This window comes from Impatiens glandulifera, chromosome 9, assembly GCF_907164915.1.
Source record: "Impatiens glandulifera chromosome 9, dImpGla2.1, whole genome shotgun sequence".
Lineage (NCBI taxonomy): Eukaryota > Viridiplantae > Streptophyta > Magnoliopsida > Ericales > Balsaminaceae > Impatiens > Impatiens glandulifera.
The window spans coordinates 22,727,681-22,840,176 of NC_061870.1; the positions used below are offsets into that span (position 1 = coordinate 22,727,681).

Below are 112,496 nucleotides of genomic sequence, written 5' to 3' on the forward strand. Positions count from 1 at the left end.
AGACAAATTTACATTAATGTGATTTCAATCTCCAAGGAATGTATGTTTAAGACTGTTTGTCATTTCTCTGATTCTAGTTCTGCTACTGTAGGGAGATATTTATCAGTATTTGCACTTAAATGGAAAGTCTTATTTGGAAAGAGTAAAGATGATGTCTGAACTTGCCAAAAGGGTCCAGAAATGTGTTCCCGAGGTTGATAAAGCATAAGATTTGTGAAATGCCGAATGCATTTCATGGAATGCCGAAATGTAAAAAACTGGAAGCCAGAAGCGCTTTCTAGAAAGCCAATATCTAAAAAGTCGAACGTGCGCTTTTTAGAAAGTCAATATCTGGAATGCCGATATGTTGGGATGCCGATATCTGAAAAGCTGGATCAGCGCTTTCTAGAAAGTCGATATCTGGAATGCTAATATGTTGGGATGTCGATATCTGAAAAGCCGGACGCGCGCTTTCTATAAAGCCAATATCTGGAATGCCGATATTTGAAAAGTCGAATGTGCACTTTCCAGAAAATCGATATCTGGAATGTTGATATGTTGGGATGCCGATATCTGAAAATCCAGACGCGCACTTTCTAGAAAGCCGATATCTGGAATGCCGGTATTTCCAAAAGCCGATATGGTCCAAATGCCGATATCTCCAAAAGCCGATTTGGTCCAAATGCCAATATCTCCAAATGTCGATATCTCAAAAAGCCGATTTATGACATAACCGACTTTAATTTGAATACCGATCTGGTTTAATCTACAAATAATTATTTTGACACAATTAGATTTTTATTTAAATAGTTAGTAAATACTACTACTTAGTTAACTATTTTTACTTATCAATTTCTCCCATTTTGATTATTTATAATAAATATTCAAAACCAAGTAGTTTTATAATTTTTGGCTAATTTTCTTAAGTTGTTTAGCTAATTTAATCTAACAATTTCTCTTTATTTGATTGTTTAGAATAAATTAAAGTCTACTGTCTATTTTTAGCAATTTCTCTATTTTTGATTGTTTATCCTAAAACTATCAAAACCAGCCAATATACATAAAAGCATTTTTACTAAGTAACAATTGATAACCCTATCTAATAACCAAAATGATGGAAGACAATTAGTCAAAAAGAACTCAAACATTCAACCAAAGTAATGAAATATGTTTACGATGAAAGCGTAAATAGAGAAAAACAATAAAAAATACAGGAATTTAGCGTCTCCCTTTTGGTGTCGGTTTTGCCATGTCGTCTATAAATCTTGCCATGAAACCCTGACTCGGTTGACCCAGGACATTAATTTCACGATCCCTTTCCCTTGGTGGAGCAGGATCTCCATCAGCGGTAGAACCATCACCCCTTCGTAGTCTACGATTGGACCGAGCGCTACATGGAACTTCCGGTTGAGGTGCTTCCGGTTGAGACTGAGAGTTTACTACTTGAGTAGTATATTGGGATAACGTCATTCCATCCTCCACAAACCCAGTTTGTTTAGCCTTCTTTCATTTAACAAAATTAGCTTTTTTTTTATCAACATCAGCTTATTTAGCAACTTCAATATTTGTGTTTTTCTCTTGAATTCATCGAGTTGCTTCTTCATGTTCTCTCAATTTCTCAACATTAACAACATTTTGAGATCTAACCATTTCCATGACTTGAGAGGTAAGGATTTTAATCGAAACCTTGGTCTCCGTTTGAACAGTGAGAGATTGATTAAGCATAAGAGTGATTTTGCCTAGTTCCTATCGCAACTTCTACCTCAACCTTATTAGTTATATGCTTTGTTCATTTGAAGACGTAGCGTACATTCTCTTCATTTGATCTAGTCGATTCTAAATTGATTCTTTACACGGGGCAATCACCTCCAAGACAATATGTCGGATGTCTTGCTTGGGTACTTCCTCAGAGTCAGATCGAGTTGACACATGGGATACAATGGGGATGGCTTGAATAGGTCGAGCGTGATGTGATCTAACTTGAATAGACATTTCCGGACGGACCGGTTCTTCAATGTTTTTATCCCTATTCTTATGACTATGATCCGATACTCCTTTATATTTAGAAGACTTACCCGATTTAGATTGAGCAGATGTCGGCTTCTTTGCATGTGGAGCTTCAATTTCCCCTTCAATGATTGGTTGTTCTAGGGGAAGAATTTCATTGCCGATCGGCTTAGGATTCTCGATTTGACGAGGAGACGCAAGACCCTTGCCAGTCGCAAATAAGGGATTGGAGTTTGATGTGTTCTGCCTATTCTTGTTTACATCTTCATTAGAGGTTGACCCTAGTAGACAAGATTCTTCTACGTCAGACTACGTAATTCTCTACCTCTTAACAATTTGTTCCCATTCCTGTCTTGACTTTGGAGGTGAGTGAAGTGAAGTTTGATTTGAAGTGGTATGATAATTATTTACCTCGATGATGGGAGATGTAGATGAAGATGAAAAAGATGAATGATATTCTTCAAATGTCTCCCCATATATATCCGAACGAGAATAGTAAGCCTGGTTTTTGAAGAATATGACATCCATCTTGGTATATATTCTTTTAGTGATGAGAGACTAACATCGATATCCTTTTTAAAGGGTGAATATTCGATGAAAATACATTTGATAGATTTTGGGTCAAGTTTACTTCGATCATGAGAGTGAATATGAACGAATCAATTAACAACCAAAATTTTTGAGAGGGACATATGAGGAGAAAATTTTAGTAAATGTAAAAGATTTTAAGAGGTGTTGAATGAGACTCTAAAATTGAAGCATTTTTTTATGGCATGTGATTTATTAGATATGTGAGAGTGGACACATCATCTCTCCAAAAAGAGTTAAGAGCATTTAAAGGTAAAAGAAGGGAACGTGTAATTTTGAGAATGTATCGGTTCTTGCATTCGGCTACTACATTTTTTTGTGGAGTGTCAACACATTAACTATGATAATTGGCATCTTTCTTCGAGAAATTTTTGGAAAGATTATGATAAAATAACAATTTTATATCGTCCGTCTTTATAGTGAGAATTGGATTTTGAAATTGAGTATGAATCATTGAATAAAATTGTTAAAAGTTTTCATTGACTTCAGATGTATCTTTCATGAGGAATACCCAAGTTAGATGAGTGTGATTATCAAAAAAACGTGACAAACCAACGTTTCTCGTTTAGTGTCGTAACTCTCAATGGACCCCTAAAATCACTATGAAACAATGTGAAAGGTTTGGAAGCTTTGTATGATAACGAGGGAAATGAGCGTGGGAATGCTTATCATACTCACAAATTTCACATTGAAACAAGATAGATTTTTCATTGATAAATAATTTGGGAAAGAGTTTAGATAGATACATAAAGTTGGGATGACCTAATTTATAATGTCATAACATGATTTTGATATTATGATCGTAAAAATAATTGAAAGCAATGGAAGAGAAACAAGGTGGAGGTGAAAGGACCACCATGTATGATGTAGAGACTCAAACATAGTTTAGCACTGTCAATAGTCGTCCAGAACCCGTAACCTAAAATCAGAATGATTTGGTAAAAAATTAGCATGACACTTTAAATCCATAAGTTAATCTTTTTACTAATATGAGATTACACTCAAGGTGTGGTACATAAAGGATTGTCTTGAGAAATAATTTCTCCAAAATATAAGTTGATCTGATACCAACAATCTTAATTGACGATGCATTGACAGTTTTAATCCCCAAATTATCATAACATGGACGGTAATTTAAGAAAATAGATTTATTTCCAATCATTTGATTATAAACACTTGAATCAATTATCCAATTTACCAAATTTTTATTTAATATGTTAAATTGCATACATTTAAGGAAATTTCCAAATAGTCCCTTACCAGTTTCACGAGCTACTTCCTTAGATCGTGTGCCGAACATAGTCAAATCAGACGCGCCATCAGTGGACAGAGAGTTGGAAACAAATAAATCCCAAATATTTTTCTAATTTAAACCATGTGCTCGCGACTAAATACCATCTCTCTAGATGGAGACAAAGATGATGTTGCGATTCCTTTTTACGCCTTCTAATTAGAGGACTTTCCATGGTGAATCTAGTATCGATATTTGAGATTCCCAAACTTTCAACAATGATCACAATATGGAAATTTTCTCGTCTCGAATCGAAACTAGGGCTTCTACTCACAAGTGCAATAGAATTGTCCAAGCTTTAAAAAATGAAAGTGATTGGTTCATCCACGACGATCGAGGCATTGAGCTTTATCATAAATTGGATACAAATCTTTTATTGATGAATTTTAGAAAATACTTTGTGAACGCTTGACGTGGGTTTCATCATTATAATTCGCGATCAAACAAGTTCAAAGTTTGGATTTAATTCAAACAAGTACTTGTAGATGCACCACCATTTTGTATTCTTTCTATGTAGTTCTACGTCTTCATGACATCACCATTTTTTATCCTCATAGTAATCAACTAGTTGAGACATTATTAAAGGCTAAAATATCATCAATGTTCAAGGATAAGAGAAGACCAATCACTATCTCTCAAAAGACTTTTTGGTTTTTTCTCAAGAGACTCTTAGTTTCATCTACATGTAAACTAAATAGTCATAATTAAATGTTACTTGTAACCTTTCATTTACCATCATCTTTACAATAAATACTAATACATGTAAATATTAATATTAATTCAATAACAATGTAACTCTTTAGAGTCTATCATCTCTCTTATTGTACATGAGTTTTGGATTCTATATTGAATCGTGTTCACGTACAAACATGTTTTGGATTCTATATTGAATCGTGTTCACGTACAAACAAACATGTGTCTCACTCTTCTTGTTGATGTCTTTAGGTCTTTATCTTTTGAGATGATGTCATTATACAAACTCATCTCATCAACATGTTTTTCTCTAAATGTCTCAACCATGCATGTTATCTTTACTTTTGTTACACCCTCTTTATCTTTTAAATTATAAAATCTCTCTCTCAATTATATTTATACTTATATTTTCTCTCATCCACCATCATTTTCTCAATACTTTCACATTCACCATCACATATTCTTTAAATCCCATCATTCTCAACGTCTTAATCTTCACCACCGTCAAACTACTTACTCTCTTATCATCTCATATTTTCTACATATGTCCAACTATAAGAGTTGATCACAAATTCAATGTATTTTTTTACATAGTTAAAAATCGAGAAAATCATTACTGATTGTTATAGTCGATACCGACTATTAAAAGTCAAGAAAATCATTACCAACTGTAAAAGTTGATGACGAAAGTAAAAGTCGAGAAAATAATTATCGACGGTAAAAGTTGATGCTTACCGACAATAAAAGTCGACGCCGACTATAAAAGTTGAGAATCATTACCGATGGTAAAAGTCGAGAAAGTCATTACCGATGGTTAAAGTCGAGAAAATAATTACCGATTGAAAATTAGATGTCAATCATGGGCCCTACATTCGTTCCAAATCATTACTCGGTCTCCCTAAAATCTTTTATCATTAAATACATATTTATTGATAATAAATTGATTAATATCATCAATATTCAAGGATGAGAGAAGACATATCACTCATCTCTCAAAAGACTTTTGAATAGACTTTTGAATTTTTCTCAAGAGACTTTTGGTTTCATCTACATCTAAATCAAAGAGTCATCATTAATGTTACTTATAACCTTTCATTTACTATCTTGTATTCTTCTATACTATAAATACTAGAACATGTAAATTTTAATATCAATTCAATAACAATGTAACTCCTTAGAGTTTATCATCTCTCTTATTGTATTCTCTACATTCTCCATTTTATTTTAATTTTCTCTCTATTTATCTTTTCATTTCAATTATTTTAACGAGCATTCATTAAGGTTAACACCTGCAATCCTATCAAACTCTTTCAATCCAAACTCTTTCAATCGGATTGAGGAGAAACATACATGAGTTTTAGATTCTATATTGAATCGTGTTTACGTACGAATAAACAAAATGGTGTCGTCGAATGTAAGATCTACCACCTAAAAGAAATGTGTTACATTCTTCTTGTTGATGTCTTTAGGTCTTTATATTTTGAGATGATGTCATTCTATAAACTCATCTCATCAACATGTCTTTCTCTAAATGTCACCATACATGTTATCATTACTTTTGTTACACCCTCTTTATCTTTAAAATTATAAAATTTATCTCTCAATTATTTATACACTTATATTTTATCTCATTCACCATCTTTTTCTCATCATTTTCACTTTCACCATTACATATTCTTTAAATCCCATCATTCTCAACATCTTAATTTTGACCATCATCAAACTTCTTCCTCTCTAGTCATCTCGCATTTTCTACATATGTCCAACTATAAATGTTGTCGACTTTTAAAAGTTGAGAAAATCATTATTGATTGTTAAAGTCGATGCCGACTATTAAAAGTCAATAAAATAATTACCGATTCTAAAAGTCGAGAAAATCATTACCAACTGTAAAAGTTGAGAAAATCATTACCGAAGGTAAAACTCGAGAAAGTCATTACCGATGGTTAAAATCGAGAAAATAATTACCTATTGAAAATTCGATGTCAACAATGGGCCCTACATTCATCCTAAATCTTTACTTAGTCTCCCTGAAATCATTCTTTGAGGGAAGGTATTAAAGACTAATATATCATCAATATTAATGATAAGAGAAGATCAATCACTCATCTCTCAAAAGACTTTTGAGTTTTTCTCAAAAGACTCTTGGTTTCATCTACATGTAAACTGAGAAAATCTTAGGTATAACAAGAAATCATTACCGATTGTAAAAGTTGAGAAAATCATTACTGGTGGTAAAAGTCGAGAGAAAGTCATTACCGATTGTAAAAGTTGAGAAAATCATTACTGGTGGTAAAAGTCGAGAGAAAGTCATTACCCATGGTTAAAATCGAGAAAATAATTACCTATTGAAAATTCAATGTCAACGCCCTACATTCATCCCAAATCATTACTTAGTCTGAAATCTCTCATCATTAAATACATATTTATTGATAATCAATTGGTTAATATCATCACCAAAGGACTAGTCTCAAATTATAAATTATTTTATCTTTTAAGGAAGGTATTAAAGCTTAACATATCATCAATATTCAAGGATAAGAGAAGATCAATCACTCATCTCTCAAAAGACTTTTGAGTTTTTTTTTGGTTTCATCTACATGTAAACTGAAGAGTCATCATTAAATATTACTTATAACCTTTCATTTACTATCTTTACCGTAAATCCTAGTATATGTAAATTTTAATATCAATAACAATAACTCCTTAGAGTTTATCATCTCTCTTATTCAATCTCTTTGCTTATCTTTCCATTTCATTCACTTTAACTCCCCACAACTATGACCTTTCGTTTACATAGAGCACTTCCAAATTCGTGACATTTTAGTCTTTTAAGTCGACTCTTTCTATCGGGCTACTCTGATGGGGTATATTATCACCTTGTTCTAGATGGTAGAGTGTTCATAGAATTGAAAATCAAAGACATGACTTGGTGATTGTCCTTGTTCAAAGCCTCAAACTTTGAGTTCATGGGGGTTAGAACAAAGTATTAAATTAAATGCTTATTTCATTTACCATATATCAAAATTCGGATTTAATTCGCCCATGCCATGTCATTCTTACCATTCAGTTTATAACAGGTTATGGATGATCCATTAGACGTCCATGAATTGCACAACTAATTTTATGGGTTTTTGAGAATAAGCGGTGGAGTATGGAGTAATATTATATTCTTCTTTTGAAAGAAGAACACATGAGTTATGGCCGTGAGGACCATATAACACTAGCGTAGTGGGAGAAGAAGTAGGAAGAGAGTAGTGGGAGAAGAAGTATGAAGAGACGACGAAACATCTTTCGATTTTGTCATTGAAAAGATAGAAGTCGATTGTTTGAAAGAGAATGGTCGGTGAAGTGATCGGAGGAGAAGAGAATATGATTCTGATACTTTGTAAGAAACTATAATATTGAGAATATGAAAATATTATATTATCTTGTATGTATATTAGTTTACTTTATATACAAGAAATAAATAAACAAAGTTAAAATTGACTAAGTTTGTGAGGTGTGGATCAAAATTGTATCTTATTTTTAAATATATAGGAACCTTGTTTTAATTGGGCATATTGAATTTAATTTGTTTGCTAAATGTAATATATGTATATATTCTTTTGTTTTGTTTTTAGACATAATATTTATATATTGGTTTTAAATAAGTTACAAATTAAATATTTATAGTTCAAATATTTTTTTTGGTTAAATCAAATTTGTTTATTTTTATTCAATTAGAAGTTTAAAAAACTTATTAATTTATGGAACACTATCCATTAAACAAAACTACCTTATAAAATAATATAAGGTAAACGATTGCCACAATATTCCTCATCCTCTTCGGACTACTCCATTGAATCAAATAGTTCGTGTTAAATCTCGGACAACACTATCGAATCTTGCTCTTTGTGTTTATCCTCCTTCTTCTAGGACAACCCCATCGAACCAACTGCCCATGTTTCTTCTCGGACAACAATATCGAATCTCATTACTTATTATTTTTCATCCTCCTCAGACAGACCTATCGAATTAAACTACTCGTATTCCTCCTTAGAAAGTACCGTTGATTCTCGCTCATCGTGTTTCTTTTCCTCTTCAGATAGTCCCAACGAATCTAATTACTCGTGTTACTCCTCATCCTATTCGGACAACACTCTTGAATTCAACTGCTAGTGTTTTCCATATCCAAGTCAATTTGATGCGGTGCGAGTCGAAGAGGCGTTTATGCGAAAGTTGCAGCATCCGAAAATATCTCGCAAGTGTCAGATTTCGACGATTGCCTAGTGTTTTTCGGGCGGAAACGTTTAGGGGCTCAAAATCGCATTTTTTATTAGTTTCGGGTGTTTTTTGCAATTTATTAAAAGTTGTTTATTTCTTTTGCAAGCTAGGGTTTGGGTATTTAAAAGGATCTTAAAACACTTTGTTAGGGGAAGATTATTAATTAGAAAACGAGGTTTCCTCAATATCTATCAATTTTCGGTATTCGTAAGAATCAACGAATCTTGATAAAGGTTCATCCTAGCCACGCACGCTGCATCAGTTGGTATCAGTTTCCAGTCGACCCTGAGGTATGCCGCCCCGAAGACAGCCGCGCAACCCTACCCCTGGTGCTGATGATGGTGACCTTGCTGAGTTGCGACGTGAAAACGCTGAGTTTCGCCGTGATAACGACGATTTGAGGCGGCAGGTTGAATGGTTGACGCAACGGATGGATGCATCTATGCACATGCACCACCCTGAAGATGATGTTACGATGACAGATGAAAACCCTCTGGGTGGTCTTCGGAATCGATCCCCTGAACGCCCCAATCATCGCTGGGAGCAGGCTTTCAGGGTGGACATCCCTAAGTTCGATGGTAGTCTATCACCGGAAGAGTTTATTGATTGGCTTTCTCAGGTTGAAGAGATTCTGGATTTCAAGGAAGTTCCTGCAGATCGTCGTGTACCCCTTGTTACGATCCGCTTACATGGTCGTGCACAAGCATGGTGGCAGCAGTTGAAACAGACACGTGTTCGTCATGGTAAGGCAAAGCTCACGAATTGGGACAAATTCAGGAAGCATATTAGGGCTGCGTTTCTACCATATAATTATGAACGTAACCTGTACCAGCGGTTCCAGAATCTTCGTCAGGGTTCTCGTTCCGTGGATGACTATTCCACTGAGTTTTACACCTTTGTGGCTCGTGTTGACCTGTCTGAGTCCCCTCTCCAGTTGGTTTCTCGCTATATTGGTGGCCTTCGCCTCCAGTTGCAGGATATTTTGAATATGTTTGATCCCTTGACTGTTTCTGAGGCACATCAGCGTGCTTCACAGGCTGAGAAACAGCTAGCCAGGCGCGGTTCGGGTAGCTTTGGAAAACAGGTTGTCCCCACTAGTGGCATTGGTTCTTCTTCCCAGTCGGCCCATCCCACCCCAGCCCCCCCTCGCGGCACTACAGCCCCCCCGCAGGGACGTCCCGGTGGCTTGCGTTGTTTCAATTGTGGTGAAGTTGGCCATCGCCAAGCAGAGTGTCGCAACCCAAAGTCCACCAATCGTGGTCTTTTTACTGAGGTGGATGATCCTGACTCTGCTCTTCCTTCAGATTCAGCCCCAGTGTATGATGTTTATGATGATGAGGCAGCGGAGGAGTATGTTTCTGGTGATGTTGGCCCCCTTCTGGTGATTCGTCGATCATGTTTAACCCCTCGTGCTCCTGACAACGAGTGGTTACGCAATAATCTGTTCCATTCCACTTGTACCATCGGTGGCAAAGTTTGCACCTTCATCATTGATGCTGGGAGTTGTGAGAATGTGATTTCTGAGGTTGCAGTTTCGAAGCTGGGTCTGTCCACTGAACCTCATCCCAAGCCTTATCGCTTGTCCTGGCTGAGTCAAGGTACGGATGTTACAGTTTCGAAGCGCGTACTTGTTAATTTTTCCATTGGTTCCCATTATCGTGATGCTGTATATTGTGATGTGGTTCCTATGGATGCTTGTCACCTTTTACTTGGTCGCCCTTGGCAGTTTGATCATTCTGTTATACATGATGGGCGTGCTAATACCTACACGTTCTTATTTCATGGTACCAAGATTGTGTTGATGCCAAATCAGCCCAAGAAGGGTGCTGCCCCCACTCATCATGTGTCCCCCCCTGCCACCTTGTTGTCTCGGGGTCCTTTTCAAACCGCCATGGTCGAATCAGGCATGGTGTTTGCTCTATTTTGTTCGCTGATTACCTGTGGTGCTAGTTCTGAGGTGCCTATTCCAGTGCAGCCGCTGTTACAGGAGTTTGCAGATGTTTTTCCTGAGAATCTACCTTGTGCCTTGCCTCCTTTGCGTGATATCCAGCATCACATTGACTTGGTTCCAGGTGCTGCCCTACCCAACCGTCCTCATTACCGCATGAGTCCCAAAGAACATGAAGAGTTGCGTAGACAGGTGGAGGACTTGCTGGCTAAGGGACACATTCGAGAGAGCCTTAGTCCCTGTGCTGTCCCGGCCCTTCTTACCCCAAAAAAGGATGGGTCTTGGCGTATGTGCATTGATAGTCGTGCTATCAACAAGATTACAGTGCGTTATCGGTTTCCTATTCCCCGGTTGGATGACTTATTGGATCAGTTGGGTGGTGCTTCTGTGTTTAGCAAACTGGATCTCAAGAGTGGATACCATCAGATTCGTATTCGCATGGGTGATGAGTGGAAGACTGCCTTTAAGACTCGTGAGGGCTTATATGAGTGGCTGGTTATGCCGTTTGGTCTGTCGAATGCTCCTAGCACCTTTATGCGTGTGATGAACCAGGCTCTTCGCCCTTTCATTGGGAAGTTTGTAGTCGTTTACTTCGACGACATCTTGATTTACAGTGACAGCGAGGTAGCACACCTCTCCCATCTTCGTGAGGTGTTATCTGTTCTCCGGCGTGACAAGTTCTATGCTGCTTCCTCGAAGTGCACATTTCTTACTGATTCTACCCAGTTCCTCGGTTATGTGGTGTCTCGAGAGGGCCTGAAAGTGGACCCGAGTAAGGTACTGGCTGTCAATCAGTGGCCCCGCCCCTCTTCGATCACTGAAGTTCGCAGTTTTCATGGCTTGGCTTCCTTCTATCGGCGTTTTATTCCTCACTTCAGTAGTGTTACGGCTCCTATCACTGATTGTATGAAGGGGGTTAAGTTCTTCTGGACGGATGATGCCGAGGCTGCCTTTGTTGAGATCAAGCACCGACTCACTTCAGCCCCTATTTTGGTTCTTCCTGATTTTTCCCAGCCATTTGAACTACATTGTGATGCTTCGAAATTGGGTATTGGGGCTGTACTTAGCCAATCTGGGCGTCCTGTTGCTTATTTTAGTGAGAAACTGTCTAGCGCTAAACTTCGTTTCAGTACCTATGATATTGAGTTCTATGCTATTGTCCAGGCAGTCAAACACTGGCGTCATTATTTATTTCAGCGGGAGTTTGTCTTATATACGGATCATGATTCCCTCAAGCATCTTGGTGGTCAGGACAAGATTTCTCATCGTCATGCTTCGTGGGTCTCTTATTTACAGCAGTTTACTTTTGTGATTAAACACAAGGCTGGTGTGTCTAATCGCGTGGCTGATGCTTTGAGTCGTCGTCATGGGCTGTTGGCGGAGATGCGTGTCCATGTACCCGGCTTTGATTCGTTTGTGGACCTCTATCGTGATGATCCTTTCTTTTCTCAGGTCCTCATTCGCATCCAACAGGGGGATTCGAGGGACTTTGTCTTGGAGGATGGGTTCCTTTTCCGCGGTGTGCAGCTGTGCATTCCAGATTGCAGCCTGCGTTTGAGGATGATTCAGGAACTCCACAAAGAAGGCCATGTTGGGCGTGATCGTACCTTCCAGCTTCTTGCAGCTTCTTATTTCTGGCCTTCGATGCGCAAAGAGGTGGGGCGTTTTGTTGCTCGTTGTCGTGTTTGTCAGTTGGCTAAAGGCGCTTCGACTAATGCCGGGTTATACTTGCCTCTGCCTATTCCCACTCAACCATGGTCTGATGTCAGTATGGATTTTGTCCTTGGGCTGCCACGTACCCAGCGTGGTTCTGATTCGATTTTTGTGGTGGTTGACCGATTCTCGAAGATGGTTCATTTCATTCCCTGCAAGAAAACCTCTGATGCTGTGGCTGTTGCACAGCTTTATTTCAGGGATGTGTATCGCCTTCATGGACTTCCTGCCTCCATAGTTTCTGATCGGGACACTCGCTTTGTGAGTCACTTTTGGAGGAGTCTTTGGCGTTTGGTTAATACTCAGCTGAATTTTAGCAGTGCCTATCACCCGCAAACTGATGGCCAAACTGAAGTTGTTAATAGGTCTTTGGGGAACCTTCTGCGCAGTTTAATTGGGGATCATCCTAAGGCTTGGGATCTGAAGCTGCCTCAGGCCGAGTTTGCTCACAATCATGCTGTTAATCGCTCCACTGGTTTCAGTCCTTTCCATGTGATTTACGGGTTGTCTCCGCGTGCTCCTCTTGATTTGTTAGCGCTGCCCAGCAAGGTGCGTCCTCATTCCACTGCTGCGGATTTTGTTGGTCAGTTGGCTCAGGTTCATCAGACCACTCATGACCGCTTGGTTGCTGCTACTGCCAAGTACAAGGAGAAGGCTGATTCGAGAAGGCGTGCTGTTGATTTTGAAGTTGGTGACTTTGTGTGGGCTATTCTGACTAAGGATCGTTTTCCAGCTCATGAATATAGCAAGCTTGCTGCTAAGAAGATTGGTCCTGTTGAGATTGTGGAGAAGATCAACCCCAATGCTTATCGTTTACGCCTTCCCAGCCATGTGCGTACCTCTGATGTGTTCAATGTGAAGCATCTTGTTCCTTTTGTGGGTGAGTCTTCTTCTGATGAGGATGATGCGGTTCCAGATTCGAGGACGAATCTTTTCTACCCTGGGGGGAATGATGCGGTGCGAGTCGAAGAGGCGTTTATGCGAAAGTTGCAGCATCCGAAAATATCTCGCAAGTGTCAGATTTCGACGATTGCCTAGTGTTTTTCGGGCGGAAACGTTTAGGGGCTCAAAATCGCATTTTTTATTAGTTTCGGGTGTTTTTTGCAATTTATTAAAAGTTGTTTATTTCTTTTGCAAGCTAGGGTTTGGGTATTTAAAAGGATCTTAAAACACTTTGTTAGGGGAAGATTATTAATTAGAAAACGAGGTTTCCTCAATATCTATCAATTTTCGGTATTCGTAAGAATCAACGAATCTTGATAAAGGTTCATCCTAGCCACGCACGCTGCATCACAATTTATTAGAAAATCAATATGAATAACAAGTAACGTGGCATTCTCAATCTCTTTATCAAACATATTTGTTAAAAGATAAAGAGATGGTATTGAATGTTATATTGAATTATATATGTTAGAAAACTAATATAATAATGATATTATCACAATGTTATAATATTGTGATTATATTTTACATATATATTCTTCTATTTATGATAACTTCTCACCTCAAATAATATTTGAGTTGTTTGTTTTCCCTTTTTCTTTCGCTTTTCTATTTCTTGGTTGGAAGCCACTTATGCTTCTCTCGATGGTCTGAACGTGCTCCACATGCAAAGAAGTGCACAATCATGCACTTCATCTTCAACTTTCGTTTGTTTTTTATTTTTGTTCTTAGATTTCATACTGCTTTTATTTTGGTTTATTTGTCATTTTTAATTTGGTTTATTTGTCATTTTAATTGTTGGCTAGTATTTCAATAGCATCAAATATTCCATCTTCAATAATATATGAATAAGGTTTAATGGATAGTCTTTAGCTAAGTAAGATAGGTCTTAAAGAGCCAGGATATTGAATATCTAGGACTCTCAGTCAGTCCCAGACTATGACCCATCTTTGCAAAGCAAGAGTAAGGCCAAGAAGAAAGCTAAGTGTCAAGGCCCATTTGTGGGAGGGCCCAATCAAGAGGAGTAGAGGTCCATCAAAGTCATGGCCCAATCCAAGAAGGGAGAAGTGGAGGAACAACCAAACAAGACTTAACTAAATCCACACTCAATCTTAATGTCTTGTGCACACTCCATCTATTACCAAAACCACACTCAATCTATCTCCTTGCCCACACTCAACCTATCCATCATTAATGCATTTAATGCTCTACTTGTAATTTACACAATCTCCTTTAAAAAAAATGTAGTCACACCTTGTAAAGAGTTGATGTTGAATACAATCTTATTCTCAAGCTTTGTTTCTCTCTCTAAGTATTCTTGCATTAATTTTTTTGTTTCAAAAAGGCTTACTAAGTTAGAATCTCTTTGATCTAACTTAGTGCCACACAGATCTAATTTTAGCCCGTGACAAGTGGTATCAGAGCAAGGTTGTGCTTCCGTACTCAAGTTGCAAGAGATGGATTCGAGTGCCAACGTCACGAAGGTTCCGATCATCGAACAAGTGGACAAAGTGCCTAGGAGGGGAAAGTTCGTCGAGATGAGTGCTGTCATGGAAGCTCGGGTGACCCGGCTTGAGGAAGGCATGAGCGAGCACCAAGAAGCTCTCGAAGTGTTTAGCATAGTGGCCGATAGAGTGAAGGTACTTGAAGAGGAAGGTGACAAGCTAGAGAACGAAATCATAGGAATCATCAACAACTCGAAGCATAACATTCGAGACGAAGTGCTTGGGATGGTTCGAGTGAATGTTGATGATATCCGGAATGAGGTACTTGAAGCAATCCGTGGAGAAGTCCAAGGCACGATCGATGCCTTCCAAAGGGAAATGATGGGAAAGATCGAATGCTTGGAGGGGCGGATTGGTTGGAATGGAGGAGAGGAACTTCGAGGTGCGGCACTCATCAAATTGATGTTCCCAAACCAACTTCATTCATAGGCTCAAAGAGCGCAAGGGAAGTGGATGACTTCATATGGAACATGGAGAGGTATTTTAAGGCATCCAACATACTTGAGGATTGCATCAAGTTGCAAACGATGGCATTTTTCTTGATAGATATGGCGTTGTTTTGTGGAGGAGACGTGAAGCCGACATTGAACGAGGTACGTTACGAATGGAATTGCGATTGTAGAAAAGGCTGATTGAGATTAAAACGTCTGTGGATAGACCAAAGTTCAATAAGGACAACAAGGAGAAAGGTGGGGGAGACCTCCAACCCAAGAAGTGGCAACCAAACAACAATCCTATAAGGCAAGCCGACGAAACGGGTAAGCCTAGAACTTGTCATATTTGTGGTGCCACCAACCAACTCAAGTTCATGTGTCCTTTCAAAGGGAAAAAGTTGTGGCAGTCCAATGAGCCGAGTCTTCTGATGATGAAGAAGGGGCTCAACTGGGATCTTTAAGGTTTCTCAATGTTGTTAAGGCTAGTGTTGTTGAGCCAATTAAAGGAACGAAAAGGGGTTCAATGTTTGTTGAGGCGGTGATCGAAGGAAAGCGCGTGAAAGCCCTTATCGACACTGGGGCAACCCACAACTTCATGCGTGAAGGAGTGGCTAAGGCGCTGGGTCTCCACAACAACCAATGACGGGGGACCATCAAGTCTGTGAACACGAAAGCCAAGCAGGTGGCCGATGAAGCTAAGGAAGTGAAAATTCAGATCGGAGACTAGAGCGGAAAGGTTTCATTTTCGGTAACCCCCCTTGACGATTACGATGTATTACTAGGACTACGATGGTTCGATCAAGTACGTGCGTGTATAATTCCCTATTCTGATTTGTTGGTCATCTTGGATCACATCAAATCTAGTGCCATACCGGTGAGAAGGGAACTAGACAGAATGAGAATGTTATTGGCTATACAATTTAGCCGAGGCCTCTAGCGAGGCGAATAAACTTTTGTCGCTTTCACTGTGATAAAAGATGAGGACGATTCCAAGGTGGGAGTAGAAGTGTCCAAAGAAGTCCAAGAAGTGTTGGAGGAGTTCAAAGACACGATGCCTAATGAACTCACAAGGAAATTACTGCCAAAACGGGACGTGGACCATAAAATCGAGTTAGTGACAGACACATTGCCACCATCTCGCACGCCCTATATAATGGCACCTTCCGAGCTAAAGGAGTTGCAGAAGCAATTGAAATAGTTGCTTGATGCGGGAATGATCCAGCCATCCAAATCGCCTTACGGTGCTTCGGTGCTAATCCAAAAGAAGCATGATGGGTCATTAAGGATGTGTGTAGATTACCGGGCGTTGAACAAGTTGACCGTTCAAAACAAGTATCCGATCCCGATTGTTGGTGAGTTGTTCGATCAACTTGGAGGAGCCAAGTGGTTCTCAAAGATCGATTTACGGTCCAGATATTGGCAAGTGAGGATTGCAAAAGGGGATGAGACGTAGACCACCATGGTTACGAGGTATGGATCTTATGAATTTCTTATCATGCCTTTTGGTCTTATGAATGCACCAGCCACATTCTGCACCCTTATGAATAAAGTCTTCCACCCTTACTTAGATAAGTTTGTGATAGTTTACCTTGACGATATTGTCGTATACTCGTCCACCTTGCATGAGCTGTGGAGTATTTGAGATTGGTTCTCCAAGCCTTGCGAGAGAATGAGTTATACACCAAATGGGAGAAGTGCTCGTTTGCCCAAGATCAAGTGATGTTTATTTGTCATCGAGTGAAGTCAGGGTGCATTATGATGGATGAGGTCAAGGTCAAAACCATTCAAGAATGGGAAGCGCCTAAAACCGTACATCAACTTCGTTCATTCCTTAGTTTAGTGAATTACTACCACAAGTTCGTCACAGGGTACTCAAAAATAGATGGTCCCTTGACCGACCTTTTGAAGAAAGATCGATCATGGAGGTGGGATGAAAAGTGTGTGGAAGCCTTCGAGGGACTCAAGGCCAAAGTCACCAAACAACCGGTGTTAGCACTACTGGACCATACCGAAGAGTACGAGGTGCAGACTAATGCATCTGACTTTGACATTGGAGGTGTGTTGATGCAAGAGGGGCACCCTATTGCATACGAAAGCCGAAAGTTAAACGATACGGAACGGCGATACACGGTCCATGAGAAAGATATGACGACAGTTGTGCATTGCTTACGTACATGGAGACACTATTTTCTTAGAAGCAGATTCATGGTACAGACCGACAACGTAGCCACTAGCTACTTCCAAACGCAAAAGAATCTAACTCCTAAGCAAGCTAAGTGGCAAGAATTCTTAACCGAGTTTGATTACACATTGGAGTACAAGGCGGGAGTTACCAATCGTGTAGCCGACGCTTTAAGCCGCAAGGCGGAGTTGGCCGCCATTAGTCAACTAGAGACCAACATAAGGGAACGCATACGGAAGGGCCTAGAGAATGACCCCAATGCGCTGAGACTCATGGAGTTTTCTCAAAGCGGCAAGACTCAAAGATTTTGGGTCGACGACGAATTACTCCTAACTAAAGGAAATCGTGTGTTCGTACCCAAGTGGGGAAGTTTGCGTCATGACGTCTTGAAGGAGAGTCATGATTCAAAATGGATGGGTCACCCAGTAATGCATGACACCATGGCGCTAATAGAGGAATCATATTATTGGCCCAAAATGTGGGATGATGTGGAAGCTTATGTACGGACTTGTCTTATTTGCCAACAAAACAAGATCAAACAACATCAACCAGGCGGTTTGCTTCAACCATTACCAGTGTCGGAACATCCATTTGAAAGCATCTCGATGGATTACATCACAACAACACTACCCAAGTCCGATGGATACGGGTCGATCATAGTGGTGGTTGATCATTTTTCCAAGTATGGAACTTTTATTCCGGCACCATCCGACGTCACAGCTGTCGATACAACCAAGTTGTTCTTGAAACACATCGTGAAGCATTGGGGAGTACCAAAGACGATCATCAGTGATAGAGATCCTCGCTTCATTGGGAAATTTTGGTCAGAGCTGTTCAAGTTGATGGCCACCAATTTAACATTCTCAACCAGCTTCCATCCACAAACTGACGGACAGACAGAAAAAGTCAATGCCTTGCTATAATTATATCTGAGACACTACGTGAGCGCCAACCAAATGGACTAGCGTAGACTTATGAATACGGCATAGTTCTCATATAATTTTCAAAAAAGCGAATCAACTGGGCGTAGTCCGTTCGAACTAGCGACAGGGAGGCAACTAGCGACTCCGTAAAGTTTGGCGATCGGTTATGTAGGTCAAAGCCCGTACGCCTATACATCTGCCAAATCCTTAGGAGAGGAGGCAGATCTTGTTCGAACGTCTTTAGATAAGGCCGCCAAGAAGATGAAGAAGTGGGCGGACCTAAAAAGGCGTGCCGTTGAATTCGAGGTGGGGAACAAAGTAATGGTGAAGTTACTTCCACAACAATTCAAGTCTCTACGATCTGTGCACAAGGGTCTTGTACGTAGATATGAAGAACCATTTACAATTGAGGAGCGCGTGGGAAAGGTTGCATATCGATTGGAGTTGACACCCAAACTAAAGATCCATCCGGTATTCCACGTAAGTAACTTAAACCATTTCACGAGGATATAGAGAATGTAGAGAGGGGACAATCCAATCGAGCGGCAACGGTCGTCACGACATCCTTCGATAAGGATGTCACGGAAATTATATCTCAGAGTGATTAGAAGAAGGGGTGTACCCCTTTCCGTCGAATACTTTGTAGTTTGTACGATGGAAGGACCTTCCCAATGCTGAGAATAGCTGGGAAAAAGAAGACCATTTGTGGCCATTCAAGCAGAAGATCGAAGAATATCGGTCCAAGGTCGAGCCGATGGCGGCCACAACTTAGGTGGGGGAGTATGTCACAGCCCATTTGTGTGAGGGCCCAATCAAGAGGAGTAGAGGTCCATCAAAGTCATGGCCCAATCCAAGAAGGGAGAAGAGTGGAGGAACAACCAAACAAGACTTAACCAAAACCATACTCAATCTTAATGTCTTGTCCACACTCAATCTATTACCAAAACTACACTCAATCTATCTTCTTGCCCACACTCAACCTATCCATCATTAATGCATTTAATGCTTTATTTGTAATTTACACAATATCCTTTAAATACATGTAGTCACACCTTGTAAATAGTTGATGTTGAATACAATCTTATTCTCAAGCTTTGTTTCTCTCTCTAAGTATTCTTACATTGAGTTTTCTTCTTTCAAAAAGGCTTACTAAGTTAGAATCTATTCGATCTAACTTAGTGCCACACAGGTCTAATTTTATCCCATGACATAAGAGAGAGCAGACAGAGACAACTTCAATACATTAAATAGAAACTTTTGTGGGCCTACTAGACAAGAGAGAGTTGGTTAGACCGCATAATGCAAACATGACAAATGCACATCTTTATATTGTACAATTGTCGTCTTGTATGTAGTAATTACCATAAAAGAGCCCCGAATGCTAAGGGCGGATGAGCGGTAATACAAGATCGAAAGGAATGTATTGGAAGGTCAACCAGAACTACTTTGTTTAGTGCAATAGGAAATAACTTTCTAAGGTCAATATGTGGACATGCCTTGGGCTAGCTCCATTCATAGTTCACCTACGAGGCAAGATGATTAGCACTGGGATCTGTAGTATGAGTATAGCTATTGTCGACTAAAAATGACCCAAGACCTCTCCCCACAGGTCCCCAAAATTAATCATTCCTTCAAAACAAATGATAATGATGAATTCAGATCTAGATCTCAAACTCAAATTATTGTTTTAAATAGTTTGCGCAAGAAAAAACATTAGTTGAACGACTTTTATGGAAGGTCTAGAAACTGAAAGCATGACCGAGGCAATCAAGGGCCTTCCCTTCCTCAAACTTTGGTCGAGATTTTCAAACTTGAGATGCTCCAGGTTAGACCCTTGAAGAATAAAGTTGCATTTACCGAGAGAGATAAAAGAACTCTGACATCGATTTGTGCACCTTCTAAATAAGGAATTTAACCTACGAAAAGAGTACATTATCTGGGTTTCATACGATCCCTTCCCACTTGTGAGCATTCGAATAAATGAGTAAATCTGACTTAGGGCAACGAAATCATCTCACTCATGAAATGAAAATCTCGATATACTTGACTTTTAGATAAAAAGAGCTTAGACAAGCCTTGTGCCAGATGATGATCAAGCTACTTATATAAGAGAGTGACCCGCCCCAAGTGAATATGAAAAAGCAAAGCTTTCTTACGCCCGCAGACCAATTTATGATGTCTTCGTCGCTGACTTTCGTCAAGTAGGCCCCATGAATTGGCCAAGGTCTGATTCGGCTAATGATAACTCGATCCGAAGCCTTCGGAGTATCTTTTTTATAGGCACCTTTATTTGTATGGGAATTCGTTGCTAATAGATTTCACCTAGTGTTCCTCTACTTCCCCCGCCACCTTCCGACGTGCTCTGGTATATAGTGATAACTTCCGGGCATGAGTGCCCCATCGTGAGACTGCTTGTTGAACGTTTGTTGGCAAAGAGATTCAATTGAATAACCTTAGGTTGTAAGCCTATACTCATTATAATACAGAATAAGAAGTAGGCTGACGCTTTATTGCTTATTTGTCACTCGTTATTATTAGTTTATAGCGGGTTCCACCTATATGGAAAATGACACAAACCTTATTTCAGTCTTATCGAATGCCCAAAATCAGAACATTCATATCCACTATATTTCCTTAGATAGGCTATAAAAATAAGGTCTTAAGTAAAAAGAAAGACTTAGAACAGTCACTTTCGGAAGTCCCATAATCATTAATTTATTTAGGAGGAAAGAAAAGAGATTAGACTAGTCATTGGAATAGTAGAGTCTACGAGCCTCCCACTTCGGTACCATATACTTTTTTACTAGTTGACATGTCCATCATTTGCGTACCTAGAACTCACACAAACAAAAATGAGACTCTAAATCATTAATTCTTTTGTCTTTCCGATCTGATTCTTCCCAAAGGCATTTCATTTCATATGTTCGTATCATATTTTCTCTACCAGCGTAGTTTGTAACATTCAATGGCGTTGCGCCACAAGAAACGAAAAACTAATACTATATATAGTCATGGATGCTCATCTAGAAACTAAAGCAAAGTTTCATCCCGCTTGAATAGCGAAGTAAACACTTGAGCAAACCTACATTCTCTTGTCCTGCTAGCTCTGTTTCTAATAGGGCCGCATACCACATAATATTAAGTCCAAGATCGGTTCTATCTATTGAATGACATTAGCTAGAGAGAAGGATCAAAGATCAAACTTACTATTAGGAATCTAGTGTCTGTATTAATTTCATACTACGCAGAATCTCCATAACCAATTTTCCATTTTTTATTATTAAAGTTTTAGGTGTTACTTTTGGTACTACTCTTATTTTACACAATCCAAGAATTTCCATAACGTTAAAAAATCATTGCATGGAGTGACACATTAGCAAAACCAATAAAAAACTCAGTTTTAAAATAAAGCAGCTATATAATTGATTGACTAGCTTAGTAATTTTCCTAAAGAGAAGAGATGTATGAAGTCTGGCTAAGAAATTTACATACAAGACTTTGATGTCGCATTCAGAGGATCTTATTTCAGACGTCATGGCTTGGAGCTTAATCTCGATCTAAATCTGACATTAAGTGTCCGGTCTTCAATTGATTGCATCGTCTTGATAAAGTAATTAAGAGATGAGACTATAGTCTTATTTCTTGTTAGGCATATTAACCAATCAATAAGAGAATATGAAACCTACAAGAAAAGGTTGGGACAATGAAGTAGGTAAAGTGGTTGAATTTTCAAGTTGTTCCAACTACTAATAGATTGAATTCCAAGAGCCAAATGTATTCTCTACCGTTGTAGGTCATTCTCTTGTAGCTGAAACGACGTCTTTTTATTTTTTGTTTTACGGTGGCACAAAAGATGCCACAAAAGAATGAAGAAGTTATATTTTGTATTTATCTCAATATTTATAATGATTTTTAAATATTAATTATAAAATAAATAAATTAAGTGGATATAACGAATATTTCTCCTTTGACTGTTTATGCGGTTTGCGAATAAGCATGTCATTTTAGTCCCGACGGGTCGGGGACTCGAAGGAACCGAACCGATTGGTTTGGGTAATTTGTTAGTTTTTCGGTTTTGGGTAATTTCGGGTCGAAACCGATTTGTTCCGGTTCGATTTCGGGTACCCGAAAAAACAATTCGTTTTTTTAATATTTTTTTAAATGTCTCTATTTTTTTTATTATTGATTTCATTTGATTCAGTTTCATTAATTATTATTATTTTTTTTGTAATACAACATTTTTTATTTTTTTTTATCTTCAACCATGCCATAACTGAACAAAAATGGAGATATGAGAGGGAAGAAAAGAAGAGGTAAAAGAAAGATAATTAGCCATTAAACAGAGAATTAATTTTTATTATTAACATTAATTTTTTTTTATAAATATTAATTTTTAATATTAATATTTGTTTTTCTTATAAATATTATTTATTTTTATGTTATAATTTAGGACGGTTTGTTTTATTTTAATAAATATAATATTTTAATTTTTTTATTAAATAATTTTTAAAATTTAATATAAATCGATTTGTTTTTATGTATTATTAAATATTTTAAAATTAATTTAAAAAGTTAAAATTTTATTAAATTGATTAAATTATGTTCAACTAATAAAAACATCTTAAAAAAAATACATGTTAAAAAATATATTAAAGTAATTAAATGAGTAAAAATAATCAGATAAATTAAGTACCTATTTTTTCTCGATTTTTTTGGGCAATTTGGGATCCGGTTGAAATTTTAAACCCATTCGATTGAAATTTTAAACCCGGAAATTTGCCATATCTATTTTCCCGTTAAACCCGGCAATTCCCAAGTAGCCAAGAAAACAAACCCTAGCAAAAAGAAGGTGAAAATCCTAATCTTGAGCTCCCTATATAATCACGCTATACCTGATCTCCAAATATGCACAATCGATAATAGTAGAGAGATCATCTTCTCACTTCTCGCCTACGTTTAAGATGAGTTCTTTCTTTGTCTAATTTGTAAGTATTATTTATGTTTGTGAAGATTGGACTATGATGATTAATCACAATAGGTCTCGTTCGTCGTAATGGCTAATATTCCTTGACGAAAATCTACTGTTTACTGAGTCCTTTCTCACATCTTCTCCCATTTCTTGTCCCTTATTCATTTTCATTCTATGGCCAATGATTAAATTTATTTAATTGACAAGCATATGTCTGAATTTACATTTGTTGATACATTAATCTTCTCTATGAGGCCAATTTTATAATATCTTAGATCTTTCTGCTTGATTCAATAAATTTTGATCTTTAATTAGGGTATCTCCCCCCTTTGTTTTAAATTAAAGCTGTTCCCTTTAATCCTTTGAAAGGTTGTAGATTTTTTTATGAAGTTGGGACTATGACGATTACATAATTGGTCTCGTTCGTCGTAATGGCTTCGCCTTGACGACAATTCTGATATATCACCACCCATAAACTGAGTCCCATTTTGAATCGTCTTTAAATGACAAATCTTTGTTTTTATCTTGATTTTTCTTTTTTTCTACAGTATAGACAATGATTACATGTATTTAATTGACAAGCATATGCCTGGATTCACATTTGTTGATAGATCTGTGTTTTGAAGCCTATGATGAATGAAATAGTATTTTCAGTACGAACTTCATGATTATTACGATACTGCCTTCCTTCTGAGTCTCTTGTTTGTTTTATGCTTTCTGTATTCTTCTGCTATTGATTTATCATTTGGATGGTTACTTGAGAATTGGCGATGAGTTCGCACATAGTTCTTCTTGAAGATCTTTTGAGTTTATTCTCAGGAAAAGGATTTTTAAATTTGGTTTACTGTTTCAGAGAGACTTATGATGATGGGTCAAGTGATGATTGTAAATGCATAGTTCAGATGAAAAAATCTTTATGATTAATTTAATCTCAAATAGTCTTTCGCTCCTATCTGATGACCCATTATTCTTTTTAAAGTCAGTTCTTTGTCTCTTTTAACATTGTTTTCTGCTTTTGAAATTCAATTCCTAGCGAAAAGAATTGGAAAACCATGATCATGAAAACATGGTAAAACTCATCACACCATTCAAGTGCAGAGGGAGGTGCTTTTCTGATTTCGCCTACTGTTTGATGTTTAAGATGTGTTCTTTGTCTTTATAATGTTAGTCTATTGTGATGTTTTTTGTTTAGAATCTATTTATGGATTTTACTATCTTTGTGAACGTGGGACTGTGATGATTACTCAATATAGGTCTCGTTCGTCGTAATGGCAAATTTGCCTTGACGAAATTCCTTCTATTAACTGAGTCCTATTATTTTTCACATCTTCTGGTTTTATTATTTTCTCATTGTTCGAGATACAATGTCCAATGCTTAATTTCATTAAATTGACAAGCATATGTCTGAATTTATACTTGTTGATAGATTAATTTTATCTATGATGCCAAATTTAATCTCTATTAGCAATAGAGAGTTGCTGCAATGTAACTGGATTACATTTCTATATTTTAAATTTGTTTTGTTTTGCTGTTTCAAAGTGATAATGATGTTGATGATAATGGTGGGTCAAATGATGATTGTAAATGCATAGTTCAGATGAAAAAATCTTTATGATTAATTTAATCTCAAATAGTCTTTCGCTCCTATCTGATGACCCATTCTTCTGTTTTAAATTTTCTATTTTTCTTTCTCAAATAGTCTTTCTTTATCTTGAAACTGTTAAATCTCTATTTTTGAAGCCTATGATGAATGCACATAGTATTTTCAATATGAACTTCATGATTACTATAATACTTACTTCCTTCTGAGTATATTTGATTGTTTTCTTCTTTCTGTTTTGTGGTTTTCAGTTGATTGATGAGTTTTCACATAGTTCTTCTCGAGTTTAATCCCAGGATAACAATTTTTAAGATTTTATTTGCTCTAATGTATGTTACTGGATACCATTCCAATTTGTTGAATTTGTTTCAGTCATGTGATATTCATGGGTCAAGTGATGATTGTAAATGCATAGTTCAGATGAATATATCATAATGATTAATTAATTTCAAATAGTCTTTCGCTCCTATCTGATTACCCATATTTATCGTTTCATTCACTTTTCTCCCTTCTATTGGGTGAGACTCAGTTTATTTGTTCTTTTGTCTTTTTAACATTGTTTTCTAATTGCTGGAGATACAGTGGCCAATGATTAATTCATTTAATTGACAAGCATATGTCTGAAATTACAATTGTTGATAGATTAATCTTCTCTATGAGGCCAATTCTCTATGCCTAGAAAATGGATAATTGATATTTGCTATAGCATTTTATCTTCCATTTCTAAATTAGCCTTAATAATCATGCAACAGGGTATCTTCCTTCTCTGTTTAAATGAAGAATTGTGTGAATATTGTTAGAAATATTATGTTGTAATTATTGTTAGAAATATATTCCTATTTCAAATTGTCTGAAATTGATAAATCTTTGTTTTTCAGTATGGACAATGATTAAATATTTTAATTGACAAGCATATGTCTGTTATGTTTAACTATTAAATCTGTGTTTTGAAACCTATGATGAATGAAATTAGTATATTTAGTATGAACTTCATGATTACTACAATACTGCCTTCCTTCTGAGTTTCTTGGTTTGTTTTCTTCTTTCTGCATTTGTTATTGTTTTTTCATTTAGATGGTTACTTAGGAATTGTATGATGATTTTGCACATAGATCTTAACCCCTCTTATCAAAAGAGTAGTATCATTTTTCTTATTGGGTTAGTCCAGGAAGTGTGTTACAAGTTATTGGGCTACATTGTTGACCCAACATTGTAGCCCAATAATTTGTAACCTATTTCTTGGACTGACCTAATAAAAAAAATGATATACTCTCTTGGTGAGAGATGTTACGTTCGAAAAGGTTGTTTGCTTGGTGTGAGGTTGTAGTGTTTTAGAATCAATAAATAAAAGTGAATGAGACGAATTCTAATCATATTCACACCCATCAGTCTTTTGCTCCTATCTGATGACCATTTTTTTTTAAATTGTTTGTCACTTGACAATGTTTTCTGCTAGAATTTGTTCACATTTTCTCCATATTTTGTTTTGTTTCTTGTTTTATTGTTTTCTAATTGCTGGAGATACTTTGGTCAATGATTAATTTTTTTAATTGACAAGCATATGTCTGAATTTACGCTTGTTGATAAACTAATCTTCTCTATGAGGTCATTTATCTAATTTACTTTTTTCATTATGCCTATTCAATGGATAATTGTTATTTGGCTCTAGCATTTTTTTTCTTAAATATGTCTACATTTGCTTAAATGATTCTGAAATTAGGGCATATTCCATCTTTGTTTTGATGAAGAACTGTCTTTAATGGCTACGCCTTGACGACAATTTTGATATATCATCACCCATAAACTGAGTCCCATTTCCATTGTTTTACATCTTAATTTCTCATTGTTTTCTACATGTCTGTATTCACAAAAGTTGATAGATTAAGCTTCTCAACGAGCTTATCTTTTATTTTGAAACTATTAAATCTGTGTATTTTGAATCCTATGATGATTGAACATAGTAGTATGAAATTCATGATTATCTATGATTGAACATAGTACTATGTGTATTTTGCACATAGTTCTATTTGAAGATCTTGAGTTTATCTCAGAAAATATGATTTTATAGATTTTATTTGAGTGTCTAACTAATTCTTTCTTGAGTAATCTCATGATTAAGCAATATAGATTTGCTCCAATGTAACTGGATTATCTAATTGTATGACCAATGATTAAATTCATTAATTGACAAGCATATGTCTGAATTCTCCTGTGTAACACATTATTTCTTGAAGTTTTTTTTAGGAGCATTTAAATTTTTTTATTTTTGGACTAATAGAATACGGGTCGGTAACATTTGGAACCGGGTATGAGAACTGAAAGATGTGAAAGATCTCATCTGGTAATGCTAAATTACGGCTAGCCCTAGTGAAAAGAAGGGAAAACCCTAATCTTGAGCTCCCTATATAATCACGCTACACCTGACAGCAAAATCAACCCGATGAAATTCTCTGTTTAATATTCCTTGACGAAAATCTACTGTTTATTGAGTCCTTTCTCACATCTTCTCCCATTTCTTGTCCCTTATTCATTTTCATTCTATGGCCAATGATTAAATTTATTTAATTGACAAGCATATGTCTGAATTTATATTTGTTGATACATTAATCTTCTCTATGAGGCCAATTTTATAATTTCTTCGATCTTTCTGCTTGATTCAATAAATTTTGATCTTTAATTAGGGTATCTCCCCCTTTGTTTTAAATTAAAGTTGTTCCCTTTAATCCTTTGAAAGGTTTTAGATTTTTTATGAAGTTGGGACTATGACGATTACATAATTGGTCTCGTTCGTCGTAATGGCTTTGCCTTGACGACAATTCTGATATATCACCACCCATAAACTGAGTCCCATTTTGAATCGTCTTTAAATGACAAATCTTTGTTTTTATCTTAATTTCTCTTTGTTTTCTACTGTATGGGCAATGGTCAATCTTATTAAAAAGGCTACCTGTTATGGTTTAACTGTTAAATCTATGTTTTTGTTGCCTATGATGAATGAAAATAGTATTTACAGTATGAACTTCATGATTACTACAATACTGCCTTCCTTCTGAGTCTCTTGGTTGTTTTCTACTTTCTGTAATTTTGTTATTGGTTTTCATTTCGATTGTTACTTGGGGATTGGATGATGATTTTGCACATTGTTCTTCTTGAAGACATTCTTGAGTTTATTCTCAGGAAAATGATTTTTAAGATTTTATTTGTGCGTATAGCAAGATTCCTTTCTGCTTGAGTAATCTCTTGATACAGCAATAGAGATCTGCTCCAATGTAACTGGATTACATTTCTATATTTTAAATTTGATTTTTTTACTGTTTCAAAGAGATTTATGTTGATGGGTCAAATGATGATTGTAAATGCATAGTTCAGATGAAAAAATCTTTATGATTAATTTAATCTCAAATAGTCTTTCGCTCCTATCTGATGACCCATTCTTCTGTTTAAAGTTGGTTCTTTGTCTCTTTTAACATTTTTTTTCTTCTAATGAACTTCAACTACCCAAGAACACAAATTCTAGAGAAGAGAACTGGAAAACCATGATCTTGGAATCATGCTAAACCTTATCACACTATCCACGTGATCAATAAGTAAGGTCATTTTTGATTTCGCCTACCATTTGATGACTAAGGTGTGTTCTTTGTTTTTATAATGTTAGCCTATTGTGATGTTTTATGGTTAGAAGATTTTATGAATGTACTATTTTTGTGATGGTGGGACTGTGATGAATACTCAAAATAGGTCTCTTCGTAATGACAAATTTGCCTTGACGAAATTCCTTATATTAACTGAGTCATATTTCACAATGTCCAATATTTTTGTTCTATTTCACATCTTGTTTTATTCTTTTCTCATTGTTGAAGATATTATGGCCAATGATAAATTTCATTTAATTGACAAGCATATGTCTGAATTTACACATGTTGATAGATTAATTTTCTCTTTGAGGCCAATTTTCTATTTTCTTCAATGTACTCCTTGATTCAATGAATTTTGATCTTGAGCTTTAGAATTTCTATTTAAATAGTCTGAACAAGCTTAATCGATTCTGAAATTAGAGTATCTTCCACTTTTGCTTTAAATTAAAGGTGTATCCATTAATCCTTTGAAAGCTTGTAGCTTGTATATATTTGAACCAATTATATTAAGAGATATGATAGGACAACAATTTGGAAATGAGATCAGGTCACGAATATAGAATATAGCTTGTCACAATTATCTCCAAATTTATTTTCGGTACATTGTTGTTAAGTTATGTCCTCCTTTCATCTTTCTTTGATGAAAATCACCCAAAATTTCAAAACCTTATATATATTCATTACGTGAACTCTATATCTTTAGTTATAGTTATATCTAAGATTTCTTTTTTATTGATAACGAACCTTTTAGGGTTTCATGTTCAAAAATATAACTGAGCTTCTAAAAGTCTCTTTTTTATTATCTTTAAATGTTTGTTATCAATAAAAAAAGTTTTATGTTTAACTAATGTTGATTTTTTTTTTAGAGATTTGAGTTCATTCATTGAATAAATCTAGGTTTTTAATTTTGGAGACGATTTTCATTAGAGAGAGATGAAAGAAGGAGATGATTTGACGACAATACGCGGAAAATGAATTTAGAGATTTTTTTTTATTTCTTTATAGATTTAAAAATGTTTCTAACATAATTTAGAGCTTATTTGGTTTAGTTGTGACTACAACTTTAGACTAAAATATGTACAATACATGTTGAGAAAGTTTTTTGAACTTGATTTCTTCACTTATATCTTTAGTGGCCTTGACTTAGGATATAAAGCCTTAATGGTTTTGTAACCACCAGTTGAATCGTTGAGTATCAGGAAATTACGATGATGACTATTAAAAATAAGATTGAAACATTCTTTAAATATATGCAATTTCACTTTACATATTGTTTCAATATATATATACTGAAATGTATCACTTTTGAGTATCAGGAAATCACGAAGATGACTATTAAAAATAAGATTGAAACATTCTTTAAATATATGCAATTTCACTTTACATATTGTTTCAATATATATATATACTGAAATGTATCACTTTTAACAATCTTCGTTTATTTCAATTTTCATATAAATATTTTTTTTTCAATTTTCATATAAATATTTTTTTTACGTCTTATTAGCAATTATTTTCTTTGTTGGAAGTCATTAAAATCATTCAAGTAAATTTAGGAATTCTTATTTGTTAATTCTTGAAATGTAGAATTTTCTCACTTCGCTAATACACACGAAATTAGACTCATAATTCAATCCTTGTTTATATTTAATGATGTCTCTCAATATAGTATTTTTTTTAACAAAATACCATTTTCTTAATAATGTTTTTATCTAATCTTAACTATTTTCTTTTAAGTTTATTTTTTATAAGTTACAAATTTAATATTTGGATCTTTTTAATTTTTATTTTGTCCTCTCATATATTATTTTTTTCTTTTTTAAATTAATAAAATCATTATTTTCCATATAAAAAATAATAAATATAAAAAAGTTTTAAATTAAACAAAAATTAATGAATATAATTCAAGTGATAATGAAAATCTAATTTTACAAACTTAATATCTCAGGATCAATTTTCATTGAAAATATTTTATTAAAAACATTTTAATTAAAAAATACTATTAGAAAAATGTAATTTTGAGAATAATTAGAAAAAATAATATATCTTTTATTTATATTGATCTACATTATATATAAGAAATAAATAAATGGAATCATGGACAGTCACATCCATCTACTAGCACTAACTAAATAATTAAACAAATAATTGAAAGTTACATGCCTCTATTATCACTAACTAAATTAATAAACAAAATAATTAAAAGTTAAATGCCTCTATTAATACTAATGGTAATTTATATAATATTCACTCCCTTCAAGTTGGGATATACATGTTGTACATATCTAATTTTTGTTACATAAGTTTTCAAACTTTAACTCTTAAAAAAGCATTTCATGAAGCTTAACGCTGTTTTGGTAATACTTTAGTGTGTATATCTCAAAATTTGATGTTTTGAAAGAATGTGAGAAAATATCACTCTCGTGTTGTTGATTTTCTCATATAAAAGTGTCTAATTACGATGTGTTTAGTTCTATACCGATGATGTACTGGATTTTTGACGATACTGATATCTGCAAGATTATTATAATAAAATTTAATTGACTCTCTATAACTCAAAATAATTTCACGAACAACCAATATTTCTTCACAAAATCCAAGAGTGAGTGTGTTAGGATTGTGATTGCGGAAGGAGACGGGGGTCTCGCAGCATTGAACGCTTACACACACACTGTTCGATAATAACTCTGTTAGAGGTTGATTGTTTTGTTTCTATTCTACACAAGCCGTCATAAACTCTTGACAAAAGTCAAGTGCGGAACTGTTTGTTTGAGCTTGAAACAACAGATGATCAATAAAAATGATAAGATAAGGAGAAACACACAATACAAGACACAAAATTTATGGATGTTCGGAGTTTAAACTCCCACGTCACCCCTTCTTCTCAAACCTTTGAGAAGGATATTCACTAGAATATTCAATCTATTTCCAACACGTATGCAACCACAGTCAAACAACTAGAGCTTAATTACTGCCTGTTTTCGATTTTCTAATACACTCACTCTGTTGAGCAGAAATAAATTCTGTTAACTTACAATGCTCACCACTCACTTAGAATAACTAGTATTGTAATACAAATTTGGAACTCTAACACACGTGAAAGCCTAATGAGCGCTTGATAGGATTAATAGTTTCAAGTTGGTTGTGAAAGGTTGCAAAAAAAACAATTGAAAGGTTTTATGGTATTAAAACAGTTTGAGCTCTGTCCTCTTAAATAGGCATGTGTCAACGAACATATTTGCAGCTCAACGTCTATATCTGCTTCATATGACATCTCATCTTGATCTTGATTGGTTGAGGTCCAAATTAGTACATTGGATGAGAAATTCTTTGATTTTGTCTGTATTTGGATAATAGTAAGACAAATTTACATTAATGTGATTTCAATCTCCAAGAAATGTATGATTCAGACTGTTTGTACTTTCTCTGATTCTGGTTCTGCTACTGTAGGGAGATCTTTAACAATCTTTGCAATTAGATGGAAATTCTCATCGGTCGTGGACCTATGAGGCTTGGTTCCAGGTCAGACCTCTCGGTCCGAGGTTAGAAAGCTCGGTTGGATTCCTCGGTTCTTTCTCAAGAACACCAGGCTTGACTCAAGAAAATTGGTCTTTGATCTCGGTTAGAATAGAGGATTCTCGGTCCCAGTCCTACAGGACTCGGTCATCGGGGACCAAGTGTTCTTGAATTGGTCAAGAATTTCAGGTCTTGTATCTCTTGATACAAATCATAAAATCATTATCTATAAGTTGCAATCAGTTGTGTGGATTAAAATCCTTAACCCTAATCACGATCAATCAACGTCTACAAAGACCAATTTCTAAAATCCGTTTTTAAGTCAAATTCTGGGATCTTTTGAATTAGGCCATCTCAAGGCCTAATTTTTGTTCCATTAGCTTTGAAATGATGAATTTAGTCGAACACAACCAAAACAAAAATATCATTCAAGCTTTGTAACAAATTTTGAAAATGAAATTAAAATCCATTTTTTTCAAAATTTCAGTTGAATCAAACATGATCGGGATGTTGTTATAATGATTTGGAAATCATCCTAACATGTTTACTAACATGTTAGGTAACTAATTGAACCAAAATTCTAGCTTAAAAACTCAAGCACATCAAATTCTAAAAATCCAGATTTTCAAAACAGTTTTTCGTTTTTTTTCGTTTTAAGTTGATTTGATCAAATCTCTTTCAACAGAAAGTTCATACATCATCTAAGGAGTGATTATAAACAAAGAAAACACATAATTGAACCCTAGAACAAATCAAACCGATCAAACTTGAAAAAATCTAATTTTCAATCACAATTTAAATTATAGAGGATCTGGAAGTATACCAACAGTTGGAAAACACTTCAAAGAAATGTTAGAAGCTTTCCCGAAGCCTGGATTGAAACTTTGATCGTCGAAGAAGATTTTTACAAAAACTAGTTTGGTCGAAATCTTTGTTGGTTTGGAAGAAAGATAGATGGGGAGTATTTATACCCTAGTTAGGTCGATTATTAATACTCAATTCATCTTCAATTTCCCTTCCGAAATATTATCCCTTGAATTATGTTTTGATTGTGGCAGCCTAGATATAGGATAGAACCGGATTTCTAGTCTTATAGGTAATGATGGCGGAGAGGAGACGTGCACGAGGGAGAAAACAAAAGGTATAAGGTCGAGTATCGGATGAGATAACGCTTCTAGAAGAATCGTCGACCGCACGAAATAATGTTATTTCGTTTAAGTGGAATGCTTTGTAGCGTTCTGTTGGCGTTGGAGCGTTCCGTTAGCATCCTAGCTAATAGACGCTTTTTGTTCCGTTGTGGCTCGGGCGCGCGCTTGCTTGGCGACTGTCGGTAAGTATGGCGTTTTCATGGGCACTAGATGAAAATCCACCGCTGACTCGATGGCCATAAAAATTCCGCTGCAGCAATTAACCATAATTTTGGCTATACATGATTATTAGTTTATATTTTTAATAAAAGGGTTATTTGAAATCGAATTTTAATCTCTTTTTACGTTTTTCTTCACCAAAAATTCCAAAAAAAATAAATTTGGAAATATAATAAAAATTATATTATTATTTTTATTTTTGGGTATTTCGTGGTATTTATTTAATTGTTTAAACCATAAATTATACATAATTTATGTTTAAAATCATAATTAAATAATTTCAATCCCTTTTGGGTTTAATTTGGGTAAAATAAATACAATATTTTAACCTCAAATTATTTTTGGATTTTTATTAATTTTATAAATTAGAGTTTAATTACTACAATAATTAATCCTAATTTATTCTTAATCCCTCATTGAATTATTTTGAATATATAAATTCATAATATTATTATAATATTATTTTAAAAATAATAATATTATAATAAATTAGGGTATGTCAAATTTTCATGCTTACATATTCTTATTCCGCGAACTGAGGCTCGCAATATAGTTGGATGCAAATGGGTATTTTAAGCTCAAATGAAAAATTATTGGCCAATTGAATGACACAAATTGGTGATCCAATTTTCATCAACCATATGTAATTGATTATGAGGAAACTTTTAGTTTGGCTATCAAACCAATTATTATCTGAACCATTCTCACTCGATGTTACGCAGTATTGGAGTATCCACCAATGTGATTTAAGTAATGTTTTTTCTTCATGGCACATTATTTGAAGAAGTCTACATGGCTCAATCACTTAAATTTATATATCCTCATTTCCCACATCATGTATGTGGTCTACAAAATGTCATTTATGGCCTAAAGTAAGTCACCCCATACTTGACGATCCTCACTATGTAGGGCTCTATTATTCATCGGCTTTATGGAATCCAAATTCGATGCATTGCTGTTTCTCTATCACAAAGGCAATATCTTGACTTATCTACTCATTTATGTTGATGCTGTTATATTTACGGGTAACTCTTCACCCATTATGGTTATGATATCTAAATTGTGTAAACTATTTTATCTTAAAGACATTGATGATATTAAGTATTTTCTGTTAGATATATATTCTCTTTAAATTACATAAATATATATAAAAATGATGTTACAAATAAATAAAATAAACTAGAATATACAAAGAACTAGAATACATATTTCTCTTAAAACATTTTAATCGTCTCCCCTTGTGCTGGACTTATCACAGATAGTTGTCTTCTATGGTACAACGAATCTAGTAGTGACTCAATACTGAAATCACTATGCAGCAAACTTGACAAAGTACCTGAATCATCATTGGGTTTCAACAAAAATATGACGAGTTAAGAACTCAAAAAATACTCGATTAAGTGAAAAACTCGAAGAACACTCAGTTGAGTGAAGAACATGAAGAACATTCAAGAAAATAAAGAAAAACCTTTTGAATTTTATAGAGATAATAAAATGAATGAAGAAGAGATATGAAATATATGAAAATTCCAGCAGCATGAAGGGATATATATAGCTGAAAATTATGCCATCATAATAAATTTATTTATCAATCCAACGGTTGATAATTAATCAAACGTCTGCCATTTCTAGACTCTTGACATCTCTAAACTATTAGCATTCATTCTTATTCATTAACATTCGATATTATATATTGGCATTTAATTTCATCAAAAATTCATATTTAAATTTGGTATGAATTTATATTTATTTTTAATAAATTACATTTAATTTATTTATCTAAATTCTTATTTCCATTTAATTAATGGCATTAGTTTAAAATTTTAATAATTTCTTGGTGCTGGAGTTACTCAACTCCTACTAGTTTGTTTCTTAGTTAAGCTAACTATATTTCCACATAGCTAATATGGTGGATGGAAAACCACTTCACATTCTTATTGTGAATGTGTCTTCCCTCTCCAAACATAATAGTGAATCCTTGAGTGCCCATTTTTCTACCGAAAAATTGTCGGTGTTCTTCAATATATTATTCTCACACATCTTGAGCTTTAATTTGTAGTTAATTGAGAGTGTCAATTTATGCCCACTCCCAACACCACTCATTAAACATATGTAAATGAATATTATGTTATGTTCGACATACACCACCGTATTAGGGATTACACGTTCGTTCATCGTCACCACTTTCTCTCACAACATATTGTAATATTGATTGGGCCGATTGTCTTGATGATCGTCCATCCACCACTAGTTATTGTGTATTGTAGACAATCTCGTCTCATAGAATTCCAAAAAGTAATAGATTTTTGTTTGCTCTAGTATTTAGTCTAAATATTGTGCCCTTACTCAAGATATTAATGAACTTTGTTGGCTCCAATCTCTTCTAGGGGAGCTTTATGTCACTTTTAATCGTCCTCCTATTCTATGGCGTGACAACATTGGTGTTGCATTTCTCTCTATCAACTCTGTCTTTCATTCTCATATCAAACACATTGAGATTTATTTTCACTTCGTTCATGAACGTGTTGCTGGTAGGACATTTGTCATTCAATACATCTCAACTCGTTGTCAGATTACAAATATCTTCACTAAAGGTCTTTCATCCAAATATTTTGACCCCACAATCATGACATTCACTTCAACTTAAAACATTTTAAGTGGAAATCGAAACCACCGTGACATTTGGTCTCTTATGAACTACTTTTGTCACTTGAAAAGACAACATTAATTAATGTAATGTATATTTATTAATTATTCTATTCTAGGCCTGTAAGTAAACCGACCGAACCATTGGGAACCGACCGAACTGCATACAAGCTGAACCGGTCAAACCAAAAAATCGACGGTCTGAAATAGCGTGAACCAAACTCATCCGGTTTCGGTTAATCGGTTCTTTGGTTACGAACTGTGCCACCGACCGACCGAACTGATTTGTTGTATTTAATGTTAAACGAAGCTCTACAATGTTAAATGGAGCTCTATAAATCCTTCCTTCACTCTCATCGTGCTTCTTCGTTGCAAATCAGGAGATCAACCTAGTGAATCTATGTCTTTGGCGTCCTTCATCTATTGGGCATTAAATGTTGCTCCATTCCATTCTTGAGAATTTATTTTACCCGCTAAATATGAAAAAGTCTCCAGATCTAATTTCTAAAATGTGAGAATTTTGATTTCAATATACGCTTGAAGGAGAAGTTCTACGGGCTTGAGCTTGAAGAAGAAGTTCAACGGGCTTGTACTTGAAGATGTCGGGCTTGTCCTATTTAGTTTTTTTTTAGATTAATTTGGTTTTTTCTCTCTTCTCTTCTCCATCACTTCAATTTTTCAATCACTTCATTTCTTTAATTAAAATACCATTTTACCCTTACCATTTTTTCTAAATTTTAAATTATTAAAAACAGTGAGGACTTAAATATTCCAAAATCCATTCTACACAAATAAATTTATCTATATTTCATACAGGTTTTTTTTTTGTCACTCTAGCCAAAATAAACCCCAAAACATAATTTAGGACAGGCCTCATTTGGGATTTTTGTTTTATAATTTTAATGTTTATTGATATTTTTTACTGATTATCTCTTTAAACTAATAAATTAGGTTAATTTTTATGAATTTAAAATAGATTTATAAAATTAATTTTTTTGAATTTAGCTATTTTCTAAAAATTATATTTAAAACCGACAAAACCGAACAAAATCAATCGAACCGATTGTGAAACTGATAAAATTGAACCGACTAGTATACCGAAACCGACAGTTTGTGATTTAGGCAAACCGATGTCAACGGTTTGATTGTACATTTCGGTCTATAAATCGACCGAACCGAACCGCTTACAAACCTATTCTATTCTATGTACTTAAACATGTATGATACTCACAATATTCACCGAGAAAAACAATTATACGCTTGTTTTTTCGTTTTAATGATCAAAATTATAGAGTTTGTTACCGAGTTTATTTCTTTAGTTTCGAAAAAAGTTTATTTTAATCGTTTTTTGCTAATTCTCGTGGCTTATATTCCCCTCGAGTCTCGTATGAGACTACAAATCGTTTTGGAATCGTCTCGCCTAAGTGTGAGACGAGGAATCAAAAATAGAAACTATCAAATCAAATATGCACGTGGTTCTTTTGAGAGTCGTCATCTAATTTTCCTACGTAAAAAATTAAGAAAGAATGTTTTAAAATTCTTTATAGGTTCGGTGTTTGGTTAGGTGTGGGGATTGACCTCGTCGCTATACCCCACAATGCTAACTCAAATAAGCGGTCTCTACTATGAAACTCTTGGTAATTTATTAAAACACGACTTTCACACATTTTTAATCTAAAATATTCCAACATAAGCAAATAAGTCTAAGTCTTCTACATATACCCTAACTTAGATCTATTATTATAGTCATACGTCTACAAAATAAGTTTAGACATCCATAGTTAAAAAATACATGAGGTGCAAGAACATGAAATAATTCTAAAAAAATATGTTTAACACATTATTTGAAGATTTATTTAGGAGCATTTAATTATTTTTATTTTTATTTTTATTTTTGGACTAATAGAACACGGGTTAATAGAACACGGGTCGGTAACATTTGGAACCGGGTATGGAAACTGAAAATGTGAAAGATCTCATCCAGTAATGCTAAATTACGGCTAGCCCTAGTGAAAAGAAGGGGAAAACCCTAATCTTGAGCTCCCTATATAATCACGCTACACCTGACAGCAAAATCAACAAAATGAAATTCTCTGTTCTCGCCTACATTTAAGATGAGTTCTTTCTTTGTCTAATTTGTAAGTATTATTTATGCTTGTGAAGATTGGACTGTGATGATTACTCACAATAGGTCTCGTTCGTCGTAATGGTTAATTTTCCTTGACGAAAACCTACTATTTACTGAGTCTTTTCTCACATATTCTCTCATTTCTTGTTGATTTCCATTGTTATGTTTTCGTTACTTTAACTGATTTCTCTTTTGGTCAATGATTAAATTCATTTAATTGACAAGCATATGTCTGAATTTACATTTGTTGATACATTAATCTTCTCTATGAGACCAATTTTATACTTTCTTCTATCTTTCTGCTTGATTCAATAAATTTTGATCTTTAATTAGGGTATCTCTCCCCTTTGTTTTAACTTAAAGCTGTTCCATTTAATCCTTTGAAAGGTTGTAAATTTTTTTATGAAGTTGGGACTATGATGATTACATAATTGGTCTCGTTCGTCGTAATGGCTTCGCCTTGACGACAATTCTGATATATCACCACCCATAAACTGAGTCCCATTTCAGATTTTCTATCAATGATTAATCTTTGTTTTTCATCTTGATTTTTCTTTGTTTTCTACGATGATTACATGTATTTAATTGACAAGCATATGCCTGGATTCACATTTGTTGATAGATCTGTGTTTTGAAGCCTATGATGAATGAAATAGTATTTTCAGTATGAACTTCATGATTACTACGATACTGCCTTCCTTCTGAGTCTCTTGTTTGTTTTATGCTTTCTATATTCGTCTGTTATTGATTTATCATTTGGATGGTTACTTGAGAATTGACTTCGCAGAGTTCTTCTTGAAGATCTTCTGAGTTTATTCTCAGGAAAAGGATATTTTAATTTGGTTTACTGTTTCAGAGAGACTTATGATGATGGGTCAAGTGATGATTGTAAATGCATAGTTCAGATGAAAAAATCTTTATGATTAATTTAATCTCAAATAGTCTTTCGCTCCTATCTGATGACCCATTATTCTTTTTAAAGTCGCTTCTTTGTCTCTTTTAACATTGTTTTCTGCTTTTGAAGTTCAATTCCTAGCGAAAAGAATTGGAAAACCATAATCATGAAAACATGCTAAAACTGATCACACCATTCAAGTGCAGAGGGAGGTGCTTTTCTGATTTCGCCTACTGTTTGATGTTTAAGATGTGTTCTTTGTCTTTATAATGTTAGTCTATTGTGATGTTTTTTGTTTAGAATCTATTTATGGATTTTACTATCTTTGTGAACGTGGGACTGTGATGATTACTCAATATAGGTCTCGTTCGTCGTAATGGCAAATTTGCCTTGACGAAATTCCTTCTATTAACTGAGTCCTATTATTTTTCACATCTTCTGGTTTTATTATTTTCTCATTGTTCGAGATACAATGTCCAATGCTTAATTTCATTAAATTGACAAGCATATGTCTGAATTTATACTTCTTGATAGATTAATTTTGTCTATGATGCCAAATTTAATCTCTATTAGCAATAGAGAGTTGCTGCAATGTAACTGGATTACATTTCTATATTTTAAATTTGTTTTGTTTTGCTGTTTCAAAGTGATAATGGTGGGTCAAATGATGATTGTAAATGCATAGTTCAGATGAAAAAATCTTTATGATTAATTTAATCTCAAATAGTCTTTCGCTCCTATCTGATGACCCATTCTTCTGTTTTAAATTTGCTATTTTTCTTTCTCAAATAGTCTTTCTTTATTTTGAAACGGTTAAATCTCTATTTTTGAAGCCTATGATGAATGCACATAGTATTTTCAATATGAACTTAATGATTACTATAATACTTCCTTCCTTCCATCGAGTTTGCACATAGCTCTTCTTGAGTTTAATCTTAAGATTTTATTTGCTCTAATGTAACTGGATACCATTCCAATTTGTTGAATTTGTTTCAGTCATATGATGATCATGGGTCAAGTGATGATTGTAAATGCATAGTTCAGATGAATATATCATAATGATTAGTTAATTTCAAATAGTCTTTCGCTCCTATCTGATGACCCATATTCATTGTTTCATTCAATTTTCCCCCTTCTACTGTTATTATTGTTTTTTCATTTAGATGGTTACTTGGGAATTGTATGATGATTTTGCACATAGATCTTCTTGAAGATCTTCTTGAGTTTATTCTCAGGAAAATGATTTTTAAGATTTTATTTGTGCGTATAGCAAGATTCCTTTCTGCTTGAGTAATCTCTAGATTCAGCAATAGAGAGTTGCTCCAATGTAACTGGATTACATTTCTATATTTTAAATTTCCTTTTTGTTTTAGTGTTTCAGAATTGGGTCAAATGATGATTGTAAATGCATAATTCAGATGAAAAATCTTTATGATTAATTTAATCTACAATAGTCTTTGTTGTGCGTGAATGTGATTGGAATTTGGCTAAGTCACTTTTGTTTATCGATTCTGAAGCACTACAACCTCTCACTAAGAGGAGGCAACCTTTTCGTTAGCATCCAACATCACAAGCTTAACTTAACCTCTCTTATCAAAAGAGTAGTATCATTTTTCTTATTGGGTTAGTCCAGGAAGTGTGTTACAAGTTATTGGGCTACATTGTTGACTCAACATTGAAGCCCAATAATTTGTAACCTATTTTCTGGACTGACCTAATAAAAAAAATGATATACTCTTTTGGTGAGAGAGGTTACGTTCGAAAAGGTTGTTTGCTTGGTGTGAGGTTGTAGTGTTTTGGAATCGATAAATAAAAGTGAATAAGACGAATTCTAATCATATTCACACCCATCAGTCTTTTGCTCATATCTGATGACCATTTTTCTTTTAAAATTGTTTGTCCCTTGACAATGTTTTCTGCTAGAATTTGTTCACATTTTCTCCATATTTTGTTTTGTTTCTTGTTTTATTGTTTTCTAATTGCTGGAGATACTTTGACCAATGATTAATTCTTTTAATTGACAAGCATATGTCTGAATTTACACTTGTTGATAAACTAATCTTCTCTATGAGGTCAATTATCTAATTTACTTTTTTCATTATGCCTATTCAATGGATAATTGTTATTTGGCTCTAGCATTTTTTTTCTTAAATATGTCTACATTTGCTTAAATGATTCTGAAATTAGGGCATCTTCCATCTTTGTTTTGATGAAGAACTGTCTTTAATGGCTACGCCTTGACGACAATTTTGATATATCACCACCCATAAACTGAGTCCCATTTCCATTGTTTTACATCTTAATTTCTCATTGTTTTCTACATGTCTGTATTCACAAAAGTTGATAGATTAAGCTTCTCAACGAGCTTATCTTTTATTTTGAAACTATTAAATCTGTGTATTTTGAATCCTATGATGATTGAACATAGTAGTATGAAATTCATGATTATCTATGATTGAACATAGTACTATGTGTATTTTGCACATAGTTCTATTTGAAGATCTTGAATTTATCTCAGAAAATATGATTTTATAGATTTTATTTGTGTGTTTAACTAGATTCTTTCTTGAGTAATCTCATGATTAAGCAATATAGATTTGCTCCAATGTAACTGGATTATCTAATTGTATGACCAATGATTAAATTCATTAATTGACAAGCATATGTCTGAATTCTCCTATGTTGATAAATTAAGATTCTCTGAGGCTAATTATCAAATTGTTTTTGCCCATTCTTTTTGAATCAATGATTGATGTTTTGCATTTTCTTTGTGTCTTATAAATTGTTTCCATTGGACTATTTTTATTAACAGTATAGTTCAGTGATGGGTCAAGTGATGATCAGATGCACAGTTCAAATGAAATAATCTATGATTAAATTAATCTCATTAGTCTTTTGCTCCTATCTGATGACCCATTAGTTCTTTTAAAGTTGTTTTAGTTACTCATGATTAAGATTATGCGCTCCTTTTAACAGTTGGGCTGTGATGATTACACATAATTGGTCTCGTTCGTCTTAATGGCAAATTTGCCTTGATGAGAATTATCCTTTTTACTGAGCCCAATCTTCTCTTGTTCCATGTTGTTCACTATTTTATTGTTTTCTCTGAGTTATCTATAGTGTGCCCAATGATTAATTCTTATTATTGACAAGTATGTCTGAATTTACCTTTGTTGGTATACTAATCAGTCCAATGGATTCAATATATGTTTGAAGTTAGTTTTTTTGTTCAGGGATGGGTCAAGTGATGATTGTAAATGCATAGTTCAGATGAAATAATCTTTATGATTAATTTAATCTCAATAGTCTTTCGCTCCTATCTGATGACCTATGTTCATATTTTTTTCAAAATTGCCTTTAGTCATCTTTTAACAAACTCTTCTTTTATTGAGTTTCTTCATAAAATTAGATGAATGCTGTTCTTTAGACCAGAATCTTTTTTTGAGCTATATCTTGCAGAGGAAGGAGAGGCTGAAACAGCATAACTAATGATAATATGATGAATCAACTGAATGTGAGATAGGAGGATGAAGAAAGTGATGATGGTATGAATTATCAGTAGCCACACTTCCAGAATGGTGGATGATAATGTCAAGATCATATAAAGTGAAATGGCCTCCAAACAAGGGAATAATAGAGGGAATTCACAATAAAAAAAGAAGTTAAATAGCCTCTTTGATTATTCTATTTTTTTAATGAATAATTTTATTGATTTTATAGACTTTTGTTCTGTATTTATAGATGATGATGTAATCTTCATTACGATAAAGTTAATATATATATATATATATATTACTTTTTTTTCTTCTAAAACCAAATCAACCAAATCAATCATTTCCCCTTCTAAAGCTTATTCTAAATTTCCTATCTAGCAATATAATAATATTAATTCAGCAATAACAATCATGAATATAATGATCTTAATCATATAAAACAAAATGACAAAACTTGTTCAAGAAGAAACTCATGTGATGCCAACTTATTTCAAAGTCATCATTGGACTAAGTTGTTTCATTCACGTTTGTGAAAATCTTAAATTGTGATTTCAGTTTCTTGGTTGATCAGAAATGTACTTGAAAGAAAGAGAGTATCAATAATATATATGTATATATATTTTTAAATTATTAAATAAAAATTTGAGAGAGAAGTTGAAAATATATATAATTTTAAATATATATATATATTTTTTATTTAGTATTGGAGGAAATTTTGTTTTGATTTTTCCATTATTTAGATTTGAGTTAGTGTTTATTTTGTTATATTTGAAATTCTATTACAAGTTGAATTTTCTATTAGAATATGTATTTACGATGTATAAGAGTCAGCTTAAGAGACTAAAATGTCAAAAGTTTAATTTCATCTGAAAACGTTTTGAGCTTAAACGGGGACCATAGATGTGGGTATCATGCTATTTCATCTTTGCTATTTCTTCTTTAATTCATAATTTTTTTTACTTGGATAATGTTATAAATCTCCATAAAAAATGATTTTTTATAATTGAATAAAAGTTAGGAGCTTTAGCTTAACTAAGTTTACGAAGTTTAGGATCGAGAATTTAACCCCACATATCGAAAGAAAAAATGACTTTCATTGACACTCTACCGCTAAGTCATATCCCTTCCCTTCTATCTCAGTTATATCCCTTCTCTGCGGAGAAATAGAACTAGTTAATCCTAAGGGAAATGGTCGAGAAACTTAACGCTACTATTCTTAAACAACTTGGAGTCAGGGTGCAAACTGTGAGTGACCACAAAATGCCTCTCTTGGGTAAGGTTTAAGAATCACGTTTTTAATTGTTTGGTTGCTGCTGTTTTGGTTTTACTACATGTAGTTGTTCGTTCCACAACAGCGCGTTCAAATTGCATTTGGTTTTGATTGTAGACTCGAGTCATAACACATGATTTTGATTTTCATGATAAACAAGTATGTTTTCAATTAAAAGGATTTGGCTGAGCATTTACTAGTAGTTGGTAGGGGTGAGCATATCTTGGATTGACCGAAACCCAAACCCAAAATATTAATTTGGGTAAGTTAATTTGTGTTGGATTAGGGTTACTTAAATTACCCAAACTAAATAAATTTAATTTAATTCTCTTTTATTAATCTAATATAAACTAACAATCTTACAACTCCAATATATTCTCTTGATTTTTACTATGTTAATCTCCATTACAGTCAAATAAAAAATAACTAAAAAATTTACAACACTTTAATAATATACTTATTAGTTATAGTCTAGCCATAAAGATCTAATATATCACTATTACTCTAAAATTTTTTAATGAAATAATTTATTTCTGAAAATTAACAGAGTTTACTATATTCAAGACTTTATTTAGTATGAATGATTTAAATATTATTTTAATAATCTATATTAATCTCACCTATTATTTCTTCAGCTAATTTAGTAATTAAAATATTAAAATAATTTCAAACAAATTAAAATTATGTTAAACATATAAAAAAATATATAATAATGTCAAAGACATATTAGACGGAGCAAAAATACAAATTAAACATACCGAAAATATTACATATGTCACAAGTGTGTTAAGCAATCCAAAATGTGTTAAACATGCCAAAATGTGTCAAATGTGCCAAAACGTATTAAACATACCAAAAATATGTTAAAAATGTCAAAACATGTTATATGTGCCAAAATGTGTTAAACGTGCCAAAAATATGTTAAGCGTGCTAAAACCGTGTTAAATACATTAAACGTGCCAAAACGTGTTAAACATGTCAAAAAAAATATTAAATGTGCCAAAATGTGTTAAACATGTCAAAAATGTGTTAAACATGCCAAAAATATGTTAAACGTGTAAAAAACATGTTAAACGTGTTAAACATATTAAACATGTTAAACATGTCAAAAACGTGTTAAACATGTCAAGAACATGTTAAACATGCCAAAACGTGTTAAGCATGCAAAAACATGTTAAATATGCCAAAAATATGTTAAACGTGCTAAAAATGTGTGAAATTGATTAAAATGAATTACATATTTGTTAAAACTAAATATGTATTAAGCGAGTCAAAATAGGTCAAACGAATCAAATATTAGTTAAACGAGTTAAAAACGCGTTAAATAAGTCAAAACGTAATAAATTAGATAAAATGAATCAAATAATTGTTAAACGAATCAAAATGTGTTAACCGGGACAAAAACATGTTAATATTAAACGAGTAAAACGTAATAAATGTGTTACAAACTAAAATTTAGTTTGGGTTACCCAACCCATATTATTCATTAATATGAGTTGGATAATGGGTTGACTAAATTTAATTTGGGTTAAATATGGGTTAGATAATATGAGTTGGGTTTACCCATTTGTACACCCTAGTAGTTGGTCAATATAGAATTTTAAAAGTGAATAGAATAAAATATATTAAAAAAGTTATTTACAATACAATATTGGCTTTATACACCAATATAAACTAACAATGCACTATCAATGATATAAGTTACAATGATAAAGTTGAGAAACCAAGATAGTAAATACTCAATTTGTTATCTTTTTTTTGTTGTAATAGGTTGTTTAATTAGAGGACAACCATTTAGTAAGAATATTAACAATATTATAATGAGTGGAAATGTATTGGATAAAGAGAGTCTTTTGAGCCACACCCTCTCAAAGAAAGCAAAAGTCAATCTCAATATGTTTTGTTCATGCATGAAAGACAAGATTAGCTGAAAGAAAGTCAACACAAATATTGTCATACCATAAAATATTATCACTTATCATGGTGATGTGTAGTTCACCTAGAAGACACGGTAACCAACAAAGTCAATACTAACATGACAAGTCCACGATATTTAAATTCAGTACTTGACCGAACAACAACATGTTGCTTTTTAGAATTCCAAGAGATTAGGTTATCTCAAGGAAAATATAATAGTTGGTGGTTGAACGACGATCATCGGGGCATCCAACCCAAACAATATCAAAATAAGTAGTAAGTGTGAGTGGCGAGGAAGTCCAAATGATTAATCCATGATAAGAAATGTGTGAGAGATAATGCATGATCTACTTCATTGTCATTCAATGAGTGGTAATAGGGACATGCATGAACTGCCATGCCCAATTGACAACAATTGCGAGTTTACGGTGAGTAAGAGTTTGTAGAGCTTCAACGATACTCCGGTAGAAAAAGGATCATTCACCTAGTGTTTAGAGAGGGAAGACCTAGTGGAAACATGTGTGCGTAGAGGCTTTGCATCAATCATCTTGACTTTATGTAAAATTGTAGAAATATAATTAGCCTAGATCAATAATAGGCCGAGAAGGGTTCAAGTAACTTCAACCCCTAGAAAATAGTGAATATCACCCATGTCTTTAAGAGGGAACATAAACACAATGTCATCCACATATACTAGGTGTTAGGCCGAGACATCACCCTTGTGATATAGAAAGAGCGAAGTGTCACACTTAGACTTAATAAACTTGAGAGATAGTAGGATTATGGAAAGAATAGAGTATTAGGTACGTGTAACTTGTTTGAATCCACATATAGCCTTTTATATGCGACATGCATGATAGGACTATTGTTTTTTGACACAATTAGAATCTCATATCGGATGATGATGATGGGAGTGAAAGAAATTTCTTTGTATATAAAAGGAACTCTCCTCACAATTAGAAACTCACATTAGAAGATGATTTGAGTGTGAGAAGTTTCTTAGTCTATAAAAGAAACTCTCTTCATTTTGAGTTGATATACCCAATATTTGTATATTTTCTCCCTTATTAATTGATAGCCTTAGTGCTCGGAGACGTAGACAACATTTGGCCGAACTCCGTTATCAAATTTGTTAGTTTGTTCTTTCTTTTGTTTCTTCTTTTTATTCTTCCAGTTTTCCACAACAAATAGTATCCGAGCCGAAGGTTCATCCTTGGCATGGCGACTGAGTCTTCAAAAGGGTAATTAACTCTTTTATCATCCTAGACGAGGACCCCGATGTCGAATTTAAAATTTGCGGTGGAAATATTTGATGGAACTGGGCATATCGGCTTGTAGCAATGAGAGATTCTAGATTATCTTTTCCAACATAGTCTAGATGTTGCTATTGAGGTTAAAAAACTAGATGATATAGAAGAAAAAAATGGGGTGTCATGAATCGATTGACATGCAAAATAATTCGATCGTGCCTGTCTAGAGAGCATAAGTATGTCATAAAGAATGAAACTTTTGCACAGAAACTATGACATGCATTGGAGGACAAATTTTTGAAAAATACTGGTCAGAATAAACTCCTTATAAAAAAAATGGTTGTTCCGGTTTGATTACCAGTCAAGTACCACAATGAATGAACACATCACTAAGTTTAATCAATTAGTACCAGATCATTTAAATATTGATGTGAAAATTGAGGATGAAGATATGGCCTTAATGTTGTTATCGTCCACTCCTGATGAATTTGAACATTTAGAAACAACTTTACTTCATGGGAAAAGAAATGTATCTTTTGATGTTGTAAGTTCTGCTCTATATAGTCACGAATTGAGAAAGAATAAAAAAAAGAAAAACAAAATAGTTATAGAAGATTAGGCATTAGTGGTTAGGGGCCGTCAACAAAGCAAATCAAAAGGGGGGAGAAAGATCCAAAAGTAGAGTTGCTAAAGATGAATGCACTTTATGTCGTGAGAAAAGACATTAGAAGATTAACTGCCCAAAGTTGAAGAAGAAAGAGAAAGATTTGAAGATGCAAATGTTATAGAAAACAAAGGCGATGTAGATTCAGAATTCTATTTATCGATGTCACACACAACATTACATCTCGACGCGTGAATATTGAACTCAGTCTGCACTTATCATATGACACCAGTTCAAGAGTGATTCTTTGACTTTAAAGAACTAGATGATGAAATTATTTATATGGGAGATGCTAATACATGTAAAATAAAAAAAGATATGTTAAATCAAACTGAGAAATGATGATGGATCCACTAAAATTATCAAAATTGTTCGGTACATACCGAATATAAAAAATAATCTAATTTCTTTAAGGGCCTTCACTAGTGAAAAAGTATCATTACAGTGAACAATCTCCGATGGTAAAATAATACTCATGGTGGTATTACTTATACCGAGAGAAAATTGTTGATCTCATAACCAGTACATATTATTTCCGAGGGCAAAGTATTACTCTCGGTGACAAAATATTTTTAACGAGGGAAAGAGGATATTAATCTCGGAGATATTCATTTAATATCATTGTAGAGAGCTCCCGCTAACGCTCTTTGAGCTCTTTGAGAGAAGATCCTATTTTGTCATAACCGCAGTCACTTCTCTTTCTTCTTCTCCCCATCTCGGCCGCTCCTCCCCCGACGCTCCATTCTGTTCCTCTCGAAGATCGCATGGATGAAGAAGACCAGTAAGCTCCATTCTTAGTAAGATTAGTAAGCTTCTGTTTCTAATCGTCGATTCGTAAGCTCCGTTCTCAGTAAGCTTCCGTTTCTAATCGTAGCTTTCTCCATTCTCAGTAAGCTTCCGTTTCTAATCTCATTCACCCTTAGCTCATCCCTTAATCTTTCTGTCTCGCTCATCCGTCGAGGTAACAATTTGATCATTTTCTGTCATCAGATTGATCGCCGCCTAATCAAATTGTATGTTGTTAATTTGTTGTTCATTCCAATTTATTAATTCAGTATGCAATTTTAAAATTGGAAGAATCGATATATGTTGCATATTTTGTTAAGGAATGGATGGATTATTAAATCATTAAAATTAGTTGAAGTTAAAGTTGTTTTTGCCTCTATTAGAGTTTAGACAGATGACTCTCGATCAATTTTTATGTTGCAATTTTTGATATGACTGCTTTTCTCTATATCCACTTCCGCCGACTAAGCCGACAATCTTTCATCGAAGTTTTGTTCGTTGAGTTCTGACGACTTTGAATCCAAGAGGACCGAAACTATCCAACTGTCCAAATTCCAACTGTGTCATTTTAGGTACATCTTGAGATTGATACATGATTGAGGAAAGAATTTTAAAGGGAATGACGTGACACAATCTGTTTGGTCGAAAAGATAATAAAATTTATCTCTCTTCTCTCTCTCCTCCCCTTTATCCTTTTTCCAACCAGTGATATATTGACACATCATTCCCTTCTCAATTATCTCTTCTAAATTCCCTTCCCTATCACTTCTCATGATTTATTTTTTAAAATAATAAGAATTTGTCCATGATTTTTAAGATAATATTGTATATGCTCCATGATTGATAATCAAATAAATATATTCTAACAAATCATTATAATTTAATTAGTAGTTTGTTCATTTTGAATTGTCTTATTATAACATCATATAATGAAAGTGACTCATAATTAATTATTGGTTATTCTAATTCAGAATTAAGTCTTCTTACTATTAAATTAGACTATTATCAATTTCTGAATCTAAGTCATGTATACCTAGATTTATTTGGAAACTTTGATAAATATGTTTCTAAAATGTGATATATACCTATATTATAGTGGAAAAATGGAAATTCCGGATAAAAGTTGGATGCTCATACGTTGAGATCATCCACAATATATGAAAGACGTTGATCAATTTATAAACATTGCTTAATGCGCTACTAGAAGGGAAAAGATTGCATGTCCTTGCGTTAAATGTGCAAATTGACACTATGAGAATGTTAATATTGTGAAGACACAACTTATTATATACGATATAAGAATGGATTACGATATTTGGTGTTTTCATGATGAAAGGAGGTCCACAAATGATATTGTTGATGACGACGTTGATGTTGTTGGTAGTGATGATGATGACGAATCAAATAACAACGATGATGTTAATGAGAATATTATAGAAGAAGAGAATATAGTTGATGATGTTGATAATGATGTTGATGACCAGTATATGGAAGATATTTTCAATGATTTGTATCCCAACATTCAACACTCTAGTTCTGAAGATCCGATTGACGATGATAAAATATTCTACAAATTGTTGGATGATTAGCCTTTGTAAGAAGGTTCTCGAACTTCAAAGACTTCCACATTATTTAAGTTGCTTCATATTAAAAATGTTGGTCAATGGACAAATACATCATTCAACTTATTGTTAAATTTGCTCAAAGATGAGATTTTACCAATAAATTCTCATTTACCTAATTCTTATTATGAGTGTAAAAAATTTATTACATATATCGGTCTTACATATGAAAAGATCGACATCTGGAATAATAATTGTATGCTTTACCGTAAGCAGAATAATTATTTGGAACGTTGCAAGGTGTGTGGTACCTCGAGATGGAAGATTGATAAGTCAAGTGGTGTAGTTTAGAAAAAAAACATAATGAAAAACACATTTCAGCTAAGGTGCTACTTTATTTTCTATTGACACCAAGGTTGCAAAGGTTATACATGTATTTAAAAATGACTCCACTAATGAGATGGCACAAAGATAATCGATTAGACGACAAAGTCTTAAGGCATCCCGCAAATTCTATGACATGGAAGTCGTTTGATGAACATTACACTAATTTCTCTTCAAAGCCCCGAAACGTAAGACTTTGTTTAGCTAGTGATGGGTTTCAACCATTAATTAATGGAAAACAATCGTACAACATTTGACCGGTTGTTATAATACCTTATAATGTACCACCGACGATATGCATAGACTCAAATAACTTTATGTTATCCATGTTGATTCCTGGCCCTAAGAGTCCCGGTGATGCGATTGATATTTTTCTACAATTGTTGATTGATGAATTGTAGGCCTAATGGCATACACGTGCTCGAACGTTTGATGCATCCACTTCAGAGTATTTTAACATTCATGTTGCATTGTTATGGATTATTAATGATTTCCCTGCATATGCAAATCTATCTAGTTGGAGTACGAAGGGAAATTTTGATTGTCCGTGATGAAATAATGGTACCACTTTAATGAGATTGACAAATTGGCAAAAAGAGTGTTATATGTGTCATAAGCGTTTCTTTCCCCCTAACCACAGATTCCGGAAAGAACGTGAAACATTTGACGGTAATACAGAATATAGAATGTCCCTTCCATTATTATCAGGTACGGAACCTATATGCAAGCTCAGAATTTAAAAGATGTTTTAAGTACAAAAAGAACGAAAATCCGTCATGATGTGCGAGGAGATAATTGGAACAAATCTATATTCTTTACTCTACCATATTGGAAAACTTTATTGTTGAGACATAATCTATGTCATGCATATTGAGAAAACCATTTGCGATAGCATTGACGGAACAATGATGAATGTGAAAAAGAAGACGAAAGATGGAATGAAGACTTAGAAAGATTTACAATTGATGGGCATAAGACACTCATTACATCCCGTTGAGGTTGATGGAGTTCTCCAATGTTCCGCTGCCCCATATGCACTTTCTCATAGTCAATAGAAAAAAAATTCTATGAATTTTTGAAAAAATTAAAGATGTTGGAAGAATTTTGTTCTAACATTGTGGGTTGTGTTGACTTCGATAAAAAGAAGATTCGGGGTTTTAAAAGTCACGATTGTCATATCATATTAGAATATCTTCTTCCTCTATCGACACATGGCTTAATTCCAGAAGATGTCTACAATGCAGTTGTGAATCTATCGAAGTTTTTCCGATTATTATGTTGTAAGTCGTTGAATAAACGTGACTTGGACCAACTTCAACTTGATATCGTTATAACGCTATGCAAGTTCGAAAAAATATTCCCGCCATCTTTTTTCGACATAATGGTTCATTTGTCTGTACATCTAGCGTTCAAGGTTTTTCTTGGACTCGATGGATGTATCCTATTGAGAAGTACATTGAAGAATTATATTAGAAATAAAAAAATTCCCGAGAGTTCGATTAGTGAGAGTTATCTAGTGAATGAAAGTATTATCTTATGTGCGAGATATTTGGAAGATCAAGATATCCCGCGTACTTTAGTGCAAAATTCAACCATATCTGTATTTATATGTTTGGAAGAGTTATCAAAGGGAATTAGTTACACGTATGAACCTGGTGATTGAGAGAGAGCTCATTCATACATATTTCATTCATACATATTAAAGAACTATACGAAGGCATAATCTATTTACAAGTAATACTCAATTATTACTTGTACATTTATCTTTCAATTTACATGCATGAACTCAAACTTTTCATTCAAATTATATGCAGTGAGTTCAAGCGAGAATATGATAATCATTTCATACCAATTGATGAACATGATAGACGTTATGTAGCTTATTTCAAGACAAGTGTGAGTTACAATTGTTGTATAATTTTATTATATTACATTATTGATGCTAATCTTACTCATCTTTTATTAGGTTTCTCAACTTGGAGAAAATATTTATGAGGATCTAAGAATATTAGGAAGTGGTCCTACTTGCTATGCGAAGAGATTCGTGTCGTGTCGAATTAATGAATACAAATTCAACATTAAGAGACACGCTGAAGGCTTAACAACTCAAAATAGTGGTGTTACTGTATTGGGTAATAATGATACCGAAACATTGTCCTACTACGGAGTGTTGATGGACATTATAAAAGTCGAATAATTTAGTGGAAGACGAATGATTCTTCTTAAATGAAAATGCTTTGATGTCCATTCGGGAGATCGGGGAATAAAAATAGACAAATATGGTTTTATAAGTGTTAATATAAATCGCATTTTAAAAAATTAGAATCATGAATCATTTATCTTAGCAAGTCAAGCGAAACAAGTGTTTTATGTTCAATACATGACATCAAGGACGGGTTGGAAAATTGTGACGACAATAAATTCACGTTATTCGAACATCTAACTAAGGTTTCATTGTATTTTATTTTAATTTGATTAGTTAAAATGATGTAACATCCTTTTTTTGAATAGGGAAGATGGCACCTAAGAAGAAGCAATCAACTTTTAAAGGAGGCATGTCTGGGCAGCTCGAGGATCTCTAAAGGAGAACTGATCTTCTCGAGGCGGGTGACTCTAATGAGTCAGATGACACACCCGACCATGTAGATCCGACGTTACCAGAGATGATGACGAAATCATCCTCCCAACCTGAAGGTATAAGTTATAATTCTTTGAATATATAAAATTTAATTACTAATGTTGTCTAATACTTTTGTAGGATCCACATCAAGGAGAAAGGGTCGAGAAAAAATAAGAACATTTCACTCTCAAAGTGGACCCCGGGTGAGAAAATAATAATATAATTCTCATCAAATGGGAGGGTGTGTTACGACAATGACACGACATGGTCCAGACATATTGGGATGGTGGTTCGACACGTCAATGTGATATCATATCGCCTGCTGCATTGGTAAGACTTGACCTCCACAGAAATAGAGCATCTTTGTAAATCGATAACGGTAAATTTTTAATATCTTATTTTATAACTTTAATTCTCTGATGCATAATAATAATTAATGAATAACTCAATCTCGTGTCTTTGCATAATCGTTTTGAGGTAATGCTGGAACCTATCGAGTATTATCAGAAATAAATAATGGAACATGTTAAGGTGACATTGGATAGGCTCCGATGTGATATCAACATGAGTCATGTTAAAGCTCATAATAAAGATGTAACAGCTATTATAGCACACATCTCGAATGAATATACAGAAGATGATTGGAATTACATTTTGGATCGTCACTTTCTCCGAGATAATTTTTGGGTTAATCTTTAAATTCTAAAGTTTATATATCCTTGTTTATAATGTAAACAAATATGAAGTAATATTTTCAAAAATAGGTAAGAAGTGAACGAAATTCAAAAAATAGGAAAAATCTTCGAATGACACATCATGCTAGGAGTGTGTCATTCTCTCAAGTGACAACAAAAATGTTAAGTGTATTTATTCGAGAGTCAATAATATGTTAATTATATTTTGATAATTAACTTTAACATTTAATCTTCACAAGAGATGACTACGTGTAAGGCGCCATCACACATTGACCTTTTCTACGAGACACACAATAGAAAAGGAACATGTAATGACTCTACTCGTGTGGTGGATCCCCATATACAGGAAAAAATTGTAAGTTTACTTCATATTTCACTTACTTATTGATACTATAATTAACTTTTGTTTCATTTTGTAGGATGTGATGCGTTAAACGCTTGAGAGAAATCCTGATATGTCCGATTATGAGCTGACCATGAACATTTTTGGACGACAAGGGAACGAGAGGGTTATTGGAATGAGATCCGGGGTGAGGCCCATTCAGTTTAGAGGAGATTTATGGGGTGGAAGTCAATCGCAACGGAGGGATCAAAAGTACGAGCATTTGAATACAAAATTAAAAGAGGAGACGTCGAAAATAGAACAGTTGGAGTCTTTAGTACTTGAGAGACAAGACAAATGAAAAGACAAAGAGAAGAATTCAAGAACTAGTTGGCGACGTTTATGGCGAGATATCATCCACCTCCAACTATAGATCAGTCTGGTATATGATATATTATTTAGACTTGCTTTTATCTTTTAATATTTTGATCGATATATTGGATGATTGGGATTTTAGTTTATTAGATAATTGTATTTTTGGGATATTGGTATATGAAATTCAGTATTTTTAATTTGTGTATGATTTCTGTCTAAAATTGATGGTTTAAATAGGTAATATTCAGTTTACAATAGTTTAATTTTTAAAAAAAACATAATAGCCAAGAGCAATAGGCTTCTACACTCGGTAAAAATATACAATTTTCTCTGAGAGCCTTTATAAGGCTCTCGTTAGTAAATTAAACTTATCTCCGAGAGCTAAATATGCCCTCGCGAATACTCTTTTCTTTTCACCGACAACTGTATCACTGAGACGCTTCGAGAGCATTTATCGCCCTCGGCGAAGACTATCATCAAAGGCATTTGAATTTTCTCTGAGGGTTTTGCTCTCCTTAAAAGAATTTTTTTACTAGTGCTTGGAGTCAAAAGATCTACATGTGAAAATGAAAAATGAAATTCTTAAAGTAATCTCAGTATCACTAGCGATATTGAAAGTCATCAAGAAAAGTAATAATCTGAATTACTGTCAAGGTAATACAGTTAATGGGACATCAGCAACTGTATCAACTTCCAACAATAGTAAGGAATTATAGGCAACAAAGTTATGGCAAATGCGATTAGGACATGCTCGTTAAAAATCTATGCAAACTCAAGGATTTCTAAAAGGTATAAAAATTTGTAAATTAGATTTTTGTGAACATTGTGTTCTGAAAAAAAAGGCGAGAAAAAGTTGGCACTACTATCCATAACACTAAGGGTATTTTGGAATATGTGCACTCAGATGTCCAGAAAATTATGTGTGTTTACTATGAAGAACAAAAATGAAGTGTTTGAGACTTTTCTTAAATGGAAAACAAGTTAAAAACAGGACAGGAATAAAGATCAAAATTCTCCGAACTAGTAACAGTGGAGAATACATGAATGATCCATTATAGAAGTTATGACAAGAGTGTGGAATAGTTCGACACTTCATAGTCAAAAAAATACCACAACAGAATGTAGTATCAGATCGTATGAACATGACATTTGTGGAGAAAGTTCGTTGTATGTTGTCTAATGTTGGGTTAAACGGGAAATTTTGGGCAGAAGCTGTGGCATACGCTCAATATTTGGTAAATCGACTACCATCATATGTACTTGGTGGCAAGACTCCATTAAAGGTATGCTCTGGAAAACATGCATCTGATTATGATTCTTTGTATATTTTTTTGTTCTACAACATATTATCATATAGTTAAATCAAAATTAGATCCACGAGCAAAGAAGACTTTCTTTATGGTATTTACTACTAGAGTTAAAGGAAATTGTCTCTAGTGTTTAGATGCAAAGAAAATCATTATCAGTGGAGATGTTACTTTTGACAATTATTCAATGTTGAATAAGGTAACACCATACAAGATTGATTGTATTCCACAATAGATAGAATTTGAGAAGATAAAGATAAGACCAACTACAAGTGACTCTCCGATGACAGACAAAGAGTCAAATGAATAAGAGGTTTCGACTCAAGAATATTCACAACAACGTGAATCAATTGATATGAATAGACCAAAATGATTTATTTAAAAACCAGTTTAGTTTGTTGACATGACGGCATATGCACTTCTAGTCGTAGATGATGTTACATCCACCTTTTCAAATGTCATTCGAAATACTGAAATGAAAAATAGAAAGGTGCTATGAAAGATAGGATGTAATCTCTTTGGAAGAATGAGACATGAAAGTTGATGCATCTAGCAAAAGGGAAGAAGGTTATTGGTTGTAAATGGATCTTTGATAAGAAAAAATAATTTCCCAAAAAAATTGATGATCGCTCAGAAGAAAAGAGTTGATTATAATGAGGTATTTTATTCTGTTATTAAACACTCTTCCATTAGAATTTTGTTGTCCTTGATAGCGTAAATGAAATTGGAGCTGGCTCAAATGGATGTGAAGACAGCATTTCTACACGGTCATTTGAACGAGGAAATCTACATGTCTCAACTAGATGGATTCAAAGTTGTTGATAAAGAAAATTGGGTTTACAAGTTGAACAAATCAGTATAAGGGTTGAAGAAATAGCCGAGACAATGATACAAACAACTTGATAAGTTTATGATGGACCACAAGTACACAAGAAGCAAATTTGGTTCCTATGTGTATTTGCAGAAATGCAAGATGAGTCTTATATATATCTACTCTTGTACGTTGATGATATGTTGATAGCATCAAAAAGCCGATATGAAATTGATAAATTGAAGACTCAATTGAGTATGGAGTTCGAGATTAAAGACATTGGTAAAACCAAATTTAATCATTATTTAGATTTGGTAAATATTTTGCGTGTTTGAGGCGGCGCTGAAAAACGCCAATTGAAAGCACTTAAGAACTATTTTTTAATGATAATGATTTATATTTGATATTGTGTCAAGGTGTAGATTTGTTGTTTTTGACACAATTAGAATCTCACATCGAAAGATGATGGGAGTGAAATAAGTATCATAGTCTATAAAAGAAACTCTCTTAATTTTATTTTGATGCACCTACTATTTGTATCTCTTCTTTCTTATTAATTGATAGTCTTAGTGCTCGGAGACATAGGCAACATTCGGTCGAACTCCGTTATCAAATTCTTAGTGTGTTCTTTCTTTTGTTTCTTCTTTTTATTCTGTCAGTTTTCCATATACTAGGAGGTAGGATAAGACATCACCCTTGTGATATAGAAAGAGCGAAGTGTTAGACTTAGACTTAGTAAACCCGAGAGATAGTAGGACTATGGAAAGAGTAGAGTATTAGGTACGTGGAACTTGTTTGAGTCCATAGATAGCATTTTATATGCGACATATATGATACATCATGTCAGGTTGGTGAATGAATCCAGATGGTTGAGTCATATAGACTTCCTGCAGTATTACTTATATTAAGTTGATGAATAGGTTATTGACGTGTAAAATCAAGTGATAAAACAGTCCGAATAGTAGTAGGATCGACCATAAGACTAAATGTTTCCACATAGTCAATTTTAGACTATTGATGAAAATCTTTGGCAACCAGACAAACTTTGTGATACTCAATCGTGTCATCAACCTTGCGCTTGAGTTTCAAGACTCATTTGCACCCAACTATATTATAAGCTTGAACTTGTGAACCAAGAACCCAAGTGTTGTTCTGTAATAGAGAATTGTACTCCAAATTCATAGCTGCTCTCCATGCGGGATCTTTCTTGGTAGAGGAGATACATGTATGTTCAGTTGTTGAGGTGGAGATAAGGTTGATACTAGAGTTATGAGAGATATAGTTTTGTTTGAGTTTCCATTGAATACATGGAACAAGCGGAGTAAATAGGAACACGGATAGGTGATGTGGATGTTTTGGTTGTGAGTATGGGTTCAGAATGAGGAGGGGTGAGTTTGGGCTCGGGGTTGTGAGTATGGGTTCAAAATGAGGAGGGGTGAGCTTGGGCTCGAGGAGTGGTGAGTAAGTGTAGTGGAGTTAGGGATGGAGATGTTTTGAAGGGACTGTATAGTTGTAGGTGAAGGAAGATGTAAGGATAAAAAGTGATGATTGTGACGTAGAGGATGAGGATATGCTTAGATCTGTAAAAGGAAACATTTGTTCATTAAATTTAATCTGATTGGTTGGTATGTGCAGACATCTGTAACCATTTATGAGCCGAGCTATAACCGATAAATGTGCACCATATGGATCTGAAGTCTATTTTGTGTTGTTTGTAAGGCCTAGTTAGAGGATAAATGCACAGCCAAAAGTTTTCAAAAGGGTATAGTCCGGTACACACTTAAATAATACCTCATATGGGAAAGATTGACCAAAGTGGGAGAAAGTTGTCGATTAATAAGATATGAACAATGAGATGTGCATCGTCCCAATATTGAGGAGGTATTAGGGCATGAGCTCTTAAGGTGAGACTAGATTCAATAAGGTGTCTGAGTTTTCTCTCAACAACCCTATTTTGTTCGCTTATATGCGGGCATGATAAAATATGTTGGATGTCATGCAGTTAGTTAGTGAGTCAAAACTCTGATATTCACCACCTCAATCGGTTTGTAGCATCTTCATTCCTCAGTTGAATTGTTTTTCAACTAGTATTTTGAATTTGACAAATATAGGCAATACATCTGACTTTTTATGAAGAAAAAATAACCATGTGTAGCGACTAAATTTATCAACAAAGATAACCAAATATTGGTAACCACAAGTTGAGAAAACTTGAGTTGATCCCCAAACATCTGAATGTATTGAGTTAAGGAGAACAAGAGTTTTTGACATAGAAGTCGAAAATGGAAGTGTATGAGCTTACCAATATGACATACTTCACAAAATTCAAAAAGATTGTTACCTAATGTTGATCATTGAAAGTGAGAAATAACATAAGAGGTGGTGGTTGCATATGGATGCCCAAATCGATGATGCCACGTGGATGTTGTAGACCTAAAAACATTGAAAACTTGTTTAATTGGTTCAGGTTGGAAAATGTGGTATAATCCATTTGTAAGGCTGCATCGAATTACTTTCGTCTTTGTAGATCGATTCTTTATTGAACAATATGATGAGTGAAATTCAAAAACACATTATTATCATTAATTAATCGAGCAACACTCATCATTTTTTTTACAATTTTAGGAGCATATAGGATATTCCTTATATGTAAAGGTTTGATGGTACCCTTAACATTAGAGTTACCAATATGAGATATAAGAAGAGAGTTATCGTTACCCCAACAATTTGTTCAATACTGATAAACAGTGTGGATCTGTAGATTTCCCAAATTAGACATGATATAATTAATTGCGTTAGAGCTTAGGCACCCTAACTGATTGGAAATAATAGATGGGGAAGCCAACATGGAAGCAAGTGGTGGAGAGGGTTGAAAGTTGTGGTCGAATCAATGACGACACTTGGTAACCAAGTGACCGATGGCATTACAAAACTGAAATTGTTGATGAGTCCGACAATTGTTGATGTATGACCATATCGACCGCAAATAATGCATTTCGGGCGATTTTTTCTATGATTTTTATGGTTTCCATTTGGATTAATATTTCCATAACCATTAGAATTAGGCTCTAACCCTTCTGCCCCATTAGTGTTGGGTCTGTTATAAACATACATATTATCATTCAGCCCAGAAACCTTGTCCATAATTCGTCACTAGTAGAATGGTTGATTTCCTTGTCCTCTAGAGTGATGTCATCCTCCATGATATTTTCTATAAGCTACGTTCGTAGAAGGGGTGTTCGAAGCACCTCCCCAATAACATTAAATATATTCATCCTTTGTTTTATAGGTAGGAAGAAGACATGTGAGTTCTTCAATACTCACATGTTTAAATCGAGTGGTGACGGCAATAAACAAAGATTCATACTCCGTCCCTAAGCCACTAAGGGTGTATATGAACAAGTCTAGATGAGATACATTTTCCCCAATCGCAGTTAGAGAGTTTGAAACGATTTTGATAGATTAGAGGTAGTCGATTATTGATTTGTTCTCTTTTTATGTGGTTGTAGAAGTAATCGTAGTTGTACTAGACAAACTCTAGATTGAGTGACGAACATCTTCTCTAGAGCCATCCAAAGTCGTGAGGAGTTCTCACAAGCGTCTATGACTAATTGTGCAAGAACTTGTTCGAAAAGGGTTAAGAAGAGCCAACTAATGATTCGTTGATCTTGTTTCTCCCAAGTTTCAAATTCAGGATTCACAACAATGGTAGGTTTCCCCTCGTCATTGCCGGTAGCGCCTTCTTCCACTTTTGCAACGAGGGTGACATTTAGTGTAGGGGAATGTTCAGAGACATACTTAATTAGGTTTCACCGAACTAACGTAATTATGTTGATTTAGTTTCACCGAAATTGATTAAAAATTTGAGATATGAAACAATTGAATATTCTGATTTTCCTCCATAGGATCGAATATGAGGAGCAATCGAAATATGACTTTGATACCAAGATAAAATTTCAAGAGTGAGGAGAAGAATCGATGGTGAAAGTATGTTATTTTATACACCAATAGAGAATAACAATACACAATCAATGATACACAATCAATGATATAAATAAGTTACAATGACAAGGTTGAGAAACGAAGATAGTAAATACTTAATTTGTCTTTTGATCTTCTTTTTGTAATAGGTTGTTTAGCAAGGTGCATGAGTGGAGTTTTTTAGGCTTCGCTTTGAAACCGTAACTTGCTGGTCGTTCATATTTCTATTTCTTAAGGAAATCCTTGAAGGAAAGGACAAATTGAGGTTGTTCACTTTGAGTCTCAACCTCCGACACGGAACAGTGGCACTTTTCACTCATCCATTCCACCCGTTTGTCCAAATGCCCTGTCTCATTATCATTTACCGCCTTTTTTTTTCTCCCGACTATTTACGCATAAAGATCGTCCTATATATGGTCGACTTCGGTTGCGAGTGCTATATTTTGTGATTTGAATAATAATTTCAATCGTTAGTACATCTTATTGTATTGATAATCCTTTCTCGAGTTCGAGTTTGGGTAAGCCTCTTTCTTATTAGCAAAGAAGACAGAAAACTCGAATTCTGAGTTTTTTTAAGTAAAGAGTTATTTAAACTCGTCTTTTATACGGAGACTCTCTTATAGATATCCTCTCATTCTTTTTTTACTATTTCGGCTAAATAAGTGAATTGTTCATTATCATTTGACGATATTTTTTCGGCGTTTATTTATCAATCATCGATTAATGATAATTTTAATTGTTGTTCAGAATATTTGATAGAGATTTTTTCGACGTTATTTGTTCCGCTTACTCTATTTCAACACTAATTGATGAGTAACTCAAATGAGTTCGTCTTTGAATTATTCTCAACAAACTGTATAATCGTTAGATTTTTTTCATTAAGAATTTTATTTTTCAAAATTATTTATACAATTTATATCTAAATCAACCTTATTTATTTTAATTGTGTATAATTTTGTCTCCTTCTTAAAGTTCAAGTTAATAAATGTGGGATGCGTCATAAATAATTATAAAAGAATAAAAACTACAAAAAATCTGAAGAACGAGAACCAGAAAATAACGACATTCTTCCCCGACGCATCTTCTTTCTCTCACAGTGAAGAACAATGGTCTGTAATTCTCTTTCTACATTATCTTCACCATCTTCATATCTCCCTTCAACTTCTTCTACATATGCTTTCACCAAATACAGATTCTCTCCACCAATCCTTTGGATTAAGCGCTCATCTGATCTCTCACCCAAGTTTTCAATTAGGGCTTGTTCTAATAACGCCCTTGATAATGAATCCGCCGAGATATTCCAGCAGAACAATTCAATCGCCGATTTCATGAGATTCAGGAAATCTGATTCCGCCGAGCTTCAGACTGCCGTCGTTAGCTATCGGAAGAAATTCCCTTGGTCTCTTCTCCAACCATTTCTTCAGGTTCAAGTCCTTTTTCATTCTAGTTATTTCTCCGATTGAATATTTGATTAATCTTGTTAATTACGCAGGTTGATTTGGTTTCAACAATACATATTGCGGACAAAGAGTATGTTTTTATTCTAGTCCAAATTTGAATTATTTGATCAACTAAACAAACAGACAGTGTTATGCTTCATTTTGATCAAAAATTGCAGGTATTTTTCAACTCTTCAGAAGTCACTAGATGATTATGACTGTGTTCTTTATGAGATGGTGGCAAGCAGGGAGAGTTTGGAAAGAAGACAAGACCCTAATCCATCTACAAAGCTACAAACCTCGCGTTCCCGAAGCTTTAATATAATAGGATGCATTCAACGACAAATGGCTAGGATACTTGCTCTAGATTTTCAACTAGATTGTCTTGATTATGAATCTGATAAATGGTATCATGCTGATCTGGACTTTGAAACCTTCAAGTTACTTCAGGTTATGATTGTTAACAATTCTGCCCTTTTTTATTGTCACATTGTAATTTGAAATATTGAATCATTATGCTACAGGTTGAAAAGGGTGAGAGTTTCTTTACCTTTGCAAGAGATATGACAATTAGAACAACAAAAGCCATGGTCCAGCCTGTTTCAAATTCTGAAGAACTCGGCCCTTGGAGATCTAAGCTTCTATGGGCTTCCCGTGTCCTACCCATGCCTCTGGTTGGCCTAGTCATAATTGGAAGTGTTTGTGCAGACACGGGTAGCCAATCATCAGACTTTCCAGAATTAGAAGCTTTATCTAGGCTAGATTTTGGTACTGCCTTGAAAGTCTTCCTAGCAAAAAGGCTAACATCTGAGTAAGTATTAATGAAATGTGAAAACCCATTTGAATTCTTTTGAACTTCTCGATATTTAAAACACAGGTTCACTCAGTTGACAGCTGATGTGGAAGAGAAATCGGTTATAATAGGGGAGAGGAATAAAGCAGCAACAAAAGCTCTTAGAAGAGCAATGGATGCAGGCCATAAGAAGATTGCTGTACTGTATGGAGGTGGGCACATGCCTGATCTGGGGAGGAGACTTCGTGAGGAATTTGGTCTAGTTCCTTCTGAGGTGGAGTGGGTAACAGCGTGGTCAATTCGCAGTAACAGGAATCTGAAGAGCGATTATTCATTTCCATTGTTGAAGAAAATGGCGGAAGTATCTGGATGGCCATTAGATAGGTATCAGACTCTAGCTCTGGTGATATTTTCGTCTGTCCTAGCCTTGGATTTATTGTTCTGGGAACTCTTTTTTGGGACTACTGCGGATTGGGTTACAAATACAGCTTCCGAATTGTCACAGTTTGTTAAAGTCATGTGATTATTATAAAAACAATACGGATTTATATTATGATTCATAAGTTTCGCTGTTAATATAGTTTGATTATGGGCTTGATGTTTAAAATCTCTCCCCATGTTTAAATTTTGAATTACATTACTAACACATGGTCAAGTTAGATAGAAAAACATGATTTGTTTGGACTGTTAGGTCTGAGTGTCAGGTGGCTGTCTCTTTGAATACTAACAATATAAACTCCAATCTTCTTCATCATCATATTTCCCTGATCAAGCTAAATCTCCAGCCATGGTAAGTATTTGGCTTCATGCAAGTTTCAGATTAGTTTCAGTCTTAAACATGATTAACTTTTTGTTGCGAAATTGTGCAGTCTTTTACGCCATTAATGTTTAGGTCGGTTGTGAGGCTGGTGAATTGTCTGGCTGGGGAACCTGCATCTTCTATATCGACCATTCTCTATTACAGCGATCTTCTTCCTCAGAGTGCGAACTTACATAGATTGGTTCGACATGAATTGCTCGACAGCAGCGAGAATTTCTTGTTTCATTTCGTCATCAATTTCCTCAGATGTTTTTGGTAGATTGATAAATTAACAACTACTACTACCACTTCTTATTTGATAAGAGGGTTAGCTGGAACTGTATGAGTTTTGCGTTAATATTGATTGTTTATTGTTATAAGAATACTTATTGAGTTCAAATTTCAACTTAAACCAAACAAACCCTAAAGTAATGTAGTTGGTCATAGAATAACTACCTAATAGTGGAGTGGACTGGCAGATTAATAATGCTTAGGTAGTTGTTGGAGACTAATGTAGGGTAGTTGCCAATTCATGTTATTTATGTCTCTTGTTTTTATGTTTTATTATCATTAAATAATCTCTCAAACTATTCTTTAATTTTAAATTCCTTTCTTATTCTATTTATTTATTATTTTTAGCCATTTTAATAGTTGAATATTATATCTAAATTCATTAAAGTCAAAAAAAGAATCATATCAATCATTGATAATATTATTATTTTTAATTTTTATATCTAAGAATTAAAAAAAATGGTATATATATAAATGAAATTGTAAATAAAATTAGAATTAAGATGATAAATAATATATCAAAATTTTAATAAAGAAGATCAAAACAAATATGTTTGAGTTCCATAAGGATGTTTAAGCCGATCAACTCAATTAAGCGGTTTCGGAAAAATCTATACCAAATATTCTAAGCGATAATGAAAATTGTTTTGTCAGTGGGTTGGTAAGCAAAATCGAAAATAATCATACATATAAGAAGGGTTTAAATAAAAAATCAGAAAATAGTTTCAGATGTAACAATTTTATTCTCTTTAGTGCTAAGAAAATGATAACACACCATCGTCTAAAAAATAACAGTTATGAATAACAGACGTCATACCAAAATTTAAGATAATTATTTGAATTACAAATTAAATTTTATTAATATTTAAAACCTAACCTCGAATTCGAAACAAAACCTAAATAGTCAAATTTTTACTAAAAGTTTATATATATTTCAAAAAGATCATTAATAGATTTAGTATATTTCTAATTAAATTATATTTAAAAATGTTGTTTAAATACTTTAAAAATATTGTTTAAATACTTTAAGAATATATATAATTCCAACCAAATTTGATAACCCAACTTTTTATTATATATTATTATTATTATTAAAAGTAAAATCTAATCAATTTAATAAAGTGTTACTAAATTGGGGGGCATAAATTCAAAATGAGTTGAAGCTGACCACACACGCACACAGTTACACATACTCTCTCTTTCAGATATCACTTTGAATGCTTCTTCTCAAAGGAGATTTATAGTCCGAGAATTACGTTAACGCAGGCTTTTCTTCTCTTTCATTGCTAGATCTCAGTTCTTTTCTTCTCACCGGAGAACGACTCGGATCGATCGAAGACGACAATATGTTCGACGGATTGCTAGGCCGAGGATTTAGCTCCAAGTGGTTTGTAACGCTAAATCTCTAATCAGATTCTCTTCTCTCTTTCACTGTTCACTACTGTTCCTTTTTGTTTATACTCGTCGTGTTCGCTCGCTCGTTCGCAGTAAATTGTTGATTAAGCCGACGAGAACTCGAATCGATGTGCTACGTAAGAGGCAGGAGGCAACACAGAGGTTTCTCAAGGGAAACCTTGCGCAACTTCTAGCTAACGGACTCGACATTAACGCTTATGGAAGAGTAAGGTTTTATTTGTCGTTATCTTGTTATATAACTTTAGGTTTAAGCAATTGATTCATTTGTACGAGAAATCGTTTAAGTTTTCTTTTCTTTTTGCGATGAATACACATTAATACAGACTGAAGAATTTATTGCTGGACAAAATGTCTTGTCGTGTTATGATTTTATCGAACGGTGTTGTGAATACATTTTGAAGCAACTTTCTCTCATGCAAAAGCAAAGGTAATTTGTCATCTTCTTAACATATAGTGTTCTTCAATCAGTAGAATTTCAGGATTGTTTGTTTAAATTACTCTGAATTCTGAAACAATTTGAACAATTAGATCTGTTATGAACAGATCAGCTTAATGTATGTATGTATGTCCAGGGAATGCCCTGAAGAATGTAGAGAATCGATAGGATCATTGATGTTTGCTGCAGCAAGGTTTCCTGATATGCCTGAATTACGTGACCTAAGAGATCTATTTCAGGAGCGATATGGAACGGGATTGGAACACTTTGTTAATCACGATGTGAGTATTTGGATATCAGAAACTTGATTGATGATCATAATCTCATTATAATTTATCTGTAGTTTGTAGAGAAAATAGCATCAAAATCCTCTACAACAGAGAAAAAACTACAGTTTCTTCAAGGCATAGCTTTAGAGTTCTCTATAAAATGGGACTGCAGAGATTTCCAAAGAAGCAAGCTTGATCCATCAACATCTTCTAGGGTAAATCATTACCTGTTTGTTTCTACTTTCTACATGTTTTGTTTAGTTTTTGAATCCAACTATTATTCTTGTACACTATATTTGCAGGACCAACCTAAAAGATCAAATGGTAAAGACACCATCTCGAATCCAGAGAAGATCATCAATGCTCGTAAAGAGTACAATCATCTCAATCACGACAGAAATGGAATTGATGGAGCAAAAAACAAGAATGTCTTGAAGAAAGAAGCAGATAAGCCAGACAATTATCATCATCATCATCATCACAGTAATGCACTACCCCCACCTTACGTAAAACCAATAGAAAACAAGCACATTGATGCCCCTGAACCTGAGAAATTGATGAATCGTCGTTATCGTGAAAAAGGTTTGACTTATTACGACGAAGTTCCTTTGCCAAAACCTAGATCAATGAGGAAGAAACACAGCAGTCAAAATTGTGAAGAAGATGCTAATAATGTAAGCTCAAGCAGAAGCAGGAGAAAGGATACTAATAATAGTTCAGGAAGAGGGTTACAAATATTGTTCGAGGATGAACATCAACAGAAGGATGAAGAAGAACGAGTGATCGATAAATTACTGTTGCATTACAGCAGTAAACCATCCAATTTTGATCCAGAAAAATTGATAAGAAAGCCCAATAATGCTGAAACTCGAAATAATAATCCTGCATTAATTCCTCCTCCAGCCACGAGATCAATTTCACTCCCACGCGAAAAAACTACTAGTGGAGTAGAGCCGGTTAAAGTTTATGCGCGAGCAAATTCCATTCAACCAGCAAAACATGTTCACCCCAAGTTACCCGATTACGATGATTTGGCTGCACGATTTGCAGCTCTTAAAGACAATAAAAGGTGAACAATTTTTTATTTTTTTTCAGTTTATGCAAATATCAAATATGCTATTAAGTGTGTGAATTGCTTCAACTCAATTTCTTGGCTAAAGTTTGAGCTGTGTAATATCTATAATGCCTCCATCTCGTTTAATTCGCTTTTATGTTTTTGAAGTATATAGTAGGGTTGATCGTGGATCGGAATAAGTGGTTTTTTTTAGATAAATTTGAATTCGGTCTTACTACTCTATTATGGATGTATCATATATTCAGTCGGGGTTGATAATGTTTTTTGAATATTGATCATATGTTTTCAATAATTTATATTTGAAAATATTTAATCAAACAAAATTAACTATAAAAATACTAATATAACAACAATTTCAAGTAATTTTTTCATATGATTAGTTTGATTACTTGAATATAATGTATATCTAATCTTAATATTAGAGTTTTATTATATCAAAACTCATATTTGACTATTCAAGTGTTTTTGGATTCTAATTGAATAAACTCAATTTAAATTATGATCCCATACTATATAAAGTATTTGGGTGGTGATGGATTTTTCTTCTTTCTATCCATATCCCTTTCAATAGTGTAGGTAGGAATCTTTTATTTATTAGTTTATTAATTCTCCACATAAAATCAACATAAAAAAATTAATTTTTTTCTATGGTCCCTTACATTACTCCCCTCGAGAAAAGAGGATAGGCCGATAGCGAAACCCTAGATAAGCATATCCGCAATTTCATTAAGATTCATTCAGTCAAACGATTAATACATTAATGACTTAGTTTGATTCGGTTTATAAATTTGAAGAAGTCGCAATTGCGTATAATTCTAATGAAATAATTATAGTTTATAAATAAAATCAAGCACTAACAAACATATTCTTAGATAACAAGAAGAAATTACTAGAATCAACCTAACCCTTGAGGTTATATTATTTTTAAAACTAAATAAAATATATTATTATGTATATCACTCTATAGTTAATAATGCATGCAATATTTATTTAGAAGTAATTATATATATATATTAAGAAAAGAAAAGAAAAGAAAAATATAATGATATTTCTAAATTAGTGAATAGAAATTAAAGAAATATATTTGATCTGACAAATCAGGGTGTCCATATAAAGATATCCATTGGGGGAATCTTTTTCTTATAAAAAATAAAAAATAAAATCTTTCTCTCTCTAGAAATGGCCTCTAATGGTACTATGATATCGCCGGAGAAGGTGCCGGAGACGAACGCAATGATATCGCCGAGGAGTGGAGGTGGACAGTGCCTTTGCTCGCCGACGACTCATCAGGGATCTTTCCGATGCCGGTTTCACCGGTCGGGATCTAGTAACGACATGTTCAAGAGATCCAAATCGATGACTGCCAATAACGACGGCGCCGGTTCCGATTGCCGGAAATAGTAGTAATCAGATAATATATCCATCAGTTTCTATAATTTAAGCAAACAAACTCTGTGCATGTTAATTGGCTGTTTATTTTCATCATATATAAATAAATATTATTAACATATGTTCTCAAATTACATTTTTATTTTATTTACCCGGATTTAATCTTTGATGAAACTTTGATCTTTAGATAATACTATGGTAAGTTGTGTTTATACAATATTTTTCACTTTTAAGTGGTTATTATAAATATATATGGTATAAAATATTCAATCAAATTCATGTACTTTTATATCTAGTGGATATAATAGACCAAAATGTTACAATTTTCTTCCTGTCAAAAAAATGTTACTAGTTTTTCTTAATTAGAAAATAAATATTTTTTAAGTATGTGTTTGATTTAGTTTTGTTATTTAATAAAATTGTCAAATATTAATGATATAGATTTTTCTTTGTTAGGAATAGATTTTGAGTTGTGAATATTGAGGTATTATTTTTATTTATTTATTATTATTGGGTAAGAAGTTAACATGTTACCTTCATTTTAATTTATAAAAGAGGGCTTTTAATCGTATTATATAAAAAATTATTATAAAAATTGTAATTTTTTGAAGTTTAATGAAAAAAAGAAATACCAAATCTAAAAAAGAAAAATAAGGGATAAAAGGAAAACATATAAACCACTCACTAACCATGATTTTTGTACAAACCGTCCATGAATTCTCATCCATTGGCTGAATTATATATTTAAATTTTTTTAATTTTTTTTTAATTAAAGAGAACTAGTAGACACCCCACCTCCGATGAAATCAAACTCGTGGCATCTTGCTTTCTTAAATCGATTTTTATCAGTTAGCTACCTTGTTATATAAAAATTTATAGGTTTTCAATGAATTAATGAATTGAATTATGAGGAGTAATTGATGACTTAGCTTTGGGGAAAACTTAGAAGGATGATTTTTAACAAATTGTTGAAATAAGTATTTGGATTCAGAATATTTTAATATATATATATATATATTATTCTCATATAAGTACAAATTTATATTCCATTTTCAATTTGAAATATATTGAACTATTTAGTACCATATTTTATGAGCTTGATACATATTCACTCACATTTTTTATTTGAAAATTGATACCTGAGCTGAAAAAAAAAACATTATAGTTTGATCATATATAGACAAGAAATGGTTCCTCATCTTTGATTGTTTCTTAGGACCACAAGGGTTAGAAACTTTTCATTTTTATTACCATTGCATCCATCGAAATAAAAGCGATTTCTTTTCAAGTTTACTAGAGTTCAATCCATATCGGCCTCATTTTCTTTTGGCTTTTCTTATGTTTGATTTTGGCCTTGTTTTTATTATTGAATCACTCATAATTATTTGTCTATAGTCTTTAAATAAATTTATTTTTTGGTCTTTAGTAACACAATAATGGCTAACAAATTGACAATGTAGATGATGAGCTTACATTTTATTTATTATTCTCAACATCATTGTATTTCATCCATTGTTCATCAAATACATGGATGCCAATGGATCCGAGAGACAACTCGATCCGATATAGAAATGACGATGACGAAGAATAGTATTACACTAATGATAATATATATAGGTCATGGAATTGTTGGTTTCACTATGATCCAACTGCGATTATTCCACATATAAGTTGATCGATGTTGCCTACAACGAAATGATCGGGGATGCTTTGATGGAGAACATATGCAATATTGATTAGTAATCAACTCACCACAATTCCGACGATCTTCCATAGAATCCTCATGAATAGTTGCGGTTTGAGCAATCGGTTGTGGCTGGTAGATGATCGGAGGATGGTCGTGTTGGCTAGTAGAAGAAGTAGGAGGAAGAGAAGGATAACACATGGTTAAAGCTTGTATGAGAATATTGAAGATTATGAAGAGGGATTATTTGAAAGGAATGTGAATATGAGATAAATACTTGAACATAAGGAAAGGAATGGTGGGAGATGATGAAGTTAAGTTAAGTTGGGTATAAAGGAGAAAGGTGCTTTTGAGGTGAGAAATTCTTGTGGTGCACAAAAGAGATTCTCTATCTTATTCAATTTCTATGATTTATTGCCATTACTTTGATTAGGTGGTCTAGTAGGATATACATTAAAACAAACATGTGAAAATAATTGAAATCGAGGTTAATTATAGTACTTTATATCGCATAATCATCGAGATATATTATAATTTAATACATGATGAAAATAATACGAAAGACATAGTTGTGGAGTGTCATATCTACAAAAAAAACATCTTTAAATATTAAAAAAAAAAAAATACATTTTTTAAAAATTATCATAATCATGAATGGTTAAATAACTCAATGTCCTAAGAGTGTTTTAATTAATTGGGTGTTCTTTCATGTCCACTCATTTAAGAAAGATAATTTATTATTATAATTATCTTATTTATATTTCTTTTTTAGATTTTAATTTAATCAAGAATTATACTTAAATGTGTCCAAACATCACTATTAAGTAATTATCAATGAAAGAGATGGGATGATGAGAGAAAGGAATTTGAATAGGTCATCCATCTCTTGATTATATTGAAACATATATATTCAATTTCTTCCTTGATCTTTATGCATCTATACAATTTTAATCCTGAAGTTCTATTTTAAATAATCCATTTTCAGACACTAAATTTGTCTGTTATTAATCATTATCATCTAAAAAACAATGAAAACAAAGTCTATAATGAAAAAAAATACAAAAGTAGAATAGCCGTGGAAAACAAATTCGATCCGACTTTATGATGGTAGGTTAAATTTGTAATTTTAAAAAAAAAAAAATTCTAAGAACAAGACAAACTTATACATATGATTGAACAAGGAGTTTCAAGAAGAAAAACAAACTTTGATGAATAGAAGAAACATGATATGAAAGCACTACTTTCATTTTGCTTACCCACCAAACTTATTTTGAAAACTGTTTAATCTAGCATAACATGAAAAACAAAGTTAAAAAAAAAAAAAAATACAATTATTTGGCTCGAAAGTCTCGAGAATAGCAACGAGGTACCCAAACGAATGAACAGTTTTTTCAGATCACAACTTTTATAAAGAACGCTATGATTGAAGGGATCATGATAGTGGAGTCGTACTAGTCAACCCGAGATTAAACCCAAGTGAAAGAAAAACATCATACATGTTTTTCCAAACTAGTCCTGTACAACTATTATAAAGAAAGGGATTATGATTGTGGGGGTCATACTAGTCAACCCGGGATTAAACCTATAAAAACATCATACCTGTTTTTCCAAACCAGTCCAAATGCCAATAAAGAAATATAACAGAAAATTAAGAAATTGTAAGAGCAAATAATGGAATAAATGAATTGATGAAAATCAAATTCAAAATTCTCCATTCATAAGGGACCAATTAAGGTCCTTGAACCCATATTGCCTTTGTAAAAAGACACTATAGAAGATGTGAATTTTGTGGTATTTTTCATGTCACTTTAGGAACATGCAAGCATCTTTCATTTAGTATTCCTATTTTCTCTTTGTGTCCAAAGTCCAAACCACTTTATTCTCAATTCAGCATCTATTCTAATAAGTCTAAGGCCCAAATTATTCTCTTTCTTTACAACCTTTTTTCAAATCATATCAACTAATGTTATTTGCTCAATAAACTTTATAATCAAGTTGATATTTCATCACTTACTTAAATTATCCTTAACATGTGGATAGAGCCCAACCGCGAACTCTTCCACACAGACCAAATTGATCATGGGACAAACAAATGAAAGATGAATCAACAGGAAATTACACAAAATGATGGACTCTAGTCTCTAGCAAATTCTTCATCCAGGTCTCTGTGTCTAATAACTAAACATGTTCTTCAGAAATGCAACAAATGAAAACATTCTCTATTTGTTCACTTTCAGAATCTAGTAATAAATCGCCAACAGTTGTATGATTAATCAAGCACGAATCATTTCTCTTGTTCAAGCTAAGCTGATAAATGAAACGGTAAATGCAGAAAAAGCTCGGTTGTTCTCAAGGCACATGTTCAAGAATGAAAATAAACAAGGTTTGTTCAATCTTAACACATATTAAAGGAAATTAACAGACTAACATATACTACCTGACTGCATTATCCACCAAGGTTCTCGTCAGAGCCATCTGTGGCTTCATCATCATCATCATCATTGTCATCAGCGACATTATCATCTTCCTCTTCTTGTCTTATTTTGGCGATTTCTGCATGAGCCTTCTCAAGAATCTGCTTCTTCTGAACCTCCAATTCTTTTTGGAAATCCATTCTCATCTTCTCCAGCTCCGCCATTTGCTGCCTCTTGTTATTCTCAATCTTCTCATATATATCACCAAACTTCTGAATTGAATCTGCCAACAACTTAAAGGACGATCCATTGTCAGATTCTCCATTCCTTTTTGAATGGATTCCAAATGAGCTCTCATCTTCTTCCATAGAAGCTTCAGATTCTCCTGGACTGTCTCTCATTTCATCCAACCCATTCGACCTGTTCAGATATACTCTAGAGTTCATGAACACGTATTCTCCCGAATCAACACCACAGGGAAGCCCACCTTGTTGCATAGCTGAAGGATTCAACAACATATCCATTTTCTTGAAGAGAATCCATTGACTGTTGTTTCCTTCCATCTTCGCTTTCTCCTTCCTATACCTCTTCTTCAACGTGTCCAATCTGTTTCGACATTGAGTTTCTGTCCAATCGACCTTGGAAGAATCCGAGACTTTCTCTGCTAATTCTTGCCAATCCTCAGACCTCAAGCTCTTCCTACCTAATTCTAAGAATCTCTCACCCCATGCTTCTAGAAGCTCTAAAGTGGATTGCTCTGTCCAATCACCGGTCGGATTTCTAACATTCTGTGGAGGCTTGCGAGCGACGAACTCATAGTTGGAAACTAATGACTCCAACTTCCGCTTCTTTCGCTTATTATACCCATTTCCCGCACCATCATCATAGTCATCTTCGTCTTCTTGATCGTCAGGTTCAGTGTTGAGTCCTTCATCTTCTTCCTCCAATTCGTATTCGTCTTCATCGCGATAACCGCCGTTAACGTAAGTAGGGTTTCGATTGGACGGATGCGGGCGAGAAGAAGACTGGTAAGCCGATTGATGATTTGTAGAGTACTGTCTTGGAGGGTATCTAGCATCATCATCATCTTCATTATCGCCCATTCTATTCTCCTCCCTCGTTCTTCCAAGAAGTATCTTATGTTTATATATGTTCTAGGAATAAGAACCCTAGGGCGGAGAAAAACCCTAACTAGAGTCCGTGGTGGAAATCAATCAAGAAGAGATGAGAGAGTACAAATTGAGGAAAAGAGGGAGCTCAAAGTGAAAATTAGGGTTTAAGAGAAGTTGTATGTGTATACCTCAGAGAAGAATCGATGCAAAATCCAATTGCAATGTGTTGATTTCAAAACATCATATTTGTAAGAACTTTCATCAAGGTTTCGAATTCACATATAGATTAACGCATGAAGAAATGGGGTCTGGTATCGGATTAAATCTACAGAATTTCAAAAAAATTATGAAGATCCAACTGTGGTTGAATTGAATCATTGACAGGAGACATTTGTAGGTGGCATGAATTCCAATACTAACTAGCATTTAGCCCGTGCATTTGCACGAGTAATAATATAAAAATCGTGAAAAAAATTACAGATAACATTTTTAATTTTATTTTTAACCGTTTTAAATTTATGGGTGGGTCAACCCACAATCCAAACCAAGTATCCATTTACTCAACATCATTATATATTAGTTAGTTAAAAATTTGAACTTATATTAATATTAAAACGTCCCGCGTTTATCAAATTTGGTGTTGAATTTAAAATATAAAGTCTTTGTAGCCTAGTTGGTTAAAGAGTTGTACTTATTTAGTTAGGTTGCAAGTTCGAAACATACCTCTAGCATTTTTAATTTTATTTTTAACCGTTTTAAATTTAAAAACGGGTCAACCCACAATCCGACCCAAGTAACCAAATTAACCACAGCTCTCGACCCGGCAATCCGGACACTTTAAAAATTAAGCATCATTATATATATATAGATTAGTTAGTTAAAAAGTTGAACTTATATTAATATTAAAACGTCCCGCGTTTATCAAATTTGGTGTTGAATTTAAAATATAAAGTCTTTGTAGCCTAGTTGGTTAAAGAGTTGTACTTGTTTTGTTAGGTTGCAAGTTCGAAACATACCTCTAGCATTTTTAATTTTATTTTTAACCGTTTTAAATTTAAAAACGGGTCAACCCACAATCCGACCCAAGTATCCAAATTAACCACAGCTCTCGACCCAACAATCCGGACACTTTAAAAATTAAGCATCATTATATATATATAGATTATATAGATTAGTTAGTTAAAAAGTTGAACGTATATTAATATTAAAACGTCCCGCGTTTATCAAATTTGGTGTTGAATTTAAAATATAAAGTCTTTGTAGCCTAGTTGGTTAAAGAGTTGTACTTGTTTTGTTAGGATGCAAGTTCGAAACATACCTCTAGCATTTTTAATTTTATTTTTTACCGTTTTAAATTTAAAAACGGGTCAACCCACAATCCGACCCAAGTATCCAAATTAACCACAGCTCTCGACCCGGCAATCCGGACACTTTAAATTAACCACAGCTCTCGACCCGGCAATCCGGACACTTTAAAAATTAAGCATCATTATATATATATAGATTAGTTAGTTTAAAAGTTGAACTTATATTAATATAAAAACGTCCCGCGTTTATCAAATTTGGTGTTGAATTTAAAATATAAAGTCTTTGTAGCCTAGTTGGTTAAAGAGTTGTACTTGTTTTATTAGGTTGCAAGTTCGAAACATACCTCTAGCATTTTTAATTTTATTTTTAACCGTTTTAAATTTAAAAACGGGTCAACCCACAATCCGACCCAAGTATCTAAATTAACCACAATTGTCGACCCGGCAATCCGGACACTTTAAAAATTAAGCATCATTATATATATATATTAGTTAGTTAAAAAATTGAACTTATATTAATATTAAAACGTCCCGCGTTTATCAAATTTGGTATTGAATTTAAAATATAAAGTCTTTGTAGCCTAGTTGGTTAAAGAGTTGTACTTGTTTTGTTAGGTTGCAAGTTCGAAACATACTTCTAGCATTTTTAATTTTATTTTTAACCGTTTTAAATTTAAAAACGGGTCAACCCACAATCCGACCCAAGTATCCAAATTAACCACACCTCTCGACCCGGCAATCCGGACACTTTAAAAATTAAGCATCATTATATATATAGATTTTGTTAGGTTGTAAGTTCGAAACATACTTCTAGCATTTTTAATTTTATTTTTAACCGTTTTAAATTTAAAAACGGGTCAACCCACAATCCGACCCAAGTATCCAAATTAACCACAGCTCTCGACCCGGCAATCCGGACACTTTAAATTAACCACAGCTCTCGACCCGGCAATCCGGACACTTTAAAAATTAAGCATCATTATATATATATAGATTAGTTAGTTTAAAAGTTGAACTTATATTAATATAAAAACGTCCCGCGTTTATCAAATTTGGTGTTGAAATTAAAATACAAAGTCTTTGTAGCCTAGTTGGTTAAAGAGTTGTACTTGTTTTATTAGGTTGCAAGTTCGAAACATACCTCTAGCATTTTTAATTTTATTTTTAACCGTTTTAAATTTAAAAACGGGTCAACCCACAATCCGACCCAAGTATCCAAATTAACCACAACTGTCGACCCGGCAATCCGGACACTTTAAAAATTAAGCATCATTATATATATAGATTAGTTAGTTAAAAAGTTGAACGTATATTAATATTAAAACGTCCCGCGTTTATCAAATTTGGTGTTGAATTTAAAATATAAAGTCTTTGTAGCCTAGTTGGTTAAAGAGTTGTACTTGTTTTGTTAGGATGCAAGTTCGAAACATACCTCTAGCATTTTTAATTTTATTTTTAACCGTTTTAAATTTAAAAACGGGTCAACCCACAATCCGACCCAAGTATCCAAATTAACCACAGCTCTCGACCCGGCAATCCGGACACTTTAAAAATTAAGCATCATTATATATATATAGATTAGTTAGTTTAAAAGTTGAACTTATATTAATATAAAAACGTCCCGCGTTTATCAAATTTGGTGTTGAATTTAAAATATAAAGTCTTTGTAGCCTAGTTGGTTAAAGAGTTGTACTTGTTTTATTAGGTTGCAAGTTCGAAACATACCTCTAGCATTTTTAATTTTATTTTTAACCGTTTTAAATTTAAAAACGGGTCAACCCACAATCCGACCCAAGTATCTAAATTAACCACAATTGTCGACCCGGCAATCCGGACACTTTAAAAATTAAGCATCATTATATATATATATTAGTTAGTTAAAAAATTGAACTTATATTAATATTAAAACGTCCCGCGTTTATCAAATTTGGTATTGAATTTAAAATATAAAGTCTTTGTAGCCTAGTTGGTTAAAGAGTTGTACTTGTTTTGTTAGGTTGCAAGTTCGAAACATACTTCTAGCATTTTTAATTTTATTTTTAACCGTTTTAAATTTAAAAACGGGTCAACCCACAATCCGACCCAAGTATCCAAATTAACCACACCTCTCGACCCGGCAATCCGGACACTTTAAAAATTAAGCATCATTATATATATAGATTTTGTTAGGTTGTAAGTTCGAAACATACTTCTAGCATTTTTAATTTTATTTTTAACCGTTTTAAATTTAAAAACGGGTCAACCCACAATCCGACCCAAGTATCCAAATTAACCACAGCTCTCGACCCGGCAATCCGGACACTTTAAATTAACCACAGCTCTCGACCCGGCAATCCGGACACTTTAAAAATTAAGCATCATTATATATATATAGATTAGTTAGTTTAAAAGTTGAACTTATATTAATATAAAAACGTCCCGCGTTTATCAAATTTGGTGTTGAAATTAAAATACAAAGTCTTTGTAGCCTAGTTGGTTAAAGAGTTGTACTTGTTTTATTAGGTTGCAAGTTCGAAACATACCTCTAGCATTTTTAATTTTATTTTTAACCGTTTTAAATTTAAAAACGGGTCAACCCACAATCCGACCCAAGTATCCAAATTAACCACAACTGTCGACCCGGCAATCCGGACACTTTAAAAATTAAGCATCATTATATATATAGATTAGTTAGTTAAAAAGTTGAACGTATATTAATATTAAAACGTCCCGCGTTTATCAAATTTGGTGTTGAATTTAAAATATAAAGTCTTTGTAGCCTAGTTGGTTAAAGAGTTGTACTTGTTTTGTTAGGATGCAAGTTCGAAACATACCTCTAGCATTTTTAATTTTATTTTTAACCGTTTTAAATTTAAAAACGGGTCAACCCACAATCCGACCCAAGTATCCAAATTAACCACAGCTCTCGACCCGGCAATCCGGACACTTTAAAAATTAAGCATCATTATATATATATAGATTAGTTAGTTTAAAAGTTGAACTTATATTAATATAAAAACGTCCCGCGTTTATCAAATTTGGTGTTGAATTTAAAATATAAAGTCTTTGTAGCCTAGTTGGTTAAAGAGTTGTACTTGTTTTATTAGGTTGCAAGTTCGAAACATACCTCTAGCATTTTTAATTTTATTTTTAACCGTTTTAAATTTAAAAACGGGTCAACCCACAATCCGACCCAAGTATCCAAATTAACCACAATTGTCGACCCGGCAATCCGGACACTTTAAAAATTAAGCATCATTATATATATAGATTAGTTAGTTAAAAAGTTGAACTTATATTAATATTAAAACGTCCCGCGTTTATCAAATTTGGTATTGAATTTAAAATATAAAGTCTTTGTAGCCTAGTTGGTTAAAGAGTTGTACTTGTTTTGTTAGGTTGCAAGTTCGAAACATACTTCTAGCATTTTTAATTTTATTTTTAACCGTTTTAAATTTAAAAAGGGTCAACCCACAATCCGACCCAAGTATCCAAATTAACCACACCTCTCGACCCGGCAATCCGGACACTTTAAAAATTAAGCATCATTATATATATAGATTTTGTTAGGTTGCAAGTTCGAAACATACTTCTAGCATTTTTAATTTTATTTTTAACCGTTTTAAATTTAAAAACGGGTCAACCCACAATCCGACCCAAGTATCCAAATTAACCACAGCTCTCGACCCGGCAATCCGGACACTTTAAATTAACCACAGCTCTCGACCCGGCAATCCGGACACTTTAAAAATTAAGCATCATTATATATATATAGATTAGTTAGTTTAAAAGTTGAACTTATATTAATATAAAAACGTCCCGTGTTTATCAAATTTGGTGTTGAAATTAAAATACAAAGTCTTTGTAGCCTAGTTGGTTAAAGAGTTGTACTTGTTTTATTAGGTTGCAAGTTCGAAACATACCTCTAGCATTTTTAATTTTATTTTTAACCGTTTTAAATTTAAAAACGGGTCAACCCACAATCCGACCCAAGTATCCAAATTAACCACAACTGTCGACCCGGCAATCCGGACACTTTAAAAATTAAGCATCATTATATATATAGATTAGTTAGTTAAAAAGTTGAACTTATATTAATATTAAAACGTCCCGCGTTTATCAAATTTGGTATTGAATTTAAAATATAAAGTCTTTGTCGCCTAGTTGGTTAAAGAGTTGTACTTGTTTTGTTAGGTTGCAAGTTCGAAACATACTTCTAGCATTTTTAATTTTATTTTTAACCGTTTTAAATTTAAAAATGGGTCAACCCACAATCCGACCCAAGTATCCAAATTAACCACAGCTCTCGACCCGGCAATCCGGACACTTTAAAAATTAAGCATCATTATATATATATAGATTAGTTAGTTTAAAAGTTGAACTTATATTAATATAAAAACGTCCCGCGTTTATCAAATTTGGTGTTGAAATTAAAATACAAAGTCTTTGTAGCCTAGTTGGTTAAAGAGTTGTACTTGTTTTATTAGGTTGCAAGTTCGAAACATACCTCTAGCATTTTTAATTTTATTTTTAACCGTTTTAAATTTAAAAACGGGTCAACCCACAATCCGACCCAAGTATCCAAATTAACCACAACTGTCGACCCGGCAATCCGGACACTTTAAAAATTAAGCATCATTATATATATAGATTAGTTAGTTAAAAAGTTGAACTTATATTAATATTAAAACGTCCCGCGTTTATCAAATTTGGTATTGAATTTAAAATATAAAGTCTTTGTCGCCTAGTTGGTTAAAGAGTTGTACTTGTTTTGTTAGGTTGCAAGTTCGAAACATACTTCTAGCATTTTTAATTTTATTTTTAACCGTTTTAAATTTAAAAACGGGTCAACCCACAATCCGACCCAAGTATCCAAATTAACCACAGCTCTCGACCCGGCAATCCGGACACTTTAAATTAACCACAGCTCTCGACCCGGCAATCTGGACATTTTAAAAAATAAGCATCATTATATATATATAGATTAGTTAGTTAAAAAGTTGAACTTATATTAATAATAAAACGTCCCGCGTTTATCAAATTTGGTGTTAAATTTAAAATATAAAGTCTTTGTAGCCTAGTTGGTTAAAGAGTTGTACTTGTTTTGATAGGTTGCAAGTTCGAAACATACCTCTAGCATTTTTAATTTTATTTTTAACCGTTTTAAATTTAAAAACGGGTCAACCCACAATCCGACCCAAGTAACCAAATTAACCACAGCTCTCGACCCGGCAATCCGGACACTTTAAAAATTAAGCATCATTATATATATATAGATTCTATTCTCTTATATTCTTCATATCAAATATATATAATGTTCATTTATATCCCCAAATTGATAAAAAAAAAATTCTTATCTCAATTAAAATTCACATACAAAATTATATATTTTATTTTCAATTATTTTTTAAATTGTATAACAATTATTTAATATATTAAATTAAAGAGAAATATTCAAATCCATCTTATTTGTCTAATAATAGTTATATCTAAGGATGGCAATGAGTTGATCAGATCGAGAATCGAGATATATGTTTACGGTTGAGGCATAAATGAAGTGAGAAAGGGGTAGAGTTGTGACAAGGGACACAAATATTATTACTATTCCATCCTCCGTCAGCTACCGATCAAATCGAGAAAAAAATCACACCCTAAAGAGACAATTTAAATCAAAAATTGTGATGACAGAATCTAAGTTATATTTACTATTTGAACTAAAAACAAAACATATAATAAGTTGATTATTGATATTAGGTGACACAATTGGACTAACCATATATATATAAGATCCATTAGTAATATATTAATTAATGATTTTTTGAAGAAAATTATAAATATAATAATTTGTTTTTACGATTTTATTTAATAAATAAATTTGTTTAAAATTTGTTATCAAAATATATTAAAATATTTTATTTTATTTTGTTTGATTCGTTGATATTATTTTCATTAAATATTATATTTGAATATTAACTTTTATTAATTTTATTAAAAACGAGTACCCTACTAGTATATTCATAACCTAAACTTAAGACATTTAAATAAAAACTCATTACATTTGTTTATTAGAAATTAGTTTTACACTTGAGCTACTTTAATATATTTAATAACATTTGTTCAATTAAATCAATTTAAAAATTTTATCAACAAATTCAATATCTAACTATATTAATAATATTATGATAATATTATAATAATATAAAAAAAATTAAAATTGATTAAGATATTATAAAATATTAATAATATAATATTATAGTTAAATAAATTGGTGAGTCATATTTCATTCAAAATAAGAAAGTACAATATAAAAATTCTAACTAATATGTCCCGATATAAAATTAGATGCAACAAAAGAATTTAATCACTTTAACTTAATAGATTGTTGACAATCGATTTATTTCTGCAATAAATAAAACGACCATAATTGACCAAATTCGCAAGAATTAGGACAATATATTGAAATAAAGTATACAAAAGTCACATTTCAACTAAAAATGTGAGGTTAAAGGTCCACTAGCATGGTTGTCGTAACAGCCAAAAACAAAATAATAATTTATTGAGTACAAAACTAACAATAGAGATAGATGTCCTTAACATTGGATCAAGACCAACAACTAAACATAGGTTTATTACTAAATATAAATGACTGCTAAAATAAAAAAAAATTATGAAGTTAAATAGAAGTGAAAGTTATGAATGTATAGTATGTTAGTTTCTTATATTTAAAACAATTAAAATAGGACTATGAAACTACAGTGCTAGAAGGAAATATAAACATCACTAGATCATAAAAAAAAAAATACTTTTAATAGATTTATTTGAAAAACATCTACCCATGGTTAAAAAAGAAACATTGGTGGACAAAGTGGAAGATCATGATTTCGTGTGTTCAAGAATAAAAAGGTGTCTCTACCCGTAGAGTATTTCAAGTGACAAAATTTACATAAAAAAAATCGAATATTAAGTTCAATTTTCACAAAAAAAAAAAAAAAATTAAATTATTTTGTTTTAAGTTAAAACAAAGAACATTAATAAATGAATAAACAAAATATGGCATAGATACATAAATAAATTTAAAATACGAGGACAAATATCATATTAAATAGTTTGTACAAATAAATGTCTTATATCTAAATTATAAATATTAACAAAATTAAATTTTATTTTATATTTTAAATGTAGTTTAATGAGTAAAACAATTTAATTTGTTAAGAAAGATGTATAAATAACTTTTGGTTGCAACTAAATTATACATATTTTAATCATTTTCAAATTATCATTAAATTTAGCAATTTGATATCATAAAACTGCCCAACCCAACTAATGGTTGGGTTCACCCATTAACAAAACTGTAGGTAGTTCAATTTGAGAGTTCCATAAATTTATGGTTTTATTCCATAAACCCTAAATATATTTTTAAAAAAAAGTAAAATCAATATATTTTATTTTAGACTTTTTTTTCTTATTTGGTATGATTGTATGAATTATTTTATAGATTTAAATATAATAAAGTTGATTATTTTGAATTAGGGTATTTGTTTATTCCTCTAATTTATTTGATTTTGAATGAAAATGCTACATTTATTGGACTGGACACAATAGGCTTCCAGCTGGGAGTGCCTTGCTGGCATGTTGTCTTGCTCCGTTGGCACTTTGTCTCCTGCTTGGCTGGCTTTTTATTTTTATATTTATTTTGTATGTTTTAAAAGAATTGGCTTCTTATGTACACTTTCTAATCTCATTATTCTCTTCTAATAGTTCATGATGATTAAACTTAATTGTTCATGTTTTAACATATTTTTATTGAGAATTGAATAAATATATAGTCCTAATCGTAGGTTATGATTAGCCGGACCAGCTTCCTCCCCCGGGGAAGCAACTGGATTACCAGGAGGCACAGGTACAGCTTCCGGCTGATTCTCCGGATCGGTTAAACATTCTATTAGGGAGCCTGGTCTTGACTCTTCTGTGTGGTATTCATTTTCGTTTGGCTCTTGAAATTCAATCCAGCAGTGGTTGAAACAACTCGCAAAATTCAACCACTTCACCTACTTCATTGCCCCCAACCTTTTCTCGTACCTCTATTAAGTAATGAACTTCTAATTTGGTTTCTCCATTTCAAAAAAATAAGTCTTATATATACAATTTTTTGAATAGGGATAGTAACGGGTGCCCTATCCGTCGGGTAGGGAAGTATCAATTCCCAAACTAGATTTTCAATTAACTACCTGATCCTGACCCCAAATCCGACAATCATCTCTATTTATATTAGGGATGGCAATGCCCGATACCCGTGGATAGTCGATGATCGGATCAGGTATTTTAAATCGGGATCGGGAATGAGAATGATAAATAATTATCGATCGGATTCGAGGTCGGGGTGTGTCAAACCCAAACACAAAACTCGATACCCAATTTTGTTAATATTAAAATATATATATCAAAATTTTAATCATTATAATAAATATATACTTTATTATATTTACCCACATTTCACATAACCATATTTAATAACAAAAGGTTATTTCCATCTTCAATTCTCTTTCCTCATTCTTCATCTTCAACATTATTCTCACTAATTTCAACATTATTTTCTCTAGTTTCTTGAACTTTAAGACAATAGACAACATAAGTATAAGTATGAATAAGTAATGTTTTAACTATGTTTCGATAAAACAATTAAAAACAATGTTTAGATTTCTCATTTCTAAGAATGACAAATTAGAGAACACAATCTAAAACAGTAAATTAATCTATTGAACATGTTTTGTTTTATTATTAATGTAATACATAAAAATAGGAATGAATGATACATGTGACATTAGTTAACCCGATAAAATCATACGTTGATAAATTAGGTGAATCATTAAATAAGCGGTGCATTTATGTTTTCCTCTTAACTGTATTAGTTCGAGTATTTATATTTGAATTAAAATGAAATAATTAAGCATATTATAAAATAACTCTAAACATTTATAATTTAATCCATTAGGTAGTTAAATTGATTAGAATTTAGTGATGATCATGCTATATATAATATATATATATATATATATATATTTAATACTGTTATTGTTGATATCTTTGTTATGTTGAAATCAATTGAATTAAAATAGTATTAAACAGGTAAAACACACTTATGTGCGTGATTTAAGGAAAATTTAACCACGAAACCAGACAAAACAAAGTGAAAAATAGTGGGTCCACATAATCGCCGACAATCAAGCACATGGGTGGGTCCCTAATACACTTGTAGGAAAGGAAAGGAAGGAGATTTCAAATCCACTCTTTTGTTCGTTGTACCCAATTTTCAAACAAATATAGTTAAATTTCCAAAAAAAGAAAAATAATATTTTAAAAAATGTGTGTTCGGTATTTACGCGGCATAACACTTTAGGTTGAATATTAGATAAGAAGATGATATGTGAGAAAAAATAAAAGAGTTAAGATATTTTTAAAAAAAAATTGTTATTTTTTCAGTAAACTTCTCATTTGGAGTGCGAGTAATTTCGCGGTAAACATATAGCATACAAATTCTTTCAAATAATTTAACCAGGAGAAATGATAGAAATCACGACTTTGGGGAGCGACTCGTACAACGAAAGCATCACTGTTATACTAAAGTGACACCGTTGTTATACAAAAGAGACCTCGTTCCTTTTGTATAACAGCGATGTCACTTTCGTATAATATCAAGGTCCCAAAGTCGTGCTCCCAATCATTTTTCTTTAACCAAACGCGTGGAACTTGTGGGCTTGAACCTAGATCATCGAGAGGCTAGGGTTCTTGAAATATAAGAATGGTACATTTGGAAGTTCCTTGTCAAAAGAAAAAGTTAATGGGCAAAATTGAACAATGCAAGAAGTTGTGAAAGAGAATAATCAATCTGTTGTGTTTTTTTGAGCTGTGAGTTAGCTGTCCTTTTGTTCGGTTTTCTCTCTCTTCTTCTTCCCCCTTCTTCCTCACATACTCCATTAGAGAAGAAAGCCACTCTCTCTCTCTCTATTCAATCTCATTTCCAGAGGAGCGTCGGATGTCGTCTCATCCGAGATGAAGACAACGAACTCCATACCTAAGCTCTCTCTGTTATTTCTTCATTTCCTTCTCTTTACCATCACCACATACATACCTTTCGCTAAAGGTGGTAGTCTCCGTCTGACGGATGCAGAAGCACATTACATTCGACAGCGGCAGCTACTTTACTACAGAGATGAATTCGGCGACCGCGGCGAGCATGTCACAGTCGACTCATCTCTTACATTCGAGAATCCTCGTATCCGGAACGCATACATTGCTCTCCAAGCTTGGAAGCTAGCAATTCTCTCAGATCCTCTCAATCTCACAGCAAACTGGATCGGATCTAACGTCTGCAACTACACTAATATCTACTGTGCTCCATCTCTAGACGATCTTTCAATAAGAACAGTCGCCGGCATCGATCTCAACCACGGCGATATCGCCGGATATCTACCGGAGGAGCTTGGTTTACTTACAGATCTAGCATTGTTCCATATAAACTCAAATCGTTTCTGCGGCACTGTTCCACGTAAGTTTAACAACTTGAAGCATTTATTTGAGCTAGATCTGAGTAACAACCGGTTCGCTGGGAAATTCCCCAGAGTAGTTCTTCAGTTACCTAGTTTGAAATTTCTGGATCTGAGGTTTAATGAGTTCGAAGGAGAGGTGCCGAAGGAGCTATTTGATAAAGATCTGGACGCTATATTCATCAATCATAATAGGTTTCAGTTTGAATTGCCACGTAATTTGGGTAATTCGCCGGTTTCTGTTATTGTTTTGGCTAATAATAAGTTCCATGGATGTTTACCTGCTAGCATAGGGAACATGTCTAGATTGAATGAAATCATTTTGATGAATAATGGGTTGAGGTCTTGTTTACCGACGGAGATTGGGATGTTGAAGAATTTGACTGTGTTTGATGTGAGTTTTAATGAGTTTATGGGGTCGTTGCCGGAGTCGATTGGTGGGATGGTAAGCTTGGAACAGCTTAATGTTGGACATAATATGTTGTCGGGATCTATTCCGGCGAGTATTTGTAAGCTTCCGAGGCTTGTTAATTTTACATTTTCTGATAACTTCTTTACGGGTGAACCTTCGGTGTGTTTGGGATTGTCGGAGTTTGATGATACGAGGAATTGCTTGCCGCAGCGATTGGCTCAGCGTTCTGATAAGCAGTGTGGGGCGTTCTTGTCAAGGGCTGTGGATTGTAGTGCGTTTAAGTGTAAGCCTTTTGTTTCTACTATTCCGGCACCACCACCTCCTCCGCCCATATTCTTTCCTTCACCGCCGGTTCATGTTTCGCCGCCGCCGGTTTATGTTTCTCCTCCAGTATACTCCCCTCCATCTCCTCCACCTTCACCGTCTGTTTACTCCCCTCCATCTCCTCCTCCGCCACCACCGGTTTACTCGCCTCCTCCGCCACCACCGGTTTACTCGCCTCCGCCTCCACCACCGGTTTACTCGCCTCCGCCTCCACCACCGGTTTACTCGCCTCCACCTCCACCACCACCGGTTTACTCGCCTCCGCCTCCACCACCGGTTTACTCGCCTCCACCTCCACCACCGGTTTATTCGCCTCCTCCACCACCACCGGTTTACTCGCCTCCACCTTCACCACCGGTTTACTTGCCTCCACCTCCTCCACCACCTTCACCTCCACCACCGCCTGTATACTCGCCTCCGCCACCCATTTACTCGCCTTCACCGCCTCCTCCACCTCCTTCGCCTACACCCTTTTACTTCAATTCACCACCACCTCCTCCTCCGCCTTCACCGCCTATGCCCTATTACTATTATTCTCCGCCACCACCACCACCTCCACATTCTCATCCTCCGCCACCTTCCTATGTTTATTCATCCCCACCTCCACCGTTGCCTCCAGTTCATTCTCCACCTCCACCGATGTCTCCAGTCTATCCACCCCCTCAACCACAATTACCTCCTTGTATAGAACCACTGCCTTCACCACCACCACCACAACATCATGATGTCCATCACTCTCCTCCTCCTCCTCCGCCAGTACAATATTATTCACATCCTCCTCCACCACCTCCAGAAGTATACGAGGGGCCATTGCCACCAATTTTTGGAGTTCCATATGCATCACCTCCACCACCTCCTTTCTATTGATTCTTTTTTTTAAATCCTCTTTGAAAAGCAGTGTAGAAAGTGTTAGCAGCAATTCTATATATTATTATTATCCAAGCCATATTCTCAGTTGAAGCCAATTATGAATTACATATGTTCATAATCACATGAGAGGAGATTGTAGCATGTGTTGATGAATTGCAGTTGAGAAGAGGATGGATGATGGAAGATGGAGAAGGGGGTCTGATCTCTCCTCCTCCATTTGATGAAATAAAAAAGGCAAGCAATTTAGGTTTCAAGTGTAAGTATGGAGAAGATCATAATTATTATTATTATTATTATTAATTAGAGGATCAGCATCTAGCTGCTGCTTGGTATTGAATGCATGCATGCATTTCCTTTTAATGCTTCTTCTGCTAGCAATTTATAGCTAATTGACAGCAGCATTATGGTTGGTTGGTGTATTTTCTTTCTTCATTTCAATTTTGTTCTACATTTCTTGTCCCCCCTAAGTGTCATTGTTTTTAGTAGTAACTAGTATTACTTTGGTTGGTATAATAAGGAAACCAAAGAGACATCATTTTGGTATTTTTTTTTTTTGTTTTTGACAACTTTGAGACTGGACTCTGGAGATATTTGGCTTGCATCATATTGGATACAAGCCATTCATGTTTTACTACTATAATATATATTCTTTATTTTATTCCTCCTTGGATTGTTGTTGTGTATATATGTATGTATCAGACCACAAATAAATTATTTGTTTATGTATCTTGATCTAGATATACAAACAAATGCTGCCAGCCTAAGTAAAAGAGATTTTTGTAGTTTCTATTAAATTTCATCATCATCTCTACCGCCATAACTTCATCTAATATAATTCTTAAGTCATACCATTCTAAGTGAAATCAAATTCGTAATTAGTCTATTAAGAACTACTCTTTTACTTAAACTCTCTTAGGCCTTGTTCGGATTGGGGTTTTTAAAAAAACTTAGAGATGGAAAAAAGTAATGATTGGTGATGATTTTGAGGAGGTGATGATTATTTGTGGTAAAAAGACTTAAAGGGTATTGATATATATAAATAAAATAAAAAATAATAATTTAAAATAGAGGGTATTTTAGTATTTTGGTTAATGAAATGAGTGATGTGATTGTTGAGAAGTGATTGATGAGAAAACTGATTTTGGATGAGTTTTTTAAAAAACCCATAGAGAACAAGGCCTTAGTGGGTTATTTGTCCATATATTAATTTGACATTCAATTTATTATATTAGGTAAAACTGAAAATAAAACATTAAATTTGAAATGGTAAAAGTAAGAAATACAGTTTAAGATTCTCTGTTTGAAAATAGGTTAAATCATAAATAAAAAAGGTCACTTTGGGAGAAAGTGTTTGGAGGAAAGTTAGACATGATTCATTAGTGGGTTGGATCCTTGTTTGTTTGATAGCATTAACATGTGAAGTCTGACACCCAACCCTGACCTAACAATCTATATTTAATATATATATATATATATTTAAATAATAGAATTAATTCCACATATTATCTTTCAAGCTCCATATCTTATCACGTGAGAAAGAAACAGAAAGTAAGGCAGAGGCCAACAACGGTCAGTCATGGGCAAGTTTTTTCCAAAAAAATATGCTCAATGTCTTTCCATTTTACTGTTACTTTTTAGCCTTTCTTCTTTTTACAGTTATCTGATTATGAGAAAAAGTGAGTTTTTTTATAGAAAAATTAATATATAATGATAAAAATAATAATTTAAAATAAAATATAAGATATTTTAGTATATAATTCATATTTCTTTTAATAATAATAAATAAATAAAAACTTTGGAAACATAATGTAACAAAACTTATCATACCTTCTTTTCTTTTTTTTGATAAAGCCAATAATGTCACACTCTCCACATCATGTGACCTACCACACCTGAAAATCAATAATAATCTAAATTTCAAGTACAACATATCTCAATAATGTAAACAAAAAAACATTAAATAATACCAAAATGGTATTAACTACATATCAATCATTCTTTACAATCACAAATATCTTACAACAAATTCTTCACCTCAGTCAATAATAATAATAATAAATAATAAAAAGGAATTTTGCCTTTTTTAAAAATTTTACAATCGGATAGAATAAAGCTGACAGATACCAATTTGAGGTGATGGTGGTAGTGGTTTCAAGCAGCAGCATTTCATTCCTCCTCTTTCTCAAACATTCCTCTTCTACTTGAGGAATAAATAAGGCTTTTTTTTTTTAACCAATCTGCAATAATATAATCAAGAGATACAAAATTTTGCCCACTCCAAAATACAAAAAACAATAAAGATGTACTTTTTTTTATCCAAAGGGGTTCCCTCCCATGGAAGGAAAAGTATTCGCCGCTGCAACTGGTCCTGCTGAATATATTCCACCCCCCACCATTTGTTGTTGATGATGATGATCGTGGCCAGGAGGAGGATTCGAGGTTGCAAATTCCGCGCCAAAAAAGTCCATTACACCTTGAGGAGGAGGAGGCCTACTACTAATAATCAATAAGCCGAATTTCAGATATAATCTATAATTATGAAAAGTTACAAAAAAAGGGGTTCAAATGGTTCTATTATAATAAAGCTTAGAAAAAAACAAGGATCTTGATGTCAATGACTCAAATGAGAAAAATATACCTTATGGGTATGTTGTTATTAGGAACCGACTGCGTCATTAATGAATCTGAGACATCATTAAGATATATATATAAATATGTAACAATAATCGCAAATCAGAGATTAGAAATGGGAAAGTTGCATTACTGGGAGGAGGCATAAATGGTTGTTGTGCTTGAGGTACACCAGATGAATAAGATGATGACTGGGAACCCCACATTGGTAAGGCGTCTTGCATAGATCCCATGGAAGGAAACTGGTTTTGCAGAAACCATATATGAAAAAATTAATGACTACTTTTTTTTGCTACTCTTTAGAGAGAAAGAGGTAACAAGTAAATTATTATACCGATGAAACCTGAGCCGGAGGAGGCATTTCATCATTGAGATCAAATGGATTGCTGGATTTTGATGACTGTAGATGTGGATGGGGCATTTGCTGTGTACATACATACATTTCATCATATAAACAACCAACATATTATTATTTTGATTTTTTTAAGGAAAAATGTGAACTAGCATTTTATAAACAAACCCTAGATCATACCATTGCAGGATTATTATATTGCATTTGGAGTCCATATCCAGGGAGAGGAGCAGTTTGCCAACCTGGCATTCCTCCATAAGATGGATAAGTTGAGGCAAATATATCCTGCAAAACAAGTACAGTTCAGAAAAATAATGTGTTAGACTTAGACATGAAACCACTTCTTGTCACCAGGACCTTGTTTGACTGAAAAAAAAATACCTTTACATGAAAAGAAAATTTAAGTAATTTAACCCAAAAAAACCCATTTTTTTATCAATCAAGATTTTGATTTCCTAGCATAGATTTTTTTTCCAAATAAGCTCTCATATCAAACAAGCTCCAGATTAGCAACCTGTTACCTGGGGCAATTCTTTTCGTGAGGCAGATTTGGGTTCCGCTGTAGAAGAAGGCTGAGCTGCACCAGCATGGACTGCCTCCGAGAAAGGTAAAAAGCCAGATTGGCCAGTAGGGACAGGTGAAACATTGGAAGAAGCAACAGAAGTTGGAGCAATGGACGAATTCCATGGCTGCCAAAGATCACAATATGTTATACCATAAATAAAAAAATAAAAAAAAATCAGGATCATAGGCCAAACAAAATGGATGAAGAAAGCTGTAAAGAGGCACCTGATTATTTGGAGGTCCACCAACAGACGGAGCAAATGACTGGCTAGGAGGAAAGGAGGGATGCTGACCATGAGGCATGCCATGGGAAGTCGGCACATTTGATGGATACCCCGATGGTGGCCCAGAAACCGCCACAGGAACAGTTGCAGAAGGAAATTGAGCAAAGTTGTTTGCTGGAGCTGCGGCAGGCAAACCAAAGGATGGATAATTCGCAGGGGGTGACATGTTCAAGTTGTTTGCAGAAGAGATAGCTTGAACATTATTACTGTCATTTGAGACAAACATTTGCCCTGGAGGTGCAACTGGTGGATTAGTACTAGATTGTAATGCAAATAAATCGCCTCCAGGCATCAAATTATTGCTACCAGGTGCTACAGCAGAGGGAGCTACTACGGATGTTGAAGAGGAAAATTGTGAAAATACAGATAGCAATGGATTGTCATTCGACGAAGCAGAAGGTATTGTGGTGGGGGCAGAGTCAAAGCAAGCCCAGTTGTCAGCATTGGACAAAGTACCTAGCTGATCAGTGGATTTGTCTGGAACAGCTTGCTGAGTCTGTTGTGTTGTTGTGGCGGTTACTGGAATAGGTTCAGCAAAAGCGTCGAAATCAATGAGAGATCCAAAATTCTCATTTTTAGTTTCGGCTGGATTTCCATTAGAAGATGCCAAGCTACTTGATGAAACACTCCTCTGTAATTAACAACATGGTCAGTAAATGGAATTTTTACTCTGAAAGGAAAATAAGAAATAAAAGTTTATAATGGCATTTTGTCTCTAACTCACTAGAGGCGCAGAGTTGATAGTGCATTTGGTATACAGAAAAGGATATTAGATGCATAAGAAATCACACAAGCTATTATTATATGTAACTAATGAAGGGGAGATTAAGTGAAGTAACAAAAAACTAGTTAAAAGGAACAAAATCTACACAAGCTTTTCTGAATGAGGAGCAACATTACTCTTCAACTTTGATAAATGGAGCAAATAGACCCAATAATGACTTCCATTGGCCTGTTAGTTACATGTCCAACGACATGTTCTAATTTTCCATTATGGAGGTTACTGTTGGACCTATCTGCTTTATTTATCAAAAGTTAAAAGGAAATATTGCTCTTAAAATAGTTTGCTAATTTTGAGATGTTCATGTATATATGATCTTTTTCCCAACAAACTACACAATAAAAAAAAAAAATCAATTTATCAGAACATCACCTGTGTGACAAAGGAACCATTATCTTTAGGAGGTTCAATACGAAGAGGCAATACATTGTCCCCCAAAATCTCCCTGACAGGACGAGCCATAGGGGGACTAGAAATATTCCCATCTTTTTGAAGGTCAGGTGATCTTGTATCAAAAGTTCTACTATCATCTGTTTTCCTACCATTCCCAAATCTATCTTCACGTCGCCAGTCATTCACAACCTCAGTATGGGCTGGGCTTTTCCTGTTATCACCATATTGTCGACTTTCTAGATACCCTGGACTCCTACTGTCCAAACTACTTCTGTCATCACTTCTACCACCGGGGCTTGGCCTGTCACCATAACGACGCTCATATCCATCCTCAGATGCAGGGCTTCTCGATCCACTATGATATGCATCATTCCTCTTGTTTGCATAGGAATCTTCTGGTTCGCCCTGCATGATATGAAAAGGTTGATCTTTGTAAGATAACAACTCTAGTCTGGGAGGTCACAAAAGAATGACCATATGAAACTGCTCCATTTCTGAACTTTCTTAGACCACCATCCATATTATGTTGAAGAGATCAAATCTTCATTGGCTGTATTATATCTATCTTTTCTGTTTGTGTTTTGCTATTTGAGAAATGAGATGAGGTTGGGATAAGTCTTACCATCTTTCCTCTTGGTGGTTTGTCTAAACTCCTCTCACCAGTATATCGTCTATCAACATAGACGTGTCTGATAAAGTCTCGAAGCTTCTCAACATGGCTGACAACAAAACAGAAATAAGAGAAGCAGTTGCATTTTAAAAGAACTACCAGTACATGGCCTAGCTTCAATACCTGCTATCAGGAAAAGAATTCCGCTGTGAATCCAGCTCCTTCAAGTAAACTTCCTTAGCACGCTTCAGTTTAAAACATTGAAACAAATTACAATGTAAACTATGGACCGTTAACAATTAGATACCCTACACCAGAAGAGATTCATACCGCATTTCCACCTCCTTGAAGAGAAGCAACTTCTTGCGATGTAAATTTGGCCATTGATATTGATTTTACTCTGTGTGTGAACTCTCGACTGTAAACAGTTCCATATACCGATTGAAACTATTAAAATTCTTGGCCAAAAAAATACTAATATATAGTTCCGACCTCTTGATTAATTTAACATAAAAGGATCATATACATGCATGAAAAAGCTAGTTTACTTACTGTATCCCACTGCAGTTTGTGCAAACAAAAGTCCAGAAATTTGTACAGACATATTGTGGTCCCTGCATTAGAAACCCAGTTAACATCATCAGAGAAAATTTTATTTCTTTGCTACAGCTGATAAAAATCGTTGTTTTAGATGATACGATGCAACCAAAGCAAAGTCACTGTAACTGCCAACAAGCCTGATGGACCAACATTATGATAGATTGCTTATCAAAAAAAATTATTCAGAACAAGAAATAGCATTAAATAGCCTTTACAACTTTCAGCTACAACATTTTCTAACAATATGTTATAGTAATCCTGTGAGGAGAGGAATATTTCAGTTCTAATTGGATCTCGAAGATCCGTGATGCATATATTTCATATAGGTGTCCCAACTGCTGGAACAAATTTGAAGGATTGGCTTAGTGGAGGAAAATATAATGTTGCATGGAAGTACAATTATTGATTGCTTGGTGCAGGTCATTCTTTCCAGGCAAATTACTAGTAGATCAATGGTAATGAAGAAATAGGGGAGTTTTTCATGATGAAAGAGTTCATTGCGAAGGTATTGGTCAAATGGGTTTATGTGAAGTGTCTAGATACTTTTTTTCTTGGTGTTTATCTTGCGAGTGTATCGAACCATTCTCTTGTATGAGGCTATAGCACCTTCCTGTGCAAGTTCGGGATACAAGACCTACCATTTAGTTATCCATATGGACATTGGCCAAGTGATTTGGAGCATATTTTGGAATGTGTTTTAAGAAATGCGGGAGCACCAAAAACAGAGATCTCAATCCTTCAATCTATATGAAAGAAATGAAAGATATAGACAAGCAACTAGAATTGCTCAATCTAGGCCATCAAAGAAAACAGCATCTTAATTCTCAACTGAAAATGAAGATGAAGCATATGGTCTGGTGTGAAACAATCCAGAACTTCTCTTGCATATCAATTACACTAAGTCTACTCAGATCTGAACAAATCTCTTGCTCTATCTATCTCCGGTCAAATAGATAGATTTCTAAGAACAGTATAAAATTGCGGCAGTTTTTCCATTTTGGGGAAATACAAGAATGCAAACCTCAACCATATGAAAATCAAGCTACAAACTATAATTCAGTAAAAACAAACTAGAATCAAAAAGTCTAACAACAGATCATACCAAGCTATTGCAGTTAATGCATCTGCGATTCTCGGAAAGCTTAAGCAGATTCCGAATAGTTTTCTCGTTTTTCGCATCCTCCTTTACTCGACTCGCCATTCCTCTTCCCTACCAACGCAAATCTAAACGTGAAATCATTATCGACAATTAGTTATCGGAATTCAACCTTGCCGAGCATCAGATCTAAGATGATTAATCCAATTGAGAAGTGTAGAAGACTAACCTGATCTTCCAGTTACAGGATGGACACGGATGAGTCAGTGATTATTCTGTAAACGTCAGGTGGCAGAGGTAGTGAAGGAAGTGAAGCTTGGAGGTTTGTGAAAAACGGAGAGGAAAGGAGGAGAGAGGAGAGAGGGGAAATCCGGCTGTATTCGCTGGAAATGAACTGTATGTATCAATGGATGGTGGACTAATTTACAATTCCATGGCCAGCCAAGCCAAAAATGGTGGTAGACCTTTTTTACTGCCTTGCCTAAATTTTCTGATCTATATAAATACTACTCTCTTTCATTAAAAGCAAAAACAAAGGTTTCCTTCTCCACTTACCTATCAAACTAACTCAAATATGAAACCCTAATTTTATTTTCATGTCAACATACACTATATATAATTATTAAAGAAATAATATTTCTTTTAAACATTCTTCAAAATTAGTTTTGGCTCAAACACCATCAATACCCTTGAATTCTTCATCCCCACTTGCATTAAATGAATTTTGGACTTCTTTTAAACTTTTGACTTTGGAACTATTAAAAGTACGTTTTTTTAACGAATCGAGAATTTTAACTAATTCTTTCAAATACAGTAATTAAAATTTCGTTGAAATTTGATAATTAAATTAGTGACATAAATTTTTATTTATTTATAAATGTCACGTAAATAATAAATTAATAACGTTTGAAACCATTAAAATAAAATATTATTTAGTATAATTTTAATAATAAAGAGTTATAAAGTGTAATGTTTGAGATATCCAAAATCTTAATTGGTCACAATTAAGGATGACAATTATAACCCGTTCTGCGTTTTTTTATCTAAATTGTCCTGTTAAGAGCAGTTTTTTTCAAAATCGAACGGGATAATGCGGGGACGGTATTTGTGTCCCGATTTCACCACGAACACTAATAAACATAATTGAATATATATATATATATATATTATATTACTAATATATTTATTTATTCATTATATTTTATAAGAATTTTTAGTTTATTTCTTTATAATAATATAATTTTTTAATATATTATAATATATAATATTAAAATATCCGTTATATAATTTTATGAATGAGCTATTTTATGTTTTTAAGATAATATGGTATAACGGTGTTCTGCGGAGATTTTTCGAAATCGAACGGGAATGGTAGTAAAACAAATGTCTGAAGTAGAATGAGGCGGGAATGGTAAACTTTGTCATCCCTAATATGATTTTATTTTTATTTTAAATATACTATATTTATTGGAAAAGTTTAATAGAGTATTCAAGCTATGTTCTCTATTTCATTTAAAACATTTTAATATAAAAATAAACTTTTTGTAAGATTGTTTTTTTTTTAAAGAAGATATTAGGAAGATTGTTGTAAGAAGGGTAAATGTTTTAAAAAAATATTTGATGATTTTTGTAATTTTTTTTATCTAATCAAAATATTCTAAATCTTAATAACTACTATATTTTACTTCAAATACAATTGTAAACAATAATTATTAAAATCAATTTACCTCAAATCAATCTCTAGTGTTTATTGAAGAGTTGAACTAACTACCTAAGATATAATGATGAGATGAATGTAAGAGTAAGAGAAGTTTACTTAGAAGCATATAGATCCAAAATGTCATGTAAGATATATATATACATAATTTTGAAATAATCTATTATTTGTTATTTCTACTACTTCAAAATAAAAGACCAAATTGATCCTCCATACATGGTCTTAGAGGAAAGTCATTCATAGAATTGTGCTAGTAATGTAGGTTAACTAATTTTCTTTGAAAAAGTGACTATGTTTCAAATATCCACAATACTCTAAAGATTTTATATACTATGAGAAAAATCAATAATTACATATAAATTATAAGGTGTGTAATCATAAACAACCAACAAATTCATGTCAATAACAAGTAAAACATCAAAATACAAAATTCACAAAGAATTTCATACAAAAAAATATCTATAAATTTCACTCATATCTTACCATTGTAACCTTGTTATGTAGTTTAAACCATTGCATTGTAATGAACTTTTTTTTCTTTCTCTCTTCTTCTTGACAATATTATCGGTTTTTTATACATGCTTATCAATGTTGCTAGCGTCTACTTTAGGGGTGTTCAATATTTGGTCTAAACCGAATATCCGACCGAATTCGAATTCACCGAATTTGAATAAACCAAATTCGAATTTCATTTTCGGTTTTCGAATCGAATTTCAAACCAATTCGAATTCAAATACGGTTTTCGAATTGGTTTTCGAGTTTGGGTTTCAACTCGAAAATCAAACCGAAAACCGAATTAATTTTTTTATTATTTATTCTTTCAAACTTAGTTTAAGAAAAAGTTCAAAATAATCAAATTAAAATATTTTAAATCCTAAATCATAAACAAAAAATATAACAAAAGCACAAGTGGTCTAGTGGTAGAATAGTACCCCTGCTACGGTACAGACTCGGGTTCAATTCCTGGTTGGTATAATTTATTTTGAGTTATGCTAGTTTCAGAAAATAAAAAAAATGGATTCGGTTTGAATTCGAATTATTCGATAATTAAAATTTATTCAAATTCGGTTCGGTTTTCGAATTGACTAAAAAAAACCGATGAACACCCCTAGTCTACTTTACCAATTATAATCGTTTTTTAATTTAGGAACCTAGCAGAATCTTTTAATGTCGTCACTCACACTTTAACTTAAACTGTTATAAGGGAAAATTTTTTATCATTTGAACTCATATGTGATATTAAAGATATCGTGTGGAGCTTTTTAAACATTGAATGAGTATTGTTGAGCTTGCAAATGTATCTTGTGTGGCTCTTTAGATATGGAAGGAATATTGTTGGGTTCATTTTCATAAGCTTGAATAAGATGTTATAAGGTGAGTAGGTGACTTATATGAGGAAGAAATTGATTAATTATTGGAAATCACAAAACCTTCAATGAAAAAGCACAAATCATAACATGTGTGTTACTCAAACCGAAGTTCACTTAGACCATGTAATTTATGTTGAAAATATTCGTAGATATGCTTGTAAACTTGTTTAAATGAGCATAGTAGCCTTATATAGTATTTTGTATTGAACCCCATTAATGATGTGAATTTCCAGCCAGCAAATTAATTGTTTCCAACACAATTGTGATATGATCATATGATTCATGGCGTACCGTACACCTAAGCTAGGAAAGCTTCCATGCAAAGTGCAACTCCAAATGATTCACTCTTATAATATGTGATTGTGATTATGACCACCTTTAATTTGCTTCAATTTGTAATAATTTCAATGACAATGATCAATCATTATAAAGGTAATGACTAAGGTATATCATGTATATATGCAGCATCGTAATTATAAGACATGTTTTTCACTCTTCTTTTCTTTTTTTCAAAAAATTATAATATATTTTATCATTTAAAATGTTATAAATCTAGTCATAATAATTTGAAATTAATTAACTCATAAAAATAGTTTCCAAGAAAACAACGTCGCACCCTCAAGTAAAGCGAGCTAGACAACCGCCTAGGCTCCATAGAAAAACTAAAATAAAAAAATTGACTTATATATACAGAATTTGAACCCATGACTTTAATAATGATATTAAAGAATTTAACATAGTAAATTAAATTAATTTTTATTAATTTTAATGCAATACTATTGCAAATGTTTTAATAATGCCGACAATTTCTGACATGATACGAAAACATGATTCGAATCGAAGACGAAAAAATCAGGTTATGTCATATTATCATGTATTTTTGATTTCGGGTTGAAATTAATTTGACATGTTTAACCTGATTAATAAACATGTCAAAATCGGGTTGACCTTAAAGGCCATAATCGGTTTCTAAGAACACATTCGTGTTCTGCTTTATCGCCTTATCCCGTGCTTCCACTTGATAACTTTCATAAAAACAAAAACCCATAAATCACCCATTATTTGTAAAGGAAAAAGCAAACAAAAACCACTTCCTTTCTGGAAAACTCAAAAATTTGAATGCAACTAACTTCCACATAGGCTCAGGAGAGAATCACACGAATATCCTCTTTGAAAATCATGGGTCACCAAAGTCAGGAGGAAATGGTGGAAATCTGACTGACGTGAGCAAGTTACAAAGTTTCTATTATATATACTTGAAGATCTTTCCTGGAAACATTATAAAAAAAATAAATTACATGAGTTTATTAAAAATCAGATTAAAACATGACATGACAACACTTTATTAAAAACATGATAATGAAACGTTGAGAACATGACAACGCTTCGTTGAGAATATGACAACGAAGCGTTGAGAGCATGACATGCGTTTTTCAAGGTTAATAAACCTATTAGTTTACAAAAACATTTACATAAATTTTTAAATCAAATGTATATGTTTTCTTAAAGTTCTTAAACAACAAATGAATGGATTTAAAAAATAAATAAATTACAATTTAATAGAAAAAATCAGATTAAAACATGACATGACAACGCTTCGTTGAGAACATGACAACGAAGCGTTGAGAACATGACAACGAAGCATTTAGAACATGACAACGCTTCGTTGAGAGCATGACAACGGAGCGTTGAGAGCATGACATGCATTTTTCAAGGTTAATAAACCTATCAGTTTACATAAACATTTTAAAAACATTTCCAGAAATTTTAAAATCAAATGTGTATGTTTTCTTCAAATTTTTGAATAACAAATGACTAGATTAAAAAAAGTTGAATTGCAGTTTAATAGAAACGATTTCAGTTTAAAACATGACATGACAACGAAGTGTTGAGAACATGACAACGAAGTGTTGAGAACATGACAACGCTTCGTTGAGAACATGACAACGAAGCGTTGAGAAAATGACATGCATATCAGCTTACACAAATATTTTAAAAACGTTTCCAAAAAAATTTAAATATCAAATGTGTATGTTTTCTTCAAGTTTTTGAACAAAAAATGAATTACAGTTTAATTGAAATAATTTTAGTAAAAAACATGACATAACAATGCTTCGTTGAGAACATTACAACGAAGCGTTGAGAAAATGACATGCATATTAGCTTACAGAAACAATTTAAAAACATTTTCAGAAAATTTTAAATCAAATCTGTATGTTTTTTCATGTTTTTGAACAACAAATGACTATATTTAAAAAAAAATGAATTACAATTTATTAGAAATAATTTCAATAAAAAAAATGACATGACAATGATTCGTTGAGAACATGACAACGAAGCGTTCAGAAAATGATATGCATATTAGCTTACAGAAACATTTTAAAAACGATTCCAGAAAGTTTTAAATCAAATGTGTATATATTTTCAAGTTTTTGAACAACAAATGACTAGATTTAAAAATATATATTTCAGATGCATTAGATGGTGAAAACGTAGCTTATTTGACCTTATAGGAAGGGAGCCTAAAAACGTAGCTTCAAATGCTTCAGATGGTGAAACGGAGCTTATGAATGGAGCTTCATATACTTTAGATGAAAAAAACAGAACGGAGCACGAAGCTTGCGGGCGACGAAGAAAATGGATTTACCGATGGAGAAAACGGAGTAGAGCTTGCGATGATAAAAACGGACCTTGTCGTTGGAGAAAATCGAGCTTTAGAGAGAGAGAGAGAGAAAATGACTTAGGGGTTAAAGGCACAGATTAATTTTATATTATTTTTCCACGCTTGCTCTTGATAAAATATTAAACAAATGAGAGAAATCATTGATTTGTCTTTTATTAATTAGGCTATTATATTAATTAATTCCTAAGTTTTATCGTATTAGTTATCTTTTCTATTACTATTATAAATAGATAAATTATTATAAATATTACTCATTCAATCAATAATATTGTTTCAATCTTTCTCTTCAAGAACTAAATCAAATAGTTCTTATTTATAATATCATTTCTAAAAATCAAACTTGATATTAGAGCTTATAAGAAAAACTCCTAAAAACGATTTCAATGGAAACACAATATCACTTCTCAGTTCTACCAATAATACATGGAAGCGTAAAACTTGATAAACACAACTATATCTATTCACAAGTTACTCCCATCATGATAGGTTATGATTTTATTGATATAGTAGAAGGGAATCTTGAAACTCCTCCCAAATTTCTTCAAGAAATAAATTATCAAAATAATACAATTCAAATCAATAATCCAAAATTTAAACAATGGCGTATCCAAGATCAAAGGGTACTTGCATGGCTCTTTTCAGCATTGATCAACGAGATTCATCAACAAGTCTCAAAATCATCTTTGGCGCAAGAACTTTGGAAAACCCTAGAGAAGATCTATGTTTCTCAATCAAAGAGCCGACTTTTCAGTTACGGAGTCAACTCCTAAACGCACACAAAGGTAATGACTATCTTCTTAACTTCATTCAACATATCATAAACTTGTCAGATGCACTTATTACTACCGGACAATATGTTTCTGATTAAGATCTGCAACTAACTCTACTCAACGGGCTCGGAGACGAGTTCAAGTCGATATATGTGCTCTAACTTCCGGATAAGATCTATTGTGTAATGATATGACTAACATCTTTCTAAATCATGAACAATGACTCATATTTAAGAAAAGAAAATTCCATTATAAAAATATTTCGCCCTTAGATGTTTCGGCGAATGTTGCTTATATTTATGGGCATGGGGTAGAAAGAACCAAAAATAGAACTGAGACAATACTCGTCCGCAATGTAATTTTTGTCATAAAATTGGTCATCGCTCCGAAAGTTGTTTTACAAGGACATAGTGCTCTCGAGTGTCTTCGTTTTAATCCTTCTACAAATCCTACGACAATGTTAGTTACATCGTCTACTATTGTAGATCTCACTTGGTGTCCAAATTTAGGTGTGACCGACCATATTACTTTTGATCTTAATAATCTATACGTAATGCTCCTTATACAGATACTCAAACTATTAAAGTCGGAAACGGTATGCCTTTGAATATTTATAATATTGGTACCACTAAAATTTTAAATCAACAAAAAACTCTCTACTTACGTAATATCTTACACATTCTAGATATTACTAAAAATTAAATGAGTGCCGCGAGATTTTCATAAGATAATAACGTGTTTTTAAATTCCATCTCAATGTTTGTCTTATTAAAGATCGAGATACGAAGATAGTGCTTCTTAAGGGATTACTCAAAAATGAACTTTATTGTATTGACCCTACTGAAAGTTCATTTTCAACATGTTCTAATAAACAAGTGTTTATTGGTATTCAATCTCCAGCTCAAATTTGGCATTCACGACTTGGACACCCTTCTAGCGCTACTACATCTTTAGTTATATCACACTTTAAATTACCAGTTTTAGGAAGTAATATTATTTCTTTTTGTGGATCATGTCAATATGGGAAAGCACATAAACTATATTTTCGGCTTCTAAATCTACATTTATGGATCCTTTAGACCTAATTCATTCAAATGTTTTGGGACATTCTCCTAAATTTTCGTCTACTGGTTGTCGTTATTTAGTACATTTTGTGGATGATTTTACAAATTCACATGGATATATTCGCTAATGAAAAAGTCGGATGTTTTAAATACGTTTATCAACTTTCTTCGATTTGTTGAAAAATTATTTAGTCATAAAATCAAAATATTTCAAACTAATTGGGGAGGAGAATATAGAAATTTCAAACCATTGACGGATAATCATGGTATTTTACATCGTTCATCTTTCCCACATACTAGTGAGCAAAAAAATATTGTTTAACGAAAAATTGTCACATTACGGAAACTGGTCTCACTTTATTGGCTCATGCATCTATACCACTACATTATTGGAGTGAAGTTTTTGAAACGACCATATGTCTTATCAATCGTCTTCCTGCTCTGACATTACATCAACGTTCATCATTCGAGACTATATTTAACTCTTCTCCTAACTATTGTTTTTTGAAGACATTTGGGTGTTCTTGCTATTCACTCACATGACCGTAAAATCACACAAACTCGATTTTCATACTACTGAATACAGTTTCCTTGGTTACAGCTCATCTCTTAAAGGTTATAAGTGTCTTCACATTCCATATGGACTAATATTTATCTCTCGACATGTCACTTTTGACGAACTCACTTTTTCTTTTAAAAATAAGGACTTTGTGCATTTGTCTAAACCACCTGAAGATAATGAGACATCTCTTTCAACAACTATACTTAATTCATCCATACCACCTCTATTATCTCATATCACTTCATCGTCTCCACCATCACCCTCTTTGACCTCCACAACGTCACCAAACACTATATCATCTTCTTCTACTACTATTAATGTTCTTTCAACACAACCAATTATCACAACAGTTAATGCACTTAAATCTTCTACTCGTTAAATGATCACATACAATAAAGCACGATATATGTCATCATCAGCTCTCACTACTACTTCTTCCATTACTACACCTACATATTTTACCAAAGCTAATAAGAATCTGCAATGGCATCTTGCCATGACAAATGAATATAATGCTCTTATTTAGAATAAAACATGATATCTTATTCCTCGCACACCATCTCATAATCTTGTTTGATGTAAATGAGTTTTCAAACTCAAGCATAGAGTTAATGAGTCTATTGATCGATATAAAGCACGTCTTGTGGCTAAAGGATTCCATCAACAACAAGGTATTGATTATGAAGAGACATTCAGTCTTATGAAAAAACCCACTACTATTTGTGTTATTCTTTCTTTGGTAATATCTTATCAAAAGTTCATTCATCAACTTGATATTAGTAATGCATTTCTTCATGGGTCCTTACAGGAAGAAGTTTACATGGCACGACCACCCATCTTTGTCCATCTAGAATTTCCTAATCATATATGCAAACTTTATAAAGAAATCTACGGTCTTAAACAATCTTTTCGTGCTTGGTATGCTACTATTCGGACTGCTCTACTATATTTTGATTTTAATGAATCGAAATCTGACACGTCTCTCTTCACGTATTATGCACCTCAAATAACCACATATTTTTTAGTATAGGTGGACGATATTATTCTCACAGACAACTCTAAATTGTTTCTAACAAAAATTATACTTCAATTAAATAAATTATTCACTATTAAAGATTTATGTCAATTACATTACTTTCTTGGAATGGAAGTCACTTGTACCAAAGATGGTTTATTTCTTTGTCAATCCAAGTATATTGACGATATTCTCACTCGGGTTGATATGCTTCAAGCAAATCCATTACAAAATCTCGTCTATGTTGGCTCCTCTCTTTCTAAACATGATGGTGATCATTTATCTGATATGTTTCTCTATCGGAGTATAGTAAGGGCTCTACAATATCTTACACTCACTCATCTTGAGTTAGCATTTCCTATCAATCGAGTTGTTAGTTCATACAAACTCCCACAACTTCTCATTGGAGAGCAGTTAAACGTATTCTTCGATATCTTCGTCATACTCCTCGTCATTGGATCTCTCTTCGTCCAATTTTACAATTCACTCTTCTTGTTTCCTACTCTGATACTGACTGGGTAGGATGTCTTAATGATCTTCGTTCAATAACTGGATTTTGTATTTTTCTAAGTGACAACCTCGTTTCTTGGAATTTTAAGAAACAACAAGTAGTTGCTCGCTCTAGTACTGAATCTGAATATTGTGCTCTTGCATGTACAACTATTGATCTTTGTTGGATTCAATCTCTACTTGGTGAACTTCGAGTTTCACTTTCTTCTTCCACAGCTCTATGGTGTGATAATATTGGTGTCATATTCTTATCCGCAAACCCGGTATTTTATGCTCACACAAAATATATTGAAATCGATTTTCACTTTGTTCGAGAAAAAGTTGTTCCAATACATTCCTACTGAAGATCAAGTGGTTGATATCTTCATCAAAGATCTTGTTTCTTATTGATTTACTCTTTTACGTAACAATCTCACGGTTTCTGCCTCACTTTTTCTCTTGAAAGGGGTGATAAAGTATTAAACAAATGAGATAAATAATTTTAGGCTATTATATTAATTAATTTCTAATATTATTTTAATTTTTCTTTCCAAAACCTTAATAAAAATAAAAAATTTATTTATATTATCAATTCTTAAAAATATAACATACAAGTTAAAGTTAAAATAAAAATAAAAAATTTATTTGTTTCAATTACCACAAACTTCGGGTCATGCTAATCTTCCTAGTTTACATAAATATAAATAAATTTAATTACTAATTTTGATAAAATATAAACCTAAATAAGAGGACAAATTTAAATTTGCTTCGAAAAACAACTCAATTCTATTGAGATAACCTTAAACCTAGTCAGACCCACATTGGCCCTGGCTGTTTGTTCCTCTTTGCTCCTCTCCCGCAAACCCTAAAGATCACATTTTTCTATTCCTTCTCTTCAGCTTAGCCGTTTCCCGTCTAACCCCATCCTTCTCTCTACTCGTCATCAATTACCCAGCAAAGTTTTCTGCTGCTTCGTTTTTGGACGAAGATCGGACTTGCTTGTTGCTCCACAGCCTCCTCCACTGATCAAATCGATCATAACTCGTGAAAACAAATCGATTCTCCTTTTCCCTCGCTACACGTACTTTCCACCGCTGCTTTTATCTTTGTCGGTGGAATATCCCCCATCTGATAGAAGATTTGACTGACTGGGATCTCTCTCGTTCTCAATCCACTTTGATCCCAAAATATTTTCTTTCTACTTTTTCTTAGTTGAAAACAAGATACTACATTGTTCACGTATCCTTGTTTGATCAGATAAACAATTGCTGTGAGTGTTAGTTGAAGATGGTTGGAGGTGGTGTAAACAGGAAGGACGATGCTTTGGTTTTGAACAGTACTAACGTTTTCGCTGCTCTTGGAACCTTGAGAAAGAAGAAGAAGTCGGACAAGGAGTCGGGTTCATCTAAGGTGAAAAGTTCTTCCAAAAAGCAAGAGGAGAAAGTAGGGGAGCCACAGGTTTTCTGGACTCCATCTAAGTTAACAGCAAAATCTTGGGCTGATGTTGATGATGATGATGACGATGATTACTATGCAACCACGGCTCCCCCTCAAGTCGTTTGGGCTGATGCAGCTGATTCAACTGATAAGGATGAGAATCCTGCACTTTTAGAGGTGAAAATTTGATTGTTCTTAAGTTATTCTTTAATTGGTTCTATTCACTCTGTTAGGAATTAGGATCCTCACTTTCTGAATAATATGCAATGTTGATATTGACTCGAGACACAGAATATAGAAGAGAACTTTGTATGATGTTCTAAAATCATAGGGATGGATCTTACTTAGATGGAAGTAAAAACCAGTAGATTAGATTTGTCTCTTTTCTTTAACTGGCAGGGAAGTGAAAGTGAAGAAGAAGGTCTCGATGAAGTTGAGGACGAGAATGAAGAACATGATCAAGAAGAAGCCAATTTGCCAGTTGAAAAAGATTTGGTTTTTACCAAAGTTCCAGAAGTTTCTTTACCACCCAAGGATGCAGAAAGGCAGCTCTCAAAGAAAGAACTGAAGAAGAAAGAGCTTGCTGAGCTAGATGCTGTTCTAGCTGAGCTAGGTTTAAACAAATCTGAGGAAACCAGCGAGAAGATCGATTCTCTTGGTAATATATTTTATCAGCATTTAACCAAGTTCTTAGTTTTTCTGTTTATGGCCTTGACCGTTCATTTGGTATGTGAATCTGTAGGTAGTAGTATACAAGAGAAGAAGATGGAGAATCCAGACGGAGGAATGGAGGAGGACAAGAAAGAGAGCAAATCTGCTAAGAAGAAGAAAAAGAAGGAGAAGGTGGTGCGGAAGGAGGAAGATTTGTCGAATGACAACAACACAGTGGCGAATGGAACTGATGAAGCAACAGCAGAGGATTCAAACATAGTAGACTTGAAAGAGAAATTTAAGAAACTAGCTTCACTGAAGAAGAAGAAATCAACCAAGGAAATGGATGCTGCAGGAAGAGCTGCCTCAAGTGAAGCTGCAGCTAGAACCGCAAAACTTGCTGCTGCCAAGAAAAAGGAGAAGAACCACTATAACCAGCAGCCAGTGCGGTAAGAAAGGAGATTGTTGCATTTTGATATGATACCCGTTCATTTTGTCTGTTTTTGGTTGGAGATTTAGAAAACAGTAGCAGATTGAAACTAGCACAGTTTCTCTAATGTATTAGTACTCTACTCATTCAATTCTTATTTAGAACAGTTTCTTTCAAATCATCTCAAAATATGCTCAAATATAAACTACTTTCAAGATCATCATAAATGAAGAACACTGTATAAATTATTCTGGATATATTATAGAGTAAAGAAAGTAGTCATACATTGCATCAGTACATTGATTCTGGATATCTTCCAGAAAAATACCAAGGCATTGTATTTACAGAGAAATAACTCTATAGAAAACTTTTATTGTACAAGCTCAATGAGCAAGTTTAGACTATAACTGTACAACTCTGGTTTCATGACAAATGTAAGTAAAAATCGAAGTAAAACGAAAGGATTGTAGTTCTTCAGCTAGAAAGGAGTTTGGGGGCTGCGAGCGAAATCACAATATAAGAACCTCCTTTCTACTTTATATATATATATACTTTCACCTTTGCTACTAACTAGGACCAGATTCGGGTGCTGAATCAGTACAAGCATCGTGTATTTCAAATTTGCACAAGGGGCAAGAAGCGTTTATCTTAAGCCATCTGTCTACACACTCTGTATGAAATATATGAGTGCAAGGAAGCTCCCTCAATTCGTCGTTATTTGCATATTTTGCCAAGCATATGCAACAAACCTGAACAAGTTTCCAGATTAGACAATCACAACAACAAAATTTGACCTACTTTATGGAACCCAAAAGCATAAGAAGGAACTTACAGCATCTTCCCCAGAAATAGCACGCTCTTTTTCAGTTCCAGCTGCTAGAAGTCCTCCTTCATCAACACTTGAAGTACTATCTCTGCTACTAACACTACTACCTTTGTCCTTGGACTTGAAATTATGTGTTGGCAAAGCATTAATAGTTTCTTCAGATGCACCTCTCATACCGTTCATATCATCACGAACACCCAACATTGATATTATACAAGGCAAGCAACAACATATCATCGAGCATAAAATAAAAGGCATTGCATATCCAATGCAGCTTATTGTAAGAAACACAATACATAGCCTGCATAGATTTCGACAAACATGTAATTTTCAACAAGAGACCCCAAAACAGGAATGTAATTTTTTTACGAACATGTTTTTTAGGTACCTGTACAAATTGGGAGCCTCTGCAGACGACGAGTTGCCTCCAAATATCCATACATTGCCAACCACAAACCATACTGCAAAGAAACAGTCTAATGCCATCTTAAAATGGTCCATAATTGCAATGAACCTGCTGAAAATATATCAAACATGAGATTTTTCTCTAAAGAAAAATTCAAACAATTGGTTTGTTTGAACACTAAGAATAAAGAATTAGAATTATAAATCCAATGGAGTATGTAAATATATATACATATAAATAAAGTTTCCAAACATATTAATTGAATTCTAATTCTTATTCCAATTGCATCAATCCAAACATATCCTAAAGAGAACTCTGCATAAAATAAATGCAAGTACTTTTTGATTTGGTTCATTCTCTACCAAAAAGAAATGAAGTGGCAAAAATTTAAGTGATAATTTACAACATGCATCAGGTGTGATTTCCATGGAGCTCAAGATGGTGCTAGTGTTAATAGGAAAACCCAAATACGGGACACTTTCAACAAGAATACATGCTTTGGCAAATTGAATCCCACAAAAAATTAACAGTAAATAAAAACAAGAAAATGCAATTACGTAGTAAGAGGATGAATTGCATCCATCATGAGATATGAAAATGCATAATTATATATATACCTATCATCTGTAGCTCTAGTTCCTTGATTAGCCCATGCGCCTGAAGACAAGTTCTGACCATCTTCATCTTCTGAGTTCCGAGATAATGAGATTGTTATATAAGAATTGGACTCCGGTCCAGGGCTTCCTCTGGGAGAAGCCTGACGTTGTGGTGCTGCTGCTTGTTCAAATTGATGATTGCGGTGAAGATAACGCCAGCAAAGTATGGGAAGGCTAGCTGCACAACCAACTGCATAACCCAAAATCCAAGCAAACAACGGAGCTTGTGGATTCTCATCTCCCGATATAGACAATACCACAATAGCTGCAGTAATTTGGCTAAGAGTGAATACTAGCTCAATAGAGAGCCACATCAAGGTGTTAAACGGGCTCCAATGTCGTCGGCCAGACCCATTCCCTCTTCGCGAAAGTGAGGAGCTCCTGGAGATCGATTCATTCAATGTGGGTGAAACTAAGTTATTCTGAACAAGAGCATTATTTGACGATCCATCTTCATGTTGGTTTAGATTCAAGCCCTGAGAAGTAGCACTTCTGGGCGAACTCGAAGTAGAAGCATCGCAACCTTTTCCTATATTAATAACATGCTCATGATTACCGCCGGTTTCCTTTTGCTCCAGGAGCAATGGGTACCAGTCAGTTGGATTCTCTCGCCTTTCTTCTTGATTGGAAACAGACATTTCTATTTTCTCATAATAGACACAAACATAGCAAAGTCTGCCAGAGAACTTGAGCAATCAATAATGTTTATATCTGCTTTTCAGAAACTTTCAGCCCTGATGTATTTCCTTGACCCACCTAGCAATAAGAAAAACTTCATATTCAGGTATGCAACAAAAAGATAAACTATTAATCATACAACACAACACAGATTAAGAAATCAATAAGAATTACTACCAAGTTACCAAAGCCAAACCAAAATCAGAGTAGTGTATGAAGAAAGAAAAGAATAATATAACCCATCACCCATGACGCAATACCTTGATTTTGACTGACCCTCAAGTCTAGAAAAGGTGACAAAAAGGGAGAACAATTCCATAAGCAAAAAGAATACCCATTTCAGCTAAAACCAACCCCCCACATACATTCTTCTAATCTCGTTTGGCTTGGTAACAAACAAATTCATTAGCTACCAAGGAGCCAGCTAACCTTTAATTAAAACTTTCTAATGATACCCTGAATCCGAATTGATAAAGAAGCCCTAATTGGTGTGAATTGTACAAGTTTGATCAAACTATGATCGGCGACTATAGAGGAGTCGAAGTAAAATTCAATCTAAATGATATTAAATACAAGTCAACTCACATAAAGACTGTAAATTAAAACCAATCAATACTCTTGATCATACATATAATCGATTACCTACCTGAAATGAAGAGCGATTAGCCGTTCGTCTAATTGAGAAATTCTCCGTCGTGGGTAATGTTTATTTCATGAATTAACAACGTCAGGTTCATCGAAATTGTTCGTCCAAACGAGAAAAAAGAGAGATTGGAAGAAGAAGAAGAAGAAGAAAGGGAGGGAGAGAATATCTCTTTCGTTTATCGCCGCGTTGCTAAAGCGGAGAGAGAGTCTAGATGGTCCGAAAACCGTGAGGGTAAAATGGGGATTTTATATATAATTATTTATTATTATTATTATTATTACTCTAACAAGCTTCTTAATAAAGAAAAATAAATTTAACATTTGTATTATTTAATATTTATATTTGTTGGTCCTTAATTAATAACTAAAATTTCTTAAAAAAAACAACAATATAGCGCCGTCCCATACTCTTATTATATGATTTATATCTACATTTTTTTTTAAATGACTTTTGACTTTATTTAAAAACATTTATTTTATCAAGTTCATTTTATTTCAATATTAAATAAATAAATTTGACAATTTCACTTATTTACAAAAATAAAGACAAATAAACATGTTTGGAAACACTAAAATAAGTTGAATTTAATGTTTGAGACTTTGAGTGGACAAGTATTAATAAATTTGTTAATATATATATATAATTAAAATATTTATTTTATAACATTATTTAATTTAAATTATTATATTAAAATAATTTTGTTTGGACACATATCCAACTTTTTCAAATTGGCACTATCTTTATTTAGATATGATAGCATTAATATTCATTGAAGACTATCAAGCTCTTGAGTTGTCACATCTAGTTATGATCTTCCATCCACTTCTGGATCCTTTGTTTTAAGCTTGTTTGAATTCAGTTTCAAATTAAGGATTTAAAATAATTTGAATTACTTAGAAAATAATAATTATCAATGATTTTGGGAATATGGAAATTTTTTGATAATAAAATTAAAAGTATATTAATAAAATAAAATTAATAATATATTTTAATTAATAAATTAAATTATTTAATAAATAAAAGAAATAATAAAATAATAAAATAATATTTAATTAATATATATATATATGCTTAAATATAAATTAATGTGTATATGGTTAATTTGGATGTTAGTGTGAGTATAAATGGTACGCATGTATAAATCAAAGAGAAATGATTAGGTGAGGGAATTTGGTGAGGGAATTTGATGAGGGAATCACGTGTCATAATCTCGCTGAAGAAATCAAATAATTTCTCTCTTTTCTCTCTTTCCTCCGACTTTTACATTTTCCAAGCAATGAAGGTGATGCCACATCATTCCCTCACCAAATTTCCTCACTAAATTCTCTCTATATCACTCCTCTAAATCAAATTATGAGTAAATTTTATTAAACAATGAATTAAAAAATTTTAATTCTTTCTTTCATTTTTTTTATCTAACTAATAAATGAAATATTTAATAATTTTAAAAAATAAAAAATAAAATTTTAATCTAATTATATTAAAATAATAATTTTTTATTATATATTTTAAAAATACATATACATATATTTAAATAATTAATAATATAAAAAGTCGAATATCAATTCCTTAAAATAAATATATAATCAATCATAACAATATAAAATTTAATAAATTTTTAAAAAAAATAAATAATAAGTGTTTATTATATATTTTAAAAATACACCTACATATATTTAATATATTTAAACTGTTGATAATATAAGATGTTAAATATTTATTACTTAATAAAAGAAATATATAATCAACCTTAATAATATAAGAATTAATTACCCTAGTTATTAGATTGATTAATCCATCTACTTTATCACCTATATTTGATTAGTTTTCTCAGTTTTGATTTTAAGAAATAAAATTATTTAGATTCTTCAATAACAATTTATTATCAATTTATTTTACAAAATACTATTATTCCATAGAAATACATACAATAATGGAAAAGAATTGTGTCAAAAAAATCTCATAAAGATATTTTATTATTTTATATCTTGTCAAATATTTGAAATCCAATAACAATTTTTTTGGATAATACTAAAAGTAGAACTTTTATAAAAATAGAAATTAAAATATTTCTCTCCGAAATTTATCTGCTAATCGCCAACCAATTCTTAGCACCTTGGCTCTCTGCACATACTCCATGCTCCATTGTCCCTTGACTTGAAACATTTGTGTATCCCTCGCCGTCGTAACATGAGAGACGAGTGTTAAGAGTGAGAAAAGCCAAATTCTACTATCCTTTGATTTAGTCTTGTACTCTTAAATTTGAGTAAATTTTTAAAAGGTAAATATGTGTCCAAACAACTCATTAACATATCCCATCTTATATCGAGCACAAAAACAATGATACATTTAACGATATTTATGTAAAATCTCATCTCGCAACTATTAATACTTAAAGAATCTAGCTAATATAACATTGATAGACTCTATTTCAAACTTCTTCAACACAAACTTGAATTCTTGTCTAAGGCTTCTTCGAGATAGAGTTTGTTTTTATACTCATTATTAGGGTTTTCTTTTCAACATGCGTATGAGCCGAATTCGGCCCAATCCTAAGCGCACGGGCC

General features: G+C 33.4%; 7 protein-coding genes, 11 non-coding genes and 6 pseudogenes across 24 annotated transcripts; 21 read left to right on the forward strand and 3 right to left on the reverse strand.

Annotated features, from left to right (window-relative positions):
* The first annotated feature begins 23,484 nt into the window (after positions 1–23,484).
* LOC124916881 lies at positions 23,485–23,567 on the forward strand (annotated as a pseudogene).
* A 266-nt stretch (positions 23,568–23,833) lies between these two features.
* Positions 23,834–23,924, forward strand: LOC124916868. The gene has a single exon (XR_007096954.1). It is a non-coding gene; the product is annotated as a small nucleolar RNA Z43 (small nucleolar RNA).
* Positions 23,925–24,307: 383 nt separating this feature from the next.
* Positions 24,308–24,405, forward strand: LOC124916853. Its single transcript, XR_007096941.1, has one exon. It is a non-coding gene; the product is annotated as a small nucleolar RNA snR60/Z15/Z230/Z193/J17 (small nucleolar RNA).
* A 263-nt stretch (positions 24,406–24,668) lies between these two features.
* LOC124916871 lies at positions 24,669–24,752 on the forward strand (annotated as a pseudogene).
* A 250-nt stretch (positions 24,753–25,002) lies between these two features.
* LOC124916851 lies at positions 25,003–25,100 on the forward strand. Its single transcript, XR_007096939.1, has one exon. It is a non-coding gene; the product is annotated as a small nucleolar RNA snR60/Z15/Z230/Z193/J17 (small nucleolar RNA).
* Positions 25,101–25,425: 325 nt separating this feature from the next.
* Positions 25,426–25,522, forward strand: LOC124916859. The gene has a single exon (XR_007096947.1). It is a non-coding gene; the product is annotated as a small nucleolar RNA snR60/Z15/Z230/Z193/J17 (small nucleolar RNA).
* A 2,275-nt stretch (positions 25,523–27,797) lies between these two features.
* Positions 27,798–27,888, forward strand: LOC124916864. Its single transcript, XR_007096950.1, has one exon. It is a non-coding gene; the product is annotated as a small nucleolar RNA Z43 (small nucleolar RNA).
* Positions 27,889–28,374: 486 nt separating this feature from the next.
* On the forward strand, positions 28,375–28,472 carry LOC124916850. The gene has a single exon (XR_007096938.1). It is a non-coding gene; the product is annotated as a small nucleolar RNA snR60/Z15/Z230/Z193/J17 (small nucleolar RNA).
* A 9,898-nt stretch (positions 28,473–38,370) lies between these two features.
* On the forward strand, positions 38,371–38,453 carry LOC124916880 (annotated as a pseudogene).
* Positions 38,454–38,743: 290 nt separating this feature from the next.
* On the forward strand, positions 38,744–38,834 carry LOC124916869. The gene has a single exon (XR_007096955.1). It is a non-coding gene; the product is annotated as a small nucleolar RNA Z43 (small nucleolar RNA).
* A 368-nt stretch (positions 38,835–39,202) lies between these two features.
* On the forward strand, positions 39,203–39,300 carry LOC124916855. Its single transcript, XR_007096943.1, has one exon. It is a non-coding gene; the product is annotated as a small nucleolar RNA snR60/Z15/Z230/Z193/J17 (small nucleolar RNA).
* Positions 39,301–39,563: 263 nt separating this feature from the next.
* Positions 39,564–39,647, forward strand: LOC124916872 (annotated as a pseudogene).
* A 235-nt stretch (positions 39,648–39,882) lies between these two features.
* On the forward strand, positions 39,883–39,980 carry LOC124916852. Its single transcript, XR_007096940.1, has one exon. It is a non-coding gene; the product is annotated as a small nucleolar RNA snR60/Z15/Z230/Z193/J17 (small nucleolar RNA).
* A 256-nt stretch (positions 39,981–40,236) lies between these two features.
* Positions 40,237–40,333, forward strand: LOC124916858. The gene has a single exon (XR_007096946.1). It is a non-coding gene; the product is annotated as a small nucleolar RNA snR60/Z15/Z230/Z193/J17 (small nucleolar RNA).
* A 1,718-nt stretch (positions 40,334–42,051) lies between these two features.
* Positions 42,052–42,144, forward strand: LOC124916860 (annotated as a pseudogene).
* Positions 42,145–42,205: 61 nt separating this feature from the next.
* LOC124916875 lies at positions 42,206–42,289 on the forward strand (annotated as a pseudogene).
* Positions 42,290–42,462: 173 nt separating this feature from the next.
* Positions 42,463–42,559, forward strand: LOC124916856. Its single transcript, XR_007096944.1, has one exon. It is a non-coding gene; the product is annotated as a small nucleolar RNA snR60/Z15/Z230/Z193/J17 (small nucleolar RNA).
* A 19,133-nt stretch (positions 42,560–61,692) lies between these two features.
* LOC124914748 lies at positions 61,693–63,489 on the forward strand. The gene is made up of 5 exons (XM_047455354.1): positions 61,693–62,089; positions 62,158–62,195; positions 62,284–62,554; positions 62,629–62,915; positions 62,982–63,489. The coding sequence occupies exons 1-5, from the start codon at positions 61,772–61,774 to the stop codon at positions 63,418–63,420; spliced, it is 1,353 nt and encodes a 450-aa protein (XP_047311310.1). The 5' UTR covers positions 61,693–61,771; the 3' UTR covers positions 63,421–63,489.
* A 1,685-nt stretch (positions 63,490–65,174) lies between these two features.
* Positions 65,175–67,307, forward strand: LOC124915442. Its single transcript, XM_047456155.1, has 6 exons — positions 65,175–65,374; positions 65,476–65,608; positions 65,727–65,830; positions 65,976–66,120; positions 66,183–66,323; positions 66,411–67,307. The coding sequence occupies exons 1-6, from the start codon at positions 65,334–65,336 to the stop codon at positions 67,179–67,181; spliced, it is 1,335 nt and encodes a 444-aa protein (XP_047312111.1). The 5' UTR covers positions 65,175–65,333; the 3' UTR covers positions 67,182–67,307.
* Positions 67,308–72,583: 5,276 nt separating this feature from the next.
* Positions 72,584–74,187, reverse strand: LOC124916537 (trihelix transcription factor ASIL2-like). 2 transcript variants are annotated; one of them, XM_047457268.1, is made up of 2 exons: positions 73,971–74,187; positions 72,584–73,839 (listed from the first exon to the last, which is right to left on the reverse strand). In XM_047457268.1, the coding sequence occupies exon 2, from the start codon at positions 73,771–73,773 to the stop codon at positions 72,703–72,705; it is 1,071 nt and encodes a 356-aa protein (XP_047313224.1). In that variant the 5' UTR covers positions 73,774–73,839; positions 73,971–74,187; the 3' UTR covers positions 72,584–72,702. The 2 variants fall into 2 exon arrangements, with proteins under 2 accessions (XP_047313224.1, XP_047313223.1); XM_047457267.1 differs by having other exon boundaries at positions 72,584–73,857.
* Positions 74,188–85,000: 10,813 nt separating this feature from the next.
* Positions 85,001–87,230, forward strand: LOC124915065 (leucine-rich repeat extensin-like protein 4). Its single transcript, XM_047455713.1, has one exon. It carries the CDS (start codon positions 85,119–85,121, stop codon positions 87,213–87,215), a length of 2,097 nt encoding a protein of 698 aa, XP_047311669.1. The 5' UTR covers positions 85,001–85,118; the 3' UTR covers positions 87,216–87,230.
* A 1,921-nt stretch (positions 87,231–89,151) lies between these two features.
* Positions 89,152–95,017, reverse strand: LOC124914363 (probable ADP-ribosylation factor GTPase-activating protein AGD14). Of its 5 annotated transcripts, XM_047454894.1 has the most exons (15): positions 94,759–95,017; positions 94,536–94,657; positions 93,386–93,447; positions 93,164–93,251; positions 93,017–93,078; positions 92,846–92,942; positions 92,203–92,628; positions 90,991–91,680; positions 90,723–90,890; positions 90,382–90,486; positions 90,184–90,273; positions 89,983–90,097; positions 89,857–89,902; positions 89,525–89,714; positions 89,152–89,455 (listed from the first exon to the last, which is right to left on the reverse strand). In XM_047454894.1, exons 2-14 carry the CDS (start codon positions 94,632–94,634, stop codon positions 89,531–89,533), a joined length of 2,232 nt encoding a protein of 743 aa, XP_047310850.1. In that variant the 5' UTR covers positions 94,635–94,657; positions 94,759–95,017; the 3' UTR covers positions 89,152–89,455; positions 89,525–89,530. The 5 variants fall into 5 exon arrangements, with proteins under 5 accessions (XP_047310850.1, XP_047310849.1, XP_047310851.1 ...); XM_047454893.1 differs by having other exon boundaries at positions 89,152–89,714; positions 94,536–94,643; XM_047454895.1 differs by having other exon boundaries at positions 89,152–89,711.
* Positions 95,018–105,025: 10,008 nt separating this feature from the next.
* LOC124913802 (stress response protein NST1-like) lies at positions 105,026–106,937 on the forward strand. Its single transcript, XM_047454217.1, has 3 exons — positions 105,026–105,813; positions 106,036–106,294; positions 106,379–106,937. Exons 1-3 carry the CDS (start codon positions 105,487–105,489, stop codon positions 106,738–106,740), a joined length of 948 nt encoding a protein of 315 aa, XP_047310173.1. The 5' UTR covers positions 105,026–105,486; the 3' UTR covers positions 106,741–106,937.
* A 17-nt stretch (positions 106,938–106,954) lies between these two features.
* On the reverse strand, positions 106,955–110,113 carry LOC124913801 (E3 ubiquitin-protein ligase At1g63170-like). 2 transcript variants are annotated; one of them, XM_047454216.1, is made up of 5 exons: positions 109,930–110,113; positions 108,567–109,361; positions 107,932–108,057; positions 107,550–107,844; positions 106,955–107,466 (listed from the first exon to the last, which is right to left on the reverse strand). In XM_047454216.1, the coding sequence occupies exons 2-5, from the start codon at positions 109,241–109,243 to the stop codon at positions 107,284–107,286; spliced, it is 1,281 nt and encodes a 426-aa protein (XP_047310172.1). In that variant the 5' UTR covers positions 109,244–109,361; positions 109,930–110,113; the 3' UTR covers positions 106,955–107,283. The 2 variants fall into 2 exon arrangements, with proteins under 2 accessions (XP_047310172.1, XP_047310171.1); XM_047454215.1 differs by having other exon boundaries at positions 107,932–108,060; positions 109,930–110,112.
* Positions 110,114–112,496: the final 2,383 nt, after the last annotated feature.

Coding starts and splice junctions, on each gene's coding strand:
- LOC124915065 (XM_047455713.1), top strand. CDS start 85,119: ATGAAGACAACGAACTCCATACCTAAGCTCTCTCTGTTATTTCTTCAT.
- LOC124913801 (XM_047454215.1), bottom strand. CDS start 109,243: ATGTCTGTTTCCAATCAAGAAGAAAGGCGAGAGAATCCAACTGACTGG. Junction 108,061..108,566: donor ACTAGAGCTACAGATGATAG/GTATATATATAA, acceptor ATATATTTTCAG/CAGGTTCATTGCAATTATGG. Junction 107,845..107,931: donor GAGGCTCCCAATTTGTACAG/GTACCTAAAAAA, acceptor AAATCTATGCAG/GCTATGTATTGTGTTTCTTA.
- LOC124915442 (XM_047456155.1), top strand. CDS start 65,334: ATGTTCGACGGATTGCTAGGCCGAGGATTTAGCTCCAAGTG. Junction 66,121..66,182: donor AACACTTTGTTAATCACGAT/GTGAGTATTTGG, acceptor ATTTATCTGTAG/TTTGTAGAGAAAATAGCATC. Junction 66,324..66,410: donor ATCCATCAACATCTTCTAGG/GTAAATCATTAC, acceptor CTATATTTGCAG/GACCAACCTAAAAGATCAAA.
- LOC124914363 (XM_047454893.1), bottom strand. CDS start 94,634: ATGGCGAGTCGAGTAAAGGAGGATGCGAAAAACGAGAAAACTATTCGG. Junction 90,487..90,722: donor CACGAAAAGAATTGCCCCAG/GTAACAGGTTGC, acceptor CTTGTTTTGCAG/GATATATTTGCCTCAACTTA. Junction 90,274..90,381: donor AATATAATAATCCTGCAATG/GTATGATCTAGG, acceptor GTATGTACACAG/CAAATGCCCCATCCACATCT.
- LOC124913802 (XM_047454217.1), top strand. CDS start 105,487: ATGGTTGGAGGTGGTGTAAACAGGAAGGACGATGCTTTGGTTTTGAAC. Junction 105,814..106,035: donor AGAATCCTGCACTTTTAGAG/GTGAAAATTTGA, acceptor TTTAACTGGCAG/GGAAGTGAAAGTGAAGAAGA. Junction 106,295..106,378: donor CGAGAAGATCGATTCTCTTG/GTAATATATTTT, acceptor GTGAATCTGTAG/GTAGTAGTATACAAGAGAAG.
- LOC124914748 (XM_047455354.1), top strand. CDS start 61,772: ATGGTCTGTAATTCTCTTTCTACATTATCTTCACCATCTTCATATCTC. Junction 62,555..62,628: donor AAACCTTCAAGTTACTTCAG/GTTATGATTGTT, acceptor ATTATGCTACAG/GTTGAAAAGGGTGAGAGTTT. Junction 62,916..62,981: donor GCAAAAAGGCTAACATCTGA/GTAAGTATTAAT, acceptor TTTAAAACACAG/GTTCACTCAGTTGACAGCTG.
- LOC124916537 (XM_047457268.1), bottom strand. CDS start 73,773: ATGGGCGATAATGAAGATGATGATGATGCTAGATACCCTCCAAGACAG.